The sequence below is a fragment of the Quercus suber genome, unplaced genomic scaffold (assembly GCF_002906115.3).
Source record: "Quercus suber isolate HL8 unplaced genomic scaffold, Cork oak 2.0 scaffold_199, whole genome shotgun sequence".
Classification (NCBI taxonomy): Eukaryota; Viridiplantae; Streptophyta; class Magnoliopsida; order Fagales; family Fagaceae; genus Quercus; species Quercus suber.
This window is the reverse complement of record NW_027069657.1, coordinates 880,051-1,024,229: the sequence shown is the minus strand read 5'-3', so window position 1 is coordinate 1,024,229 and position 144,179 is coordinate 880,051. Positions and strand designations below refer to the sequence as shown.

Below are 144,179 nucleotides of genomic sequence, written 5' to 3'. Positions count from 1 at the left end.
ATTGTCTTTGTTAAAGCAAAAATGACACATGACTTTAGGGAGAAAAAGCCATGTGAAACTAAGACACGACCATACCAGAATATTACAATAGATATTAAGCATAGCCTTGCATACTATAACAACGAAGCTTCTTAACATTTTTTTATAGGTTTGAAATCTATAGTATATGTTCGATGATAATTATATATTTTTTGAAGTCTCAAAAGCTTATATAGTATGATCTTATATGGTTAGCCAAAAGTCAAACAACTTCACTGGAGCACTACAGGACAAAAAGTCCAGACTGGCAGTTTAGTTACCTTGCAACTTGAACTCACGACTCAGTCAAGTCGCGAGGCCAAGCCGCCAGCCAACCCTGTTTTGGAAAAATGACTCTTCGCATTCCAAACACACACCACTATATATAGACCCTTATACCCACGAAATTTAGAGAGTTTACAGAGAGAATTTTCAGAGAGAAACTCTAGAGAAAAACAAAATTGATTCATCCACAATCTTTACATAGAGATTCTTCAAATTCCTCTACTCTCATCCTCTCCATTATTACATCCTTGAGAGGTTCTTACCCAAATCATTTTCTCATCATACCCATATTTGTGAGAAGGCTATTTGGTGCTTTGGGAAGCAGTTAGAAAGGGACCAATGATTATTGGTTGATGCTATGGGCTATAGTGAAATTCGGTAAGTTAAAGAAGACAAAGGTTCGGCGCAACCTCATTGGAGCAAGAAATTTGAAGTGCTTAGATACACTGGATAGATTAGGCTTGGAGGGTCTTCTGCTGTTCATGTATCTCAACTTCATTCTTTAGTGGATTATTAACTGCTTGGAGGGCGGCGGAGAGGTTTTATGTCGAGGGTTTCAGTTTTTTCTTCGATAACACATCGTTGTGTTGTCTTTGTGTTTGCATCTCTCTTCTTTTAATTTTTGCCATTTAATTTTTGCTGTGGATGTGATTTTATTTGATTTAGATTATTTATCAATTCTGTTATTAGCTTGTATTCATTTTCCGCACGTACATTGTTTGACATTAAGCTTGAATTGGTAATTTGTTAATTGGGGGTCTAAACGTTTATAGTGTATTACACACTATTTGAACATTCATATATATATATATACACACACACACACACACACACACACATGTATAGACACACATGCATTTGAATTTCAACTTATAATATTCGCTATATGATAATTATTTTTTATCAATAGGCTAAGATACCGATTGGTTTTTGGTGTAGATGTGGTTTAAACCCTAAATCTCTTATTTAACAATAAGAGACTTTATCAATTAAGCTAACTAAAATTCACAATGTGTATCATATTTATACTTAAAAATTCCTTCATTCAATTTTAACTAAAATAATTAAAGTCTTTAACCCTTGTATCAATAATAATAATAATAATAATTGTAATAAAGCATCAATGGGAATATATTTGGTACTAGTAAGAAACTGCATTTCTAAGAAACTTTTTTCTAGAGATTAATGTCCCAAAACTTTTAAGATTTAAACACTTGCACACACAAAATTATTCTGTCAGTTTTCTTGATGATATAATATTATTGTGCCCTTTCCATTCCAGCTGAGTTCATCATGCTTGAACTATGCATAATATAACTATACTTTTTTGGAATACACCAGTAGTAGTATTCTGCATACAAATACAATATCATTAAAGCTTTTATACCAAGTTTCTTTGCAACAGTTAAAATTTAGAGATTTTTGAAAAAATAATATTATTTTATGTGAAATTTTTTTCTAAAAAATAGCCTCTTAAAAAAAATTATGTTTTGTATTGAAACTTCAAAATTTGCAATTTTAGTGTAAAACGTGCTTATACTCAAGTTGTGTTTTCAAAGCCATTTCAATGCAAAATGTGATATAATCAAATTTTAGTGTAAAATGTGAAATTTTAATGCTTAAAATAATGTTTATAAAGAGAGGCTATTCTCCCATAAGATTTTACCATTATTTGTCATAATAATAAAATAATATATTTTTTTAGCCAAAAAAGCCGTAAAATATAGCTAAACTCCCGACTAATTTATCGTTTTAATATGCAATTTAGCATGCTATATATGCTTCTCAAATCTCAATATATTTTATAAAAAAAACAAAAGTTACTCAATTGTTTTTTCTTATATTCCATTAAAGTTTATTGCTCCCACCCATCCCCCCAAAAAAAAAAACTCAATTTAATGATTCATGAATTTTTATAAAAGTTACGAGTAAAGTAATGACAATTAACATTGACTAATGAAATTTCCGTATTGGCAGGTAAGCTAATTGACCTTTCCAAAAAAAAAAAAAAGCTCCGAGTGATCAGTGAATTCAGCAAATTGCATAAGAATATGCAATGAGGAGAGCAAATCTTGTATTGGTTGCCAGGAGAGAGAACAAGCTCCGAGTGATCAGTGAGAATGCAAGGCGTATCAGTGCAAAGCATATCACAATTATAGCTGCAGATGTTGTCAAGGAAGAGGATTGTAGGAGATTTGTTAGTGAAACATAAACTTCTACAGGCATGGTATGTATCACCCAAAACTGTTGATTGGATGTTGATGACTGCATATAGCATAAAACAACTTGAATTCTGATAAACAAGTTTGTATCTGCTGCCACAACAACTATAATTCATGGCATCACCGCATTTGCATTAAATTGTTACCATTGCGTGCACTTTACACACTTTGATATGGCATGCTTTAATGACCAAAAATTAACTTGTGAGTGTCATGGCATACTTTTCTTAACGCTCAAAAATTAAAGAAATTAAACCCTGGTTGAACAAACTAATATTCACTTGAAAACATTATAGGATGTAATATAACAAACTAGACATAGGGAATCATTTTTGTTGTATATATGACTATATAACATGCTTCCAATTAATTTTCATTCCCATGGAATCTCTTTCACTTATGTGATGTGTAATTTTAGGGTCTGAAATCACATCAATGCTCGCTCATGTAAGAAGGCTATTAGTGTTTGTATAGGCATTTTATTGGAGTTGCAACTTGCAAGGGTCTTTCACTCAATAAATAAACTTGTGTTTTATACTTCCATATTCACATATTACTGTTGCATTATCTTTTAAAAAATAGTTTTTTTTTCTTCAAATTCTGTAGTTGATCTTGTAAACGTGGCAAGTTTAGGACACACGTTCTACTTTGAGGAAGTGACTGCTACATCCGTGTTTCCACATTTGTTGGCAAGGATTACAAGTTTCATGAGTAGGTAATTATGTGAAGTAGTCTTAAATAAATAAAATGATGTACTTGTATTTTGTGCAAACTCTAACTTTAGTTCTAAGCTACAATCGTATTATCAGTCCCAAAAAATATAAGGATATGGACATTAATGACATCAAATTTTTTGCCTACCTCATATCCAACAGAATTTTTATCATACCATGTATAATAGAAAATTTTATAAAATTTACACAGTTTTGCCTAGAAATGACTCACATTAATCTATGTAAAATTGTGTAAATTTACAAATTTGTTACAATAATTGTGGAAATTTACACTGACACTATTCATTTTGTATTTAGCTGTTTATTCTTTCTTTATATATCTCGAGAATGAATGGTGGTTGTTGTAGGAAGAAAGAGGAACAATTTAAAAAAAAAAAGAAAATTTAATATTTTAATGTAAAATAGATAATCTGATGTGAGATATTTTGAAAAATATGTAAAAAAAGAAAAGAAGAAAAAAGTAGGTTATTATGCTAAAATAGACATGAATTTTTGCACGAACTAATCTAAATGCTTTTGAGTGTAGTTTTTCCTTTACAACCCAAGTAGGTTTTTTTTTTTTTTCCCCCCCCCCCCCCCCTCTCTAAAAAAATAGGAGCACTTCAATTAAGTTTTCTGAGTCTAATCAAATTTTAATGGTAAAAAAGACTTCTTCTTTTTTTGTTTGTAGTAGAATACTTAAGATCAGTTTGGATACAGCTTATTTTGCTGAAAACTGAAAATGAAAACATTGCAGCAAAATAATTTTTAAATGTATGAATAGTATCGTGGGACCCATTTTTAATATTTTTTTTCCTGAATAAAGTGGTTGTAGGTCCCGTGAACAGTGCGTGAACAGTGCTTTCTATCTTTGAAACACGTGCATAAAAAAAAAAAAAAAAAGAGAAAATACAGAACGTGAAACGTTGAATCCAAACCACCCCTGAGCAAACGTGTCAGACATGTAGCGAGAAAATGTCTATGTTGCTCTCTCAAATCTATGCCCTAAGAACAAGGATTAGAAAGTGATTGGAAAGTTTGAATGGTTTGGATAAGACAATCTTCTTTTATAGAGAAGTGAAGCTTCTTCATTTTTTTTTTCGTTAATATAAATAAGTTTTGGTCTGAAAAGAGCTATAATGGGAAAAGAGAGATTCAAACTATCAACTTTTATTTCATGAATTGACATCTAATCACTCCATTGGCTACTAATTATGAAATTATTGTCTTTGTTAAAGCAAAAAGGACACATGACTTTAGGGAGAAAAAGCCATGTGAAACTAAGACACGACCATACCAGAATATTACAATAGATATTAAGCATAGCCTTGCATACTATAACAATGAAGCTTCTTAACATTTTTTTATAGGTTTGAAATCTATAGTATATGTTCCATGATAATTATATATATTTTGAAGTCTCAAAAGCTTATATAGCATGATCTTATGTGGTTAGCCAAAAGTCAAACCACTTCAGTTTTTTATATATTATCAATTGTAGATTTTTTTGACATTTACATTTCCTCACTCTAGAGAGGATCACTTTGTCATGGCTTCATTATAATATATATATATATATATATTTTGTAAGGTTGAATTTAATCAACCATTCTGTTGGCTTTATTCTGTACCAAATTTGCTTGTATTTAGCATTTAGTAACCCTGTATTTAGGTGGGATTTATGTAAGGGTAGTGTGTGAGAGAGTGTGAAAAAATGCTCAAGATTGTGCAGTGAAGCAGGGACTCGCGGCTGGATCTCGCAGGTAGCTCGCGGCTTGCAAGTCGCCAGAAGATGCTCACGTGCCAAGCATACGGAGAAGCTAAAGCGTCATGCCAGCTGGAGCACTACAGGACAAAAAGTCCAGACTGGCAATTCAGTTACCTTGCGACTAGAACTCGCGGCTTAGTCTAGTCGCGAGGCCAAGCTGCCAGCCAACCCTGTTTTGGAAAAATGACTCTTCGCATTCCAAACACACACCATTATATATAAACCCTTATACTTACGAAATGTAAAGAGCTTACAGAGAGAATTTTGAAAGAGAAATCCTAGAGAAAAACAAGATTGATTCATCCACAATTTTTACGTAGAGACTTTTCAAATTCCTTTACCCTCACCCTCTCCATTGTTACATCCTTGAGAGGTTCTTACCTAAATCATTTTCTCATCATACCCACATTTGTGAGAAGGCTATTTGGTACTTTGAGAAATAGTTAGGAAGAAACCAATGGTTATTGATTGATGTTATAGGCTATAGCGGAATCCGGTAAGTTAAAGAAGACAAAGGTTCAGTGCAACCTCGTTAGAGCAAGAAACTTGGAGGGCTTAGGTACACTAGGTAGATTAGGCTTGGCAGGTCTTCTGCTGTTCATATATCTCAACTTTATTCTTTAGTGGATTATTGACCGCTTGGAGGGCGGCAGAGAGGTTTTACGCTGAGTGCTTTAGTTTCCTATTTGATAACACATCACTGTGTTGTCCTTGTGTTTGCATCTCTCTTCCCTTAATTTTTGCCATTTAATTTCTGCTGTGGATGTGATTTTATTTGATTTAGATTGTTTATCAATTTTGTTATTAGCTTGTGTTCATTTTCTGCACGTACATTGTTTGACATTAAGCTTAAGTTGATAATTTGTTAATTGGGGGTCTAAACGTTCATAGTGTATTACAAGCTATTTGAACATTCATATATATATATATATATATACACACACACATGTATAGACACACATGCATTTGAATTTCAACTTATAGTATTCGCTCTATGATAATTATTTTTTATCAATAGGCTAAGACACCTAATGGTTTTTGGTGTAGGTGTAGTTTAAACCCTAACTCTCTTATTCAACAATAAAAGACTTTATCAATTAAGCTAACTAAAATTCACAATGTGTATCATATTATACTTAAAAATTCCTTGATTCAATTTTAATTAAAATAATTAAAGTCTTTAACCCTTGTATCAATAATAATAATAACAATATTTGTAATAAAGCATCAATGGGAATATATTTGGTTCTAGTTAGAAACTGCATTTCTAAGAAACTTTTTTCTAGAGATTAATGTCCCAAAACTTTTAAGATTTAAACACTTGCAGACACAAAATTATTCTGTCAGTTTTCTTGATGATATAATATTATTGTGCCCTTTCCATTCTAGCTGAGTTCATCATGCTCGAACTATGCATAATATAACTATACTTTTTTGGAATACACCAGTAGTAGTATTTTGCATACAAATACAATATCATTAAAGCTTTTATACGAAGTTTCTTTGCAATAGTTAAAATTTAGAGATTTTTGAAAAAAATATTATTATTTTATGTGAAATTTTTTTCTAAAAAATAGCCTCTTAAAAAAAAAATTATGTTTTGTATTGAAACTTCAAAATTTGCAATTTTAGTGTAAAATGTGTTTATACTCAAATTGTGTTTTCAAAGCCATTTTGATGCAAAATGTGATATAATCAAATTTTAGTGTAAAATGTGAAATTTTAATGCTTAAAATAATGTTTATAAAGAGAGGCTATTCTCCATAAGATTTTACCATTATTTGTCATAAAAATAAAATAATATATTTTTTTAGCCAAAAAAGCCGTAAAATATAGCTAAACTCCCGACTAACTTATCGTTTTAATATGCAATTTAGCATGCTATATATGCTTCTCAAATCTCAATATATTTTATCAAAAAAACAAAAGTTTCTCAATTGTTTTTTTTTTATATTCCATTAAAGTTTATTGCTCCCACCCATCCCCAAAAAAAACTCAATTTAATGATTCATGAATTTTTATAAAAGTTACGAGTAAAGTAATGACAATTAACATTGACCAATGAAATTTCCGTATTGGCAGGTAAGCTAATTGACCTTTCCCAAAAAAAAAAAAAAAAAAGAAGCTCCGAGTGATCAGTGAATTCAGCAAATTGCATAAGAATATGCAATGAGGAGAGCAAATCTTGTATTGGTTGCCAGGAGAGAGAACAAGCTCCGAGTGATCAGTGAGAATGCAAGGCGTATCAGTGCAAAGCATATCACAATTACAACAACAACTATAATTCATGGCATCACCGCATTTGCATTAAATTGTTACCATTGCGTGCACTTTGCACACTTTGATCTGGCATGCTTTAATGACCAAAAATTAACTTGTTAGTGTCATGGCATAATTTTCTTAACGCTCAAAAATTAAAGAAATTAAACCCTGGTTGAACAAACTAATATTCACTTGAAAACATTATAGGATGTAATATAACAAGCTAGACATAGGGAATCATTTTTGTTGTATATATGACCATATAACATGCTTCCAATTAATTTTCATTCCCATGGAATCTCTTTCACTTATGTGATGTGTAATTTTAGGGTCTGAAATCACATCAATGCTCGCTCATGTAAGAAGGCTATTAGTGTTGGTATAGGCATTTCATTGGAGTTGCAACTTGCAAGGGTCTTTCACTCAATAAATAAACTTGTGTTTTATACTGCCATATTCACATATTACTGTTGCATTATCTTTTAAAAAATAGTTTTTTTTTTTCTTTAAATTCTGTAGTTGATCTTGTAAACGTGGCGAGTTTAGGACACACGTTCTACTTTGAGGAAGTGACTGCTACATCCGTGTTTCCACATTTGTTGGCAAGGATTACAAGTTTCATGAGTAGGTAATTATGCGAAGTAGTCTTAAATAAATAAAATGATGTATTGTATTTTGTGCAAACTCTACCTTTAGTTCTAAGCTACAATCGTATTATCAGTCGCAAAAAATATAAGGATATGGACATTAATGACATCAAATTTTTTGCCTACCTCATATCCTTCAGCATTTTTATCATACCGTGTATAATCAAAAAAATTAGTAAAATTTACACAGTTTTGCCTAGAAATGATTCACATTAATCTATGTAAAATTGTGTAAATTTACAAATTTTTCACAATAATTGTGGAAATTTATACTGACACTATTCATTTTGTATTTAGCTGTTTATTCTTTATTTATATATCTCGAGAATGAATGGTGGTTGTTGTAGGAAGAAAGAAAAACAATTTAAAAAATCAAGAAAATTTGATATTTTAAAGTAAAATAGATAATCGGGTGTGAGATATTTTGAAAAATATGTAAAAAAAAAAAAAAGTAGGTTATTATGCTAAAATAGACATGAATTTTTGCACGAATTGATCTGAATGCTTTTGAGTGTAGTTTTTCCTTTACAACCCAAGTAGTAGGTTTTTTTTTTTTTTTTTTTTTGTGTGGATAATGTACAACATAGGATGTCATATCCTGTTGTTCATTGACCTCCAAATCTATACCTGCTGTCCAAATCATCATCCAGCATCTAAGTTTTAAAGCTAAACGGTTAGATTTGTAAGCCAAGGCTGTTTTTAGTTAGGAATTTCAGGGTCTGGAATCGCTACTCTCATCCTCACTCTTCGGTTACATTCTTCTTGGGAAAAAACAAAAGAGACAAAAAAATTTCTTAATTCAAATGTTAAAATTTTTACTTTATTGTGTATATGATTGATCAGTACGACTTCCAATTCCTTGTTTTCACTATCACCTTTGTTATTTCATGTATACATATCTCAGATGTTTATTACATTTGCCTACTTCTCATATTGCCTTTAATGTCACGTACTATGGTTTGAGCAACTCTCTGCATGCCCTAATTACATATCTTGTGCTTCATATTTGGAGCCAAATGTCACTTTACCAGCACTATAATTCTATTGAAGGAATTAACAGCGGCACATGGTTATTGACAACAACATATTAAAACAAACTCACAGAATAAAACACTAATTTGAGGTCTAAAAATTTAGAAAGTGCCAAATGAAAAGTGCTCCATGAAGCGTGAACCAGCTTTGCAGGCCATTTGTTCTAAGTGGTTTTTCCTTGAGTAGTGGACTTTTGCACTTTGACGTTCAGTCTATTATTGTTTATGGGAAAAATGGAGTCATTACTCATTAGTCATTACTCACTGTCAAAACTTTTTACATAATAAACTGAAAATTATAAATTAAAAAAAAAAAAAAAAAAATTAGATATAGGTACGGCAAGCATTTTGAATTACTTGTGCTTTTTTTTTTCTTCTTTAACTCAAATGTTACAACAAGTGGGGGAAGGGGATTCGAATCCTGATTCTCCTCAAAAAGGAGACTAGGCAATGTTGCTGAGTTGCAAGACTCATGGTAAAATACTTGTGCTTGTTCAATATGTATTAAGTTTCTTTACTAAGATGTATAGCACCCATAACATTCTGCAGATATCTTGGATAAACAAATGTGAATTCTTTCAGACTACAAACAAGTGATGCACACAGATGGACAGGGTTCATGCTCTCAAAGCATCTGGCATGCTCTTAATTGATCCTTTCATATAAATACATGTTGCATTCCCATATCTGTAAAATGATCAAAAGCCACAACCTTACAGCTGCTGTTTAGCTTCTTTTGGATTTGGGCAGGGGATTGACCGATTGAGTTGGTTAGAGTTTAGAACAAGACTGGAGAAGAAGAAAGAAATGAAAGATGGTGTATAGCAAATCATCTATAAGTTACACGAAGGGACGAACAAAAAAAAAAAAAAAAAGGGTCCAAACACATTACATTTCTAAACACTCTCACATATGCAGCAACCAGCATTGGTCCCAACAAACAACAAAACTGATGTTTTTACCTATGCACAGCATCAGAATCTGCCGAGTGGCACTTGGGCTTCAAATATGCATCAATAACTTGCAAACTTGGGCTTCAAAATATGCATCAATAACTTGCAAGTGCGGATCATCCCTTTGTGAATCATGCTTACTTCCTACAAGACCAAAAAATGTTCAGTGGTAACAGCAATGTGAAGTCTTCCACTTTGTAAAACTTTTGGAACCGATGATCAAAACACATGCCTAACTATAAAACAATAGCAACAGCAAAACCTTAATCCCAAAATTTTGAGATTGGCTATGATCCTCAATAGACTAATTTAGGGTTGGCCACATATATTCTCCATCATATTATCCTATCCAAAATCATGCTGTTTGTCATGTCTTTAATTAACATATCCTTTTTCACTTTTTTTATTTTATTAGTAAAATTAGTTATTAATGAAAAAGGTTTCGACCGACTCATGATGATAACCACTCCATAACCTAAAAGAATTACAAAATTAATCAAAAGAAGTATTATTTGAGACCCCACACACGTGATCAATCAAACAAAGATCGAAGTAGCAAGACTTCAAGCTAGTTTTTTAAATTGTCTTTATCCTCAAAGACCCAATGATTGCGAGCCTTCCACAATAGCCACATCAAACATAAATTTTTTTATTTTTTAACAGGTCATACCCAATGCACAAAGCTCCCATTTTTTGCAGGCGTGTTGGAGAGATGATGATAGGCAGTCTTACTACTAATTTGTTTTGGAGAGGTTCTTGGACTCGAACACCACGACTTGTTGCTTTTGTTGATGGGCACATGTCATCACACCAAGTCCCGACCTCTAGCCACATCAAACATAACAGTAAAAAATTTCAAATCACCAAATAGTTCTTCCCAAACCAAGTCCTCCACCCAGATAAAAGATCAACTACCCTCCTTGGCTACCAATGTTATTTTAGGTCTTCCTCTACCCCTTTTCACATTATATATATATATATATATAACTAGAAGATAAAACAAGTCTCTCACTTATGATGCAAATCCTAAAAAAGCATGAGAAAATTGTCCACACATACACACATATATAGCAATTATTTTTTGTGTCAAAAAATACCTACTAAAACATTTTATGAAAGATTTATTAAAGTCACCCAAAAACCCAATTTTATCACAACCTTTTTTCTCAAAGATAAAAAAACATTATCCTATACTGCTACTCAATCACAACTAAGTTGTAAACCTAATTCAAATTTAGCACACCCATGAACCCCCCCCAAAAAAAAAAAAAAAAACTTTAGTAGAAGCAGTAAAAAATGACATGTCAATTAAGGAAGTTACAAAGACCGATAATATAGAATGGAGGAAAATAATACATGTGGCTGACCTTGACTAATTGTTGAGAATCCATAGCCGTCCCAAAATTTGGGACTAAGGCTTTGTTATTATTTTGGTTATTGCTGTTGCACACACTCACACCTAGTGGGTTTGGTACCCATAACCACCCTTCACCCATTCTTATTGAAGGAGAAAGTGTCATTTGAAAAGAGTCCATTAGCCTGCAAAAAAGTTTCAAAACAGCATAATAGAACCACATGCAGGACTGTTACATGAACTATAGAAGGTTTCTAGAATTCACCATTAACATTCATATCATGACCCAGTGAGTTCTCTTTGCTATTATAGCACTTGGAAATGGTCCCCTGTTTCTTTGAACTTCTTTTCTTTTTTACGAAGGACAGTCCTTCAGAGGCAACTTTTTGAAGGACAACATTGTCTCCTGAAGATAGGGAAATTTTAGTACAACAGCATAAGCTTCCATTCACCATTCTAAATGAAATCTGATAGGTACATAAAGAAGAATGTAGTCCACCAGAGAGAAAGAACAGGTTTAGAACTTACAGGACCCAGACCATGAACTCCTTGAGAGTAGTCACAGCCAAGAAGTAGTGCAAGGGTAATCTGAAGTCACAAGTTACTGAATTACTTATCCAAAAAGTTACTGTGTCACCCAGCTTGTTACAAAAGGATGAAGCTTAACTCAAATGGAATATACAAAAGTAGAATCTTAGATAAATGATTTCATAAATGCCATTTCACGAGGAGAAAATGAAGCAGATTGCGATCAATATTATTGAGACAACCCATGCGTCCACACAAATATACACGCACGCGCACACACGTGATCAGTTCCATATGAGAAGCTATTACGCACAACAATTCCTAAAACAGAGCTATATTTTTTCTGGTCTTGTAAAGTGGAACATAGATTATTAAAGGAGTTGAAGGAGGGCTTCTTGTCATATCATAAAGCCAAGATGTAAAAGCTTTTGCAGCTTATTATCACCCTTTTGGCCTTCTCTCAAAGTTGCTCATTATCATTGCATGAGGTGATGATAAACTTTGAAGATATTACTAAGTGTTATGGATGCACTCAATTGCATATGGCGGAAGAGTATACATATAGCAGACAGTGAGTAATATGTTAAGGATCCATAGCCAAGCCTAAAACAATTGGGACTAAGGCTTGGTTGTTGTCGTTAATCAATTGCATATATAGCAAAAGATAATTTTTATTTTCTCTAAAAAGCTTCATAAAAAATAAATATATATATATATATATATTTTACATTTACAATTAGAAATTTACCAATGAGTTCCTTCCAAATCCAAGCCGTCTCTCTACATCTGTCATTTCATAGCAAATAACATAACCACCATCTCCTAATTTATTAGCAAAATGGATGCATAATTAGTAAACAAAAAATAAGTTACTCGACGGAATTTCAATATGCAACCAAATGTGAATCTACTTACCAAGGCATATACCGTACACCGTCCTCTCACCAAAAAGAAAGACATCAGAGTCCAAAGTGTAACATCCATCCTGATGGTCATTATGGTAATGTTAATGAAAATGATAATGACGATAACAATGTCAGTGATGTTTTATGATGAGAATATGACAGTGCATAGCATGCATCTCCTATAGAATAATCCCAACATGACTAATAGTAAAAAGTGTACTCACACATAATGATTCTGAGTTTAGTAATGCATACTGTGCTTCAGCTTCCTCGATCCTAAATTTTAGAATAAATAAATAAAAATATATAGAGTTAATCCAGGTTTTTTTGTTTACAATAGAAGAAGAAAAAAAAGGGGGGGGGGGGGGGGGGTGGGGGGGGGGGCTAATATTTTTTCAAGAATGCATTTAAGGAAAACATATTCCCATATATAGTTTTATTGAATGAAGTGGTGTTCATGATTTACCATAATATCATGCAAAATAAACCATACTAGACCTGAAAATTTTAGATTAGAAAAGAATACTTTTTTTCAAGATTGTTTAGATTAATAAGATAAAATAATTTTTTTTTTATAAATTTTTTTCATTCTTTCCATTTGTTGCACTTTTTTATTCATTAAACCCATTAAAAGATTTCACGTAGATAAATTTTAATATTCCTTTATTTGACAAAAAAACTAGTGAGTTCTTGCTTCTATTACTATAATCCTATATTGAAAAATTTTACTTTAACCGTAGACATTACCCATCTAAACAAGGGATGCCAAGTGCCATGCCCAAAACTTTAGCCAAAATAAGTTTAAAAGAAAGTAAACAACATACAGTGATTGCATTTGCACACAAGGATTCTCACCTCACTTCTTGAATTTAAGCGGCGTCTATAAGTTGATAACTTAATAGCAGGAATTGATCTATCTACAGGCAGCAAAGATTACTTAAAATTAAGATATGCGGTCAAATGCCATGCTCTGAAAGCAATGACATCTTAACTGAATACATTGTGTTCATATACTTCAAAGATATGCAAGAATTCATACATTAACCACTAAAGGGGCCAAATCCCATGTACATAGTGTGTATACAGAGAACAGTGACATTATAAGAGTCTCATTTTAAAAAAGAAAAATCACCAACACAAACATCTATGCAAACTATTCCTAAAAATCAAGTGCCCCATTAGTCATTCTTTGACAAAAAACCGAAAACCCAATCTTCACAATAAGTAAAGGATTAAATCAAAAACACACATCTAGTTTTAAAAGTAAATGACAGAATTGAAGAAACCCAGAAAGACAAAAGCATATGAATTAAGTACCTGTAACAAAAACAATGGTGCAATTAACAGCAATGAGAGCTCTAAGGCGGTGAAAGAGACCTCTGAGATAAACCTTCTCTTTCATACAAGAGTGTGATTTGCTAACGTTATGAAGCTGAACCATCCAGCAAGAGAGATCTATGCACACCCTCTTGTTCCTAAAAACCCATATTCAAATTTTAAAAACCAAACACAAATCCCAAAAGAAAAATAATCATTAGGGCCTGTTTGGTGGGCGAGAAAAAGAGAAAAGAAAAGTGGGAAACTTACTGGAGATGGTGAAGTGGTAGAGTTTTCTTGCATGATTCCAAGAAAAGTCGAAGTTTTATTTATCCGTTAAAAATATGAAAATGGCGAATGTGATTTGTGCGGGTGCTTCTGCAACTTGTGTACCGAACATGGTGAGAGACCAGAGAGAATGATTGGACCCAATGGATCAGATTTGGGTCTTTTTTATGGTTTTACAAAATTTGGTTCTTTTGGGCTGGACTTTTTTTTTTTTTTTATATTTAAGTTCTAGTGTCCTCGACAACAAAATAAATCAATGCCATTGGGTTTCAAAGTGTTCTCACTGTGTATCACTACATTTTCTTTGAGAAAATTCTTATTAAAATTAGAAATGGTTAACAACATTGAACTGAAAATACAAAACATATATCATCAAAATTGTGGTGGAACATACTTTTGGGTTTGAGGATTTACAATAAACATAGTAAAACCATGCCTGAAATATAATCTGCATATAATCTTGCTTAATGTATTTGTTGGCATCGATTTAAAACTATACATAAATTAAGTTGGGCATAGACAAATATATCTGTTTAATACTGTCAAAGATACTTGCTAGGACTTGCTTATAGTTATCTACACATATTTTCTTCATACGTATTCGTATATACTTCATAGCGTAACATATTTTCTCACATTTAATTATGCTTCATAACTCAAATCATGCTAAAATAATCCATACATGAGAAAACTATTTTTCACACTAATTTATTATATTCATTACTCATTATATTGCCTTTTGCCTAGGAGAAAACACAACAGTAGCGAGCAATGGACAATCCATTGGCGTGAGTACCAGACTCGATTACTCCAAAAAAAACCAAGGTCTAGCCACTAACATATCAAAACGAGACGCGTGCCACTGCTGTACAAAGACCCCTAACAAATACAAAAGTAAGTTATACTCTTAAACATAAAATGACATTTTCTTTGATTGAAGGTTAGTACTCAACTGTGGAAAATATTTACCAAGTGGATCTACGCGTGAGAGGAAGCTAGACGCTACCTCTATCTAAATTATTAATCCTTGTACTTTCCAATTACTATGACCAAGTTGCATTAGCATTGTCATCTAATTGCAATCTAGATATGAGTTCACATATGTCATATATATGTAAAGACATAGAACTTAATTCCAATTATGTTGTTTGCAGTGGTATGCATATATTACAATTTGAAAAATTTTAAATGACTTAATAAGTATGGGCATCAAGAGTGCTGGTTTTAGCTTTGAATATAAGAGAATGAGAATCATTAGCCTACAATGAATTGCAATTGTCTTCTTCTCTCCTAGTTGTGTGACAGTTTCTCATTGCGAACAAGTCAAATAATCTTACGTGAAGTGAGCAATTACCACAAATAAGTAACACAAAGTTGCTTTATTTTATAAGACTCTGTTTTACAAAATAATTTATAAAGTTTTGTTTTTAAATTAAATTACTCCAACCAAAATGACCCTAGACACTTTCCTAAAAAAAAGAGAGTATATGCCAAAGGAAAGGAAAAATGATAATGCAGCAACCAACAATAATCAATCTAAAAAATAAGAATTAATTTGGATTCAAGAAATCCAATGATTTACAGAGTATTTGAACCCATTTTCCAAATTCCATCAACCTTCCAAGCCACCACATTCCAAGTATTGCTCATATTCATAGTCACCAGTAGTTTTGAAAAAGTTTTGAAATATTAGGAGAAATACAATCAAAATCATTAAATTAAATAAACGGTATATAAATCAATTAAAACCAAAACGACTAACATAAGACACCAAAGATGCCTATACTACTCCATGCATTTAACTAATTGACACTAACACATTTTAATAGTCTTTCTTTTTTTTCTTTTTTTTTTTCTAACTTGGGGAATTATATCTAGACTTTCAGTACCTTACCAAAATTTCATCCCATTATCAAAGAAAACCTGGATTTTTTTCCCCTTTGGACAGTTTTTGTTATGAGGCCGAAAAACAAACATTTTAATTATGAAGCATCTCAAGTCTCTAAGACTCGAGTTCACTCAAGAAACTCATGTCTCGATGACTTGAGTTTCAAGAGGTGGCAAACATGATGTGGATAAAAAAATCAACGTGGAGACTTGAGTTCAGCTAAAAATTCACATGGAATTCGAGTCTCAATTCCTTAAAGGAAACTAAAATATTATAAAAATCCTTAAGACTCAAGTTCTCTTATAAGTTATAACAATCTTATAATTTATTTTAAGAAACTTGAGTTCTACATGGATTTTTTTATCCACATCAACTTTGTTACTTCTTAGAACTCGAGAATTAGATTTTTAAAAAAAAAAAAAAAAATAAGAGTGTTAGATGTTGGGTGTACACGTGCGAGTGAAGTCCAACATCGAATAATAATGAAAGGAATGGGTGATTAATATATCATAATTGAGCTCATATATGTTGGGTTTCGGCTTTTTAGGTTAAATATATTTATAAGTGATATTAACTAAAAAATTAAATGGAGAAAAATGTTATTGCTAATGTATTCAACATTAGTGTTATTGTTTATCAAAAAAAGAAAACGTTAGTGTTACTAGAATTACACTTTCACTAAAGTGTGGAAAACTAGGTGGACAAGATTTTGGGGACCCATGAGCTTTACTCTACTAAAATTATACTTTCTTGGAGAAAACTAGACACTATAACGTGTAGAAAGTTTACACTTTCTTGGAAAAACTAGATAGTGGACAAGATTTCGGGGACCCATGAGTTTTACTTTACTAGAACTACACTTTCTTGGAGAAAACTAGACACTAAAAGTCTATAACGTGTGGAAAGTTTACACTTTCTTGGAAAAACTAGGCGGTGGACAAAATTTTGGGGACCCATGAGCTTTACTTTACTAGTACTACACTTTCTTGGAAAAACTATATAGCGGACAAAATTTTGAGGACCCATGAGCTTTACTTTACTAGAATTACACTTTCTTGGAAAAACTATACAATGGAGAAAACTAAACACTAACGTGTGGAAAGTTTTGCCCAATGTAAAGGGGGCTTTAAAGACTTTGGAAAAGAAAAACAAAGTCTCCAAAACTCTCTTTTAAGACTTTAGATGTTCAAAGTCTTTGGATTATAAATTTGTAACTTAAAAAAAAAATCATATAAATTCAATTATCATTATTTGAACAATTAGGAGTTCAGAATTATCGTTTTGTATTTTGGTTTTGATCACAATGGTGGCAACATAGCAGCCCCATTATGGTTAGGAGGCATTTGATCTAAATTGGGTTTTTGAATAAGAGACTCAAAGTTTTGGTTATTTTTCTTCAAATTTTATGAGTCTTTCAAGTAAATATTATTAACATTTTTGTTTATAGGTGTTATGTTGATTGTGTCAACTAATTTAGGTAATTGAGAAGAGAGTTGGGAGAGTTCGCTACTCGAAGTGTTGAATTCCACAAAAATTTGGCATTGGTGGTACAAAATTAGGGGGAAGAGAGGAGAGAAACTTTGATAGCAAATTTAGTACTTCCTTTCATATTACTATGAGACTAGTTGTCTCTATTAACATTATGCAAACTAGAGGACTCGTTTAAAAAAATATATACATATACACAGACACACAAGTCCTAAGTCATCAATTAAGCCATTAAAAAATAAATAAATAAATGAACTGTCAATTAATCTCTCATTTTCCAGAAAAAATGAGAGATTCAAACTAATGACTTAGTTTTATGAAGGATTCTCCCTAATCACTTGTGTTACTCAAATTCTTCCCAAAAAAAAAAAAAATCACAACTATCAAAAAGACAAATTATTTTAATAATTTGATAAGTGAAAACACGATATTGATGATATGCTCAGATAAGAATCGATAAAAATTTGTCTAATTAGATATTATAAAAAATGTTGTGTTTATAATATTCCTCATGCAGTTAATGTCTTTAAAAATGAAAGACTTGCTTTTTATAGTGAAAGACTTCTTTTTTGTAGTGGAAGACTATGCAAGAGGGTTTATGTTTTGTGACTTGTGAAAAAGATGACTGTGGTTGCTTTTTGTAGTCTAAACTCTATGAACATGAATCATGAATTGATTAGAAATTTTGAATGCTTTCGATAAGCCAAAATTACTATTATTTTTTACTTTTTTAGTGGAAGACAATCCTTTTGTTTTATTTTATTTTTAACAAAAAAAAATTATAAAAAATGTTTGGCCTCAAGGAATGAAAAATGAGAGATTTAAACTAACATCCTTCTTATTTTATTGAGCATACTCCCCATCAATTGTGTTAGACAATGGCAAACAATAATTTTCTTTTTCTTTTTCTTTTGACAAAACAAAATAATAAACTTCTATTTTATAGAAAAATGAAAAACACACAACTTTTTAGAGTGGAAGACTTTAGGAGACTCACTTTTTTATTATTTATTTTATGTTAAACATGCTATATTTTTATATTTTATTAATTTATTCATCATCACGTGAATCCCAAGGGTTAAAAATAAATAATAAATAAATAAATAAAAACTGATTGGCACAAGATTGTCGTCAATATCCTATAAATTAGCATCCAATGTTTAGTGTAATTTTTTTATGAGTAAGCCTTGCACTTGCAGCTAATAATATAATAATAATCTGATGATGAACTGTTCCTTAAGACCCATTTCATTCATTTTCCTTGCCTTTCTCTTTATTCCTAACTACTTCTTCTTCTTCGACATCGGACTCTCTGAGGTTTGTTGCATCGATACCAAGCAACACACTCTTCTCAAGTTCAAGCAAGACCTTATAGATCTTTCTAACCGGCTCGCCTCTTGGACTGCCCATGGGGATTGTTGTCTATGGGAGGGTGTTGTCTGCCATAACCTCAAATCAATTTAAACCAAAACAACTTAAGTAAAAAAAATCAAAGATACTCCATGCATTAACTAATTGACAATTTGACACTGAACCATTTTAACCAGACTTTTTTATTATTATTTTACTTAGGGACTCATAACTTACCAAAATTTCAAGCTGTTAACAAAGAAAACCCAGTTTACACGGTATTAGATTTCGATATCTCCTATTGTTTGTTGTCAAGATTCTAAGGCCTCACAATCAAGCTTTTACTTTCTTGAAAGACACTTTCTAGAAAAATCTAGACAGACAAAAATGCTATTGTTAGTGTTGAAAAGTAGGTACTAAAGAAACAATTTTCTAAATTGAGAAGTTCTGCCTAACGTATGGATTACGCCGAATCCAAAGACTGGACAATAAAAATGAAGTCTCAAAAACTCTCTTTTCAAGACTTTAGAGGTTCAAAGTCTTTGAATTATAAATTTATAATTTCCTAAAATAAAATAAAATAAAGTAGTAAATTGAATTTATCACTATTTGAATAATCACGAATTCAGAAATATCGCTTTGTATTTTGATCTTGGTCATAATGGTGGCAGCATAGTAGCCCCATTATGGTTAGGAGCCAGTCTAATTTGGGTTTTCAAATGGAGACTAAAAGTTTTGGATATTTTGTTTAACCTTTATTTTATCTTTTCTCTTGCAAATAAAAAATAGTCATAATTTTGTAATTACTATAAGACCAATTGTCTCTATTACGTTTTGCAAGTTGGAGGACTCTCATTCATATCGTTTGGATTTTAAATGATTTTAAATATATACAAGTCCTAAACCATCAAGCTCAACTCTTCCTCCAATTCTTTATGAAGAACATTTCCTGGAAAGCATTGAGTTGGAAATATAGAAAACATGTCATCAATCAACTATAAAGTTCCAAAAAATGGCATTTGAAACAATTTAGATTAATTAGAACAATATAAAATTTCTAGGCATCTAGAAGGAAGTAAATTGAAAATCTACAGTATATGCTCCAGGATAATTATCTATATTATAAATTGAAGTCTCAAAAGCTTATATAGCATGATCTTATGCGGTTAGCCAAAAGTCAAACAACTTCAGTTTTATATTTATTATTAATTGTAAATTTCCTTAACATTTACATTTCCTCACTCTAGAGATGATCACTTTGTCATGTCTTCATCATAATATATATATATATATATACACTATACACACGAAATTGAATTTCAATCTATAGTATTCGTTCTATGATAATTATTCTTTATGAATAGGCCAAGATACCCATTGGTTTTTGGTGTAAGCGGGGTTTAAATTCCAAATCTCTTATTCAACAACAATAAATTTTACGAATTGAGCTAACTGAAATTCACAATATGTACCATATTTATACTTAAAAATTCATTGATTCAATTTTAATTAAAATAATTAAAGTCTTTGACATATTAGTAATAATAATAATAATATTTATAATAAAGCATTAATGGGAATATATTTGGTTTGAGTAAGAAACTGCATTTCTAAGAAACTTTTGTCTAGAGAAAGATTTCAAAAACATTGGAGATGGTAATTGATAAGGAATATTTCTATTTTTTATGCATCATCAAAAATTAATGTCCCAAAAATTTTAAGATTTAAACACTTGCACATTCATAATTATTCTGTAGGTTTTCTCAATGATAAAATTGTTATTGTGCCCTTTCCATTCGAGCTAAGTTCATTATGCTTGAACTTTGCATAATATAACTATACATTTTAAGAATACACCAGTAAGTAATATTTTGCATACAGTTACCTTTTATACTCCCTTTTTTTGCAACACTTTTAAAGTAAAATGTAGAGATTTTTGAAAAAATAATATTATTTTATGTGGAAAATTTTTTCTGACAAATAGCCTCTTTAAAAAAATAATGTTTTGTATCAAAACTTCAAAATGTGCAATTTTAGTGTAAAATGTGTCTATAATAAAGTTGTGTTTTCAAAGCCATTTCAATGCAAAATGTGATATAATCAATTTTAGTGCAAAATGTGATATTTTAATGCTTAAAATAATGTTTATAAGGAGAGGCTATTCCCCCATAAGGTTTTTACCAATAATTGTAATAATAATAAAAAATAATTTTTTTTACCAAAAAAGCCGTCAAAATCTAGCTAAACTCCCGAGTCCCGACTAACTTATCATTTTAATATGCAATTTAGCATGCTATATGTGCTTTTCAAATCTCAATATATATTGTCAAAAAAACAAAAGTTTCTCAATTGTTTTTTCTATATTCCAATAAAATTTATTGCTCCCACCCATCCCCAAAAAAAACTCAATATAATGATTCGTGAATTTTTATAAAAGTTACGAGTAATGACAATTAACATTGACCAATGAAATTTCTGTATTGGCAGGTAAGCTAATTGATATGATATAATATAATGTGGCCTCTTATAAAAAAAAAAAAATAATAATAATAATAATAATGTGGCCATATCAACATAAAAATGGAGGGTCCTACCACTTAGTACTTACAAAAGTCAGTCAATGATGTGTAGAATTTTAAGCAAACAGAGAGAGAGAGAGAGAGAGCTGAAAGAAACTGATTTGCTATAAATTAGTACTATCTACTTCTAATTCTAATCATCTCCTCATCTCATAATGGAGGCTTCCTTCAGACCTTCCGTTTCATTCCTTTTCCTTTTCCTTGCCTTTCTCTTTCTTCCTAACTTCTTCTTCTTCTTCTGCACCGGACTTCTTTCTGAGCTTCGTTGCGTCGATACCGAGCGACAGGCTCTTCTCAACTTCAAGCAACATCTTATTGATTCTTCAAACCGGCTCTCCTCTTGGACTGCCCATGGGGATTGTTGTCATTGGGGGGGTGTTGTTTGCCACAACCTCACTGGTCATGTCCAAGAACTCCATCTCAGAACCTTTTATCCGGGTGATTCTGCAACTGAAGAACAATATGAAGCCTATGGGCGGTCAATGTTTGGTGGTAAGCTAAATCCTTCTCTGCTTGATTTGAAGCATTTGAATTACTTTGACCTCAGCTTCAATGATTTCTCTGCTTCTCCTATTCCCCCATTTCTCGGTTCAATGAAGAGTTTAACATCTCTTAATCTCTCTAATGCGGGATTTGTGGGACTCATTCCTCATCAACTTGGAAATCTCTCCAATTTGCTCTTTCTCAATCTCGAAAGTTATTGGATTGGTGGTTTATATGTGAATAACCTTGAATGGCTTTCTGGTCTTCCTTTGCTACAACATCTCGATATGAGTTATGTAAATCTTAGCAAAGTCTCTGATTGGGTTCAACTCACAAACACACTCCCTTCCTTGTTAGACTTGCGGTTGCATTATTGCCAGCTTCCTTTCATTCCTCTTGTTGTTGATGTCCACAACATGACTTCTCTTAGGCACCTTGATCTATCTGAAAACAATTTCAACTCTTCAATTCCCAATTGGTTGTATAGTTTTAGTCGTCTTGAGTTTCTCAACCTTCAGTACAGTAATTTGCAGGGTACAATCTCCAGTGCCATTGGAAACCTAACATCTGCCATTAGTATTGACTTGTCATCCAATGAACTTGGAGGAAAGTTGCCAAGATCGTTGGGTAATCTCTGTAACTTAAGAGAAATCAAATTGTCATCCAACAAATGGAGTCAAGAGATATCTGAAATCTTAGAAAGTTTATCAGGGTGTCTTTCAGATAGACTAGAGATCTTAGACTTAAGTTCTTCTCAACTCCATGGTCATTTGACGGATGAACTTGGGGTATTTAAAAATCTAGTCAAACTTTCTTTTGAGGATAATTCAATTTCAGGTCCACTTCCAGTGTGTTTGGGAAAACTTTCATCTCTGAGAATGTTGAATCTTGGGAAGAATCAATTCAAAGGAACCCTCCCTCAAAATTTAGGACAGCTTTCCAAACTTGAGGTTTTATATATTTATTCTAATGTGTTGAAAGGTGTTGTGTCCGAAGTTCTTTTTGCCAATTTAACCAGTTTGAGGTCACTCGATGCAGGAGGAAACCAACTGACTTTAAAAGCAAGTCAAAATTGGATTCCTCCTTTTCAGCTTGAGACTTTAAGCTTACAATCATGGAATTTAGGGCCAAAATTTCCCCAATGGCTTTGTTCACAAAGGCGTATGCTGTCTTTAGACATTTCTTACACACAGATTTCAGATATGGCTCCTCCTTCATTTTGGAACTTGTCTTCACAGTTCCAACATCTAAATCTCTCCCACAATCTAATCAATGGAGAAATTCCAAACAGTCCTGTGATTTTGTCTGCTTCAGTGATTGATTTAAGTTCAAACCATTTCAAAGGTTCGTTACCTTGTATATCCTCTAATGTGTATATGCTAGATCTTTCTAACAATTCATTCTCTAGATCTATTTCTCACTTTTTTTGTTTTAGAGTGAATGAGCCAAAAAACATGGAACATCTCAATCTTGAAAAAAATCTTTTATCAGGAAAAATACCTGATTGTTTGATGAATTGGAACAACTTGGAGGTCTTGAATCTGGGAAACAACAATTTCAGTGGCAGTATTCCAGCATCCATGGGATCTTTGACTAATCTTCATTCTTTGCACCTGTACAACAACAAATTCTCTGAAAAATTACCATCATCTTTGAAAAATTGTGAAAGGTTGGTAATTATTGATGTTGTTGAAAATAGGTTTGCTGGAAACATACCTTCATGGATTGGGCATAGATGTACAAGCTTGATGATTCTTAGCCTTCGCTCAAACTATTTCCATGGTCACATACCAAAAGAATTATGCGCTCTAACTTCACTCCAGATATTGGACCTTTCACATAATAAGCTATATGGAAGCATACCTAGATGTGTTAAAAATTTTAGTGCCATGGCCACAAATAATATTTCAAATCACCACTTGAATTCTTACAATGATTCTTATTATTATGGTGAAACTCTTCCTCTTGAAAGTGCATTGCTAGTTATAAAGGGGAACATTCTAGAGTATAGCACCATTCTTCAACTGGTAAAAAGCATAGACTTCTCCAAGAACAATTTATCAGGAGAGATCCCCAAAGAAGTTACTAGTCTTCAAGGATTACAATCGTTGAATTTGTCATATAATTTCTTAATTGGAAGTATTCTTGAGAATATAGGTACTATGGGATCTTTGGAATCTATTGACTTCTCTTTGAACCAACTTTCGGGTCAAATTCCCTCAAGCATGTCAAGTTTGACATTTTTAAATCATTTGAACTTGTCAAACAACAAATTGACTGGGAAAATCCCTTTAAGCACTCAGCTACAAAGCCTCAATCCATCCAGTTTTGTTGGAAACAAACTTTGTGGACCACCACTTACTGTTAATTGTACTACAAATGGTGTAAAACCCAACAATGAAAACATAAGGAGTAAAGCAACTGGTGGACTTGAAGTTGATTGGTTCTATGTGAGCATGGCACTCGGCTTTGTGGTTGGGTTTTGGAGTGTATGTGGTAATTTATTATTGAACAAGCAATGGAGAATTATGTACTTTCAATTCTTAGATCATTTGGGGTACAAGCTTAAGGGTGTTGTTTCATTGTAAGTAAATGTTGTAAGATTCTTCATATTTAGTCCAAATGTCATTTGATCATGTTAATCAATAGTTTGATGATGTCTAGATCAAATGGGTACAAACTTAAGGGTGTTGTTTCATTGTAAGTAAATGTTATATGATTCTTCATATTTAGTGCAAACGTCATGTGATCATGTTAATCAATATTTTGATGATGTCTATAACATTTGTGTTAGTTAATACACTCCATTAGCATATATGAATATGGTGTTTCTTCCTATGAATGTCAAAGGCAATCCAATTTGTAGTTTCATTTAATCCATGTAGATTAATATTGTGAAATCAAATTTTAGTTTCTACAAGCAATGGATTCAATAAAAGTAGTGTACCATACCTTGAAATGACGCCTAGGCTTTGTATCTGTTACTTTAAAAACAACAGTTGATCTATTCCCATTGTTCATCCGGGATCCGGCTATCTTGCTAACTCTCTTAAGAATCTCCTAGTGATCACTTTGTAGAGTTTCAACAAAAACAACAAAATTGTGCATAACGGGACAAAATAATTGTGTTTATAAAAAATTTCAAGGATATCAGTTGGATCCCTTCCAGCTAGTTTCTAAGAAGGAATCCTAGGCTACGAAATGGTGGCTCTCTAAAGTCTACCATTCCTCCCCTGCCAAATCTGGACTTTGATGTTGGAGGAGAATTTTTTCTGATATTCTCAAAGAAATAAATAAAAACTACCTTGGATCTTGAATTTAAGGTCTTTCAGCTTTTTTTTTTTTTTTTTTCTTGAAATGTTAATTAAATGTACACAATATTTTGATAAAGTAGTAAGTTTGCTGCTATGTTTTGTTTACTTAGGTCTCCCAAATGATAGTTAATTTACTATACTTTTCTCCTCACAACAGTGCTTTCCTTGAGTTTCAGGATATTTAAAACTGGATGGTTCATTTTTAAGAGTCATGGTTATGCTTGCAAAGGGCCAATACTGAAAGGTACTGTAAGGGGATTTGGAAACTTAATTGTGATTGGCCATATGGAAGTTTTACACATTTTTGATTCCCTGTTTAGGCAAACAATTCTCAAACATCATATTGAAGATAAACAGGAAACTTGCATGAACAGTAGATTCCTTGCATAAACATTTTTGGTTTCCTATTTAGATAGACAATTCTCAGCTGTCTGGGCAAATCCCAAATTCCTTAGGCCATTATAGGTTTCTTGCATATCTTTCTTTTTATATATGACAACTTCTTTTGTGGTCCCATCCTGAATCTCCTGAAAATTTGTTAAACTCATGAACCTTACGTCTTCACACTCTATTGTCATGAATGTAAGCCACAATGGAGCTCCTACTTTTGAACCCAATGCCATCACAGTGAGTCCGCTTGGTCCACAATTTCCTGCAACATTACCAACACAGAAATCTTAAGCAATTAGACATCTCTCAAATAGGAATTCAGACAGTTCTAAACCTTTCAGATTTGATTCACAATCACAACTCATTGGCTCCCTTATATAAGATTGAACCCTTGTGCCTGGACAACAATAGCTTCTTCATAATTGTACCTTTTTTATTGCAGAACCACGCACATTGTGGGCTCATTGATCTAGACTGGAATAGGTTCACAGGGAATTGTACCAAGCTGGATGGTTGAAATGATGCTTGTCCAAAAATATGGCAACTTGCTTGTCTTTCGGTATTGGATTTTTGCCAATAATAGCCTCAGGATATATACCAAGGTATTCCAATGGACTTGAACCTTGCATATACTTCTTTTCAAAAGGAACTTTTTAAGAGTCTTCTATTATTCCATATTTGTAAGGAGCATATACCTTTGTTTTGTGTACTTTGAAAATAAAAGTTGATATATTACCTCCATAGACGAGCTAAGGATTCATCTAGCTCTCTTTAAAATCTCTTTTAGCGATCACTTTGTAAACTCTCAACGTAAGACATCAAGATTGTGCATGACTATGCAAACTATACAAGTTGTTTGTAACAAATCTCTATGAAGGAAGCCTAGGCTGCAAAATAGTGGGTCTCTAAAGTCTGCTTCTCCCCTGCCAAATTTGGCCTTCGATGTTTGAGGAGAATATTCTTAGAGTTATTTTCTTAAATCTCAAAGAAATAAATAAACTTACCTTGGATCCTGGTTTTCAAGTTATTCTACCTTTTTTTTTTCATGAAATGTTCATTAAATGTACACAATATTTTGATACAGTAGCAAGTTTACTTCTACACTTTTGTTTTCGTCTTCCAAATAGTAGTTAATTTTCTTCAAAATAACATGTCTCTCAGCAGTGCTTTCCTTTAATCTTGGGATATTTAAAATTGGATGATTCACTTATTTAGAGAAATGTTACTGTAAGGGATTCTGGACACTTACTAGCTATTTGCCATATGGAAGTTTTATAAATTTTCAGACTCCTATTTAGGTGGACAATTTCTCATACATCTTACTGAAGATGGGAATGGTACTTAATTATCTTTGGCTGGATGATTGGCATATTGTGGTTCCTCTTTTTCTTTTTCTTTTTTCTTTTTTTAGTGATGATGATGAAATGGTATATTCATTGAAGAAACAGAGCAGAAAACAAAACAGGGAAGAAAAAAAAATTAAGATGATTCCTCCCTCATCAAAGAAACAAAATTGGCAAATTGTAGGTAACTAAAGTTGGCAGTTAGCCAATGTTTGCAGCTCTGGTTTATCTTCAAGGCAGGTATACTAAGGTGAAACATTGATAAGAAATTAATAATACAGGAGAAAATGTCACTTCAGAACTTGCAAAATCTGTAATATTCGAATTTTAGGAAACATGGAGTACTATTGGAGTTACTCTACCAAAAATTTAGTAGTGCAAGCTTCTGTAGTTTTCTGAATCTGTTCGCAAGCATAGTTTCATTGCTTGGCTACTGGCTAGCTATTAAGAATAGGATTATCCACTAGGGATTGGTCGCTGCAATGGGATTTACCAAGATGGTGTACGTCATTGCATTTTCAGAAGATGGAGAAAGTAGAGATCATCTTCTCTATTCTCTTGGATATTAAAACATATTTGGGAGTAACTATTAAGCTTTGTTCCATTCCTAGAAAACCTGGTACTTGGGATGCAGAGTTAGCTTGGGCAATTGGAGTTCTAAAAGGCAAAAGAACTTTGTTGTTCTCATTCTTAAAGTTACTCGGATTGCTCATTTATATCAGTTGGATGGAGAAAACACTCATGGCGTGGTAACAATCTAAAGATGAAGAAACTATCTTCAAGATTAGTCTTAAAGGTTAGATGGAGACTGGCATCAAGCAGGCATATCAAGGATTCATCTAGAAACAAAGGTTAGATGGAAACTATTTGATTCTTTTTTTCTTTTTTTTTGGGATAAATAGGAGACTATCTGATTCTTAAGTCTTAACAGTTGTATTGGTATATTCTTCCATTTGCTTTTGATAATATGTTGTCCTGTTATCTGTAGTATTTTATCCCTTTTTTTTTTATAGGGATCTTTATATGGTTTTGATTCTTTGGTAGTCTGCTTGTCTTGACTCTTGATACTGCTGTAATTGTTTTTAAGAAATAAATTCCCATTCATCTAAAACAAAAAACAAAAATATGTTTTGGACACAAAATGTTATACTTTATTAATTAATACTGTTGTAATTGTTTGTGATGAATAGATTCTAATTCACTGGGGGGGCTGGGGGGTGGAAGAAAGAAGAAGAAGATGTTTACGAAACCAAAGGTTGTGTGAGGACAGTGACAGTTGAACCCATCACTGGGATAGGCTATGTTGGTTCCTTCATTATGATTGCAAAGGCTACTACAGCTCAACCCAGTTTTGCACCTTTGCCAAAATGACATTTGATATTATATTTGCATGTTCCTAGGCATTAATCTGCTACTGGTATGCAGTTTCTTGATTGAAAATTCAGAACAGGTATCTCAAATCTATAAGAAGTGGGACGTGACCATGGAGTAATCAGCTAAAAGCTAGTAAGCTTTGCTTAGGCTAAAGGCCTTTGTAATATGAAAGCATGTCTTGTAACCTGTATTGAGCGTACGAAAATGAGCCTGAAACTTGCAACCTGCATGTCAAGTCAATAGTGTCCTGTGGCATGCTTTCTCCCACTTGTAAGAAAGTATGTAGTTAATGAACTTTGAAGGTCCTATTTAGAATCCTCAGAGAAGTATGGCCCTAGCATACATGAAAATCATACCGAAAACAATAATCCACTTCTTTCTATGGTGATATTTAAATGATTACCATTGTTAATTACTAGAGAAAATAAACAAAGGCAAAAAAATTATTTGAGCTAAGCATTGATGGCTTGTTTTGGCTAAAAAGCCTATTTAATCATAAGCGTGCCATGAAAGTGTTAAGTTTCCTTTTAACATAAGTCTTCCTTAATTATTGCTTCATCTTGTCTTTATCTTTCATAATTCTTGTGCTTCTCTTGCCTTAGTTTTCTGTTAGGAATCTGTACAAATTGTATTGTGTGTGGGTTGTATGGTAACATTGAGGCTGTGATTGACTGGTATGACAAGTTAGCATTTGTTAGTTGGGTTGGTTAGCTTAAGTAGCTGATAATCTGGGGTTAGTTAGTATCCAAGTCTGATATAAGAAGGTACACTTGGACTATAACTACTCATTGATGAATACTGCAATTGTGCAATTCTCTCTCTCTCTCTCTCTCTCTCTCTCTCTCTCTCTCTCTCTCAGCTATGGGGGCCCAGGTCCCCTTGAAGCTACCTACCTAGATTCCATCTTCTTACTGGTTCTCAACATTTTCTTTATAAACTCCAACTTATGCAATGAAGTTCCAATTTAATTTGCAATGAGAAGGAGAAAAAAAAGCATAGATTACTGTGAAAGTGCTCAAAGTTAGCTGCCTTAATTACTTCTCCTATTGTGCAGAAGAATCTCAAAAAAATGATGTGTGAAATGTCTGCAACATCAAGGACAGGATTATGACAAAACTAGACTCCAATTGAAATCTAATTAGAAGCCCTTCACTTATTAATATCTAGGATTCAATCCCTCCTATTTACCAAACTTGAGTTCCTCATTAAACTGTCTGTGAAACTGCTCAAAGTTTCCTGCCTTAAATTTATTCTCTTATTGTGCTGAAGAATCTCAAAAAATGATGTGTGTAATGTCTGCAATATCAAGGACAGGATTATGATTTATTTATTTTTAAATAAACAGAACAGGATTATGATTATTACTACAACAATAGGAATAATTATCATTATTATTGGGACCAGTGAAAACTAGTACATTTCTATTAGTGTCTAAGCCATCATTTCGTGAACATTGAGTAGGTGATTAATGTATACTTTTTTATGGTCCTGGCATGTATAGCAGCTACAGCCTTCAAATATTGGTGAAGTATCTTTCCTGAATAAAAAATAAAATAAAAAAAGATTCAAAAATGGTAAATTATGAATTTTGAAACACAGAATTGTCATTCCAAGCATCCATTAATCTCCAAATTACTATGGAAGCAAACACAAGAAGTATATGAAAGTATGAAATCGGAAAATAACATGAATGGAGCAAAAAATATGCCATCACTCACAATTCAAGCTATGGTATTAATATGAAAATTTTGGTCAATGGCGACCAAACATTAGACAAGTAAGAACTTAAATTGAACATGATGTTAGAAAATTATTTATATTATATTATATATAAAAATATGGTATTAGAAACCATGGTTGTGACAAGTGAATACCTTTTCTTAGTTTACATATGAATTTTAATTAATTTGTGTATTGCACGACATACAAAATAAATACTATGCTTAAAATTTTAGATATTACAAGTTTGAGATTTATATATTTTTTAAATAAAATTGGATTTATATTAGGTGCTTTCAACCCAAACATGTATTTTCTCATTAGGTAAGTGCACAAAAATAGACGGAGGTGGACCAAAATAAACCGATGTGATCCAAATGGAACAAGTGGAACAAAGTGAACCAAATGGACATAGGACCAAATAAGAACAAAGTAGACTGAATAGGACCGAATAAGAATGAATGGACCAAATAGGATTGATGTGGATAGAATGGACCGAATGGGACCAAATCAAAACAAATAGGACCGAAGAGGACAGACTGAACCGAAGTGGACGGAATAGAACCAAAGTGGACTGAATGTCCCAAATAGAACTGAAGTGGATCAAAGTGGACAGAATGGTCCAAATAGAACCAAAGTAGACAAAATAGATTGATTAGGACCAATGTGGACCGAATAGGTCCAATGTGACCTAAATGGACCGAAGTTGATTGAATAACACCGAATAGACCAAATTTAGCTTTAGTGGACAGAATGGACTATATAAGACCAAAGAGGAGAGAATAGACTGAATATAACCAATATGGACCGAACAACACTTTTGAATATTTATCATTTTTATTACATTTTTAAGGCTCATATTTCTAATTTCTAATGTCTATTTTAGTATTTTCTTTGTATTTTTTTAACTCAAAACTAGAGTGTTTAGCCCAAATATAATCAAATTTCATACTTTTCAACCCAAAAATCAAGAAAAAAAGAAAAGAAATTTTGAGCTTAAATAAAAAAGAAAACATACAAAAAGAATCAATTTTAAGGCCCATTTAGTCTAAAATGGATTGAAGGAGGACTGAAATTGACTGAGTAGACCAAATTGGACCAAAGTAGACCTAATTAGACCGAATAAAAATTATTTAATATTTAGAGAGAACAAATTATCTTCAAAAAATTTTAGAGAAAAAAATTATACATTATATTACAATTAAAAAATAATTATTTATTCTCACTCATTGTGAGAGTCTGCAATTATTATTAACATAAAAAAAAAGTATTCCGATGGGATAAATTTACCATATTATGCAGAGGATAAAATCAGAATAAAAACTATGCATGACCTTAGTGTAAGCTTCACTGTTTATACAGCACCATAATAAGGAGAAAATCTCAATTTCATTAACTCATAGCTAGAAATGTCTTAGAAGAATGAATATGATGATTCAATTTCATAGTCTTCCTAACTTTGTCATCATAGATTTTATCAAAACCAATCGGTATCACATGCACACGGTTACACACACACACACACACTCACAAGTCTATGAGGTCAATTTGATTTCTCCTTTGCATTGTCTTTGTTTTGCCCTCTTCCATCTCACCGGATGCCATTTTTCCTTAATAAATGACAGCACTTACTGGTTTTCTTCTTCTTTTGGTGTTTTGAAAATTGAACCACTAGGCTGCAAAGGCAGCTCTTGTAAACTTCTATGAGACACTGAGATTTGAAGTGAAAGATGATGTTGGAATAAAATTGCAACACATGGTTGGATTGGAAGTGAAATAACTGGAGGTAAGTTCATGCTAGAGGATGGTGCAGAGATGCAATGGAAGGAAGAAAGAGAAGTAAGTCTTTATTTGATGGTTTTCATATCTCCGCCATTATTGTATATACAGTTACCTTTGTTAAGAATGAACTACAATTGTTTAGCACAGTTTACTCATGTAATAATTACTTTATCTCAAATTATTGCTCTCTCTAATTACTAGTGTATAGGAGAGAAGGTGTACAACAGAAAAAAAAAAAAAGAAAAAAAAAGAAAAAAAAAAAAAGTAGAAGTTAATAGAGATATCTTAATTAAATAAACTTGAAACTGAGTTTTCTTGCATGATTCCAAGATATCCCACTATTTTATGCTTTTGTAGTTGGACCATAATATTCTTTTCCTTAGTTCAATTGGGATTTTAATTCATTTTTTTTCCCTTAATAAGGTTGATTTCCATTCTCTAGTAGAAGTAGGACTATGTTATTTCATCTCTTAAAGGATTGAATGCTTCCTATAAATACTCTTTAGAATTAGGGGGATGATGGGAAGTTGAATTTTAGGCAAAGATAAAATTGCAATTTGCAAATTAGGCTTTTTATTAATAAAAAATTCTTTTGAAAGGTTTTATTTGCTTATTGGCCTAGTTTTTTAGTAGAATTTAAGTTTTGTAGAAGAGTTCTAGTTTTGTATGTTATAGATTATGCTTCTAAATGCCCTAAGCTACATCAGTTAGAATGAGAGTAAAGTTATGCCACATTAATTAACATCAAACTTATTGTTTCCACTTCATAATGATCGCTCTTATCATCATGGCATAGGCTGGAATCCACACAACTAATAGAGAGAGAGAGAGAGAGATAGAGAGAGAGAGAGAGAGAGAGAGAGAGAGAGAGAGAGAGAGAGATATATATATATTAATTTCATAGTCTTCCTAACTTTGTCATCATAGATTTTATCAAAACCAATCGGTATCACATGCACACGGTTACACACACACACACACACTCACAAGTCTATGAGGTCAATTTGATTTCTCCTTTGCATTGTCTTTGTTTTGCCCTCTTCCATCTCACCGGATGCCATTTTTCCTTAATAAATGACAGCACTTACTGGTTTTCTTCTTCTTTTGGTGTTTTGAAAATTGAACCACTAGGCTGCAAAGGCAGCTCTTGTAAACTTCTATGAGACACTGAGATTTGAAGTGAAAGATGATGTTGGAATAAAATTGCAACACATGGTTGGATTGGAAGTGAAATAACTGGAGGTAAGTTCATGCTAGAGGATGGTGCAGAGATGCAATGGAAGGAAGAAAGAGAAGTAAGTCTTTATTTGATGGTTTTCATATCTCCGCCATTATTGTATATACAGTTACCTTTGTTAAGAATGAACTACAATTGTTTAGCACAGTTTACTCATGTAATAATTACTTTATCTCAAATTATTGCTCTCTCTAATTACTAGTGTATAGGAGAGAAGGTGTACAACAGAAAAAAAAAAAAAGAAAAAAAAAGAAAAAAAAAAAAAGTAGAAGTTAATAGAGATATCTTAATTAAATAAACTTGAAACTGAGTTTTCTTGCATGATTCCAAGATATCCCACTATTTTATGCTTTTGTAGTTGGACCATAATATTCTTTTCCTTAGTTCAATTGGGATTTTAATTCATTTTTTTTCCCTTAATAAGGTTGATTTCCATTCTCTAGTAGAAGTAGGACTATGTTATTTCATCTCTTAAAGGATTGAATGCTTCCTATAAATACTCTTTAGAATTAGGGGGATGATGGGAAGTTGAATTTTAGGCAAAGATAAAATTGCAATTTGCAAATTAGGCTTTTTATTAATAAAAAATTCTTTTGAAAGGTTTTATTTGCTTATTGGCCTAGTTTTTTAGTAGAATTTAAGTTTTGTAGAAGAGTTCTAGTTTTGTATGTTATAGATTATGCTTCTAAATGCCCTAAGCTACATCAGTTAGAATGAGAGTAAAGTTATGCCACATTAATTAACATCAAACTTATTGTTTCCACTTCATAATGATCGCTCTTATCATCATGGCATAGGCTGGAATCCACACAACTAATAGAGAGAGAGAGAGAGAGATAGAGAGAGAGAGAGAGAGAGAGAGAGAGAGAGAGAGAGAGAGAGATATATATATATTTAGATATGATAAAATTTTAATTTATTGCATTCATTCCATGATAAATTGATAATTGCTCTTTATTAGGGTTAAGCATGGACCCTGCCCAACCTGACCCAAACCAAAGGGCTTTGGGTGGGTCAGGTTCAAGTCTTGCTCTAATATATTTTTGGTTTTGAGGTTGGCCCCGGTTTTAACTCGACCCACCCGATTTAATTTTTTTTTTCTCTCAACACCTTTGGCAGGTTTGATGCTATACTCCCTAATGTAGTGCTCTCAAACCCCAATAATAATAAATAAATAAAATGGTCTTTTGAAATTATATACTATTTTTCATTTCTAATTATAAATAAAAAAAAATGAATTCTTATTAGAAATTTCCTTCTTATTTCCTTTTTCAATTTAAAACCTGACCTAATCTCCTCATTAAAGACTCTATCATCTTTTATACTTTCCATATTTTATTTTCAATTCAAATTTTAAATAAACTTTAAAAAGAAATCTCTTAACATTAATGACCCAACTTATTCGAGAAAATATTTAGTCACTTCTTAAGTTTTTAAATTCAAATTTAAGTTGACATTTCTATTGGGAAAGTTGTTCTAAAAACTTTCCCAATAGAAATGTCAACTTAAATTTGAATTTAAAAACTTAATTCTAATGGAAAGATTTTATCTATAGTCACCTCATTAAAGCCTTTGCAATTTCCAAATTGAATTTTAAGATCAAATTTAAAATTCAACATTGACGAACCCAATTATATTTGGAAATACAATATGAATTTACCAATTTCCTTGCCATGAATTTTCAACGCATTGAATTTAAATTAACCATTAAGCTCTTGTTTGGGAGGAGGGAATGGAAATGAATAATTTTAGAATATTCTTCCATTCTCTTGTTTTGGAGTTTTAATGGAGGGAATGGAAAGTTCATTCCCTTGCTTGGTAGTTTAAGTGGGAGGGAATAGAATGGGTATGAGGAAACACTCATTCTTCTCTATTCCCTTAGGCGCCTCGTTTGGGAGGAGGGAATGAAAATGAATGAAAAAAATAATTTTAGAATATTCTTCCCTTCTCTTGTTTGAGAGTTTTAATGGAGGGAATGGAAAGTTCATTCCCTTGTTTGGGAGTTTAAGTAGAAGGGAATGAAATAGGTATGAGGAAACACTCATTCCTCTCTATTCCCTTAAGCGCCTCGTTTGAGAAGAGGGAATAGAAATGAATGAAAAGAATAATTTTAGAATATTCTCTCCTTCTTTTGTTTGAGAGTTTTAATGGAGGGAATGGAAAGTTCATTCCCTTATTTGGGAGTTTAAGTGGAGGGAATGGAATGGGTAGGAGGGAACACTCATTCCTCTCTATTCCTTTAAAATCTCAAATTTTCATTCCCCCTGAAATTGGGAGGAATGAGAGAGAATAGAATTAGATTTAATGAATTTTTTATTAAAACTCTCAAAATACCCCAATATATTCAACTCTTTATTTTATTATAGGGATCTAATAGTAATATTGCCATAAAATGATTACATTCCATTCTCTTCATGTTACTCTCAAACAAGATTACTTACGTTCGATTCATTTTCATTCATTTCCATTCCTTTATTTTAAAACATCCAATCAATGTTACTTAGGCTGTGTTTGGTTCCCGTAAAATATTTTTCGGAAAATATTTATTTTCTGGAAATGCTATTTTCATGAAAGGAAAATATTTTCAAGTGTTTGGTTTCATTATGAAAAATATTTTGGAAAATATTTTTTGGTGTTTAGTTGTATTCTTGAAAATAATAGAGAAAACACATTTTCTACTTGATGCTCACATTTTCTCACATTTTCTCAGCTTCCAAACAAAACCCAACCAAAAAAAACTCATCAATGGTGCGATCTGAGTGAAAGAAACAAAACCCAACCAAAAAAAATTCATCAATGGCGCGATTTGAGTAGTGAAAGAAACAAAACCCAACAAAAAAAAATTCATCAATGGTGCGATCTAAGTGAAAGAAAACTCATTCGGTCAGAGTGGCGGGTTTGAGGAATGGGTTCGTCGGAGTGGTGGGTTCGTCGGCGCGGTGCGAGTGGGTTCGTCGGTGATCTAGTGCGAGTAGGTTCGAGCGCGATCTCGCCAGTGGTGCGACGATCTCTCTACTCTCTCTTCTTTCTCTTTCTGTCTCTCTCTTTGCGCGTGGTTCGGAAATGGCGAGACGATCTTGATGATCGGTGACTGGGTTCGACGAGGGTGGGTTTGAGCGATCGGAGCGATGCGATCGTCTTGCTCCAACGAGGCGATCTTCTTACTCTTTCTCTCTCTCTCTCTCTCCTCTATTTTCCAAGGCCGGAAATCATTTGAAGTGAAAATGAAAACAGAAATCATTTTCACCCGTTTTGGCATCATTTTCGGTCAACCCGAAAATGCTTTTCAGTTTGACCCATTTTGAAGTAACAACCAAACACCCAATTTTCTGGAAAATCATTTTCGGAATCAGTTTGAAGCCAAAACAAACAGAGCCTTAATTTCATTCCATTCCATTCTTTTTCATTTCTTTCCCTTACTTAAATACATTACATTTCATTCCATTCCCTTATGATCATTCCATTACATTCCCTTATGAACTCCTAAACAAAGTTTTAAAACCTCAAATTTTCATTTCCCCTGAAATTGAGAGGAATGGTAGAGAATGAAATTAAATTTAATCAATTTTTACTTAAACCCCAAAATACCCCTATATTCAACCCTTTATTTTAAAATAGGGGTCTAATAGTTATATTGTCATAACATGATTTCATTCCATTCTTTCTATGTTATTCCCAAACAAGATTACTTACATTCTATTCATTTCTATTCCTTTATTTTAAAACATTCGATCAAGGTTACTTAATTCCATTCCATTCATTTCCATTCCCCTATGATCATTTTATTCCATTTCATTCCCTTATGAACTCTCAAACGAAGCCTAAGAATGAAAATCATGCACTGGAATGGAATAATGTGTTTAGAATTTTTTTGATATTGTTGACAGTACATTATATAAATAGAATTGTCACATTTGGAAATGGCATGATATGATAAATATTAGATTTGGCTATAATTAGTTTAGACATTTTAATATTATTGCAGGTTGTATATTGGTGATACATTACATAAATAAAATTATCACATTTGGAAATAGTGTGACATGATAGATATTAAATTTAACTATAATTAGTTGGTTTAGACTAATTATACTATGATCAATATTAAATAGATTTTGATTAATACCCCACCCAAATGATGATACTAATTTATGAAATAAAAAAAAATTTAAAAAAAAAAAGATAGAAAGAAAGAAAAAGAGAATGAGACTTGATTTACCTGCCCAATACCTGACCCAAATGTGCAAGTTCGGGTGAGAGCTATTTCAGGTCCTTTTTATTGGGTTGGGCCTAAACTCGACCTGAGTTGTGCTCAATCCTACTCTTTATCATCAAGTCAAGACGTTAATTAATTTTTTGTATAAGTAGAATTAAAACCCAAGTTCTCAATAAAGTTTAACTAATTAGAACTTATCATTTATTATTATAAATCATATACTTATTAAATAAGTCAAACAACTCAATATCGACGTTAACTATATATCTTTAAAACGTAAACTGTAAAGTAATCTTAAGTGTACATGTATATGATGTTCCCTCCTAAGACTTGAACCAGCTCTTGCCCCCTACACCCCACAAGTACTTATACTTGTAAAGTGACTTTCGCACCAAGAGTATGCAGTGGTAAGATGTAGGATACCCTAAACCAATGAAGTGATGTAATTGTATCTTGTTCAAACTCTTTTTTTTTTTTTTAATAACAGTATATTTTTTCAAACTCTACCTTTAGTTCTACGCTACAATCGTATTATCACTCCCCCAAAAATATATTAGGATATGAACCTTAATAACATCAGATTTTTTGGGGATTTTAAAAAAAATAACTACAAAACCCAAACAATATTATTAGTTAGCCAACGTTTCAAACATATTGCATTTCTAACAATTTGACTTCAGAGGAGTCGATTTTACTATTCATATCGCCTATTTTTGCGCCACATAAATAAATAAATCGAGTCCAGTGGAGTTATTTCTTATACACAGAAAACGACTTTAGAGAAGTCGTTTTCTTTGTATAGAAACAAAATCCTAGCGACCCAGACAAACTGCAAATCCCCTCAGGCGACCAATTCAATTCCAAAAAAAAACGAAACCCAAACCCACGAATGACAAATCTGATCTGATCTGATCTCGAAATGGAGTCGTCGTCGATGTTTGTGGAACTAGAAGACGACTCAGGCGAACGAAGAACACGCTCGAATGAAGAAGAACGAACCCAGGCGGATCCGTGAGGTTTTGTTGCCGAACAAAGAAGAACAAACCCAGGCGAATGAAGAACGAAGAACGAACCCAGGCGCTTGGGTTTCTTGCCGACGAACCCAGGCGCCGATTCTGACCGACGAACCCCAGCAACACCGACGAGCAGTGGAGGAGAAGAAGAACACGCTCGGACTTGGAAGTGGAGAAACCCAGGCGCATTTTGGGGAGGAAAGGAAGAACAAGAAAATCGTTGTGTTTGGGCTGGGCATATCAAAGAAAACGACTTCAGAGAAGTCGTCTTCTATACAATGAAAAAGACTTCACTGAAGTCGTTTTCCTTGTATAGAAGACGACTTCTCTGAAGTCGTTTTCTTTGTATAAGAACTGACTCCACTGGACTCGATTTATTTATCTACGTGGCGCAAAAATAGGCGATATAAACAGTAAAATCGACTCCTTTGAAGTCGAATTGTTAGAAATGCAATATGTTTGAAACGTTAGCTAACTAATAATATTGTTTGGGTTTTGTAGTTATTTTTTTAAAAATCCCCGATTTTTTGCCTGCCACATACCCTTCAGCATTTTTATTATTACCATTTTTGGTGGGTCAGATTCCCCTTTAAGCTTTTGTATTAGTTATTAGTGTAGTTTTTTCTTTACAAACCAAGGCAAGTAGGTAGTTTTGCTTTTGTTTTTGTTTTTTTTGGTTTTTTTTTTTTTTTTTTTTTGATAATGTACAACATAGGATTGTTGTCATATGTCTTAGTTCATTAACCTCCAATATTACCTGCTGTCAAAATCATCAACCAGATTTTAAAGCTAAACGGTTAAGATTTGTAAGCCAAGGCTGTTTTTACTTTTTAGTAGAAGGAATTTCAGGGTCTCGAATCGCTTATTTCTCTCATCCTCACTCTTCGGTTACATTCTTTTTGAAAAAGAAAAAAAAGAAAAAAAAAAAAAAAAGACACAAACTTTTCTTAATTCACTTCGAACCCAGAACTGAAGAGGTACCTCATCAATAAGCAGCCAGCAACACGATTTCTGAATAAAGGTCTTTCTCTCTCACTCTCTCTTTCTCTCTGTTCGCACATATTTACATATATGTATATGTATATGAATATTTGTGTACATGTATGTTTGGTTGTGTATGTATATATAGAATGGGAATTGGATCAAGATAGGGAGATCTGACGGCAAATAATGAGACCCAAAAGAGTTTTTGTTTTTGGGATTTGTTTTTTTTTCCTTTTTTATTATGAAAATTTTGGTTTTTAGAGGTTGTAGAGTTGAGTTGTTCAAACTTTGATGTGGATTTTCGAGATCTTGTTTTGAGAATTAAAATTGTGCCTGGTGTGCAATTTTTATACTTTGACTAATTGGTTCATTGTTGATCTTTGTATGATTCGTTGATTTTTTTCTTTTTGGATTTGTAGAAAGTTTAATTCTTGATGTGTATAACATATTTAGGTCCCAAGCTCTGAACAATTCTTGGTTTTTTTAGAAGAATTCATTTTGTGAAGCTCTGATATATATATATATATATATATATATTACTAGTATATGCCCATTGAGCATTTTTCTGAGGGTTCTGATCTCCATTCAACTTTTTAGTGATACTCTTTGCACTTGATAGTTTCTCACTTAGAAACCTAGAGTTCTTATGTATGCAATTGCTTTCTCTTTATTCCCCTTAGGGCTTGTTTGGGTTAAGGGGAGGGAGGGGGAGTAGAGGAGAGTTGGCCTAATTTCCAGCCAACTCTATTCCCCCTCACTTGTCCTCAATCCAAACAAGCCATTAGTGTAACATAAAAATATCAAGTTGATTAGTGCATAACTTGAGGGGGAGTGTTGGAAGTATGATTTACTTTCCACCAATTGCAGAAAAAAATCAAGGTTTGATTGCTTAGAGTAAATCAAGGGATTGGATCAATCAATTATATTGATATGAAATTCAAGATCAAAATATCATGTAATAAATTGATAGTTGACCCATTTTCAAATAAGATTAAACTCGGATGTGGTGTAAAATCCAAGTTTTACCCCTCCAATTCCAACATACCACATCATCATATTACATATTAAAGAATAAGCATAATCACACTCAATCAAAAAAAAAATTTTGATAAGTAATAAGTTTATTGATATCAAAAAAGGAACACCCTATTACACAGGGAGTGTACAAGGGTCAAACAGTTTAAGGACAAAAATTACAAGAATCTAGAAAATTAAGAAAAGAAAAAAAATGATTGGTTTCGTAAAGTAGCCAACCAATCCATTAAAGTTCTAAAGAAAAATAACTTCAGGTTTGGTATGGATCTCTCAATATCTTTAAAGCACCTACTATTTCTCTCCCTTCAAAGACACCACAATAAGCAATGGGGAACAATCAACCAAATATACCCATTTCGATGACGACCAAATCTGCCTTGCCAACATGCTAAAAGCCCCACTACAGATTGCGGCATAACCCAGCTTACTCCAAACAAACCAAACACCATAGACCACAAGTCCATAGCAACCAGACAATGAAGAAAAAGATGATCAACCGATTCACCATTACCCTTGCACATGCAGCACCAATCCAATATCCAAACCTTCCTTTTTCATAAATTGTCAATTGTTAAGCCTTTCCTTAAAGTAACAGTCCAAACAAAGAAAGCTACTTGAGAATGAATCTTCTGTTTCCAAATACTTTTCCAAGGAAAACAATAGTCATTGGAGCCCACTAAAAAACTATAAAAATCCTTGACCATGAAACCCTTCTCTCTATTAGGTTTCCAACACATCTTATCCTCACCAAACCCCTTCACTGAAGCACCATATATGGTATCCATGAAACCTGACAGTGCCTCTAATTCCCGAGCATGCACACCCCTAAAAAAACTCACATCCCATAAGAGGACTCAATTAGCAAAATTTATAAGCTCAGCCACACTAGCCTCCTTATCTCAGCAAAATCTAAACAATTCAGGATAGCTGACTGCAAGAGATGTCTCACCACACCAACGGTCTTGCTAAAACTTCACCCTAGACCCATCCCCAATATTATATATAATGTGGCAAGAAAAAGATGGCCATCCTTGACTGACATTTTTCCACAAACTAACACCATATGGACCATTAACAAATCTAGTACACTAGCCACCCCATATACAGCCATATTTCACTTTTATAACTTACCTCCAAAGGGCATCATTCTCAATCTCAAATCTCCATAGCCACTTCCCAAGTAAAGCTGCATTGAAAAGTCTTACATTCCTTATCCCTAACCCACCCAAAGAAATGGGAGAACAAACAGTAGCCCATTTAACCAAATGAAATTTTGGTTCGTCACCAATGCCACCCCATAAGGAATTCCGCTGGAGTTTCTATATCCGGTTAGCCACTGTAGCAGGTATAGGAAATAAGGATAGAAAATAAGTGGGTAAATTAGATAGAGTGCTTTTAATAGCTCAAACTAATCAACAAAATCATGTAAGACAAAAGATAAGAGAAGCGATTACACTTTGTTTGTTTCGATAGAAAACTTTGTGTAAAGATAGTTTTTTGTGTTTTCTAATGTAGTAGCATAAAAGAATGAGTCAAAGAAAAACTATCTTTGATCAACAGAAAAAATATGACTTATTTTTAGATATTGTTTTCTACCTTTTTTTTTTTTTTTGGGAAAACAACTCTATCTCACAGTTAGCTAGATAAGGAAAGTTAGAAAATTGTTTTTCAACTCATTTTAAGGTTACTACTAAACATAAGAAATGTGATAGTTTTATATAAAATAATTTCTAGAAAATGACTCATTTTCTTGAAAACATTATCGTTGACACAAATAGAGCATTAGAGAGTAGAGAGTAGACAGTGAGAGAGACCATCGACGCCGACGATTAGGTTTTTTTTTTTTTTGGTAATTCCAATGCTAATTAGTAATTTAGTTACCTGAAAAAGACGCTCATTGACACTGACAGCTCCACGTTAGAGCTGTGGTGATCATAGGACCACCTTGACTTGGAAAAAAAAAAATCAATATTAGATATAAATTTTATGATTTTTTTACCCGTAAAAAAGAAGTATGACCACCCTAAATTTTGTGAGGCCCAATATAATTAAACTTCGGATAAAGTTTAGCAACAAACTTAGTTGTAAACTAAAGTTATAACTTCACTCAATATTTTTTTATTGGATATGAAGTTTGACAAATCCACAATTTAATTTTTAAGTTTTTGTAGTCTAAAATTATACAAAAAAATAAGTTTATGGATTACATAGTAAATAACATCCGATTGACATAAAAATTGACATGTATTTTAAGAACATAAAGAATATGCACTTTAATTCCTAGATTTTCAAAATATGTAGTAATGTTAATTTGTTTAGTAAAAGTTATAGTCTTAGGTTACAACTAAGTTTGTAGTCAAATTTTGTCCTTAAACTTTGGTCATTTTAACAATATATTGGACTCTTACCCAAAAAAAAAAAAAAAAAAATCCAAGAAAATTTTATTTAACTAAAATTTTGAAAGAGATGTAGCTTATATCATTAATAATGAGATTAATATACAACATTTTCAAAATAAAAAATTTGATGAAGAAAATGGTAAGACTTTATGTATTTGGGTTTTTTTTTTTAATTTTTTTATTGTTATCAATGTATGAAGCTATTTTTTTATTAAATTTTGTATAATATAACTTTCTTAATAACCACCTTGAAAAAAATTTATGAAGCCACCACTGCTCATTGATTATAATTTCTCAACAGGCACTCACTAATTATAATTTCTCAAACTGATAACATCTTCGAAACCTTATTCAAATCACCCTAGGGTAATCCATCCCTAAAAAAAAAAACTCAATTATTAATCTCACTCTAGCCCACCGTAACACAAATGCAATTAACAGACTTTTCTTTAATTCTAATGGCCCATCAAAGGCCCACCAATATGAAGTGAAAACTACGTCATAAGGGTAGTATGGGCATAGAACAAAAAAAGAAAAGAAAAAAAAAAAAAAAAAAAAGGAGAGAAATGGAGGAAAGGGGACAAATCTGAAAGAACATTTGGAAAAATCGAAAAAACATTATAGCAATATATAGCACACGCTGGGAGAGTCCTGTAGCTGAGGAGCTCTCATTTTTGCAGAGCCAGCAAAACCAAAAGAGACTCAACAGAATCGTCTTCAACATTCCCAAGAGTACGAGATTCTGACTTGCAATTTCATTCAACTATTTTAATTTCCTTCTTTCCAACCTTTAACGTTAATGGTGGATCTACCTTTCTCTTTTCTAAATAGATAAAAAGCCATGCCTATACTTTGATGCTTCTTTCTTGATCTGGGTGTTGTTTGGTTATTGCCTTGATTTTCAGCGTGTAAAAACAACTGGGTTTCTGTCAATTTTCAATTTTTTTCATGATATGGGGTTGTGGTTGAACTTACCTTCATGATGTTGAGAAAGTGATCTTTTTTTTTTTTTTTTTCTCTTTGTTATTCGATCATGATTATTGTTTTGATCTGATCAAATTGTATGTTATTTTCATTCTGTTGTGTTTATATGGTGCTTGAGGAGTTTTAATTGGATATGGATGTTTGATTGGTTGATTGAAAAATGTGGGGAGGAAATAAGAATTGTTGAATATTCATGCAATTAATCGATTTTGGCCTTGTTAGAGGTACTTTGAAGAGGAAAAGTTAAAATCATTTGATGGTTCTTCTATTTATTTTGTGTCTGTGCGTGTCTGTCTTTGTTTGTGCTTGTGGCTGAAACTTCATAAGTTGAGGTGGAAAATATGTAAGAGTACTATGGAGTTACCGACATTTCACAAAGTGGGACCATAGGCGATGAAGAAAGTTTGTCAAACTTGCCAGTTAGATGGGAATTTAAAGTTTTGATTCCACAGGGATGACTTTGTTGGATGAATTTAAAGTTTTGATTTCACGTAGCATTGTTTGCTGAAAGGAAGGGATCATTTTGATTAGCTCAAATTTATTTCTCTTGTTTGTGATTTGAGCTAAACACTAGGTGTCAACTTTTTGCTTGTTGGTTGCATTAGAGATGATGCCCTGGTGTGAATTGGACTTCACCAAGATGTGTTAGTGTTATGTATCAATTTACTAGAATAATGTAAATGATTAAGTTGCTTATTTCCTAATAGCTTATGATTTTGGGACAATTGGTAGTAATAAATCAATGGTAAGAATGTAATCAAAGGTTGTGCCATTGAAAGAAATTGAATCTTCATTTCTGATCTCTTATTTTGTTTATCATTATTGCTGTAACTGTATTTCTTCTTTGCCATGTAATATTGACAATCTCTACTCCTTTCCCAGAAGCATCCAACTGAGAACACAAGCCAGATCAGATTAGACATTATGAAGTCCTTTTCCTTCTACCATTGAAGGTTAGAAGAACAAGTGATAAGGAAGAGTAAACAAGTCCAAGATGTTCTCATTGTTTTATGGACTTTGGAAGTATATGTTTAGTAAGACCGAGTTTCATGTACTCATTCTTGGAATTGACAAGGCTGGGAAAACAGTAATGCATCACCTTCATGTTTTCTGTTTAAATTACTGAACTCTGTTGCGTGGTCTTGGAAATGCTTTTGTCCTCAACTTCATCAACAGTATATGATCTTTTAGACCATATATTTATTGAAAATTTCAGCTGGAAGTATCACTCATAATCCTTTTATTATCTATTTGTTTGTAGACTCTATTGGAGAAGTTGAAGTCACTCTACTCAAACTTGGAAGGCCTTCCCCCTGATCGAATTGTTCCTACTGTAGGACTGAATATTGGTCGCATTGAAGTGTCTAATACAAAACTCGTGTTTTGGGACCTCGGAGGTCAGGTATGTCAGTTTCATATATTAAAAAATTTCTTTAAGTATTTCTACATGGATACAGACACGGGCAAATGCATATTCGCATATATTTCAAGAGAAGAAATGATGTTTTGATGCAGCAATATTAAAATGTCATTAACAGCTGGAGAACAATATATAATGGTCATTTTAAGTTTTAGCATCAAATTTCAATTAGAGCGGCCCATTTCCTGACAGTGTTTTGCAACCCATTGGTGTTTTACTGTTTTTCTATTTTTCTAATCCAGGCCAACCCGTTACCAGAAAAGTAGAATTAGGGGAATTTGATACAATTCTTGTTTGAAATGCCACCTTGACATTTTTCGAGACCAAAATTTCAAATTGGTTAAAAGTATGTATTTGATTTCTAAAAATTTCCTGAATTTCAGTTGTCTTTTTTTGTTTTTGTTTTGTTTTTTTTTTTTTTTTTTTTTTTTTTTTTTTATTTGGTGGTTCTTTTTTTTTTTTTTTTCTCACATTTAACGGTTCCATCCTCACATTGTGCAGTTCCAATATCTCATGTGACTGTTCTTTTGTCACATTTGGTAGTTCTCTTATTTTTTTTTTTTACATTTGACGATTTCATCTTCACATTGTGTAGTTCCAAAATCATATATGACAGTTTTTTTTTGTCACATTTGGTAGTTTTTTTTTGGTCACATTTGACAGTGCCATCCTCACATTGTGCAGTTCCAACATTATATGTGATAGTTCTCTTGTCACATTCAGTGGTTTCCTTACTTTTTTTTCTCACATTTGATGGTTTCATCCTCACATTGTGCAGTTTCAATATCACATGTGACAGTTCTTTTATCACATTTGGTGGTTTCTTATATTGTGCAGTTCCAACATCACATGTGATTGTTCTTTTGTCACATTTGGTGGTTCTCTTATTTTTTTCTCATATTTGACGATTCCATCCTCACATTGTGCAGTTTTAACATCACATGTGACTGTTCTTTTGTCACATTTAGTGGTTCCCTTATTTTTTCTCACATTTGACGGTTTCATCCTTACATTGTACAGTTCCAACATTATATGTGACAATTCTTTTGTCACATTTGGTGGTTCCCTTATTTTTTTTTCTTACATTTGATGGTTTCATCCTCACATTGTGCAGTTTCAGCATCACATTTAATAATACTTTTGTCACATTTAGTGGTTCCCTTATTTTTTTTCCTCACAATTGACGATTTCATCCTCACATTGTGCATTTGTGCAATACCAACATCACATGTGATTGTACTTTTGTCATACTCGGTGGTTCATTTATTTTTTCTCACATTTGACGGTCTCATCCTCATATTGTGCAATTCTAATATCACATATGACTGTTCTTTTGTCACATTTTGTGGTTCCCTTATTTTTTTCTCACATTTGATGGTTCTATTGTCACATTTGGCAGTACCAACATCAAATTTGATAGTACTTCTGTCACATTTAGTGGTTCCCTTTTTTTTTTTCCTTCTCATATTTGACAGTTCTATCGTCATATTGGATAGTACCAATATCACATCTGACTGTATTTTTACATTTGGGCCCACCACTGAAGTCATTTTTTTACTTACTTATTTCTTTATATATATGTTTGTAGCAAAAAATAATTGATGAAGATGGCAATCCCACACTGGAATGGTTTAAAAATATATATAGGGATGATGACAAGTATATGTCAAAATTGATGTTTTGTGAACATGTAATTTTACTCAACGCACTTGTGTATTTTGCACTAACACATGCTAATACATTGTTTATTTGTGCTTGTAGATTTATATCCTTATGAATGACAATAATAGTCATTGGTACTTATGTGTCGTTGACTTTAGTTCAAAAAGATGTATACATATATTGGACTCTTAGCCAAGCACAACTAGGCAAGACATGCGAACAAAAAACGTGCAAACAATGGTATTGTTTCTTTCTCTTTGTACACAATAATAATTTTGATATGTGATTTTGTTAAGTTTTGTACTTAATAATTGCTTTGAATTTCACTTTGCGATAGGTAATAGGCCATGATAAGTTATTTGTTATTTGGAGAAAGACAACTATACTGATAGTATTACCAAATTTCCTTTGAAATCACCCACCTCGAATCCTATAAAAGATAATGGGTACGTAATAAATTGTAGTTTTGCACATATGGATAACTATTGAGTGAATCTTTAAAATTTTTAAATTTTAACTATTTTCATATTTCAGGTATGATTGCTACATGTATATTATTAAACACATGCATAAAAAAATTATCAAAGAGAATCTAACCTTTGTGATAATATATTTCTTGGAAGTAAATTTTACAGTTTTCACATAATTTATTTAAACTGCTTCTTTATCAACAGTGTCTAATTTTTGTAGGAGAATTGGTTAGTATGTTTGCGATACAACTTAGCATCAAATCTAGTGCTTTCAAAAGAAAATGAACGTTCAAAATTATAGAAAATGCTAGAAAAATTCCACTACATGATTATTTTCGAACGTCACTCAAATGACAGTGATTTGTATAAAATAATGACTGAGAGATTGTTTATGATTTAGTGAATTGTCTTTTTTTTTTTTTGAAAGGGAGACTAATTTTTTATCATTCAAAAATAGAGCAATTATAATATGAGAAATTATTATATGAGAAGCATTAATTTTTATATATATATAAAGAAACAATAAGGAATCCATGATAAATTGCCAAAATATAGATAAATTGGTATTTTCTGGCATTCAACTTAAGCCTTAATTTTAAATAAGCCAAGCTTGAGACTTAGTTTTAGGCTCGTTAAAAAAACAAATCGAGCCCAAGCAACAAAATTTGACATGCATGAACATGCAAAGTTTCACCGAAATATCTGTCAGTGAGTGATAGTGAGAAGCTAGAAAGGGAAAACTTGCATCTGCATCAATGTGCCCAACTGTTTTTAGGCTTGTCTCAAGCTCGAGCCAAGCTTGAGCATTTGATTTTTATTGACCAGCCAAGCTCAAACACACACTACTCAGCAAAACTTGGCTTGTTTACAGCCTTATGTCTCGGATATGCAATCCGTATGTCCATAATTTCAGACACATTATCACATTTTTTAAGCATGTCCACATTGATTTAATACATAAAATAGATGATGTGTGTGGACTATATACAATAACAAGTGTGCAATAATGAAGAAAGACCCTATGGCATGTCTTCAAATTTTAAATAACGTGGTACTAGATACATTCTAACCATTTCAAATGCAGCTATCCCACCATTACGGAGTCAATATTCAGCCTTCTTGTTCCAATATACTTGGCAAATTAACTAATTCAGAACATCAGCCTCATTTGTAAATCTTTCTAATGTCTCTCTGTAAAATCTTCGTAATAAACTCTTCATATTAACTTGTTTGAATGCAATATCAAGTTCTGAAATCTACACCGTACATACTATGATCACTGGAGGCATATCATATCTTGTAGTTCTGGACTAAATTTTGCATCAAAGGAAAACACTTGTCAATGATTGATATCACATGTTCTTTATGTGACAGTATAAATGCCTGAATAAAATATAAGGCTATTGAAGTTTTAAAACCCACTACATCCACATCATAAGCTCAATGTGCCTCGCCTGATTAATCAAGAGTATAACTGTACAAAATGTCCTTTGTAAATTGAATTGTTTTATAATTGTTACCCTTTATGGAAACTAAAAATAAAATCAAAGTATCCATTTCTTTTGCAAACAGTGTTTACAAAACTTTCTTAGCAAAAATTAAAAAAGATACAATATATTATTATCCTTATAGCCAGTAATTATCAGCCTAGTTCAAATCCTGATCTTCCAACTTTTCTTTAGCATTGTTGAACTCAAGCCACATTTTGGACTTACAAAAATTCATCAAGAAGTACCGAGCAATCCCAGCCAGTGTAAGCAGAGTAGTTACCAAATAGACAGTTTTTGTAGCGACTGCCATTACATAGAGCAAAAACCCAGATGGAATCAAGCACATAATTCCCAGCCAAGGTAACCCCATGGGAACTACAAAGGGTCTCTTCACTGTGAGTAACTTCCTCCTCAACCAAAGAAAAGATGCAAATTCCAATAGCATCCCTAAACTATACAAGAAATTCACTGAAGATATTATGTCTACAAAACTCATGTAAGCAACTGCAAGTGTAATCGATGTTGAGAGCAAAATTCCCACCCAAGGTGTATTAAACCAAGGGGATCTTACCCCAAAAATTTGTGGTAAAATCCTATATTTGACATTCCTAGAAGTTGGTATGCACAACTGCTCAAATCCAGTAACTGATAAAACTGAACCAATTTCAATCCAAACTTTCAACCACTTCCCAGCAATGATTTCAGCAACATCAGCAAAATCCCCATCAACCCAATCTTCTTGATCGTGTAGCCCCAATTGCAGCCAGGAGAGGAATCAAGTAAGCCAAACAAGTAAGCAACCCAGCAGAAAACAATGCTTTTGGGAATGTTTTCTGGGGTTGTTCCACTTCACCAGCTAAAGTACTAGCATTGTCCCAAAAATTAGAGAATGCTTTTACAATCATTCATGACTTCTTCAATGTTCTCATTTGTTGACAGAAGGTTGCATTTTTTCAAGCTGCCTTATCTTGCCACGTAACACTTCGTTGGTAGAATTTGCATCCTACACAAACAACATTGCTCTCTACATATGAGTAATCCTCTCAAGCAATAAAAGGGTTGTAAAACAAAAAACACAAATATGCAATTCCAAACTTTTTGCTTTGGTGGGAAATTGAACCTGTAGCCCTTTCTTCAAATGTAAAACAAATAAAATTCCCTTTGGATGCATAAATGGTAGGCAATGATCCAAGTTGAAAAAATTTGTACAAGGAAATTCAATATCATCCGAACAATAAGCTTTTTGATAACATAATAGAAAGGGCTACCACCTTTCGAAAACAAGAAAGAAAGAAAGAAAAAAAAAGATATCCAGTGAGGTTTATAATCCAATAGTATTACTATATATATATTTCAGAAAATTCAGAGATACAAAATCCTAGCTACGAAAAAGGAGAACAATCAAGCTCATCAACCAAAAAAAAAAAAGAGCCTCAACAGTTGAATAGTAGCTTTGATACATCTCAATAAGGATCTGGTAACATTTAAAAATAAAATAAGTGTTACTAATTTCAGTCAAAGTTTATCAGATTGTATATTTGTATTTGTATCCAACTTATAAAGGAAAAATTCTTGATTTCATATTCAGATTCGCCTTTTATGTTTGGATACGGTAGTTGTAATGTTAGGAATCAAAGGTAACTACAACAAAAAAAGGAATCAGAGGTAACCATTGTCAAGAACTAAAACCAAAATCAAAATCTCTATAAGTTTCACATTATACATTTGCTAAATGATATTGTAGTGGGCAAATTTCGCATGGGTTACAAATTACAATTGGGGAGAAATCGAAGAAAATGGTTAAATTTTCAATTAGAATCTACCGAATAGGAAATTTCAGTTCAAATTTCACAACTTTCCCAATGTTAGTGCTCCAAAATTCCCAAATGAAAGAAAATCTCTCAAAAAGGCCCAACATAAATAATCGAGAGAAAAAAATGGTTAAACCCACCATTCAAAAGCACAAACCTATAGGATAAAATTTAGGAAAAATGATGAAAAATGGTTACCTGAGTGTTGGAGGCAGATGTGGTGAAGATCGGCGAAGAGGAGCAGAGTTTTTTTTTTTTTTTTTTGATAGGAAAAGGGGAGCAGAGTTGAAAGAACAAGAGAGAAACAAAGATTTTTTTTTTTTACTTATACCCTAACCTATTCTACCGGTAACCCACTTAAATTATTTAAACGGTAACCCACTTAAATTATTTAAACGGTCAAGATTAAAAGCATTAGAATAGATAGTTCAGATTTAGGTGGGTACCGTAGCCCTCAAAATAAATAAAAGGTACCGTAGAATGACCCTTAATATATATGTCAAATTTTGTATCAGTTGGATATTATTTACTATATAATCTATAATTTTATATTTTATGGATAATTTTAAACTACAAAAACTTGCAATTTAAACAACTTATCAATAACATAGTTATTGATATTTAATTTTTTAGAAATTTTGCAAGCATGAAGAATATAAGAAGAAGATATAATCTAATGGTGGATTTGGTAAAATTCACTTCTAATAAAAAAAATATTGAATAAGGTTGTAGTTTAAGGTTAAAACTTATTTTGTAGCTAAACTTTGTCCATATTAAATTATCAAAAGAAAATGTAAAATATTTAAAAATCTTATATCTTAATGGCATAATTTGCTCCTATTAAGAGAACCAGAATTTGAATCCCTCTCAAGTTTTAACTTATAATTTTCGAATTATATATACAAAAATGAACGTGACATAACATGAAGGTAATCATGGTAATATAGCACTAATAAATTAAAGATAATGTCCCTGATAGCGTTGAAGTACCGTACACTTTGTCAAACTAAATTTATGCACATGGACGAATCTAGTCTTTGGTGAATTGTTCTGGCGAAAAATATCCAACTCAAGATCTGCAGGAATCCCAAAAAAGAGAGCTGCTTGGATTGAATATAATTGGTTCCAAGTGGAAATAAGTAAATACAACTACACATAGCTATACAACCATTTTTTTTAAGGGAAAACTGCAGTTAACCCACCTGTGGTTTGACCTGTTTTAACAGTGCCCACCCGTGGTTTGAATTTTGTCACTTAACCCATCTGAGGTGGCCTCCGTTAGACCTCCGTTACCCACCTCTGCCATTTCCATTAGAAAATCTCATTTATTATATAAACCAAAATTAAAACCCAGTTAGAACCCTAAAAAAAAAAAAAAAAAAAAGCTCTCTCCTTCTCTCTACCTTATATGTTCTTCCACATCCATGTATGTCTCAAGATTAGATGAAAACCGATTATTTCGCAAAGATATCAACAATTACTCAGCCAATTTTTCACTATCTCACTACAAACACAAAGGACCTTCAAAGATTCAAAACACAAATAGCAACAAAGCAAACCCAACAAAGTAAACCGAGATGTCATGGGTTTGGCTTTGGTGTCGTGGTGCCTGTCGTGGATGGTGGTGGTGCTCGTGGGGTTTGGCTTTGGTTGAACTAGAGATTTGAGGGAGATCTAGGGATAGATCGAAGCGAGAGAAAGAAAACAGAGAGAGAAGTGAGATCTGGGAATGTTTAGATGAGGGAGAGAGAGGGCGGTGGGGTTTGGTAGTGAGAAACGAGGGAAGCACTGCCTGGATAGGCGGTGGTGTTGAGTGGCGGTGATCGAGGAAGAGAGATCTGAAGAGAGAGGAATTGAAGAGAGAGTGAGGGTCGGCGGCGAGTGGAGGAATACGTTTGGGTAGGGGAGTTGGGCCGGTGAGGAGTGGATGAAGATCGGTGAGCTGGGTTGGTGGAATGGGTTGCAGAGATTGGCGAGTTGGGTCGGCGGAAGGGATGGATCGAAGCTGTGGAGGCGAACTAGGTCGGCGGAAGGGCTGGATCGGAGCTGGGGAGGCGAGCTGGGTTTATGGTGGAGGGGCTTGTGCAGATCGGCGATGGAGGAAAAGAGAGAAACTCAGAGGGAAGATGGAGAAGAAAATGTGAGGAGATATATAGCTGGGATGAAATGAAAGAAAAGGAAGAAAAAACTAAGGAAAAAAAATCATTAAAATAATCAGAGTAGTGTGAACGTGCGAATAAATTTTTTTTTAGGTATGTTCTTAGGTTCAAAATTTGTGTGAATGGAGAGACAACAAATACCACTTTTTGATCTTGTTTTTCTTGCATTTTTGTTCTAATTTTTGTTTTTAGAGGAGAGAGATATAAAATATAATGAAAAAGATACATTTACCCCTATTTTTAACGGTGAAAAGAGAGAGGTGGGTAACGGGGGTCTAACGGAGGCCACCTCAGGTGGGTTAAGTGATAAATTTTAAATCACGGGTGGGTACTGTTAAAACGGACCAAACCACAGGTGGGTTAATTGCAATTTTCCCTTTTTTTAATGGTATGGAAAAACTAAAAATTATCAAATTGACAGCTCTAACATATTTTTGTATGCTTGTTTCCGGGTAGTCATTATCATGTCTGTAATTTTCGTGTAATTATTCAATTCTCTCTCTGAGCACAATAAATGCGTGCTTGTCTTCTTTCTTACAAATGATAATGGGTCTTACATTGAAGCACAGACAAAGGAAGAAAGATTATAACGAGTCTTTCCGTGTAGGGCAATAATTTTGTGTGGAAAAATCGAAAAAGTATAATGACTGTAGTTGTAACTTATTTTTGCCTGGGATTCAATTGTGTAAAATTGTGTCCCTTAGCTTAGGCTAAGCCAAACCTGGTGTATAATGCATAAATATTTTGTACAAATTTTTCGGGAAACAGGAATTTCCTATTCATCAAACATTTAATTGGATGTTTGTGCTTCAATGGCATATGCTTTTTGAAGTAGCATAAATTCCAAATGCTAGCTCACAATTAAAGATGGCCAACTTTCTGCCACTAGTAGAGAGTAGAGATAGAGTTAACTTTCTTTCGTTTTTCCTGAAATGGGAAGCTTTATTAATTACATACTGAATAGTATAAATGTCATTTGATTATACATAACGAGATTCATCATGTTCATCGCATCACACAAAAGTTTACAGTTATACACAGAAGAATGAAGGATTGTCAAGTCTCAAGAGCTTGTAATTTAAGTAGATTCTAATTTTTTATACGAGTCAAATTCTCTCCCTTTTACACTCATTGTAATAATTGAATTATAAAGAAATTTTTAACTATAATTTTTTTTAAAAAAAAGATAATGAAAGGAGTTAGGAAGTTACAATAAAAAATATGAAATATCGTAAAAAATGTCACTACTACTAAACTATCACTTCAAATATCAGCATTGATATGACACTAAATATAATATTAGTGACATAATTAAGGAGAAACAGAACTAAAAAAAAGTTCGCATGAGGCTCACAGTGGATCCGTCGACTTCTTCCTAGACTATGGGAGGCAATAGTATGGAGGCAATATAAATAGGAATAATATAAGCATTACAACTCAGTAAAGATTATCTTGTTTTATTTCTTTTTACTTGGATTTAATGCTTGAATATGATAGATATCAAATGTCACATTATAGTCTGCAATATGCATCAAAATTATTAAGTACATGCAAACCATGCTTTATTGTCATTGATATTTGTTACAGTTCATTGGTAGTGAACCTATTGATGAGTAGCTTATTCAGCATGCCATATTGTTTGCAAGTTTAGGCAATGACCTAGACATGTACAGCGCTCTTTATGGATGCACTATACCCATTATCAAAATATTTGTTCCAAATCATAACCCCTCCATACTTGGGAGAAGTCTTAATAGATGGAAGGACCTGAGATTTGAGCACTTTAACTGGGATAAATCCACCACTTGGAGCCGCCGCGGTAGCCGCCGGTAGTCCCAAGAACACTTGCTTAGCTTGAACAGTAGTCCATGTTTTCCACGACTTCAAAAGGTTGTTTGCATTGCCTGAGTACTGACAATCACGGTTGTTGTAGAATTGAACCCAAACATAATCAAACAGACCGGTTTTGATGGCGGCATCTAGATGAGCATCTGGGTATGGACATTGTGGAGCTGCGGCCAAGTGCACCTTTCTTTGTTGGCTAAATCCATTAAGTGATCTAGCAAGTTCAGCGTAGTGTTGGGTTGAACCCAACTCGATGTCAAAATCAATGCCATCCAAAACTGCATCACCTAGTGGACGTGAATTGGACTTACCTCCTAGATAGTTATTCCAAAGGTAATTTGCAACTTGCTTTGCATCATTAGCTGAAGAAAGAGAGTAGCTTCCAGCACCGCCTCCAATTGAAAGAAGGACTTTGATGCCTCGCCTTTGGCAAGCTTTGATTTCAGAGCTTAAACGGGTACAAGTATTGGCACTGGGGTTACAGTGCCCAGCCAGGTTTAGCACTGCGGTTCGGCCATTACCGAATGTGGATAAGAAAGCTATGTTCACATATTGGTAGTTCCCTGTGGCACAAGTGTCAGCCAAGGAGCCTTCATTTTTGTTTTGGCCCCAATATATGGCAATCCCAGCAGCCTGTGAGGATTTGCATAAAGAGATGATTAAGAGGGACAATAAAAGGAATGATGATTGTCTATAGGCGGCCATGTTGGGATCCTTTTGGGTTCGTTTTTGACTCAAGAATGGTCGAGGGGGTGCAAATTTATAGCTGTTTAAAGTGGAGTCTATTATGTACACTATTAAATCCAAAAAATGAAAAAAAAAAAAACAAAAATATATATATATATATATATATATAATGGATTGCCAAAAGTCTTTCATTTCAATGGTTTAACCATCATATTATGGTGTCAGCAATCAAAACATTCAAAGTTCAAATCTTTTACCTATAACTATATATATATAAACTATAAAATGTACTTTTTATTTTCTTAATTTTTTTTTATTTGAAACAAGGCCATGTGAGGTAAATGGTTATAAGTGTTAGGTTTTATTTTGTGTTGGCATATTCCATGTATTTATCGTTAAAATACCTTTTCTGTGTGGGTCCATTTGTATTTAGGTCGATGATTTAAGACTTAAATTTTGAAGTCTTAAAATAATAATAATAAAAGGGATAATTACACTTTACCCACCTGTGGTTTGCCTCTAATTCTATGTGCCTACCCGTGGTTTCAATTTTGACACTTTACCCACCCGAGGTTCAGCCCGTTATTGCTTCGTAACCCACCTCCTTGTCTGCCGTTACTCTAACACGTAAACTCATAAAAAAAGAACCTAAAACAGATCAAACACTGAAGAACGAAGAACACATCAAATTATTGAAGAACGAAGAACACAGTACTCAAGTATTTTCTTTTCCAACATTTCTCATACACACAAATTCAACTAAATACAAAAAATTTCATCCCAAACATCTCCCAATCTAGTAAATCAAAACCCAACCAAATCAATAATAAAACATCTAAATCAACTAAATACAAAATCAATCAATAAGCGTGCAATGTACAGAAAACAATTCAAACAATTCATTTTTTTTTTCATTTGGGTTCTCACGCTCATTTTTTCTCTGCATTAAGCTTTTCTACTGGGTTCTCTTCGATGGGTTTCATTTTCTACAACATTCTCTCTGATGGGTTTCATTTTCTACAACATTCTCTCTCTCATCTCATGGGTTTCATTTGATTTCCTTCGTTCTCGCATCCGTCTCGGTCTCAACCTCCGTCTCGACGGTTTGGAGCAGATCCAAGAAGAGGGCCGGCAGTGGTTTAGAGAGAATGGAGCTCGATCTCGGCCTCCGCCCGGTCCGTTGATGATTGCGAAATCCCTCTTCCTCTTTTTTTTTTTTTTTTTTTAATCAACGATGGTGGTAGTGGGTTTGTTGACTGATCGGTGGGTTTGGTGACTGATCGGTGGGATGGATCTTTTGTTTGGTCGGCGGGGTGGTGGGGTGGTGGTGGTTTGATTGTGTTGGTTAGTGGTGGTGGGATCTGGGTTTGATCTGGGTTTGATTGTGTTTTCTAGGTTTGTTGTGATTGGTTTCTTGATCTGGGTTTGATCTGGGCATGATTAGTTATACATTTATCATTTTTACCTCAATGTTGTTGTTGTGTTTTGCCTCAAGGAGTGCTGTGAACCTTTGCATAAAAGAATAATACAAAGAATGCTAGAAAATTGCCAAGTTCTGAATTCTTGGAATCTTCTCGCAAATTTATGCTCCAAACTTATGTTTGAAAACCAATTTTCCTTGCTATTGTTAGTGGCTCTTGAAAACAATTCAAAGATGAAATCATTGCATTATTTACCAAACATCAGAATACAAAATTTAATAAGTATACAAAATATGTTGGGTCATGCACCAAATTTTTGGAGTAGCTCACTCAATAATGGTTTACATACTTTCTCCTACTGCTTTGACAGCAAAACCCAGTAATACAAAATCTGTCAATATACATTAATTAAACAACAAGAAGTGTCTGTCCAAATGAAAACCCAGATGATTTTCGGTCTAATAAATAAGGTGGTGGGTAGCATTGTAGCATCTAAGCTCTCAGGTGGGTGAGCAAACGTGGATGAGAGTGTTTTGTTGGAGAGAAGTGTTTGATCCATTTTGTGTTTTGATTTTGAAAGAAAACGTGTTAGAGTAACGGCAGACAGGGAGGTGGGTTATGGAGCAATAACGGACTGAACCTCGGGTGGGAAAAGTGTCAAAATTGGAACCATGGGTAGGCACATAGAATTAGAGGCAAACTACAGGTGGGTAAAGTGTAATTATCCCATAATAAAAATAATGATAAAAATGGGTGTGCTCCAATTATTCCCACAGCTCTAGTCAACTCTCATATCTCAACACTGAATGGTATTGATGGGTGTGATAGAAATGATCACCTCTCAAGGATTTGGTTATGGTGAGAGTGAGGAAGTAGAGAGAATTGATTAATAGGCATTTGGCCATCAAAATTTATTGGGTTTCTCTCACTTTCAGATGTGAATGAGGGTTTAATTTTGTGGAAAATGACTAAATGAGGCTTATAAAGGATGGGTAAAGGTTGGAATAGCAAGAGAGTTCATGATTTCTCTCATGTAGCCTTTGCTTTAAAGTAATATTATGTTTGATGACAAGTTTGTATAATCTCAATGATTTGAGGGTTTTTTTTAAGGATAAGAATTGACATTGCAAATGTTACGTCTAAAGAAAAATGCTCATAGGTTGCAGTACAAGTGCATTTTTATTTATAATGGACCCACTCCCATCACATGCCACCCAAATTCAAGAACAAGCTATGTCTAATTGGTTTTCGAACGTTGAAGCCACCAATCTTGAAAAAGAGCTTACTATCTGATAGCAGTGAAAGTGGGAAAAATTGGCTTTTATCCTTTTTAAAAAAAAACTAATTAAGGAAATGCCCATTTTTTGAAACTCGATTTATGATAAATCGAGTTATTAAAAAAAAAAAAAAATACTGGAGCCTTATAGCAGCGTTTTTAAGGACCTATAGTGACGTTTTAAGGACCTATAGTGGCGTTTTATAACTCGACTTCCATGAAATCGAGTTATAGGCAATTTTTTATTTTATTTTATTTACCTATAACTCGATTTCATATAGGTCGAGTTACAAAACGTCACTATAGGTCCTGAAAACGTTATTATGGGCTCCTTAAAAACGCCGCTATAGAGCCTAACTCGATTTATCACAAATCGAGTTTTAAAAGAGGGGCATTTCCCTAATTATTTTGGGAAATGGGGCAAAAAGCTGTTATTTTTGCTCGAAAAGGGCATTTGGCAATTTTTTCCCATGAAAGTGACACATGACCTCGTACGTGGCAAATAGACACCTGCCTAATTACTTTATCTAATTGGAAGTTTGTAAAGCTTCAATGGCATATGCTTCATGAAGGTACATAAATTTCCAACGGTCTTCCAGAAGATGCCAATATGATGACTGCTTAGCTTATCCTTTTTAATTTTTATCCACACAATAGAAGGTCTTTCTTCCCTTAAAGTCCTTTTCTTTTTGCTTGCCTTGTGTTGGGGGCACAATTTCACCCCTACAATTGCTCTAAAAACTAGTCCACAAAACACTATATCAAATGTCACAAAAGATTTGAATATGATATAGCTTACGGTTCGACAAGTCCACACAATAGATGGTCTTTCTTCCCTTAAAGTCCTCTTCTTTTTGCTTGCCTTGTGTTGGGGGCACAATTTCACCCTTTACAATTGCTCTAAAAACTGGTCCACAAAACATTACATCAAATGTCATAAAAGATTTGAATGTAATATAGCTTACGATTTGAGAAGTGGTATCAGAGTTAGGGTCTGTTTGGTTGGAGGAGTGGAAAAGTGGGAGGATGAAAAAGTAGGAAGATAGAAAATATTTGGTTTTCTCTCTTATGTGTTTGGTTGGAGGGGTGGAAAAGTGGGAGGGTGGAAAACTCTTTTGTTTGGTTGGAAAGAAAAAGCGAAGGATGAAAAATGTAATTTATATAAATTAACTATTATACCCTTGTTACATAATATGTAAGAAATAGATTTATTTGTACTCATTAAATAATATAAAATTTACCACATCATACATATAAATTTATATTATTAATTTTATTATTATAATGTAAAAATTACAATAGTGTACATATAAATTTAATTGGACAAAAGATTTTGTAACAAGCAAAAACGTGGTCAGTAAATTTACACTACATTCAGCCCAAAAAAACGTGGTCAGCAAATAATAGTGTCAAATGTTCAAAGGACTTCCACTTGTCCAAACATGGTCAGCAAACTTTGGTGGGCAATAGTTTCTTCACCTAGGCAAATAATCAATCGTTGTTGTGTTGATTAAACAAGGCAAAAAAAAAAAAAAAAAAAAAAAAAAAAAGGAAAAAGAAAAAAAAGAGAAGAGAACCTAAAAAAAAAAAAAAAAAAAAAAAAAGAAAAAGGAAAAAGAAAAAAAAGAGAAGAGAACCTGGGACGTTGCTGCTGTGCTGTGAGAAGAAAGTGATAAGGATGAGAAGAGGCAAAAGTCAGGTCATGAATAAAGTGAGGGGTAGGTGAGAGGGTATTTGTGTAAAATGGATTTTTAAGCACTTTTCCCTCCTCATTTTCCTCCCAATTTGAGAGGATAAAAAAAGTGGGCTCAGGAGGGAAAACTTTCTCCCTTATTTTCTGTTTCTCCTACTTTTCTTCCTCAACCAAATCGTGAAAAACAATATTTTTCACCCTATTTTCCTCTCCCTATTTTCCATCCTCATTCTTTTCACCCCAACCAAACACACCTTTAAAGTTACGGGTTTAAGTTGCAGGAGCGTTATTTTGAGGGAGGGATTGGGAAGACCATAATTCGACTTCTAACAACTACTCTAAAAATAGGTTCGTGGGACACGATATCAAATGCATAAAAGATTTGAGTGTGTTTTTTTTTTTTTTATTGCCAATTAGTTTTAAGGTAGAATGACATAGCTCACGGTTTAATATCTTGAATGCAATTCATATTTCCTTATAAGAGAAGAGATGCACCAATTCACTAAAAAACTAATTAATGATGATTATATATATATATATATATTGTGGGGCCTGTTATTTAAAAGGACACAAGAATCATAAGAAGTGGGCTTGGGGCCCAACGGCCCAGTCCGAGGACATTCACGCGTCCGAGGATAAAACTCACCTCGGATACCGCAGTCCAAGGTAGATGTGACTATCATTTTATCCAGGATACTTCACAAAATTGTATATGAACTGGATATTGAATATAGACCTAAGGAAGAGTCGGGAAAGATAACAAATATCTTCCAAGGCTATCACCTCCACATTAAATGCTTTCTAGCTAACTCTCTGGCCGCATTAATATGGAGGTGATACCTGAACAGTAACCAAGCAGCTTTATGGCCACTGAGCAAAGGTTCCGATAGGTACTGGATGGGACAGAAAGGAGTTCCCAAGATAAGAACTACAAGTGTACGATGGAAATGGAGGAAGGAACGTAGTATATAAAGTGGAAGCGGATGACATTAGGGAGGACTGCTAGGAAGAAAAAGAAAAGGAAGAACAATAGAACTCATAAAAAGGCTCACTGAAACCTAGCCGAGGAGAGTCTTTCTCATACAATCAACGTGAAGTATCTCTTATTACGCTATAAAATATAACCTTTCCTATCGAATAGCACTAGTTCTTGTACCCACGCTCTAAAAATTTATTGTTTGGGCATGTTGGGCTGAAAACCCATACTCTGGGTCCAATCCAAATTGAGTCCCTACAATTTGTGCCGTCTGTGGAAAGAACTTAATCTATTCACAAGGAAAGGCAAGTGTAATATTCGCGATGGAAGAAGGAGCACCGCAGCAACCATTGACGGGCCCGCAGCAGGTAGATGCTAATCTGCACCAGGCAGAGTCTAGGGGCTCTCAGCACAGTAATCCGTTGGTAGTCCAGGAACACAGGGGTGATCGTGAGGGAAGTACACGAACGACCCATATAGATGAAGGTCACTCTCGGGGGAAAGGCCATGTTTCCCCTGTAAGGAACGAAGGGAATATGCAGCATGAGATTAACAAGTTTAAGAGGGAATTGCGACATGAGCGACGAAGGTGTAGGTCTCATAACTCTGGGCACTCCTCTGAGGAGTCAGATGATACCAGTTATAGACGGAGGTCAAGAACTCCACCTAGTGAATTTTTTTCGCACGAGGAGGAGTACCACCACGAGCGAAGGAACAAGATTCCGCCTCGCCAGGGTCAGGGGAATGACGCCCTGAACAAAGCTCTGAGTCAGGTCTCTAAGTCGTCCTTTACGCGACGTATTGAGGATGCTAGTCTTCCTCGGCAGTTCCACCAGCCTATGTTCACCATTTATAATGGTGGAACAGACCCAGTAGAACATGTTAGCCACTACGGTCAGAGAATGGCTATTCATGCTAGGGATGAGGCCTTAAAGTGCAAGGTTTTTCCATCTAGCCTGGGCCCAGTGGCAATGAGATGGTTTAATGGCTTGAGAACTAATACTATTGACTCTTTTGAGAAACTCACCTAGGCTTGGTGCCCGTTTTATCACATATAGGAGGGTTGTTCAACCCTTAGGATCGTTACTATCCATGTCTATGGGGGAGGGGGAAACCCTGAAGGCCTACTCGGACAGATATTGGGAAATGTTCAACGAAGTAGATGGAGCTCATGATGATGTGGCCATGAACACCTTTAAGGAAGGTCTTCCAACCGAGCATGGTCTGAGGAAGTCTCTGACTGGCAAATCTGTTACAAGCGTACGTCAGCTTATGGATCGGATAGACAAGTATAGAAGAGTAGAGGAGGATTAGATACAGGGTAGAGGAAAGTCCAAGGCAGTAACTTAGGAGAGGAGGGATTTCAGGTCGGACCGGTACAATAACAACTGACCTCGGAGGGACTTTGGGGGACAATCAGGATCTGCCAAATCCCAGGCGGTTAGTGCTGTGTTCCGAGAACCAGTGCAGTGAGTTCTGGAGAAGATAAAGGACGAGCCATTCTTTAGATGGCCCAATAGGATGGCGGGGGATCCTGTGAAGCGTAATCGGAACCTTTATTGCCAGTACCATCAGGATCATGGACATACTACCGAAGATTGTAAAAACTTGTGGGACCACTTGGAATAGCTGGTTTAGGAAGGGAAGTTGACTGAACTTCTACATTATTCCGGCAGCCGAGGAGGCCAGGCAGGCTCAGCATTTCAGGGGAATGCTTCTTCAGGACCCCCTTTGGGCACGATAAACGTTATATTTGCTGTCCCAGGGAGAACTGGGTCTTACCCTTCCAGGGTAATGTCTGTGTCTCAGTGCTTGGAGGAGGGCTCTAGTTCGAGGCCAAAGAGAGCCAGACCGGGCACCTCGCTGGTGTTAGGCTTCTCAGAAGAAGATAAGAGAGGAACCATACAACCACATGATGATGCTTTGGTGGTTACGATTAGGATCGGAGGGTACGACGTGAGAAGGGTGATGGTTGACGAGGGGAGTGCAGCCGAGGTGATGTATCTTGATTTATTCAGGGGGCTGAATTTGAAACCTGAAGATTTGACAACATATAGTTCCCCACTGGTGGGCTTCGAGGGCAAATCGGTCGTTCCGGTGGGGATGGTTAGATTACTTGTGCAGACTGGTTCAGATGTGGTGGAGGTGGATTTTATTGTGGTGGATGCTTTTTCTCCGTATACGGCTATTTTGGGTAGACCCTGGTTGCATGCCTTAGGGGCCGTTTCTTCCACTCTTCATCAGAAAGTAAAATATCCCTCGGGAGGCGAGGTCTCAGAAATTTTGGGAAATCAGACTATGGCTAGGCAGTGCATGATAATGGCCATTCAACATCGGCCAGAGATAAGTACTTCGACCACAGCTGAGGGTGATTTATAGCAATCAAGGACTCAGGGAGCCCATTTCGGTGCTTCCGCCGAGGAAATGAAGTGTGAAGATTTGGAAAGGGTGAGTGTCGGTGATGATCCAAAGAAGTACTTTCAGGTTGGGGCACAGTTACCTTTGTCAGAGAAGGAGCAGTTGGTTGAGGTTCTCAGGAGAAACGTTGATGTGTTTGCATGGAGCGCCTATGAAGCCCCGGGGGTGGATCTGGAGTTCATTTGAACGTGAATCCCTCGATTATTCCGAAGAAATAGCAACTTCGGCGTCCTTCCAGGGTACATGCTGAGGCTATCAAAGACGAGGTGACCAAGCTCAAGCTGGCAGGGGCTATTAAGGAGGTGTTTTACCCTCAGTGGTTAGCCAATACAGTCGTAGTGAAGAAGAAAAATGGAAAATGGCGTGTATGTGTTGATTTTACAGACCTTAACAGAGCGTGCCCAAAGGACCATTTTCCTATGCCCCGTATAGATCAGTTGGTAGATGCAACAGTGGGACATCCTCGGATGAGCTTCCTGAACGCCTTTCAAGGTTATCATCAGATCCCACTGGCATTAGACGATCAGGAGAAGACCACTTTTCTCACTCCCACTGGAAATTATCACTATAAGGTAATGCCCTTTGGTGTGAAGAACGCGGGGTCTACTTATCAGAGAATGATGACGAAGATGTTTGAGCCGCAGTTGGGCAGAAACATTAAGATCTATATTGATGATATGGTCGTAAAGAGTAAGGTAGTAGCCGAGCATGTGACAGACCTTAACAATACTTTTGAGATTTTAAGGAGGCATATATTGCGATTGAACGCATCCAAGTGCTCATTTGGGGTAAGTTCAGGGAAGTTCTTGGGTTACATGGTGACTCATCGGGGAATTGAGGTGAATCCTAATCAAATTAGAGCCATAACTAGCTTGCAACCACCTCGAAATCCCAAGGAGGTCCAGAGGCTGACCGGGATGACTGCCGCATTGAACAGATTCATATCCAGATCGGCAGATAGGTGCAGGCCTTTTTTCTTGCTGCACCACAAGTGGAAGGGATACGAATGGACTGAGGAGTGCGCCCAGCATTTCAGTAGCTGAAAGAGTATTTATCTCGGCCACCCATCATGTCTAGCCCTGAGGAAGACGATGTTCTTTTTTCCTACCTGGCGATCACCACTTATGCGATTAGTTTCGTTTTGATACGAGTGGATAATGGAGTACAGCGGCCAGTCTACTATGTGAGTAAGTCGCTTCATGGGGCCGAAGTACGTTACCTGCCCTTGGAAAAGGCTATTTTGGCAGTGATGCACGCTACAAGAAAACTTTCCCATTATTTTCAGGCACATATGGTGGTCGTCCTAACTCAGTATACAATCAAATCAGTACTTCGAAGTGCAGACTATACTGGCAGGGTTGCCAAGTGAGGCACAATACTGGGGGCTTTTGATGTCAAGTATATGCCCCGTACCTCTGTGAAGGGTCAAGTGCTCGCCGATCTAGTGGTCGAGTTTGTTGAAGGTCCTGAAGAAATAGAGGCAAGCCCAAGTGGCATGGATGAAAAATCAGTTGGCCTTATCTCCGCGCAACCTATTTCATCCTGGAAGGTGTATATGGATGGGGCAACAAATCAGCGGGGGTCAGGAGTGGGGCTTGTATTGATATCTCTTGAGAAAGTAATCATCGAGAAGTCTCTAAGGCTGGGGTTCTCAGCTACAAATAACGGGGCGGAATATGAAGCCTTGTTAATGGGGATGGTAATGGTCAATAAGCTAGGCGAAAAAACGGTGGAAATCTTCTTGGATTCGGGGCTTGTCATGGGCCAGGTCAGAGGGGAATTGGAAGCTTGAGACACAAGAATGCAGGAATACTTGAGCCAGGTTAGGCGTATGCAAGTCAACTTTGAATTCTTTGAAATAACCCATGTCCCTAGGAGTGGAAATGCCCATGCGGACTTTTTAGCCACCTTTGCCACCTCCTCGGCGCAAAACTTACCTCGAATGATAATGGTTGAAGACTTGAGCACACCTACCCAAGTAACGACGGAAACGCTTCAAGTCAACCAAATCAGCTTGGCGCGTAGCTGGATGGATCCTATAATACTATTCCTTGAGAAGGATATACTGCCCGAGGACAAGTCAGAGGCAGAGAAGATACGAAGGAAGGCTCCTCGTTTTTGGCTGTCCGAGGATAAGAAGTTGTACAAACGCTCTTATTCTGGGCCTTATCTGCTTTGTGTACGCCCTGAAGCATCAGAGGATCTTCTAGAAGAGCTACATGAAGGAATTTGTGGTAGTCACACTGGAGGAAGGTCTTTGTCTCACAAGGCGATTACCCAATGGTACTGGTGGCCAGGCATGGAAAAGGAAGCTCAGGAGTATGTCAGGAAATGTGATCAATGCCAAAGGTTTGCGCCGAACATTCATCAGCTAGGAGGAGTCCTCAATCCTCTTTCTAGTCCTTGGCCTTTCGCTCAGTGGGGCTTGGACATCGTTGGCCCTTTCCCTAGGGCAGTAGGAAATAAGAAGTACCTGCTAGTTGGCACGGACTATTTCACGAAGTGGGTTGAAGCTGAGCCTCTGGCTAACATCAGGGATGTAGATGTCAAGAGATTCCTCTTGAGGAATATCATTACTCGATTTGGGGTTCCTCAAACTCTCATCTCGGACAACGGTCTACAATTTGACAGTAAGGCTTTTAGGAGGTATTATTCTGACTTGGGGATAAAGAACAGATATTCCACTCTGGCCTATCCACAGGGAAATGGACAGGCCGAGGCTGTCAACAAAGTCATAGTGGGTGGACTTAAGAAAAGACTGGATGATGCAAAGGGAAGATGGGTGGAGGAACTTCCACATATCCTTTGGGCGTATAGGACAACGCCCCGACGATCAATAGGGGAGACCCCATTTTCAATGACGTACGAAGCTGAGGCCGTGATCCCTATTGAAATGGGCTTTCCAATGCTAAGAACCAGTACTTTGACCTCGGATGGAAACGATGAGCTGTTGAAAAAAAGTCTAGATTTGATAGATGAGCGACGAGAGAAGGCGATGGTTCAACTAGCATACTACCAGCACAAGCTGAAGCAGGGCTATGATGCAAATGTCAGACTAAGGCCGTTAGCTCCAAGAGATTTGGTGTTGAGGAAGGTCTTGGGAAATACCAAAAACCCAGCCTGGGGAAAGTTGGGGCCTAATTGGGAAGAGTCATATCGTATTACATCTGTAGCAGGGATATGGGCTTATTACTTAGAAGATTTAGATGAAAAAACTATACTCCATCCCTGGAATGTAAGCAACCTGAAGAGGTATTATTATTAACAAGTTATGTTTCACTTTCCCTTATAGTTTATCTTGCTTCTGCAATATGTGCTTCTGAAATCAATGGAAGTATTAAACAGAGACTAAGTCATGTCAGGTCCTCGGACCACAACTTAGTGAAAATTAATACACTATCAATGAAAGTATTAAACAGAAACTAAGTCATGTCAGGTCCTCGGACCACAACTTAGTGGAAATTAATACACTATCAATGGAAGTATTAAACAGAAACTAAGTCATGTCAGGTCCTCGGACCACAACTTAGTAGAAATTAATGCACTATCAATGGAAGTATTAAACAGAAACTAAGTCATGTCAGGTCCTCGGACCACAACTTAGTGGAAATTAAGGTATAACGAATTGTTTTGACAACAAACTTAGTTGAAATCCATGCCTTCTAAAGGGGGTCCGTGCAATTAGAGTTACATATCAAAACAAATGCCATGAGCATCACTTAAAGCATTTCAAGGTGCTCAATACATCTCTGGGTGAAATGCTAGAATGCTATCCTAGATACGGATACTTTTTAAGGAATTTACAGGGAGCCTTTGTAGGGCCGTGGAGGTCACTGCTATAGTCTGTTTTGGTTCCCCATGAGCGTATGAAAGTTATGTTTCTCCCTTATAATGTCAACTTCCATTCTTTTATAGTTCGAGATCATGTAAAAAAATATAGAGATAATAAAGAACATTCACGCAAGAAATTATACAAGTGACAAATGAAACCCCAATATCTCTTATAAATCTTGAAGAAATACATGTTGCAATAAGAAATGTCTTTAGAAGGGTTTAAAAAAAAGGGGGGAGGGGAAGATAATAAAAATGAAATGAAAGGGAAACTAAAGGGAATCTAATTACAATTAACTATTTGGTTAATTTTATTTGAAGCTTATGAGGAGGAGCTTTGCCAGTTGCCTCAGGAGGAACATCTTTTTCCTACGCCTTAGGAGCTTCTCTAACAGGCAAGATGGTTGAGGCTAAGGCTTGCTCAAAAGTTTGAGAAGCTGCTCCACCCTTAGGTCCTTCTGCTCCTTTATCCGAGGACAGGTCCTTCCCCTTTTCAGGCACTTTAGGTTGCTCCTGCTGATTGATTGAAGGAGGAGCCATAGTTTGAGCTTCCTTGGTTGGTTCAGCAGCTGTAGAGGATGCCTCTCCTTGGTGAGTAGAAAGACTGGGGGCTCGAATAGCTGGGGGGAGATAAACATTTTCAGGTCTTCTTAACTCTGATGAAGATTCAACCCCGGCTCGGTTGAGAGCTTCTTGCCAGGTCAAGGAGCAGTATTCTCGGCACACAACGGGCACCTCAGCCCGAAAAGTATCCTCTGTCTCAGCAACGCTCACGTCATAGCCATGCTGCTTGGCTGCGTCTCTTTCTTTTTCAGCCTCAGCCTTGGCCTTTTCAGCTTGATCTTTGAGTTTCTGGGCTTCCTCCAGTTGTTTCTGTAGAGTTAGCACCTGTTCCTTGGAAGTTGCCAGCTGGGCATTAGCATCACGCAAGAGCTTTCTTTGGTTTTCGGCCTGTCTTTGGGCTCCATCCAAAGCTGAGTCAGCACTTTTCCGAGCGTTTTCTTCGTCGGTTAACTTTTTCTTCAGCTGCACAACGTTTTGTTCAGCAGCATTGAGTGTGCGCACAGCTGCTATCCTTTTCTTCCTCTCCTCATCTATCTGCTGGTAGCAAGAATCGGTTATCTCCTTCAGCCTGAAAGTGGCTTGAAGGGCCTAGAATAGAAGGAGTTAGAAATACAGAACAGGGAGATGTCTATGATAAGAAACAATAATAATATAACAATTAGGGCGTCATACCATGCCCAAGTATCTCTTGGTATTCTGAAAGACCTCATTTCTCTTGATGGCCCTCAGCTCAGCCATATCCTTGGGGAGAAAAAGGGTTTCCTCTAAAGCCGAGGCGACTTGGCACCCAATTCCGCCATTGAAGTACCTGATTGAGGCATCCTCCCTTAGAGGTTCCCCACCGAGCATAGGAGTTGGGAGCCAGGCCTCAGGTTCCGAGGGTTGAGTGGCCGTCTTGTCCACCCCTCGCTGCGACCCGTGGCTAGTTTTTTGCTGCTTAGCAACTCTTTGGTCCTCATCTTCACGGGTCGTGTGAGACCTCCCAGCGTCCACCACTTCTTTATCCTTTGGCTCTCTCTTCCTCTTTGGATCACTGGGCTCGGTCACAGGTGGTTGAGGTGGTCGAGGATGAAGAGGAGGAGGAGGTGGAAGGTTGGGCTGAACTAACCTCTCCACCACCACCCTGCTAGGTTGGCCTTCGATTACATCCTTCAAGCTCCTCTGGCTTTTCCTTTGGATGCCCATTTCCTCAGAGGTCACCTCGGGAGATTGAGGTTGGTTGAAAAATTCAAATTCGTCTGCAGAATCTGACAATTTTACAAGTCCCCCTGAAGTTTCTTCTTCTTCTTCTTCTGCTTCTTTTTCTTCTTATTCTTCTTCCTCCTTCACTTCCCGGGGAACGAAGCATGACGATGAAGCTCCTATAGAGGGAGTGGCCTTGGACAATGGCTTAGTGAAAGGAACACCTTCAGGAATTGGAACGCCCTCAGGAACAATGAATCCCTCAAAGGCTACACTGATACGGTGGAGCCGAGGATCTTTTGCCCTTATCACGCACTTAGGAGCTTGAAAGGCCTTGGAAATTGGTTTATACTGGAGGATTAAATGTGTTGCTCTCAGTTGGCCGTCAGAGGGGTTCACATACACCTCGGATCATAGGATTCTGTCTAAGCTCTCCCTGTTAATCAGTCTGAAATTCGGTCTGGTGGCGTGCTTGTCTGCAAAGTCATTAAAACATGGAAGGAAAACTTTGTCAGAGATAAAAGTAGCTTCAATTAAAAATATAATCTAACTTATAAAGGGCGTACATCCTAAGAACCCCACCTGGTCGTCCCTCTTCCGTCGGACAGGACAAACCATCATGCCACTCCCCGGAAAAAATGAGGAAATCATCTTTCAAACCCTTGTTTGATGTAGGGAGGCACTGGATCAATCTTACTTCAGGGAACTTGGACTTAAGGTAATATCCCTGACCCTTCAAATGATTGAGGTTATATACCCAGTTCACATCGTGATTGGTCAGACCTAGATTATACTGGGCATTTAGGACCTCTATACTCCCAAGCACCCTGAACATATTCGAGGCGCACTGTGTGGGGGATAATCTAAAGAACCTGAGGTAACTTCTAGTTAGACTACCCATCGGGATAGTCATCCCTCCCTCTATAAAAGCGATCATAGGGATGACTACTTCCCTCGTTTTCCTATTGTGTAACCACGTTTTAGTGGAGGCATATCTCATACCCACTGTTGGGGGAATCCTATACTTGGCTCTAAATGCTTCTATTTGCTCCTCGGAGTCGACTAGATACTTGAATCTACCTATTTCCTAACAGTTGTAAAGAAAAACTGGCGCAGAAGATGGAAAACTAAGGAGGGTTAAGGAAACTTACAGGTTTGGAAAATGAGCTCCTCGGACGGGCTCCTAGTATTTATGAGAGCGTGGAGTAATGAGAGAGAGACAGGTTCAATGAATATGCGCTGAGACAGTGTGATTTGTAACTGAAGAGAGATTTGATTTGAAAGGCCCTTTATAAGGGCACAGAAATTGGGAGCGGGAAAAATCCCGCCCATAAATGTAAAGGATCCCCCACCGTTAGATTTGCATCAGGTCGTTGAATGTGTGGGACAAGGAAGCCGTCATCATTTAATAATGGCGTGCTCCTGACGCCGAAATGTTAGGAGCATGCCTTGGGCAAGCAGAAAGGCATTCTGAAGGCAGGGAAAGTCTACGAAATAAGTGAGGGCAGGATATCAAAATCTCCTTTTTTCCCGAGATGACAAAAAGCGAGATTTTGAGGGGCTATTGTGGGGCCTATTATTTAAAAGGACACAGGAATCATAAGAAGTGGGCTTGGGGCCCAACGGCCCAGTCCGAGGACATTCACGAGTCCGAGGATAAAACTCACCTCGGATACCACAGTTCGAGGTAGATGTGACTATCATTTTATCCAGGATACTCCGTAAAATTGTATCTGAACTGGATATTGAATATAGACCTAAGGAAGAGTCGGGAAAGATAACAAATATCTTCCAAGGCTATCACCTCCACATTAAATGCTTTCCAGCTAACCCTCTGGCCACATTAATGTGGAGGTGATACCTGAACAGTAACCAAGCAACTTTATGGCAACTGAGCAAAGGTTCCGGTAGGTGTTGGATGGGACAGAAAGGAGTTCCCAGGATAAGAACTACACGTGTACGATGGAAATGGAGGAAGGAACGTAGTATATAAAGTGGAAGCGGATGACATTAAGGAGGACTGCTGGGAAGAAAAAGAAAAGGAAGAACAATAGAACTCATAAAAAGGCTCACTGAAACCTAGCCGAGGAGAGTCTTTCTCATACAATCAACGTGAAGTATCTCTTATTACGCTATAAATATAACCTTTCCTATCGAATAGCACTAGTTCTTGTACCCACGCTCTAAAAATTTATTGTTTGGGCTTGTTGGGCTGAAAACCCATTCATACTCTGGGTCCAATCCAAATTGAGTCCCTACATATATATATATATATATGTAAAATTTATCTTACATTTAAAAAAAAATTACTGTATGGAGTCTATATAATTTTTAAGGATGATATTATTTTATTACATTACATTTAAAAAGTATTGATTGAAGATGGCAGCAATACAGAGTATTCTATATATAACATAATACTGAACACAACAGAATATTATTTGGATAAACTATTGTGGGGTCGAAGAATTTGGCAACCGCGGCCCACTTTATACTAAGCCCAAGGCCCACGCCGAGGAGGAAGAAATGTCCAAGGATGAAAGAAGCAAGTCTAAGGAGCCATGAAACATTGTCGAGGACGACCCTATCCTCGGCCATCCAAGATCGTAGAAGAGAAGAGCAGCATGCCATTAAAGGCAGCCTCCCAGAGCATCCCAAGGAAAAGGACAAGTACAATGGGTTAGCCATGAGAGCACGATGGAGGAGCATGTCAAGGAGAAATTGTTACCTCCGCATTAAATGCCCACAATTAACGTCCTGGTCGCATTAATGAGGAAATGACCAGTGAACAGTGCTACCTCGGTTACCGTAACTCACAGGATGGCAGAGAAGGTGTCTGATGGGACAGGCACTCAAGTATAGGCTTGGATGATCGATAAGTGAAAGGCCAAGACCATTTAAAGAGGACAATATAATAGGAGAAACCCTCCATGGAGAAGGGGGGGAAGAAAAAAAGAGAGATGACACTGTAACAATCTTAAGAACTCCTGTAACCATTCTCATTCAATATTTACTAGAACAAAGCTCCTCGGATTGTGCCAATGATGAACTTTCTTAGATAAACTCAGTCTATCTCTGTTTGATTGTCATGAACACTATATTAACTGTTGTCCATGCACTAAAGCATAGCTCTTTGGCCCATTGTCTACAAATTCATTGTATTGGTTTAGTTGGGTTTGAGTCCACTCATCCAGTAGAAGAAGTGCTCAAACCCAATCCCTACAACTATATTTTAAAATCTTACATTATCAGAAATTTCAAATTAAGCCCTACACTTTCCAAAAAAAATCAACATAAATCTTTAAGCTATTGCTTGGAGTGAAAAATCATACAATTTAAGAATGCAAAGGCTCAAAACAAACTTGAATATGATAGGTGTCAATTGCAACATTATATTCAATATTTTTCAAAATGAAGTACATGCAAGCAAGTTTTATTGTCATAAATCTCTGTTACAATCCATAGGTAGTGAAAATACTACCATGCATTGCTTATTCAGGAGGGCATTGAGTGGTTTAGGCATTGACTTAGACTTAGACTGCACCCTTTATGGATGCACTATACCCCTTATCAAAATTTTGTTCCAAATCATAACCCCTCCATACTTGGGAGAAGTCTCCTAATAGATGGAAGGACCTGATTTTTGCGCACATCAGCTGGGATAAATCCACCATTTTCAGCTGCCTCTGGTGCCGATGGTACCCCCAAGAACACTTGCTTTGCTTGAACCGTAGTCCATGTTTTCCATGAATTCAAAAGGTTATTAGCATTGCCTGCGTACTGACAATCACGGTTGTAGAATTGAACCCAAACATAATCAAACAAACCGGTTTTGATATCGGTGTCTAGATGAGTATCTGGGAATGGACATTGTGGAGCTGCTGCTAAGTACACCTTTTTTTGTTGGCTAATTCCATTTTAGTGTCCTAGCAAGTTCATCATTGTGTTGGGTTGAACCAATCTCAATGTCAAAATCAATGCCATCCAAAACTGCATCACCTAGGACTCACCTCCTAGATAGTTTTTCCAAAGGTAATTTGCTACTTGCTTTCCATCATCAGCTGTAGAAAGTGTGTAGCTTCCGTCATAGCCTCCAAGTGAAAGGAAGACTTTGATGCCTTGCCCTTGGCAAGCTTTGATTTCAGAGCTGAAACGGGTACAAGTATTGGCACTGGGGTCACAGTGCCCAGCTAGCTTTAGCATTGGGGTTTGACCATTACCGAATTTGTTTAAGAAAGCTAAGTTCACATATTGGTAGTTCCTTGTAGCACAATTGTCAGCCAAGGAGACTTCATTGGAGTTTTGGGCCCAATATATGGCAATCCCAGCAGCCTGTGAGGGTTTACATAAAGAGATGATTAAGAGGGACAATAAGATGAATGATGCTTGTTTATGGGCAGCCATATTGGGATCCTCTTAGGTTTTTTTTTTTTTTTTTTTTTTTTTTTTTTTTTTATCAAGAATAGTTGAGTGTGTACAAATTTATTGTGAATTAGTTTGATTTTATTATGTACACTATTAAATCCACAAAAAAAAAAAAGAAAAAAAAAAGAAAAAACTTAACTATAAAATGGATTTCATGTGAAAATTTGAAGTAGGGTCATGCCACAAGGTTTATAAGGGTAGGAAAGTATGACAGCCGTGTCTTGCAGTTAACGAATTCTAGCCCAAAGTTCATTTAACAATTCAAACATCCCATCAATCAAGCTTCGACAATTACCTGGTCCCTCCCTTAGAGAAAGAGTTAAAAAGCAAAGTTGAACTTGTGCATGGGTACATATGTTCTGGTGTAGCCTCTGCTTGAAAGAAATATTATGCTTGTATGACTTGTTTGTATATTAATCTTAATGGTTTGAGGATTTTATTTAAGGAAACAAATTTACTTTGCAATTTTTTTTTTAATTTTTAAAATAAGATAGATATTACGAAAGAGTCAGGAAGGGTTTGAATTTTAAATATTTTCGTTAAAAACATTAAGAGGTGAAAACTAATTGGACTGTACGCTCGTAGCTAAAAAATTGGTTATAAGTTGCAGTACAAGTACATTTTTATTTATTATGGACCTATTCCCATCAGATATTGTCACCCAAATTCAAGAACAAGCTACGTCTAATTGGTTTTCAAACTTTAAAGCCATCAATCTTGCAGAGGCGGCTAGATACATTTGGGGGTCTAAGGCGAAAACTAAAATTGAGGCAATTAATATATTTAAATATGACTTTAAAAAAAAATATTACTTAAATTCTACTATCTTATTTTAGATGCAAAATTATTACTAATTAACATGAACAATGTAGATTTTTTTTTTTAAAGAAAATCTGTAAATACAAAAATTTGACAAAACTTTCATACCTTTGATATGATAGATTGATAGTGGTAAGTAAAAGAATAATATTAGTGGTGGACTTAAATAAAAACTAATAAAAGTTTGTCAACTCAATTATTGTGGAAAACGTTGTGAATTTTTTTTGTGTATTGTTTTTTTATAGATGTGTTACATTCATAATATTTTTCACAACAAATTTTAATTGTTAAGTTGTTACTGGTTCTAATTTAACCTTATTACTGAAATAATTTATTTTGCTATCAATAAGTAATAGACTCTAATATCCTACTACTTAGAATTTGTTGTAAAAATATTGTGAATGTAACATTTCTATTTGATAAAAAATTATTTTAAATAATGGCTAATATTTAAACTTAATTAAATTAAAATTTGGAGCTTTTTTTTTTTTACTTGTGACCTTAAGCGATTGCATTTATTACTTTATCTTTTTGGAAGTTTGTAAAGCTTCAATGGCATATGCTTCATGAAAGAGACAAATTTCCAGTAGTCTTCCAGAAGATGCCAATCTGATTAATTACTACTTAGCTTATACGTACCTTTTTGTTTAGCTTATCCTTTGTATCCACACAATGGATGGTAGCCTTTCTTCTCTCAAAGTCCTCCTTGTCCTTGCCTTGAATGCAATTCATATTTCATTTTTAGGGAAGAGAGGCACCATTTGACTGCAAGAACCAATTATGATTATTTAGTTTATCTTATATATATATATATATATATATATAAGAAAGTTTTATCTCACATTTAAAAAATGACTATGGACTATGGAGTCTAAATGTTTTTGAGGATGATATTATTTTATTTCCTTGCATTTAAAAATTATTGAGCACTTCAGAGTACTCTATAGCATATTACTGAACACATCAAAATATTATTAATTTTGATATATATACTATATTTTAAATTAACCCTATAGTTTTGTGTGTTTTTTTTTTTTAATAAAAAAATGTTTCATTTTTAAAATTTTCAAAATTTTCAAATTAATTAAGTCCTACACTTTCCAAAACATTTCAATTTAAACCATAATGCTATCGCACATGAGGCTGTTAATTAAAAATAGTTGAATAAAATGATATCATAAAGTAAATTTTTTTTTCCGCTAAACATATCATGAAGTAATATTGTTCATACAATAAACACATGTATTAAAATAACCAAATGATGTCATTTTGTTTAATTTTTTTAAAGATGTCACTAGTCATGGGCTTATGGTTCAGGTTGAAACTTTATTTATTTATTTTTTCTAAGTATAAGCCTTAATTTTAAAAGTACCACATTTAATTTGAAACCACGCCTATAAATTAGAGGGATTAAAATATAGTTTATTCAAATTATTTTAAAGGATCAAGTTTAGAATTTATTCAATCAAATCACTCTAAATCCTCTGCATTAACATTCTCAAAAAAAAAAAAAAAAAATTATAGATGTATCCTATGCATTAATCTTCTTTAACTTGACCCATCATTTATGTTTTAGATTATGGTATTGTCCTCCTATAAGAGATTTGTTTTTCCGTATAAAAAGATATTATTGGAAGATTTGGAGAAGCAATTATATTGGAGTAGTACATACTGAACTCCTCAACGGGAAGAGCTTGTGTCTAGTGAAAGTTATCACTGAACACATCAGGATTTGGACACGTGTCCGCAATCCAACGTGTCCAGTGATAACTTTCACTGGACACAAGCCCAGCCCTCCTCAACATCCCTTTTTCCTCAACGTCATTTAGTGCGCTTTCTAATTAAGATCTACATTTAGCACCATATTGCTAATTTAACCTGAAAATTATTTAATAAATGTTCCCTCTTTTTTATGAATGGTTAGCTGGACCACTAATCCCACACAGATTTCTGTCACCATCCTGAATTTTTATCAGCAATTATTCACTTCAAGCAATCCGAATGGCTTTGAGGAAGTTTTGGACTCTATTCCAAGACGGGTAACAGTTGAGATGAATGACTTGCTTATTGTTGATTTCACTTCAGAGGAGATTGAGAAAGCTTTGAAACAGATGGCGCCACTTAAATTGCCGGGCGTAGATGGCATGCCACCATTGTTTTACCAAAGTTATTGGTCCTTGCTTAGGGAAGACATTGTTCAGGCCATTTTGGAGTACTTGAATTCAGGTTCATTACCTCCTTCCCTAGGTCATTCATTCATAACTTTAATTCCTAAAGTTAAATCTCCAAAATATATTTCTGAATATAGGCCAATTAGTTTGAGCAATGTTTTATATAGAATTCTTGCTAAAGTTTTGGCTAACCGATTGAAAAAGATTATGCCACAGCTTATTTCAGAACATCAGAGTGCTTTCATGTCAGACAGGTTGATTACAGATAACATATTGGTTGCTTTTGAGACACTCCATTATATGAGAAATCACTACACTGGCAAGACAGGCTTTATGGCTCTTAAACTAGACATGAGCAAAGCCTACGACAGAGTTGAGTGGGAGTATATGAAGCAAGTGTTGATGAAAATGGGGTTTCATGACTGTTGGGTTAACCTCATGATGGAGTGTATCACCTCAGCCACATATTCAGTCTTGATCAACGGGGAACCCCACGGACACATCATCCCCACTAGAGGCCTTCGCCAAGGAGATCCCCTATCTCCATACCTCTTCCTGATGTGTACTGAAGGATTACATGGCATTATTAGTTCAGCTGCAAGTAAGGATGAGATTCGGGGGGTATCTATTTGTAGATCCGGGCCTAAAATAACTCATCTTTTGTTTGCGGATGATAGCCTAATTTTTTGTAGAGCCAAGGAATCTGAATGTCAAAAGTTGCTGAACTTGTTGGCGATCTATGAAGGAGCTTCGAGGCAAAAAATAAATAGATAAAAAACAAACCTCTTCTTCAGTAAATCAACACCTCAAGCTATGCAAGATGTGATCAAGCAAACTCTTGGTCTCTCAGTCATCCATCAATATGAGAACTACCTTGGGTTACCTTCTTTTGTTGGCAAAAGTAAGAAAGACAGCTTTGCAAAGATTAAACAACAGGTGTGGAAGAGGATACAAGGATGGGAAGGTAAGCTTCTATCACAGATGGGGAGGGAAATCTTGATTAAAGCAGTGGCCCAAGCACTACCTACATATACAATGTCATGTTTCAAGCTACCGGTGACTTTATGTCATGAAATTGAGGCACTTATTCGGAAGTTCTTTTGGGGTCAAAGAGGAGACAGCCACAAAATCCACTGGATTAAGTGGCAGGAACTGTGCAAGCCAAAAAGCCAAGGGGTTATGGGCTTTAAGGATTTATCATTGTTCAACGATGCACTCTTGGCGAAGCAAACTTGGAGATTATTGCACGATGAGCATTCTCTATTTTATAGGGTGTTCAAGCCAAAATTCTTCCCGGATTGCTCCATAATGCAAGCCAAGGCTCCAAGCACTGCCTCCTATGCTTGGAAGAGCATTATTTGTGGCAGGGAGGTGATTAGGAAGGGGGCGCAATGGAGGATTGGAGATGGGCATTCAGTTAGAATTTGGGGTGATAGGTGGATTCCTGAGATAAGTAATCCCAGGATCATATCGCCAATCTTGCACGGACAGGAAGATGCAAGAGTGAGCTGTTTGATTGATCAACACCAAAGGATGTAGAAAGATGATAGTTTGGATCATTCATTTTATGAGTTTGATGCCAACTTAATCAAGAAAATCCCACTGTGTAAATCGCAGTAGCAAGATGTCTTGATTTGGCCATTTTCCTCTGATGGAGACTACTCTGTCAAATCAGGATACAAATTTCCGCAGAATGAGGTGTTGCAGCAACAATCCGGCCCCTCTAATACTGCTACAATGAAGCCTTTGTGGACAACGCTTTGGGGTCTTGATATTCCTGGAAAAATTCGCAATTTCCTATGGATGTCCTGTCAAAACTCCCTACCTACTAAAGCCAATCTGATGCGAAGAAGAATAATCACTGAGGATCGGTGTGAACAGTGTAAGTGTCACAAGGAAGATGTGTTGCACCGTTATATGGTTGTCCCAAGCTCGTAGATATGTGGAGAGGGAAACCAAACTGGACCCGTGCTTCTTTGAGACAAGCCATTTGCTTCACAGACCTCCTTGGCATGATTCTGGCCAAAAACAATGAACCGGAATTATTTGGATGGGTGGTTTCGGATCTCTGGAATCAACAAAATAATCTTTGATTAGGAAAAGCTGTCTACACCTTTAGTTAACTTCTGCAGAAGGCAGTGGAGAGGAAGATCGAAGCACAAGCCCCTCATCAGACCTGTAATGCAGCAGCTGCAACTCGGGTTGGTTCGTGGACAGCCCCTGATCTGTCATGGTACAAAATTAACTTTGATGGGGCTGTTTTTGTGAAGGAGGATAAAGCAGGACTTGGTGTGGTCATTTGCAACTCAGAGGGTTTGGTTATGGCCTCGCTCTCACAGTTGATTTCTCTACCTTACTCTGTAGTTGAGGTTGAGACTTTGGCAGCTAGGAGGGCATTGGAGTTGGCAGTGGAAATTGGAATTGATAGAGTTGTTTTGGAGGGTGACTCGGCAGTGTTGATGCAGACCCTAAAGAATGGGACTCATTCTCTTGCTCAGTATAGCCACATAGCAAATGAAATTTTATTCTTAGCTTCATTTTTTTCTGACTTAAAATTCTCTCATGTAAGTCATTCCTGTAATAAGGTAGCTCACTCTCTTGCGAGAAGAGCACCTCTTTCTCCACCTTTGTCTGTCTGGATGGAAGATGTCCCATCAGATGTTGAACCTCTGTATATGGCTGATCTTCTCAGTCTTGCAGATTAATAAGATTGGTCTTGATTCTCAAAAAAAAAAAAAAAAAAAAAAAAATTTATCCCACTACGAGTGTTTTGCTTTATACTTCACTAATTACAAAATGCCAAGTGTTTGATTTTTTATTTTTTATTTTTCGTTTATGCTTTGTTTAATTTATAAGGAAATCTAAAAAAAAAAATGTAAGAAAAAAAATGACAAATGATAGGTTACAATTGGTGGAACATAGAGTATAGCATGTAGGTTGGGACAAATAATTTTTATCTGGTCAGTCTCACCATATTTTTAATAGTAAAACATATATTATGACAAGAATGAAGCAATATTATTACCACAATACTAAATAATTACTCAATTGACCCAGCATTTGATCAATATTTTCATTGAGTTGACAAATCAATAATTTGCAATCATAGCCAAGAAAAATCTACTATCAAAGATTTTAATTATTAAAATAATAATGAAACTTATTTTTATTATTTTAAAATTTGAATTTCCCAACCTCCACTCCTTAATTATTTGATTGCTATACTTTAACCTAGCTTGCCACAACGTTGAGACACCTACGAGTCACTAATGCTATCCTCAACTTTATGCCTTTCCCTTTCATGATTTCCAATATTTAATTCAAATTAAAATACACAAAGGGGACCTTTAGCTTTTCCATCTAACAATCCTCCAATCGACTGTTAATTTAAGGTAATCGAATTTGTTCCATATATTGAACTTTACCAATTTCCTCTCAGTGTCACATTGATTTGGTCAGATTACAAAATATATGCATCTTTGCCAAGATCTTACGAGAAATTAAAACCATCAAATAAATTGATTGATAATACCCCATTTCCAACTTCTTTTCATCAAGTGCACAAATTTCGAATGCAAATATAATCTATAAAGACTCAAAGATTCAATAACCATGGACCATGACTGTATATATATATATATATATAGCATATTCACCGGCCATGACCTAACATTTAATCCTTCGCGGTGCTCAATTAGGAAACATTAATGGAAAGCCACATGTAAATTAGGAGACGGTATCTCTAGCACGTACCCTAAAACTGTGATAATTATTCCTAAGCTAGGGAGGCTATGCCCAAAAGTTTAGGTTTTTTGAAACAGAAATACACATGATTTTCCTATAATAATTAATATTCATAATTTTCTTTTGAGAATTATTATTATTATTATTATTATATACAAGATAGAAATTTTATTCTGATATAATCTAAGTATATATATATATATATATATGTGAAGCTCTTTCCTAGAGAGTTGAACCCTGACCTTTACCCATCACACTCCACAAGTACTTATATTTGTAGAATGACCATGGTTTTAAAAACCGGTACTGTGAAAGAACCAAAAAAATATCTAATTACTGGTTTTATTGTCGGACTGGGGTCCGACCGATGATCGAACCGGTGACATCATAAATAATTTAATTAAAATATTAAAATAATTTTTGTTTAAAATTTGAATTTTAATAACTTATATTAAGAAAATATAAAAATTAGAAAAAGTGTTTTTTTCTCCATACCACCTTTCTTTTCTTGTCAGTAATGATTGACAAAACTATTAATATTTAAGTTTCATCTTTTAGTTTATATAAATATAATAGTATAACTTTAACTATTTATTTAACTAAGAAAATTTAAATAAAAAAAAAAAAAAAAAAACCCAAAGTCAGATGACTAGACAAGTCACTGACATATGAGTACTCTTTATTCTTTAACAATCCAATTTCCCACTACCGAATGACTATCGCGCTAAGAATGTACTGTGGTTATTCAGATATTAAACATGTGCATCACTAATGAATATTATTAAAACTTTTGGTAAATTAATTACATGCATTCCCCCTCTCTTGATGTTTATGAAAATGATATTCCCTCAAAAAATTTGTATAAATAATACTCACTCATTAAGCTTTGTATGAATGCAATGGTTAAACTAATACTCTTTTAAACTGTGATTAAACTAACATAATATTTCATTTTTAGAAAAGATTCTTACCCAATGAAATGACACTCTATTCTCTTGCGATTTGTGGATGCATGACACCCTCCCTTTTAGGTATGTATAAATTAATAGGAATTTTAAAAAATAAAATATTATGTTAGTGAAAATTAAGTATTGCATTTATACAAACCTCAAAAGAGGAGTATCATTTCATAAAATCGCAAGAGAGGTTGCTGTCTTGTCATATAAAAAGGTATTATGATTTTAAAATTTTAAAAATTTCTTAAGAACTATCATTAATCAGTACAACACTATTGAAACTGAATGTTTGAGGAGCTTATTATCTTAATTTCCTCATTGATCGACTTTTTATAATTTATATAGCAAACATTCAACGTTTATATTTTTCTAAATCAAAAGTGGAAAAAAAAATCATAATTATTAAAGCTCTCTCTTTCTAGCCTTCTTTATTTTTGTATGCTTATTTTCATAAGAAAATGTTAAATGTACTACAAGTTTTATTATATTAAATTATAAACTGATGTGATAATAAATATGATTAATAGACTTCAACCACCTAATAAATGAATGTTTGAAATGTATTTTTGTGATCGGTGACATTTTATTTTGTAAGCTCTATCTCGTATAATGGTAGTATTCCTAGCATCACTTATCTTCATATTTTTTCAAGAAGTGTACAAAGATATGATAATCCTACGAATTGGTTTTCAAAAATATGGATTACTTGTCATCTTTCATGGCATTTGTTTTAAATTTGGAATTGGAATTCATTGACCAATTTAAGTTTCATTATCGTGTTTATACCATTTTTCCCTCGGATACTATTATAGCAAGAATATATGATATGCAATACATATATTTTATATTTGTGCACTCAGACATAATAATATTATATATCTACCATCTACGTATATATGCATAATTTAATTATTAAGAATCATAATTAAATTAAAAAAATTTCAAATTAAATAATTAAAATTGAATAATGAATAATAAAATATAATAATGTTAATATATTATAATGAGTCACATGAAAATATTAAGTCATATAATTTGTAATACTTAGATGGAACCTCATAGTGTAAGTACAACGTATAAGAACCAATTTTTATTATATAAAAATAATATAAAATAAATAATAAATTTTTAAAAAGGAAATTAGAAACACTTAGTGGAAAATTTTTAATACAAGTAGTATTTTTTTTTTTGGCCTTCTAAAACTGACAATATTTTCTTTTTCATTTTGTTTACAATAAGTAGGGAGGGGGAAATTTGAACCCAATTTATCTCTATTGGAAAAATCAAGTAATGTAACTATGTTAATGTAATATACTTAAAGTGTGACACACATGACATAATAAGGAGAAAGGATGAGAAAAAAGATTTTTAAAAAAATGAGAGGGTGTTCACTTAGTGCAACAACATAAGACGACACAATTTTTATTATATTGTATATGATTGTGAGAGATGAATAGTTTTAGTGTAGCTTTTAGAAGGTAGATTCCTAGTCTGGCCATCGATAAACATGAAACAACCTAGCTAGTGGGATTCCTAAATATTGATCATGATAAATTAATGTTTTGCATACGCTTAGAATATGCTGCTTCCTTGTGATTAGTCCTTTGTAACAAGAACACTACACAGTTCGTGCTATAAATAAGAGGTAGGCTTCAGCTCTCTCAACACCAAGACAAAGATGTAAGAAGTGATTTCCAGGGAAGTAGACATGGCGTGATACTGGTTCGGCTCTTCTTCCCTATCACATCATGAGCTAAGACGAGCCGGAACCAATATCACTCTTGTGTGCTTCTTTGCATTCCTAAGGTGAAGTTATCAGCACAGCGTGCAGCTTATTATGCTCGATTATGGTAGCTAGAGAGTGACTTCCCCCGTAAATTTCTGACTGCTCTTTTATTTTCAGGTTGTTCTTGTGGTTTTAAACTTCTTTTAATTTTAATTTTTATTTTTATATATATATATATATATTTTTTCTTGCTTTTAAGTAAATGTAGATCAGAACAATGATATATAGATGAAAAACCTATATTATACTTATGCACGATAAGAGTGATAAAGATGGTTTGTTTTAGGCCATCTTTTATGATCAGAGTAATTTTTTCTCAGAAATTAGTGTTCAAGAGAAGAGGACCTTTTGAAAAAATAGGGCATCGATCCCCTTCAAAGTTTTTGGTTGTACACTTTGTACTAATATAATAGTTAATAGTCAAGGTGATTGATTAGTAATTTAGTGCTAACTGGTAAATGAACCTATATCATTCATAGTATAACAGAATTTGTTTTTCTGGAGTCCCTAAAAATTACAACTACGTACGTCGATGGTATATCATTCACATGGGACCAAACAACGGGGGAAGTGTTGGTTTACATAGAAATGACTGAATAACTCCTTTCTATCAACTTGAGCTACTATTTCTCTCTCTCTCTCTCTCTCTCAAAAAAAAAAAAAAAAAAAATTGAGCTATTAGAGCCACTGATAAATTAATGACGCTTTTATGAAAATGTTTAAAAATTTTCATTACTTCAATTGGAAGCTTTGTTTTTGTTTTTGTTTTTTTTTTTTTTTTTTTTTTTTGTTTTTGTTTTTTTTTTTTTTTTTTTTTTTTTTTTTTTTTGTTTTTTTTTGTTTATATAGAATTGATGATGCTATCTGTGTACATGTAGCATTAATTCAACAATCATATGCATGGCTATAGCTGATGATTTTTATGCCAAACTCAATTCTGTACCTCTGAAAATTTTCAGATTATTATGTTAAAAACAAATCTTCCTGAAATTTGCCCTTCCAGAAAATATACTGGCCAGGCATAAAGACTGCTTAATTTATCATACATCACTTTTCTCAACCAAATATATATATATATATATATATAATATAATATAATACAATAATTATCATATATCACTACTTCCAACATGCTATGAAGCAGGGATGTGTTTCTGGATTCGGATGCGGGTGCGGGTGTGGGACTTGGCAATTTTTGAAAAATTAGGGTGCGGGTGTGGCGATTAAAAAATTATTATTTATATTATTTATATATTTTTACTATTAAAATATTCTTAGAAAACACATTACTATGTCTTGATTCACAAAACATAGAAAGAAGAAGGCAAGAAATACAAAACAAAAAAGAAAACACAAAAGAATCAACAAATATTCAGAATAAAATTGAAGAATGACAAATTTAGGATGTTTGGACCTCATTCAAAGCCGATTTCGGCTGTTCCGGCATGATTCAAGGCCAACTTCGGCTTGTTTCGACCGTTTCGGTCTGTTTCGGTCATTGGCTGATACAACCCGATTTTGGCTGAATCGACGCGAATTGAAACCAAGTCGGCGCAAATCAAGCCAAGTTGGTGCGAATCCGAGGAAAAAAAAAAAAAAAAACTCAGATGCGGCACTGACGCGCAGGCAGCCGCGTCAGATGCTGCACCCTGTGTCGAGCCACGTCGGACTCCGATGTAGCTCCCTCCCAGCCATGTCCGTGCTTCATAGCCAACATGGTCACCAAAGCACGCTCCTTAACTATATTTCTACTATCCTTTAATTTCCAATTTAATTTTTTTACCAAAACGAAGAGTTGCTCATAACAAATCCTCAATTGCACGTTTATTATCAAACTTTTTATCTAAAGAAAAAATGTAGATAGAGTTGTTGATAAATACTTTGGTAATTAACAAATAGATTAATAGTACTTATTTCAAACTTCATAAACCAATAAATACCAATAGGTAAATATTAAAGATTAACAGTATATTTTTGCCAAAAATAAAGATTAAAATAAAGAGTTGACTATCTAGAACTTAACCATGTTTTGAGGCTAACCAAGAAATGTCCATGCATAGTTAGTGGCTTCAAGTCTTATACAATGTGTGAATACGTAACCAAGGGACAATTCAAACATTCTAAAAGGGTGGTCTCGGTGTATGTATCCAAATTGAAAAACTGTGCATGTACGGCAAGGCTTCTGACTTTTTCCCTGTACTTGGGTTCAACTTCTTACAAGTACAACTTTCTGCCCGCTGTGTTGTACAGAAATGACCAAGATCTCACATGTGCAGGTTGCAAAAGTCATGGCCCTTACCGTGTTTAATGCTATTAATGACATCCGTAAGGTACAAGTAATTCTCAAGAGGATAAGCTTTCATGGACTTTTTTATTCATCATATCTCAACCTGTCAAGATCTAAATAACGTGCCACATATCACCGCACCAAATAGTATAAATACCATGCCAAGGCCGTTGGCAAAACACCAAATATCCTTATACAAGTTCAAAAACTACAAACCCCAGACAGCAAATTCTTAGTTTTTTGTGAGCAATCCTTGAAAATGAAGTCGATGAGATTGATTGGAAGCCTTAGCTGCATAATGCTAGTGATGGCCATATCAGCAGTAGCTCAACCATCATCCTCACCCGCACCGGTGCTTGACAGTGCCGGACGTCCTCTTCAACGTGGTGTAGAATACTATATCAATCCTGCTATTACTGACAGTGGGGGTCGTTTCACCTTGATTAATCGAAATGGCTCATGCCCCTTTTATGTTGGGCAGGAAAATGTTTCAGGCTTAGAAGGTCTCCCTGTCATCTTCACACCTTTCGTGGAGGGAGAGACAGTGATTAGGGAGAATAGGGACTTCAGGGTTGCTTTCTCAGCGGCCACAATCTGTGTTCAGTCGACTGCATGGAAGTTAGGCGAGAAGGACCCCGAGTCTAATAGGAGATTAATTGTCACCGGAGAAGATCAAAGCTCACGAAGAACCGCAAATTACTTCCGGATAGTCGTTTGGGAACTCTCGATCAGTTTGTGCATTACACATGCTAGTATAGGAAGAAGAGCCAAGGTTGTTTTCCTGATGAAGCTAAGCGTATCACATATGGATTTGGACAAACTGATGTTGGGATTTCAAAATGGGTTAATACTTAATAGTTTCATCTTTCAAGTGCAACGCAAGGTGCAGGACTCACTGTTCTTTGCAAGTTTGAGTGTGAGAAGTGCGGATGGTATATCATTCACATGAAACCAAACCACGGGAGAAGTTTTGGTTTACATAGAAATGACTGATCAATAACTCCTTTCTATCAACTTAAGCTGTTAAGAGTTCAATTTTATTTTATTTTATTTATTTAATTTTTGGAATTGATGATGGTATCTGTGTACATGCAGCATTAATTCAAGAATCATATGCATGTCTATGGCCTATAGCTGATGATTTTTATGTCAAACACAGTTCTGAAACTCTATGAAATTTTTTCAGATTATTATGTTAAAAACTATCTTCCTGAAATTTGCTCTTCCAGAAAATGTACTAGCCACGGCGCAAGATGACTGCTTAATTTATCATACATCACTTTTCTCAACCAAAAAAATTTATATAAATATTGATATATATATATATATATTTATATAAACGAATAAAAATAATAATTATCGTATATCACAACTACTTCCAACTTGGCCACAAAGCACACTCCTTAACTGTATTTTTACTGCCCTTTAATTACCAATTTAATTTTTTTTACCAAAACAAAGAGTTGCTCATAACACATCCGGGTTTATTATCAAACTTTTTATCTGAAGAAAAAAGAAAGTAGATAGAGTTGTTGAACATATATATCCATATATCTTGGTTGCTAGTCTCCCTTCTACTTGAATGAAAACATCTTGTTAGCTTCGAATGGTTATTAATCCAAGCCAAAATAGTTAGATAAATACTTTGGTAATTAACGTAGGGACTAATAGTGCTAATTTTAAAAATTTTAGGAGTCAATAGCGCTCATTTCAATCTTCCAAAACTAATAGCGCTCAATATGTAAATATTAAACATTAACAATGTATTTTTGCCAAAAATAAACATTAAAATAAAGAGTGAACTATCTAGATCTTAACCATGTTTTGAGGCTAACCAAGAAATTTCCATGCATAGATAGTGCCGGTTTGGATAGCACTTCTTTCCACTGAATGTGGCGTTGTGTTTTCAGTTTTTTTTTTTTTTTTTTTTTTAGCCGGACTTATTGACTTTTGAGGGATAAAAAGTACTGTGCATGAACAGTGCGTGCAATGTTTACGCATTGTTCATACACTGTTTACGCATTAAAAATATTAAAAATGAGTTCCACAATACTATTCATACATTTAAAAATTATTTTACTACAATATTTTAAGCAACAATCAATTTTCAATAATAATAAATTATATCCAAAAACTTCAAGTCTTATATACGTGAATAGGTAACCAAGAGACAATTCAAACATTCTAAAAAGGTGGCCTCTGTGTATATATCCAAATTGAAAAGCTGTGCATGTACGGCTAGGCTTCGACTTTTCCCCTGTACTTGGGTTCAACTTCTTCCACCGTCTTAAAATCTTTGGAGTTTACAAATTAATATAACTTTCTGCCCACTGTGTTGTACAGAAATGACCAAGATCTCACACGTGCAGGTTGCAAAAGTCTTGGCCCTTACCGTGTTTAATGCCATTAATGACAACCGTAAGGTACAAGTAATTCTCAATCGGATAAGCTTTCATGGACTTTTTTACTCATCATATCTCAACCAGTGGAGATCTCAATGACGTGCCATATATCACCGCACCAAAAAGTATAAATACCATGCCAAGCCCATTGGCAAAACACCAAATAATATTCATAAACAAGATTACAAGTTCAAAAACTACAAACCCCAGAGAGCAAATTCTTAGTTTTTTGAGAGCAATCCTTGAAAATGAAGTCGATGAGATTGATTGGAAGCCTTAGCTGCATAATGCTAGTGATGGCCATATCAGCAGTAGCTCAACCATCATCCTCACCCGCACCGGTGCTTGACAGTGCCAGACGTCCTCTTCAACGTGGTGTAGAATACTACATAAATCCTGCTATTACTGACAGTGGGGGTCGTTTCACCTTGATTAATCGAAATGGCTCATGCCCCTTCTATGTTGGGCAGGAAAATGTTTCAGGCTTAGAAGGTCTCCCTGTCATCTTCACACCTTTCGTGGAGTGAGAGACAGTGATTAAGGAGAATAGGGACTTCAGGGTTGCTTTCTCAGCGGCCACAATCTGTGTTCAGTCGACTGCATGGAAGTTAGGCGAGAAGGACCCCGAGTCTAATAGGAGATTAATTGTCACCGGAGAAGACCAAAGCTCACGAAGAACCGCAAATTACTTCCGGATAGAGAAAGCTAGTGATGGAGGTGATATCTACCAGATTTCATGGTGTCCTACAGATGTTTGTCCTACTTGTAGGTTTGACTGTGGTACTGCTGGTAACTTGGTTGAGAATGGAAAGAGGTTGTTAGCCTTGGATGGTAATGTGATTCCTGTTAGCATTGAGAGAAGGGCTTAAATTTATTTGTCTACCTTATTGAAAGGTAGAGTAAATAAATGGAGTTAGCTCCTTCCAATATTAAATAAAGGGTAGGCATGTGTTTTGTAACTCCTTTGGGAAGTTGTGATTATATTTTCAACAAATAAAAAAAAAAAACGTAAATTTTATGTTTTAGATCTCTCTCTCATGTATGTGCTTTCATTTGTGTTAACATAAATCTCTTCTTTCTGTGGGCAAAGATGAGTATTTATAATTTTACCATTCTTCATCCTTTATTCCTGTTATTTTTTTTAATGAAAATTTCCATTTTAACTGAAAAAAAGAAAAAAAAAAAGAAAAAGAAGAAGAAATTATATCTCTCATCAACACATCCCAAATAGCTTGAGGATAGGACTGATTACAATACAATAAGGACCTCAAAGGAAATGCAAATTTGGCATAACATGCACTATATATATATATATATATATTTTTTTTTTTTTTTCATTTGCCTCACTTCAAACCCAGCAGAAATTGCAACATTCAAAAGAGCTTCTAAGCTCAGTTATATTACTTAATTATCATACTTGATACATGCTAAAGAACATAATAGCTAGGTACCAGCAATAAGAGCATCAAAACAGGGACGGAGCCACCATTGGGCCATTTTTTTTTAATATTATTATATATTTGTACTAATTTTAGCAATTTTGTTCTATAAAATTACATTTTTTTCCTTAAACAATATCATTAATTCTTTTAAGAGTAATGCTATACTCACAAATCTAAAACAAAATATACAAGCCCCCCAAAAAAATGGTTCAACAACAAAAATTACCAATAGTAAAACTAATAAAAAAAATTAAAAAAAAAAAGCTCTATTAACCAATTTTATCCAAAATAATTTTGTTCTTCCACATACACACAAAAAAAAAAAAAAAAAAAAAAAAAATCTCAGCGGCTAAGTAATAGCAAAGCTAGAGATAGAAATCGTTGCACACAGCCAATAGTAAAAACGCTTCCCTAGCTCAAAGTTCTAACGCTGAACCTACATCAAAACATGATTTTGCATCTCCCTCCATAGTAGAGGTGGCAACATTGCACCGAACACAAATATGGCACAAATTTTTTTGGATCAATGTTTTAATGCAAATGTGTTCATGTCGAAGTGGGTTGATATGTTTTAACACAATTAATAAATAGGTCAATTCTGAGTTAACTTGCACAATTAACCAAAAATGACCCAATATATATAAATAAATGTCATTTTTATCTATCATAAATTTTAAATCTAAATATAGTTAATTAATTAAAATAATTTTGATGTTTATAATGAGTTCCAAATATATATACTACAATAATTAACTACAAGAAAAAATATTTATTGTAACAAAATTTTTTGTTGCTATAAACGCTTATTGCAATAAAAAAAATTTGTTGCCAACTGTTGCAATAAATTTCGTTGCAATAAGCTTTTCTTGCAATAAAATATTTTTAGTAATTTCTTAAATAAGGTTATTGAAACAAAATAAATCATTACTATAACTTATTTCAACGCAACATAGTTAAATAATATTTGATAGCAAATGTTGCTCAATTAATTTGTTTGGTTTAGTACAAAGACAAATTTCATAACCTAATATTGTTTGAGTTGCAAAATTTCGCTCAGAAGAACAAGATCAATGGTCCAATAGGCAACTTAAGAAAAAGAAGTGTTTGGTTTTTCGTTAGGCCTTCAATTCCCCCTCGGTGAGTAGAAGCTTGGTTCTCGGCACACTCTAGTTGACTGCTCGGTCAAACTAGAATCTTGATTCCTGATATGTTTTTATGTAGCCAACTACTAACTTGGAACCTATGATCTACATGCTAAACTATACATACAATGTCACAATATAGCCAACCAAAACAAAGATTGAGAGATTTTATAAGGCTTGTGTTGTGTGCTACCATAGAAAGATCAAAAACCTCAATTCACCACAAATGTGAATATAAAAAGCGAATCTCAAGACAAAGTTATTACGTCATATGATACGTATCACGTATCGTATGATACTAACAATTATAATCACAACTAGCTACTTCCAACATGGCCACAAAGCAAACCCCTGAATTGTATTTTTACTGTCCTTTAATTACCAATTTAACTTTTTTACCAAAACAAAGAGTTGCTCATAACATATCCTCGTTTATTATAAAACTTTTTATCTAAAGAAAAAAAAGTAGATAGAGTTGTTGAACATATAAATCCATCTTGGTTGCTAGTCTCCCTTCTGCTTGGCTGAAAACATCTTGTTAGCACCGAATGGTTATTAATCCAAGTCAAAATATCTAGATAAATACTTTGGTAATTAATATAGGGCTAATAGTGCTCATTTTTAAAATTTCAAAGACCAATAACGCTTATTTCAAACTTCAAAAATTAATAGCACTCAATGGGTAAATATTTGGGATTACCAATGTATTTTTGCCAAAAATAAACATTAAATTAAAGAGCCAACTATCTACACCTTAACCATGTTTTGAGGCTAACCAAGAAATGTCCATGCATAGATAGTAGATTCAAGTCTTATATCAGTGTGAATGGTAACCAAGGGACAATTCAAACATTCTATATAAAAAGGTGGGCTCGATGTAAGTATCCAAATTGAAAAACTGTGCATGTACGGCTAGGCTTCGACTTTTCCCCTGTACTTGGGTTCAACTTCTTCCGCCGCCTTAAAATCTTCAGAGATTACAAATATAACTTTCTGCCCACTGTGTTGTACAGAAATGACCAAGATCTCACATGTGCAGGTTGCAAAAGTCTTGACCCTTAGCCCCTTACCATGTTTAATGCTATTAATGACATCCGTAGGGTACAAGTAATTCTCAATCGGATAAGCTTTCATGGACTTTTTTAATCATCATATCTCAACCAGTGGATATCTCAATGACGTGCCATATATCACCGCACCAAATACTATAAATACCATGCCAAGGCCATTGGAAAAACACCAAATAATATTCATATACAAGATTATAAGTTCAAAAACTACAAACCCCAGAGAGCAAATTCTTAGTTTTTTGTGAGCAATCCTTGAAAATGAAGTCGATGAGATTGATTGGAAGCCTTAGCTGCATAATGCTAGTGATGGCCATATCAGCGGTAGCTCAACCATCATCCTCACCCGCACCGGTGCTTGACAGTGCCGGACGTCCTCTTCAACGTGGTGTAGAATACTACATCAATCCTGCTATTACTGACAGTGGGGGTCGTTTCACCTTGATTAATCGAAATGGCTCATGCCCCTTTTATGTTGGGCAGGAAAATGTTTCAGGCTTAGAAGGTCTCCCTGTCATCTTCACACCTTTCGTGGAGGGAGAGACAGTGATTAGGGAGAATAGGGACTTCAGGGTTGCTTTCTCAGCGGCCACAATCTGTGTTCAGTCGACTGCATGGAAGTTAGGCGAGAAGGACCCCGAGTCTAATAGGAGATTAATTGTCACCGGAGAAGACCAAAGCTCACGAAGAACCGCAAATTACTTCCGGATAGAGAAAGCTAGTGATGGAGGTGATATCTACCAGATTTCATGGTGTCCTACAGATGTTTGTCCTACTTGTAGGTTTGACTGTGGTACTGCTGGTAACTTGGTTGAGAATGGAAAGAGGTTGTTAGCCTTGGATGGTAATGTGATTCCTGTTACCTTTGAGAAGAAGGCTTAAATTTATTAGTCCATATTATTGAAAGGTAGAGTAAATAAATGGAGTTAGCTCCTTCCAATATTAAATAAAGGGTAGGCATGTGTTTTATAACTCCTTTGGGAAGTTGTGATTATATTTTCAACAAAGAATAAAAAGGTAAATGCTATGTTTTAGATCTCTCTCCCTCATGTATGTGTATTCATTTGTGTTAACATAAATCTCTTATTTCTGTGGGCAAAGATGAGTTGTTTTATATTTACCATTCTTCATATATTTTTTTTTTCCTGTTACTTTTTTTTTTAATGAAAAATTCCATTAACCAGAAAAAGAAATTATATCTCTCATCAACACATCCCAAACAGCTTGAGGATAGGATTGATTATAACACAATAAGGACGTTAAAGGAAATGCAAATTTGGCATAATATGCACGATTCATTTTTTTCATTTGCCTCTCTTCAAACCCTGCAGAAATTGCAGCATTCAAAAGAGCTTCTAAGCTCAGTTATATTACTTAATTTTCATACTTGATAAATGTTAAAAAACATAATAGCTAGGTAATAAGAGCATCAAAACATGACTTTGCATCTCCCTCCACAGTAGTGGTGGCAACGTTTCACCCAACACATGTACAAATACGCCACAAATTTTTTAGGATCAATGTTTAACATGATTAATAAATAGGTTAATTCTGGGTTAACTTGCATAATCCACAATTTACCAAAAATGACCCAATTTATATAAATAAATGTTGTTTTTATCTATCATAAATTTTAAATCTAAATATAGTTAATTAATTAATAATTTTGATGTTTATATTGAGTTTCAAATATAAATACTTCAATAATTAACTACAAGAAAAAAGATTTATTGTAACAAAATTTTTTGTTGCAATAAAAAAAATTTGTTGCCAACTATTGCAATAAGCTTTTGTTGCAATAAAAGATTTTTAATAATTTTTTAAATAAGGTTATTGCAACAAAATAAATCATTGCTATAACTTATTACAACACAGTTAAATAATTTTTGATAGCGAATGTTGTTCAATTAATGTGTTTGGTTTAGTACAAAGACAAATTTCATGACTTGTAATACTGTTTGAGTTGCAAAGTTTCACTCAGAAGGACAAGATCAATTATCCAAGAAGCAACTTAAGAAAAAGATGTGTTTGGCTTTTCGTTAGGGCTTCAATTCCCCTTATGTTTTATATAGTCAACTACTAACTTGGAACCCGTGATTTACATGCTAAACTATATATACAAGGTCACAATATAGCCAACCAAAACAAAGATTTGAGAGATTTTAGAAGGCTTGTGTTGTGTGCTACCATAGCAAGATCAAAAACCTCTATTCACCACATGTGTGAGTATAAAAAGCAAATCTAAAGACAAAGCTCTTATTTCCTAATCAAGGTTGAAGCCACAAAGTATCATCACAATATAATTATCGTGGAGTCAAATTTTTAAGGTGATCCTTGAAGTCATAGATATGGTTTGTGTGGAAGATTTCAAATTAGAAGAGCTCAAGTGGCTTAGAGCAGATTGTGGGATCACATCTATAAGTATCTACATACTGAGTAGCAATAAGGAATTTGGTTAAGTCTCAATTGTAATAATTCAATCCTAATATTGATATTTTCCTTGAGGTTAGGGTTAACCCCAGTAGTAGTTTTTTCTATTAATGTATTAATTTTGGAAAAATTATTTTGTAGTTTAATTTTAAAACTTGAAATTTTGTATTTGCAGCTTGGTTAAAACATGCAGGTAAGAAGCTAAACGTTGTTGATGCAGCAGGTTGGATGAAATACATTTCAATGGTAATTGGTCATGACCAATCCTATTGAGAGCCATGAAAACCTTAAGCTAGAATTTTTAGGGGTTTGGGAAGGATCAAGATCCTCTAGAGTTTCTATAGGGTACTAGACAATGTATAGTTCTTTAAATGCACACCATCCACTTAAAATAAAATGTTACGGTTATGCTACATCATGAATACACTAACAAAAACTTAACAAAAGCAAAATTTTTCCATAAAAAGTTCAAAATCATTCACGATAAAACCCAAAAAGCAAAATTTGTACCTCTTTCTCCCTCCCTACCAATCTTCAATGAGAATCCATGGAAAATTCAGGCCACAAAGACAAATCCATTGTCGGCTGCCATCTCTAATCAAACTCTACGGCCAAACCCATCAACTCCATAAAAAAAATTGGCCATCGATAATGGATTCTATCGTCAAAGATCAGAAGTGGATGAAGAAAGGGGATTTTTTGGGTGTTATTGTGAATGATTTGAACTTTTTATATATGGGAAATATTACATTTTTTTAATGTTTCTGTTAGTGGATTCATGATGTGGCATAAACTTAGCCTTTTATTTTAAGTGGATAGTGAGAATTTAAATAACTCTACATGGTAGAGTACCCTAGAAACTTTAAAGGATTTTAATCTGTTTGGGAACTCTTGATCAGTTTGTGCATTACACACATGCTAGTGTAAGGAGAAAGAGCCAAGGTTGTTTTCCTGATGAAGCTAAGCATATCACATATGGATTTGGACAAACTGAGGTTGGGATTTCCAATTGGGTTAAAACTTAATAGTTTCATCTTTCGAGTGCAAGGCAAAGTGGAGGACTCATTGTTCTTTGCAAGTCTGAGTGAGAGAAGTGTCGATGGTATATCATTCACATGAAACCAAACCACGGGAGAAGTGTTGGTTTACATAGAAATGACTGATCAATAACTCCTTTCTATCAACTTAAGCTGTTAAGAGTTCCATTTGATTTATTTTTTTAATTTGGAATTGACTATATTTCTACTGTCCTTTAATTACCAATTTAATTTTTTTACCAAAACAAAGAGTTGCTCATAACACATTCTCGTTTATTATCAAACTTTTTATCTAAAGAAAAAAAAAAAAGTAGATAGAGTTGTTGAATATATAAATCTATCTTGTTTGCTAGTTACCCTTCTGCTTGACAGAAAACATCTGGTTAGCCTCGAATTGTTATTAATCCAAGCTAAAATATTTACATAAATACTTTGGTAATACGTAAAGATTAAAAGTGCTCATTTTTAAAACTTTATGAGCTAACAGCGTTCATTTCAAACTTCCATAATTAATACCACTCAATTTGTAAATATTAAACATTAACAATATATTTTAGCCAAAAATAAACATTAAAATAAAGAGGCATAGATAGTAGCTTCAAGTCTTATGTGTGAATAGGTAACCAAGTGACAATTCAAACATTCTAAAAAGGTGGCCTCGGTGTATATATCCAAATTGAAAAGCTTAGCATGTACGGCTAGGCTTCGACTTTTCCCCTGTACGGCTGTACTTGGGTTCAACTTCTTCCACCGTCTTAAAATCTTTGGAGTTTACAAATTAATATAACTTTCTGCCCACTGTGTTGTACATCTCACATGTGCAGGTTGCAAAAGTCTTGGCCCTTAGCCCCTTACCGTGTTTAATGCTATTAATGACAACCGTAAGGTACAAGTAATTCTCGACCAATCGGATAAGTTTTCATGGACTTTTTTATTCATCATATCTCAACCAGTGGAGATCTCAATGACGTGCCATGTATCACCGCACCAAATAGTATAAATAACATGCCAAGGCCATTGGCAAAACACCAAATAATATTCATATACAAGATTACAAGTTCAAAAACTACAAACCCCAGAGAGCAAATTCTTAGTTTTTTGTGAGCAATCCTTGAAAATGAAGTCGATGAGATTGATTGGAAGCCTTAGCTGCATAATGCTAGTGATGGCCATATCAGCGGTAGCTCAACCATCATCCTCGCCCGCACCGGTGCTTGACAGTGCCGGACGTCCTCTTCAACGTGGTGTAGAATACTACATCAATCCTGCTATTACTGACAGTGGCGGTCGTTTCACCTTGATTGATCGAAATGGCTCATGCCCCCTTTATGTTGGGCAGGAAAATGGTTCAGGCTTAGAAGGTCTCCCTGTCATCTTCACACCTTTCGTGGAAGGAGAGACAGTGATTAGGGAGGGTAGGGACTTCAGGGTTGCTTTCTCAGCGGCCACAATCTGTGTCCAGTCGACTGCATGGAAGTTAGGCGAGAGGGACCCCGAGACTAAGAGGAGATTAATTGTCACCGGAGAAGACCAAGGCTCACGAAGAGCCGGAAATTACTTCCGAATAGGGAAAGCTAGTGTTGGAGGTGATATCTACCAGATTTCATGGTGTCCTACAGAAGTTTGTCCTATTTGTAAGTTTAACTGTGGTACTGTTGGTAACTTGGTTGAGAATGGAAAGAGGTTGTTAGCCTTGGATGGTAATGTGATTCCTGTTACCTTTGAGAGAAAGGCTTAAATTTATTAGTCTTCCTTATTGAAAGGTAGAGTAAATAAATGGAGTTAGCTCCTTCCAATAATAAATAAATTAAGCATAGGCATGTGTTTTGTAACTCCTTTCGGAAGTTGTGATTATATTTTCAACAAAGAAAAAAAGGTAAATTTTATGTTTTAGATCTCTCTCATATATGTGCATTCATTTGTGTTAACATAAATCTCTTATTTCTTTGGGCAAAGATGAGTTGTTTTATATTTACCATTCTTCATCCCTTTTTTTTTTTTAATGCAAAATTCCATTAACCGAAAAAAGAAAATATATCTCTCATCCACACATCCCAAACAGTTTGAGGATAGGACTGATTACAACACAGTAAGGACCTCAAAGGAAATGCAAATTTGCATAACATGCACTATTCTTTTTTCTTTTCTTTTTTCTTTTTCATTTGCCTCTCTTCAAACCCAGCCAGCAGAATTTGCAGCATTCATAAGAGCTTCTATGCTCGGTTATATTTTTTTATCATACTTGATATATACATGCTAAAGAACATAATAGCTAGGTACCAGCAATAAGAGCGTCTAAACATGACGTTGCTTCTCCCTCCACAGTAGAGGTGGGAACATTTCTCCCAGCACAAATACGGCACAAATTTTTTAGTATCAATGTTTTATGTAAATGTGTTCAGTAACACGATTAATAGATAGGTCAATTTTAAGTTGACTAGCTTAATCCGCAATTAAACAAAAATGACCTAATTTATATAAATAAATGTTATCTTTATCTATCATAAATTTTAAATCTAAATATAGTTAATTAATTAAAAGAATTTTGATGTTTATATTGAATTTCAAATATATATATATATACACACACACTACAATAATTAACTACAAGAAAAAAAGATTTATTGCAACTAAAATTTTTATTGCAATAAACACTTATATACTACAAGAAAACCTTGAGTTAGAATTCTTAGGGGTTTGGGAAGGACTAAGATCCTCTAGAGTTTTTAGGGTACTCTACAATGTAAAGTTCTTTAAATCTTCACCACTCACTTAAAATGATATGTTAAGATTATTGTATATCATGAATCTACTAACAAAAATAAAATTTTTCATAAAAAGTTCAAAATCATTCACGATAAAACCAAAAAGACAAAATTTGTCCCTCTTGCTCTTTCCCTGCTAATCTTAAGAGAGAATCCATGGAAAATCTATTGTCGGCTACCATCTCTACTCAAACACTACCACCAAACTCATCAACTCCAATCCAACCCCATAAACAAAATCGACCATCGATAATGGATTCTATCGCCGAAGGTCGGAAGTGGAAGAAGGAAGGGGAATTTAGGGTTTTACTGTGAATGATTTGAACTATTTATAGGAAATCATTTTTTTTAATGTTCCTAATGGTGGATTCATGATGTGGCATAATCTTAACATTTTATTTTAAGTGGATGGTAAGAATTTAAAGAACTTTACATAATAAAGTACCTTAAGAACTTTAAAGGATCTTAATCTGTTTGGAAACTCTCGATCAGTTTGTGCATTACACCTGCTAGTGTAGGAAGAAGAGCCCAAGGTTGTTTTCCTGATGAAGCTATCGCATATGGATTTGGACGTACAAACTGAGGTTGGGATTTCCAAATGGGTTAATACTTAGTTTCGACTTTTGAGTGCAAGGCAAAGTGGAGGACTCACTGTTCTTTGGAAGTCTGAGTGTGAGTTATGAATATCGAGTTCCTCCATGCACCATACTGTTGGGATAGTTAGACCTTTGAACTGACTAAAGGTATAATAACAGACCGAAGATATGACAAATTAGATTTACTCAAAACACTATCAATGCAAAATGATCTTTTCTTGAGTTTACATAGGAGAGTTCATTAAGATCCTAACAATATGAGAGATGTGTCGCCAACACGAAAGGCCCTAGACTCAAATTGACAGTTTTCCGGAAGTAGTGAATTGCTGTGCTTCATGGGATTTGGGTTTTTGTTTTTTGTTTTTTTCTGAGGAAAAAAAAAAAACAGTTAACGTATTATAATAGTATTTACATACTTATAGACATTACTAGCCTCATCATACATGCTTTGCGCGTGCGATGACGCTTTTTTTTCTTAATAAGTTTTTTTTTTTTTTTTGAAAACATGGATTAATAGAAGAATATCCTATTTTGTAGGCATTTTAAATGGAGTTGAAATACATTTTTACCGGGTTGTCTTCAAGTTTTTTTCCTTATTAAACGTAAGATTTAGGGGTATTTCTGAATCATATAAAAGTCCAATTCAAATAAAGGAATCCTCTTATATATAATACAGATATGGAGAAAACATATGGTACATAATGTAAGGAGAAAGAAAATATAAAGACAATAAAAACATCCACTTAAGTTAACCACAATCTTGGTCCGTTTGGTTGGAGGAATAAAAAAGTGGGAAGACAGAAAATGGTGAGAGGATGGAAAAGTAGGAAGATAGAAAAAATTTTAATTTCTCTCATTTTTGTTTGGTTGGGAGTAGATAAATGGAAGGATGGAAAAAGTGATTTTGTATAAATTTACGCATATACCCTTGTTAAAAAATAATGCCCAATTAAAACAAAAAAAAGTGATAAACAACAAAAATAAAAAATCAATCACCTAAATTTATTAAAAAAAGAAAAATCATGTCCATAAAAAAAAATCATATCTAACAAAAAAAAAAAACAAAACAAAACAAAAAAAAAAAAGAAAGAAAAACACAAAAGAAAGCAAAAGAAAAGAAAAGAAAAGAAAAAAAAAGAATACTAGAGAAGCCTACCCAGTAAATCAAAAGAAAAAAGAAGAAGAAGCAAGCAACACCTGCCCAGTAAACCAAAAGAAAAAAGAAGAAGAAGCTAACAGGCAACATCTAGGAAAAAAAAACAAAAAAAAAAACAAAAAGGAGGCTGGCAACGTCCAAGAGGAGAATAACGGGAAAAAAAAAAGTGAAAAAAAGTAACGTGGATGAAGCCCATGTGTAGTTGCACATGGGCATTTTCATCTAAAAATGATGCCCAATTTTTCCCTTCAGTTTTCTCTCTATTTTGGGAAGAAAACTTTTTGGTGGGCCTAAGAAGAAAACATCTAGGCCTCACCATTTATTTTCCTTTCTCCCCACCTAACCAAACATACTTCAAAAAAGTTTTTCTTTTCATTTTCTCTTCAAAGTTTTCCATGCACCCTATTTCACCTCCAAGGCTCCCTAAGGTTTATGTCCATTTCATCCATTTTAAAGTTTATATTTTATTTTTTGGATCTAATAATATATATAAAATACTATATCATCGTATCATGTTTAAAACTTTAAATGATATGGCAACTAATACACCTTTAAAATTTTTAAAATTAATTTGAACCATAACATCGATGCAAATGATAGAACTTGAATGGAGTAGATTTTACTAACTTTTATTACATTTCTTCTTAACTCATTTAAATTAAGTCACCCACCCAAACGAGATCAAATATGGAATATTATTTGGATAATGGTACTGCAACCAACGTCCAATGAGTATTTGATATGATATATAATTACTCGTACTCAGCAAATTATAGAATTTGAATCTCACAGTCTCTCCAATCCTTAATTGATTGCTGTACTTTAACATTGATCGCCACAACGTGGGGGCACTTACTAGTAACTCATCCTATACTTAACTTTATGCCTTTCCCTTTTCATACTTTGCAAAATTCAAATTAAAATACACAATGGAACTTAGCTTTTCAATCTTACAATTCTCTAAACAACTTTAAGTTAGGTTATTAGAATTTGTTCCATACATTGAATTTATCAATTTCCTCGCAATGTCACATTGATTAGGTCAAGTGGTGAGATTACAAAATATCTGCATCTTTGCCAAGATCGTACTAGCAATTAGAACTATCAATTAAATGAGAATAAATTGGGTCAGGAGCTGGCATAAAATGTGTGTTTTACGCCAGCCAATTCTGACTCGTCACCAACTTGAATTATAGAAAGAAGCTAAAGCAAAAAAAAAAAAATACTATTTTATTCATTCTCTCCTAACTTAATTAAATAATATTTTCTCTCTCCCTTGTCTTTTTTCTATTTCCTCTTCATAGGTCAGTCATAGTGTCCATTATTCTTTCCCCTTTTCATTTTTTTTTTCTTTCTTCCTCATTCTTCTTAAAGCTCCACGCCAACATCATGGATCACGTTATTTTGATGGTGGTGGGTCATGCCGCTGATCATGCCGTTTTCATTGGTTTCTGTGGATCAAACCATAGGTGTGCGATGGTGGTGCAGTGGATGGCGGTATGCGTGTGTGGTGGTGGTTTAGGTTGCTGTCTTGCTGGGTTTTGCGGGTTTTCCATCTGTTGGTGGTTGATTTTGGGTCATGGGTTTGTGGGTTTCATATGAGTTTGTGTTTGATATGGGTTTTGTATGGTTATCCAATTTGTGGTGGTGGTGATTAAGTGGGTTTTGTTGTGGTGGTGGTTGTTGTTATGGGTTTGTGGTGGTATTGGTGGTGGTGGTGGTTGTTGTTGTTGTTGTTGTTGTTGTTTTTTTTTTTTTTTTTTAATTAGAGTTGTGGTGATGGTGATTAAGGTGAGTTTGTGGTGGTGGTGGTTGTTGTTCACAAGGAGTGGGTGGCAAGGGAAAATGGGGCCACCCCAGTGGTGGCTCGCGACGACAGCTATTAGTTGAACTATGGCAATGATGTTGGTGGCTTGTGTTGAGCTTTGAAGCTCCGACCATGGAGGTCGTGGGTTTGATTCAGAGATGGAGAGATCAGGTGAGGAGAGAAGAGAAGAGAGGCTTAAGGCTTAATCTTTTTTGCTGAAAAAAATAAATAAATAAATAAATTTGATGACGTGGTGGGTCAGGATTGGTTAGCGTAAAACACGCCTTTTACACCATCTCCTGACCCAATTTATTCTCCAATTAATTAGTTGATTGATAATACGCCATTTCCAACATCTTTTCACCGAGTGCAACAATTTCGCCTACAAATATAATTTGTCAAGACTAAAAGTTGAAATTATATAGTATCTAAAAAATAAATAATAAAAGTCATGACCATGCATGTAGCATGCTATATATACTAATATACGTGCCCTAACCAAAGATTTAATCCTTGTTCATTTTTTAAATAAACATCAATGGCCAAGCCACTTGTAAACTATAGGGAGACAATGCATAAGGATTTAATGCATCCCCAAATAAATATTTAATCCCTTTTCATAAATAACTACTAATTTCCTTTTTTTGACATTAAAAAAAAAAATTGTTAGGAAACTTTAAAGCTATTTTCAAATAATTTTAGCACAATACTATTGAAACAAGAATTTGAGGAGGTTACTTCTTCAGCTCATGCTTATAAGGGCTAAGAGGAGGGAGATTTCTTCGATGTGGGACTCTAAGAAATGGGAGCAAGGCCAAGCATCTGCCCATCTCCAAAAATGGTCTCCACAATAAAAATAAAAGGAAGCTTCATTTTAGAAATCATGGTTAAGTTTAATGGCTATATTCTCTTCGTGACAAGACTCTATCCCCATATTAATTATTAGGAATCTATTACTAATAATTTAGTCTACGTAAAACTCTATTACCTAAGTTTCAAAAAAATTAAAAATTTACTTCAATGAAAATTCTATTATCAAAAATTAAGTAATTTAAAATAAAAACTATTCACCATATTTACACCAAGTGGATTAAAAATGTGTATTACACATTGTAAATTTAATGTGTTTCTAATATATGTAGAATAATGAAAGTATTTATATACATACTGTAGAGAAGGAAAATTCCCGACCTATCACAAGTTGACACGTCATACTACCAAGTCCACAAAATGCAGCCAATTACAAAGTACCACATGCTGCTGCTAGGTTTTACTATTATTATTCAAGAGCCAACAGAAATTTGCCAAGTGTCATACAAGAACCAATCATGCATCAGCTCGTGTAAACGATGACATAAGCAGTCTCGCACGTGTAAGCGATGGCACAATCAGTCCAGCATGTGCAGGCAAGACATAAGCAGACCAATTAAGCTCTGCCATGTGTCACCAATCAAACTCCGCCACGTGTCGCTTACCTACCCCAAAACTCCTATAAATAGAAGCCTTCCTAAGCCATTTGGAGGACACACCAAAACCATTTGAAGCACTCAGAAGTCCAGAAGCTCTGTCGGAACCAAGCTCTAAAGCCTCCAAGAACTTCAAGAACTTCAACTTCGAATACGAAGAACATTCGAAGGAAAATCACCCAAATCGTCCGCCTAGATCCAAAAGTCTGCGGGAATCAAGCCTAAAGTGTCCGAAAACATCAACAAATCACAAATCAGTGAAGCTCTACAGATTCAAGACTCTAAAGCCTCGAAGAACTTCCACCACAAATCCAAGAACACGAAGAACACACGAAGAACACGAAGAACGTGAAGAACAAAGGATTTCTAACAAGCTCATAGCCAGAGATTCATTGTAATTCCGTTTCAGCAATCTTCGATCCATTCCTCAACCAAATTGAGGGATACTTTGTGTTTATGTCAAAATCACATTACCACAAATTCAATTAACAAGTCTTGCAAGGAGATCAAATCAGAGGATAACTCTTTTGTAATCACAGAGAATTATACCACAATCATCAATACAAATTCGCATTTGTACAACTATTTTACTTGTTTAATTTATTTCAAACTAAAAAATTTAGTCGTCTACACATACACACATATAAAATGAACTACAGTTATAGAGTTTCACTTAAAGTAAACTATGTTAATAATTTCAATACACTTATAATGAGTGAAATGGTGAAATGAAGCCGTACAACTTGTAATCCTTATATGAACCATATAGTGCTAATACGATATGTAAGACCCAACTTTTATTATTAAAACAAAAATTATAATAGATTATAAAAGAATATTAAATAAGTATTGAAACTTCTTTTAAAGTTTTAGAACTCTTAGCGGTAGAATTTTAATCAGGGTACTTTTTTTTTTTTTTTTTAAATTTTTAGCAATAGAGCTTCACCTAGAACAACTATGTTAATTTAATGTGCTTCAAGTGTGCTACATGACATAGATGAAGAATAAGAAAAATAATAACTTTTTCTTTTTTAATAATTCAATAGGTAAAACAATAAGAGAGAGATTGGAACTATAATATTTCTAATAAAGGATAGTAGATAATGTCTTAAGTTACAAGACTCTTAGTAAGTATAATATATGATCGAGAGAGATTTAGTTAAGTATAATATATGATCGAGAGAGATTTAGTTCAGCTTCTCGAAGATGAACTCTATCTTAGCTTGGCCATCAATAAACATGAAACCGACCTAGTGGGATTCTTAGATATTGATCATGACTAAATGTCCCTAGTATATGCTGCTTCTTTATTATTAGTCCTTTTGTAACAAGAGCACTTTTCGCAGTTCAACGACTATGATGAACAGTATGTTAGTAGTCGTGCTATATATAGAGGGCAGACTCCAGCTCTCGCAAAACCAAGAGAAAGTTCTAAGAAAGAATGTACAAGGAAGTAGACATGGCGTGATATTGATCGGGCTCATGTTCACGGTCACATCAAAAGCTCTAAGATGAGCCTGAACCAATATCACTCTTGTATGCTTCTTTGCATATATAGCCTGAACCATCAGCGGCAGCTTATGCTTGATCACGGTAACTCAAAGAGTCTCTCTTGCAAATTTCTTTCTCTTTGTTTATTTTCATTTGCTCTTATTGTGGTTTTAGACAAATTTGGTGCTTGCTTTTAAGGAAATGTAGAGCAGTAAAATTATAGCAAAAAAACGTTCTATCCTCATCATGTACAAACAGGCAATATGATTTTTTTCATACTTATTATTTTAACGATAAAAAGTAGTAAATTAGTACACTAATTAGTAGTTTTTGGTTATTAATACATTAATTAGTAGCAAATTCATACGTATTGTCCCCCTTCAAAGTTTTTGGTCATTAATACACTAATTAGTAGTCATGGTAATTCATTAGTACTAACTAGTAAATTAACAGATTCAGATCCTCTAAATTTTCTAGGGTACACTATTAATAGATTTCTTTAAATCCTAGCCACTCTTTAATAATTTAATGGTATAGATTCTGCCATGTCAGTATTCCACTAACAATATTATTAAAGTAATATGATTGGCCAAAAATGTATTGATCACTTATGATAAATTAATTGATTATTTAGCTAAGTTTATTAATTAATCAAATTAACATGCAAAATACGTGATGGCACAAACAAATCACTAAATAACTAAATGCAGTGGATTATAAATTGACATAGTGATTTGTTTACAAATGGGAAAAACCTACACGGCAAAAACCCCCATCGGGTGATTTTAAGGTCACTGCTCTCGAGAATCCACTATTATCAAAACAAGCGGTTACAAGTAAAAGAATTCTAATACCTTATACCAACCTATAGTTGAACATTTACCCCAATACCCAATTGGACTTGTTCTGTAGTGACAATCTCTCATTTTCAATGCACGGCTCCCAGTACGTGACTAACCAATAAATGCGCGGATCCCAGTACGCGACTTAATCACCAACTTGAGAAAAATTTTGGCTGTAAATTTTTTCAGTTCATTGATCACATGATAAAGATCATGAAACTCCTTGGTCACAAAACTCTAAGGTGTGCAAAACACATCAGCTTCTTTAAGAGAAAGATGAACCAGGGCATATGTCTCTGGTTCACAATATGCTTGTGAAAAACTTTTGCATTGCGTTGCATCCGCTGTGACGGCCCTTAAAACAATCTTTATATATGTTTAGGGTTGTGAGAAAAGAAAGCCTAAACACATACTCAAGAATTGGATGAAAATCAACTCTAAAAAACTGAGTTTCATAAACCTTGATAGATAGCCATCTATTGAGCTAGTTGTTGAGCCATGGGTTGAAACAGCTTTTAAATCTCGATAGATGCTAGCTGTCGAATTTTAAAATTCAGCACTTTCTCATTTAATTCTTGGACAGACTTGCATGACTTTAACATTTGAACTTGAAACCTTGTTCATTGAAATATTAAACACATCCTAGATCTACCCAATTACAAGTAAAGTGTGTTTTGTCAAAAAATTAGCTAATTATATAAAATATTGACATATGTTCCTAACATTGAATCACATATGTCCTAACATAATAAAATAATGTTGCAAACAAAACAATTAAGATTATTGTTAGTAGAATGCTGACATGGCAAAATCTAGACCATTAAATCATTAGAGAATAGTTAAGATTTAAATAAATCTATTTGATAAAATACTCTAAGAAATCTAGAGGCTAAATTAACCTAGCTGTATGATAGTGTAAAAGAAATCTTTGACTCGAGTCTCTACCATGCCCTAGAAATTACATCTACGTCGATGGTATATCATTCATGGGACCAAACCACGTGGAAAGTTTTAATATACATACCCTTTTTATCTAAAAAGCGTAGATAAAAGTGTTGTTGAACATATGTACTGTATATCTCCATCTTGGTTTCTACTTTCTAGTCCCCTACTGCTTGGCCGAAAAGAATCGCAGCTGTTAGCATCATATGGATATGGTTATTAACCCAGAGTACCACCTCACACTGGCGGCTCCAAGTTAGAGTCAGCATGGTCACAAGACCACCCTGGCCCCAAAAAAAATCATTATTATATATAAAATTTAAATATTTTATAATTTTTTTAGCTTAAAAAAAAGTGTGACCACCCTAAATTTTTTTAGACCCAATATAATTAAACTTTGGACAAAGTTTAGCAACAAACTTAGTTATAGATTAAGGCTACAACTTAACTCAATATTATTTTTTATTGGATATGAATTTTAACAATTTCACAATTTGATTACATTTTTTTTTTTTAATATCTTTTATACTTGCAAAACTTCAAGAAAATTACAAATTAATAGCTTATGTCATCAATCAAATTTTTTATTTTCGAGTTTTTGTATAGTCTAAAATTATATGTAAAAAAAAAATTATAGATCAAATAGCAAATAATATCCGATTAACATGAAACTTGACATGTGTTTTAAGAACATAAAAAAATACAATTCAATGGTTAGACATTCAAAATATATAACCATATTAATTTGTTTAGTGAAAGTTGTAGTCTTAAGCTACAACTAAGTTTGTTGTCAAGCTTTGGCCCTTTTAACAATATATTGGACCTTTACAAATAAAAAGAAAAATTCAAGAAAAATTTTATTTAACTAAAATTTTGAAAGAGATATAACTTGTAACATTGATAATGAGATATAACTATCTTTTTTTTTATTAAATAATGTATAATTTAAGTTTCTTAATGACTACTTTTAAAAAAATTCCTAGATCCACCACTACCACCTCAAGCCAAAATCTGTAGATAAATACTCCGGTAATTATTGCTATTATGCCGTCTTTTTTGTGCTTACATAAATGCAGTTTCCTTACGCAGACTGCGCACATAATTAAAGAGTGAGAATTAATGTGGCCATAATGATTGAACTTTTTGTTTATTGTGAATAAAACTCCTAGTTGTTATTAATAAACACAAAATGTGATGCCCTAAATTGATTGTGTATTGATTGAGTGTGTGTTGTGTTATGTGTGGCTGCATGCTAAGTTTCGGGTTGATCTGGAACAAAGGATGCAGTGGCCAATCAAAGGAAAAGTAATATTGTAAATATAAGAAGCATTTTGTGAGATTTCTATTGTTCACAATATATATAAGTTAATCTTGTGAGATTTCTGTTATGAATGGTAGATGCCAAAAATTGTTCCAGAGTATGTGCCAGAAATTTATGAATGAAGATCTAGTAGTTGTCAGAGAAATTATAGCTGAAGCCTGAAATTCTTCTTAAAAAAAAAAAAAAAAAAAAAAAGCTGAAAGCTGAAACTGTTTTGCCACTGCCATTTTTCTCATGCATCTTAAAGTTAAAGTACACCAGAAGATGAGTGAAGAAAAGGAAGAAGAATAATACACAAAGGGGAAGCCAGTGGGCAAGTTCCATACTTTTGGGTTCTTTTGTTCAACAGTTGTAGTAAATGAAATATCCTGATAATATGGGAACTATGTTGTAATCCAAAGTTAGATATGCAAAACAAAGAATAACGAAAGGAATAAATTGTGTTGGGTATCACAGTGCATGCAAAACAGTTGACTCAGTATGCTCATTTTGTTACTTTGCGGAACCATAGTTATGGCACATCAATGCAAGTAAGTTGACCATATCAATTCTGACGATGATTCTTATGCTAACATAAGGATGAAGTCTATTCGAGAAACTAGCCAGCATATCCAAGGTCAATCTCCAAGAATTTTTGGTAGCTAGCTAGTAAATAAAGAATTAATTCAGAAAGGTTCGCTCTAAAAATTCAGAAATGAAGAATTGACAAGTGATACTTGGCGTCAAAGAGTGTGAAAGAATCCGTCTTAAATAAAAATAAAAAAATAAAAAAATAAAAATGAAGAATCATTTTAATAGATCAGTACATATATAAGATTAGTATTGTTTTATCACCAAACAAAGGCACTGAAATGACAGCATAAACGGTAATGAAAAAGCTAAGTGCAAAATAGTACCTGGTGTACCCACCTTGTGAACTATGACTCGAAAGGTCTTTCAGGTGCAGATCGCGCTACATGCAAATCAACAGAACATATTTTAGTTTAGATGTGCGAGGAGCTCTGTGATTTCCTCTAGCTCGAGTTACCATCAAGTCGATGAATTATGAATACTTCACCAACTTTAACAATATCGGAAGTTTCTTCTGAGGAATCATACGTATTTTTGTATATGTATGTAAAGTTTCTTTCTAATAATCTTTGAACTCAATCTGATCATTATTTTTTGTAAAAAATCTGTACTTGTGGAGTGACTATTATGTTAAAGATGCTCAGCGATTAAAATAGTATCTATTAATTTATTTCCTTACTACATCAAATTCACTTTATGACTTATCTCATGTATTTATTTATTTGAACGCATTGATTTCATACATTTAATGATTGATTATGAAAAACTCTTATAAAAAATAATGTGAAGTTCATTTTATGTTTACCTTTCATAAAGAGAGCTCAATAATTAATTAATATTATATTAATTATTAAATATGTCAATCATATGTGTGGGGCCTGAAAGTCTGATAGCCTCGGCCCATTTTACACCTGGCTCAAGGCCCATGCCGAGGATGAAGAGTCGCCCGAGGACGTTGTATAGAGGCCTGAGCTGTAAGGACCCCGCCGAGGATGACCCTGTCCTTGGTGGACCGAGGACAACACCAAGTGGGGGAACAAGCCCAGGACAGGTTGTCACCTCCACAATAAATGCGCTCACCTAATCCTCTGACCGCACTAATGGAGATGTGACTCCTAAACAGGGCAACCTTGGCCACTACGAATTACATGATTACTGATAACACAACTGATGGGACGGACGGTCAGAAGGGAAGCGCATGGATGATCAACAGGTGGAAGAAAGAGATGGTGAGAAGAGAGCTATATAAGGGGAACCAACAGAATAACGAAAGGGGACCGGGAGGCTCCTCGGATGAACGCCGAGGAGAAATCTTGAAGAGTAACCTTATTGTGTCGGCCTTCAATGGATGGAAGTCCTGTTTTGGGCATTGTCCGTTTGTTAGGGCCTAGTTCTTGAACTCACTCTCTAAAAATGTATTGTTTGGGCTTATGGAATGAATTTCCTTTTAATTTATAAGGGCTTTTCCAAATTGAGTCCTTACAATTGGCACGTCTGTGGGAAAGGACTAGGGCGTTAGTAGGCGCAACGACTAGCGACTTCCACCGTTAGGGGCTTGCACAAGGTACCCCGACTTCAACAACAAAAAAAAAAAAAAAACGAAGTAACAACCAATAATAACGCTTTTGCACAAGATATGATCATTGCAGGAAAGTAAAAGATTCAGAGAATAGGAGAAGGAAAGAAACATCACAACGTTTTATTAACCAAAAAGTAAATACAAGATACAAACAGAGGCTCAGACAGGCGTGTTTTAAAGCTAATGCTACAAACAGAGGCCTAGACGGGCCTGTTTTAAAACTAACTTTAGGGGAGAGGGCTGAGACAGACTTGTTTTAAGGCTGCCAACAACCCCCAGGTCGGTGCAGATGGTGCTGGCGAGAAGAGAGGAGCAGATGCATGGGCACCTAACGACCCCTCCCCATGACGTTCCCTTAATTCTCTCCCAGCCCAACATTGGTTCGTCGTTGGAGACGGCAACACCCAGGCACCGGACATGACGTAATTTTGCGAGCCTCCACTGATGGATAGGCCAGGCACAAGTCGTTGCCAGTTTGAAGGGCAGGCATGGAAGCGCCCCGGAGAAGGGCGTTACGTACTTCAGGGACTTTTCTCCTGACCGCCATGCACAACATCATCGGGATGATGCCTAAACTCTGCCGCGCCGGAAGTCTGGCGCGGGCTATAGCTATAATGGCTCTCGGCCGAGGAACGAGGCCCTTTGGCCTGTGTGCCCTCACTCCCATCCAAGGCCGCCCCGTTTCTTCAAACTCTTGTCACAATCCTGGCAGGGTTGTTAAAGGGGCTCGAAGAGCTGGAGGAACGTGTTTCCTGTTTTGTTAGAGGATTCATGGAGTGTGGAAGGACGTTTTCCCCCCAGAGAGCCTTATATAGAATATGGAGGTTGGTAGGAATTGATCCACACAGAATTCGAAAAAAGGGTTATCAGTGGCATTAATCCTGACCAAATTCCAAGGAGGCCGTAAACCGTTGGATCTACATCAATCCACGAGGATATTAATGAGGGCGCGTCTCGCGCATCAAAACGTCAGGCATGGAATGCGCGCAATTAGGGGATGCCTCGTAATTGAGGAGGGCGGAAGCTTGAACTGAAGGCAGGGTTACTGCCACGCGTAAAGTTAGAAGTCCGAACCACCCCTGCTCGGAGCACCGCGGAGTCAAGGATTCGACCCGAGAACTCCCAGTGAAACAGGGTCGAGGCCATCATCATGCCAAAAAAAAAAAAAAAAAAGATCCCAAGTGTTAGACAGAACTAAGGCCTTGCATGGTCCTTGGACTCAAGTTTATGGGGAAACTAACTACTTCAAAAAAGATCCTAAGTGTTAGACAGAACCAAGGCTTTGCATGGTCCTCGGACTCAAGCCTATGGGGAAACTAATTACTTCAAAAAAGATTCTAAGTGTTAGACAGAACCAAGGCCTTACATGGTCCTCGGACTCAAGCCTATGGGGAAACTAACTATTCCAAAAAAGATTCTAAGTGTTAGACAGAACCAAAGCCTTGCATGGTCTTCGAACTCAAGCCTATGGAGAAACTAACTACTTCAAAAAAGATTCTAAGTGTTAGATAAAACCAAGGCCTTGCATGGTTCTCGGACTCAAGCCTATGGGGAAACTAACTACTTCAAAAAAGATTCTAAGTGTTAGACAGAATCAAGGCCTTGCATGGTCCTCTGACTCAAGCCTATGGGGAAACTAACTATTCCAAAAAAGATTCTAAATGTTAGACAGAACTAAGGCCTTGCATGGTCCTCGTACTCAAGCCTATGGGGAAACTAACTACTTTAAAAAAGATTCTAAGTGTTAGACAGAACCAATGTATTAAGCGAAACATTAAAGTATAACAAGTAAAAGGGAGTATCAATCAAAGAACTAAAAGCAAACTATTGAATATGTTTTTCAAATCAAAAGTATGTAATTCTGTTACAATGTCACCAAGGCAAAAAGCGAAATGAAATGAAAAAGAAAACAAATAAGAGTGTCCACACCATCAGAATAGGGTGGTCCAACGAGATGGCTTACTCCCCTAACTTGGCGGATAGCTTATCTTGAGAAGCCTGTTGGACGACTTTGACTTACACCTCGGGACCCTGCTTCCGAAGGGCTACTTCAGAGGATCCTTCCCCGGCAGGAGGAATCTGAGGGGCAACCAGTGTGGCTTGGGGATTAACAGGAGGCTTCACCATACCTTGGGGCACTTCTTGACCATCAGTTCCTGCCCCCTCCAACGCAACATGGAGTTCAGCCCCCTCGACAGGTCTGTCAGCTGAAGATGTGTCTTTGGCAGTTTTAGTCTGACTTTCTCCTGCCGTTGGCAAAGCGGACTCCACCTCTGAAGTAACGGAGATAACCTCGCGAATTGCAAGGGGGTAATACACTCTCTCTGCTCTCCTACGGTCAGATGAGGCATCAACCCCTACCTGGTTGAAGGCTTCATTCCATGTCTGGGAACAGAAGCGCCTACACACTTCAGGAATTTGAGCCTTAAGGGTAGCTTCAGTTTTAGCCACCCCCTCAGCAAAGGCCTCTTCCTTCGCTTATTCTACGGAATGCTCAGCGTCTATTCTGGCAAAAACGGCTTCATCTTTGACTCTCATGGCCTCGTCCCTGGCGTACTCGGCAATACCTTTCACCCCAACTGCCTCGGCCAACTTTTGCTTCAGGTCGGCGATGTTCTCTTGAGCAGCCCGCAGTTGGCCTTCGACGTTCTGCAAATGCTTCGTCTGGTCCTCGGCTTGTTTCGTAGCAGCGGCTAAGTTAGAGGCCGCGCTATCTCTAGCCTTTGTCGTCTCCTTCAAACTGTCAATTGCCTTCTTGAGATCTGCTTCAGATCTCTTAAGGGTACTCGTAGCCTTCAGAAACTTGTCGCGTTCCTTCACCAGAGCATTACTCTAGCCTCCTCGTTCAGCCTGAAAACAGCCTAGATAGCCTGCCAACCAAAACAAATACGCCATTAAGGGGAAGAGATGTGCTAGGCAATAAAATTCAAACAAAATAGACAAGTACCAAAGGTCTTACCATGCCCAGGTATCTCTTAAGGTCATAGGCAACCTTTTGCCCCCTCATACTCCCAAGCTCAGCCATGTCGACGGGGAGGAGAAGGGGGCCTCTCCAGGGCATCGGCTACGCGAGCCCCCTCGCCTCCTCGAAAATCTCGGAGAGTAGCGTCATCCATTAAGGGTTGTCCATGGAGCATGGCAGCGGGCAGCCAGGCCTGGGGCTCGGACTACTGAACGATTTCTTGCCCTTTGCGCTGACCGCCAAGCCTCAACTGTTTTGAAGGTCGGCGGACTTCACCTTCCTCTGGAGAAGAATGGGATTTGCCCCCATTCACTAGGTCTTTGCCCTTAGAAGGCCTCTTTCTTTTTGGATCGGACGACTCAGGCCGAAAGTCCGAGATTGGAAGGATGGAGGACGACCTGCTCTGCGCAGGCGAAGGATTGGGCAGAGGTAAAGGGGGTTTGGGCTGTGACTCCCTCGGCACACCTTTTCCAGACTTGCCCTCAAACAGGTTAAGAAGGCTGGTTTGGGGCTGTCTCTTGGAACCCATCTTCGTCCAAGTACCAACCTTTGGGGGCTGAAGGTCGGCTTCGGACAATTGGGGGTCTTCCAAATCACCAGAGGGATCCTCAGACTGATCGGCTCGGTCAAATGCACCAAATTCTTCTTTAGACGAGCTTAGTTCGACCACTTCTCCCCCCTTCTCCGAGCTCCCTTCTATAGCCTGTGTTGTTTGATGGGATGAGGAAGAACCTGCCAATGGGATGCCCTCCGGAATAGAAGTTCCTTCGAAAAATGAAAATCCGTCCTCTACCACGGTGATTTGCCTAAGCCGAGGATTACGAGCCCTGATAACGTGTTTTGGGACTGGAAATGACTTATGGGTTGGATTACATCTAAGGATTTTATGGGCAGCTCTAACCTGGTTATCGGTCTCGTTTAGAAAGAGCTTCGCCCTAAGAACGGCTTCTAGGTCCTGCTTGTTGACCAGGTGAAAATGACACGCGAAAGCGTGCGGATCTGCAAAAAGAGAAACAAAACTCCTATGATCAATCAAACAAAGAAGATATACGACAAAGAAAAAAGAAAAGAAGTTAGATTATCTCCTACTTCAAGTACCCTACCTGGCTCTCCCTTTACTGTCGGGCAGTGGAGATCGTCGTGCCACTCTCCTGACACAATGAGAAAATCTTGAGTCAATCTCTTACTAGAATCAGGGAAGCACTGGATAAGCCGAACCCTATCGTCCCTTGTCTTCATATAGTATGACTTACCCTTCAGGTGCTGAAGATTGTAGCACCAGTTCACATCATGGTGGGTTAACCTCAACCTCATCTTGTCGTTCAGGATGTCTACGCACCCTAGTATCCTAAACATATTAACTGCGCACTAGGTAGGAGCTATCCGAAAATGCCTAAGGTTACCTCTCATTACTAGTCCCATAGGGATTCTCATGCCTCCCTCTACGAAGGCTACTATGGGAATCATAACTTTACCTTCATTCCTTTTAGCGTACCACTCTCCTTCCTCACAATACCTCAAGCCGACATTACGGGGTATCCCATAATCAACAATGAATTTCTCTATCATCTCTTCAGACTCGACTAATTTCTTAAATTTACCCATCTCCAGTAATGACTCAAAGACCCAAGAGAGGGAGAACAAAAGAGAAAAAGGAATTAGAGAGAAGTTTGTGCTACAGAGAGAAGGAGACTTACAGAAATGGGGAGGCTCTCTTCGGACAGACTCTTTATGCTGGAAAGGGGTAATGGTCAATGTGGAGATTGGACTAGATTCAGAGTGTGCACGCCAAAGTTCTTGAATGCACAAATAAGGAAACCAAGCGGTTCAAATGAGTATTTATATTCCTAATTAAAATTAACCAGGCAGAACTTCCCGCCCATAAAGGCAGGAAATCCCCACCGATTGATTGCCATCACACCGTTGGACGTGGGGAACATGGAGCCGCAGAAAATTTAATGCAAACGCGTGCCGAATATCGAGGCGCCAGAAACGTCCATTGGGCAGGCGAAAAGACTCCAATGCTGATGTCGACCGATGTTGGGCGAATCAGGAAAAAGGCCCAGAGATATCAAAACCCTCATCCCCGTCCAAGGATACGGGTAGCAGGATTTTGAGGGGCTATTGTGGGGCCTGAAAGTCTAATAGCCTCGACCCATTTTACACCCGGCCCAAGGCCCATGCCGAGGATGAAGAGTCGCCCAAGGACATTGTATAGAGGCCTAAGCTGTAAGGACCCCGTCGAGGATGACCCTGTCCTCGGTGGACCGAGGACAACACAAAGTGGGGGAACAAGCTCAGGACAGGTTGTCACCTCCACAATAAATGCGTTCACCTAATCCTCTGACCGTACTAATGGAGATGTGACTCCTGAACAGGGCAACCTTGGCCACTACGAATCACATGATTACTGATAACACAGCTGATGGGACGGACGGTCAGAAGGGAAGCGCATGGATGATTAATAGGTGGAAGAAAGAGATGGTGAGAAGAGGGCTATATAAAGGGAACCAACAGAACAACGAAAGGGGACCGGGAGGAGGCTCCTCGTATGAACGCCGAGGAGAAATCTTGATGAGTAACCTTATTGTGCCGGCCTTCAATGGATGGAAGTCCTGTTTTGGGCGTTGTCCGTTTGTTAGGGCCTAGTTCTTGAACCCACCCTCTAAAAATGTATTATTTGGGCTTATGGGATGAATTTCCTTTTAATTTATAAGGGCTTTTCCAAATTGAGTCCTTACAATATGCTTATATATTTTATTGTGAATATTTCATATAATTTTTTCGTACTTTTTCCAAAATTGATATATCAATTTTTTCCATTTTTATTTATATATATATATATATATATATTAATTTTCAATTGAAACTATGGTCCTACCAATAACCCATTGGCTAAAACAATAATCTAGTGATTCAAAGTCTATGTTAAGTGTTTGTTTGGGAACAGCTTATTTAGCAGAAACTGAAAACTTTTTGCTGGAAGTATTGTAGATAAAAGTAAAAATTAACTGAATAGTGTAGTGAGGCCCATGAATAGTGCTATAAAGTGCAGCGGGATCTATAAATAGTAACAAAAATAAACTGAAAGTGAAAATAAGCTAAAAAATTCAGCTCATCCGAAACGCACATTAAGTCAAGAACTGAGATTAGTCAGATCAGGCCTATAACAAATACAGTAGGAATAATTGCATAAGACATTCTAGGATTTGACACCAATTTTCAATAAATCTTGAATTTTCAAGTTGCATCAATCTCAATCTTATTGTTTCAAAAGATTGCAATTTGAATTTTTATTAATTCTCTTTAGGTTAAAAATAACAAATTTTTAAGTAAATTGTATTTATAACCTATTTAAATACCAAAATTGCTTCATGTCAATCTTAGATGGTATTTTGGCACAAAAAAATATTACTAAATGACTTTAAAACCTAACAAATAAGAACATTTTAACGAAGCTATCGTCATTTTTGTAAGGTATTTTTCAAATAAAATACAACTTGGTGTTTTTCCAACATTTTCTTAGTGTGAAAATAAATTTAAATTGCATTTTACTTACATTTCTGTTACTTCTAGTTAATAATACCTTTTTAAAATAAAATAAAAAAAATTATAATTTGATAGTTATAACAGAGAGGGAGGAGAGTGAGGATTTGAATTGAATCTCAGATGTCTATGCTGAAAATACTAAAGTTCTTGACAAATTACCCACTAATATTAATTGTTAATTAATTTTCAATATCAATTATTAAATTAATTTTGATATGAGATACCCCAAAAGAAAAATTAAGACACCTCCAAAGCGAGTGCAAAAATATATTTTATCTATATATGGAACTACAATGAACCATCCTTAAAATTTCATTATAGTATGAGTAGGTCGGTCAAGTATTCTCTCAAAGTTTATAACTTTTTAGGACATACATAATATAGGTCAACTTTTGCTGTCTGAAGTACGTTCCAGACGGCTAGATTTGATGGGAAGTGGGGCATATTCTCCCTCCCCTATGCTATTGGGCTTTTATAGAAACCCTAATTTTTTTACAATTTTTACCCTTTTTTTTTTTTTAATTTTTTTTTGAGTTACTTCCCTTCCACAAACCAAACCAATTCCCCACTTTAAAAATAAAAAATAAAAAATACATACTTGATTTTTTATATAATAAATTGTACTTTTGGTTCTTGCATGAAATTTCAAAAACAAATATAATATCATCTTTAAATTAATAGTTACTTTGATTTTGATCTTATGTGATTGGTTTGGTTTGGTTTGGTTTGGTTCCTACAGAATGGGACGTCTATACATTCTATTAGTATGTAAATAGAAAAAGGATGAAGGGACTAAAATATTCCTTTTTTGAAATTTCAAGAGACCAAACTCAAACACTCCCATATTTAAGAGATAAAAAATTCAATTCACTCATTCTCTATTTTTGAAACCCAAACACTAAGATCATGTTTTTGATCGATTTGCTCACTAAACATCCTGAAAAACAAGTTTATTGATACTCTATAATCAATGATCTACCATTAATCTCCAGTATCCACCGTAACATAGAATAGAAGCATAAACATTAAATTGTGTTAGGTTCTAAAAGTTTAGAACAATTGGCAAACCGTGAGTACAAACTTGTCTAGGTATAGATCTTAGAGTCTATAGGATTTATTAGACAATACTCAAAATGTTGCAAGTTAGAATACAAGAAAAAGGAAGTTGCAGAAAGATGAATTCAGAAACTTGCCAAGTTTGACCGATCGAGAGAACATGTTCAACCAATCGAAACTTGGGTCTGTAGAATTTTAATTAAGCCTATTAGCCCGTTAAGCCCATTAAGTGATTAGGGTTTCAGAACTATTTCACATAGTATTTAAAGGAAACCCTAAGGCACATTTTAAAGAGACTTTGGAGGTGCTCTTGTGAGATCTAAAAGGTGTTGTACCTTCTCCTATCAAACTCTCTACCAGAAATCATTCTCATACCATTAGAACTGATAGATCTAAAGTAGTTGCAACAAGATCATACATAACTGATGATTTAAACCTTCAAGGGTAGTCTTGGAGTCACAAACTGGAGAGTTTGTGTTGCTAAACCTTTGAGTGAGATCTCAAAGTCACAAATGTGGGAGTTTGTGTTCTGCAAATCCAAGAGAGAAGGAGTTCATGAATTCAGAGCTTGCACGTGGTCATATCAATAAGTTACTACTAGAGGTAGTATTAGATATAGGATTAAATCTTATTGTAAAAACTTCGATTCTCTATAGTAGATTTGTTTTACCTTGAGGATAGTTATGTCAAATCATTCCCAAGTTTTTACCTTGAAACCGTTGGTTTCATTAGTTTTTCTAGGTCATCATATCATTGTATTCTTCATTTTTCGCTGTTGTGCATGATATGATCTATCCTTGTTTAGTCTAGATTTCATAATTAACCTAAGTAATCACTTAGCTAATATATTAGGTTAAACAATTTGCATTAAGGGGTCTAAACGAACAAACAAATTGATTTAAAACAACTGAATATTTAACATTAACTCCCTAAATTTTAAAGCCCAAAGTTAGGCCCCCTAAATTTAAAAACCCAAGCTACGTATTTTTAATATATAGCGAATGAATTCTCTCCGTTCTCACATCAGGGAATCAATTGCTTGATGAACCCTTAAAATTGATTATTTGCTCTTTAATCTTCATTCCTTTCAAAACTTTGAAAGAGTTCCTCTCTCTCTAATTGTTCTTTGTAAACATTCACTAAAAGGGTAATCATAAAATCTAATGAAATTACAGTCCTAGCTATTTTCAACACTCTTTCGTGAGATGTAGGAGAATTTGATATCATCATAAATCATCAATTTCTCCAAAAGTATCCTTATTTCCTTTTTTCACAAAATTTTCATATAATTCGTAGTAAAAGCTATGATTTAGATTGTGTACGTAAAGAGTATAGAAATGTTATTAAAAAAAAGATCTTAAGTCTTAACAGCAAGAAGGAGAAGACTAATTAATGAGACCGCACAAAAGCATTTGAATAATAGTCCCTCTTCTATTGAATGTTTTTAAGCATACTTTTTCATCAAAAAAACAATTGTACAATTTCTATAATCTATGAATTAACTCGATTGTTGGGCTGTAATATATGCCATATGCATCACTCGTCTCTACCACTAATATATTAATATTAATAGCCCCTCCTCAACTTTGTTAGGTAATTAGAATATGTTCCATACATTGAACACGCCTGCATCTTTACAAAGATGTTGCTAGAACTGGGAAGATCTCTAATTAATAGATTTGGTCCCTCGGTATGATTTAAAAAATATATGCATTTTTGCAAAGAAGTTACTAGTAATTTAAATATTTATTAATTAATCTGCATCTTAGCTGAGATCTTGCTAGAAACTGGAATATCAAAACTTAATTAGATTTGGTCAATCAGTAAGATTCCAAAATATATGCATCTTTATGAAATATACTATTCAATAAGGCCTATTAATCAAATCAGGAGCATTCGATTTGTTGGACTTAATTAAAAGTTGAATAAAACTGGTTTGCTTTAGTTTTACGATATTGGCGATGACATGCATTTATGCAAGAATCCTCCATTATGCTGGTTTTATAAACAATGAGAGGGATTGCTATTGTGGGATTCCCCAATCTTTGTCATAATAAATCTTCTATATGCTCATATAGTATATGCTGTTTCCTTATGATTACTCTTTTTCTTTTATTTTTTAATAAAATGAGTCATATACAACTCCACGCAATGTCACAAACCGTTATGTCTATTTATAGGGGGGCAGGTTCCAACACTTCCAACATGGAGAGAAAGTAGTACAGAAGCATAGTATAATAACAATTTCCGGAGAAGTAGACATGGCGTGATGTTTGTTCGGCTCATCTTCTACATCTAGCATACCATCAAGAGCTAAGAGATGAGCCGGAACCAATATCACTCTTGTATGCTTCTTTGCTTAGCTCTTCCTTATGTCTCCTATTGAAGTCCCATCAGCAGCAGCTTGTGTTTGATCATGGTAGTTCGGTAGGCCCTCTTGCTCTACTGCATGTTATAGCTATTTTGCTTTTTTATATGTGGTTTTTTAAAACTTAAAACATGTTTGGTTTTAAAGAAATGTAGAAATGAAAGATGATAGCAAGACAACTTTGGTTAATTAAGGACTACTATAAATCATCTTTTCTGATGCTCACATAAGCTGTGTAATTTTCTTGTTAGTGCCCATGAAGGGTGCATAAAAGTTGGCAAGCTTATTTCATATTGCACTGAGCTCCCTGTCCATTCTATTACAAAGTGCAATGAAAATTGTTCATTGTACCCCTCTAGCATGGAAAGTATATAGGAAATGAAAGCAAAAGCAGGCCGCAAGAGCATCATAGTTTTGTATAATTCAAAAACTAAATATATTGGTAATTTGTGAACTATCAAATAGTATTTCACAACTTACATATGTTATTTGTGAACTATCAATAAATTCGTTTATTACTTCTTAGACCATATATACTTCTAACAGAAATTGACCATCTCTGTTTAAAATGAATTCATTTCATGGTTCAAATTAATTAGTAATTTGGACATAATTCATTTCATGAGGGTACTAGAACGCACCTGTAGTGTAGAGAAACCAACCAACACATCTATGGCAACACCTCCATTTGTCTTAGGTCAGCTGGTGATCAGTAGAGAATCAATTCAGAAATGTCCACTAAAAGAAGTCAGAGAGCAAAGCCAAAAGATTATTGGTAGGTGGTGCTAGGCATCAAAGAGAGCAACAGCATCCGCCTTAATAGAAAAAGAAGAAAAATAATTGATTATAATTGAATTATACAGAAGAATGTAGTTTGTTACTTAAGTTAGACAATGGAAGAGCCAAATAGTAACCGTGGCCCCATCATCAAAAAATTAAGTTAGACTTTGGACTTGTTTTCAAGTGCACCCAACTATTAAACTACGCAAAGACTTAGAATCTGTTTGGTTAGAGAGGTGGAAAAGTGGAATGATAGAAAATATTTTATTTCTCTCATTTTTGTTTGGCTGGGAGTGAAAAAGTGGAGGGATGAAAAAAATGAAATTAAATAAATTTACTCATATATCCTTGTTAAAGAATGATGCATAATTAAGATTTAAAAAAATGATAAATAACCACACAAAAAAAGAGCAATCACCCAAATTTATTATAAAAATAAAAATCATGTTCCAAAAAAAAAAAAAAATCACATCTAGTTAAAAAAAAAAAAAAAAAAAAAAAAAAAAAAAAAAAAAGTAGCTATCATGCCCAAGCCCTAGAAAAAAGAAAAAAAAAAAAGTTAACGTTACTGCCTAGGGGGAGAAGAAAAAAAAAATAATAAAGGCAATTTGAAGAAGCCCATGTGCACATGCACATGGGTATATTTGTCAATGAAGAAAAAATTCATCCCCACTCAATTTTCTCCCTATTTTTGGGAAAAAAACATTTTGGTGGGCTCAGGAAGAAAACACCTGAGCCCCACCATTTATCTTCCTTCCTACCTACCCAACTAAACACACTCCTAAAAAGTTTTACTTCCTATTTTCTCTCAAAAAATTTTCATCCACCTTGTTTCACCTCCAAACAAACACACCTTAAGGTTTCTGGTCAATGGAAAAGTGTCCTTGTCTTCTAGTTGTTTGTCTGGACATGTCGCACACAGCTGGTCTTTCATGGGACTTGGGCTCTGTGCAAGATCAACTACACCTAAGACTCTTAGTTTGTGACTTCAAGACCACCCTTGAAGATTTAAATCATCAGTTATGTATAATTTTGTTGCAGCAACTTCAGATCTATCTATTCTAATGGTATGAGAATGATTTCTGGTAATAACTTTGAAAGGTAAAGGCACAGTACCTTTTAGATCTCACAAAAGCACCCCCAAAGTCTTCTCAAAACGTGCCTTAAGGTTTCCTTTAAATACTATGTGAAATAAATCTGAAACCCTAATCACTTAATGGGCTTAACAGGTTGATGAGTTTTAATTAAATTATGCAGAACCCGTGTTTTGATCGGTCGAACCTGTTCTCTTGATCGGTTGAACCTAGCATGTTTTGAATTCTTGAACCTGAAGCTTCCTTATTCTTGTATTCTGACTTGCAGCACATTGAGCATTGTCTAATAAATCCTACTGACTTTAAGATCTATATCTAGACAAATTTGTACTCACGATTTGCCAATAGTTCTAAACTTTTAGAACCTAACAACCACCACTATTGGAAAACCCAACTTATTACCTTTATTGGAAAACCCAACTTATGCCTTTTCTCCATAGTGAATGTGTTTACAACATAAACTCCCCAAGAGCAGCTTCTAAAGACTAATGACTCTCCTCATTCATCCTAACAATTTAGATGTTTGGAACAGTTGATAATTTATAATGGTATTAAAATAAATGGTCATGAGTTCAAAAGCTATCTCCTCTCTACCTCTTGACCTCCCATTTAAAAATTTAAGAATCATAAAACCACTTGTTAATATGAACATATGTAAAGACAATTGGATCTATGGTCATGCTAGTTTCAAGAGCATATAGTATAAAAAGACAAGTCAAAAAGGACCCAAGTGATAGGCAAAGGGTCTCCTGGGGGACTAATTAATTGGCTATGTTGATTTTGTGATGTTTCTCTGTTGCTAAGAAAGTAGGGGTCTCTCTCCCTCTTCTCTTAGGCAGTAGAAGTTTGTTTGTCCCTTCTTTGAAGAAGAGTTTGTTTTGTTTGTTTGTTTGTTGTTGCCTTCTCTGGGTCACAAAGTGTGCCTCTCGAGTTTGTTTGTTGGTTTTTTCGCGCGTATAGGGAAACACAGAAATGTTTTTGGTTTTTTCAACTCTCCTTCATANAAACCCTAATCACTTAATGGGCTTAACTGGTTGATGAGTTTTAATTAAATTATGCAGAACCCGTGTTTTGATCGGTCGAACCTGTTCTCTTGATCGGTTGAACCTAGCATGTTTTGAATTCTTGAACCTGAAGCTTCCTTATTCTTGTATTCTGACTTGCAGCACATTGAGCATTGTCTAATAAATCCTACTGACTTTAAGATCTATATCTAGACAAATTTGTACTCACGATTTGCCAATAGTTCTAAACTTTTAGAACCTAACAACCACCACTATTGGAAAACCCAACTTATTACCTTTATTGGAAAACCCAACTTATGCCTTTTCTCCATAGTGAATGTGTTTACAACATAAACTCCCCAAGAGCAGCTTCTAAAGACTAATGACTCTCCTCATTCATCCTAACAATTTAGATGTTTGGAACAGTTGATAATTTATAATGGTATTAAAATAAATGGTCATGAGTTCAAAAGCTATCTCCTCTCTACCTCTTGACCTCCCATTTAAAAATTTAAGAATCATAAAACCACTTGTTAATATGAACATATGTAAAGACAATTGGATCTATGGTCATGCTAGTTTCAAGAGCATATAGTATAAAAAGACAAGTCAAAAAGGACCCAAGTGATAGGCAAAGGGTCTCCTGGGGGACTAATTAATTGGCTATGTTGATTTTGTGATGTTTCTCTGTTGCTAAGAAAGTAGGGGTCTCTCTCCCTCTTCTCTTAGGCAGTAGAAGTTTGTTTGTCCCTTCTTTGAAGAAGAGTTTGTTTTGTTTGTTTGTTTGTTGTTGCCTTCTCTGGGTCACAAAGTGTGCCTCTCGAGTTTGTTTGTTGGTTTTTTCGCGCGTATAGGGAAACACAGAAATGTTTTTGGTTTTTTCAACTCTCCTTCATTATTTGGAGTCCATCAACCTCTCTTACCTATGGAAGATCTCACTAAGAATTGGAGCAATTTAACTCTTTATGAGGAGGACACTGGTTTTACTCTTCCACGAGTTCAATAATTTAAGGAATACGCCATCGCGGCCACATTCCTTATTTCATGTTACCTAGTCATGGAAGCTGTGATCCGGATACTTAAGTATTTGTGGAGATTGAAGAATGGTTTCGAAATCAGAAACGTGGAAAGGATCATTGAAAACCAGCCATGGAGCATCAACAAACACCTTGCCATCATGCAAAAGTTTGATAAGTCTATGAAATTCCATGAGTTGGCTTTTGACAGAGAAGAAAATAAGAGTCAAACATTAAGGCAAACGGCGGAAACTGAAGGTGGTTCACCGGAAGTTGGAAATCCACTCTGTGCTGAGCTGGAGAAGATGACAGCTGGGGTTTGCATTGAAGAGGAAAAGGGTATTAATGACGGACCGTTTACAAACAATGAGCAAACGGCTGAAGTAGACAAACAAAAGGAAACGGCTACATTTAATTCCAATTCCAACTCAGGCCCAAGATTTTCTCTTCCAAAAACTCTAGATTATCATTGAATGAGAATTATACTCTTCCAAAAATGGTTGTGCTAGAATCACCAATCAATAGCCAAGAATATAGGAGTTTGAGTGAATGTATTATTGCCAATGAAGTGTCGGTTACAAAACAGGGGGAACTTGGTGATATGTTACAGCTGAGTATGATTGAGGGGTTAACTTTGCTAGCTGTGACCAATAAATTTGTGGAAGCAAGTCGTGTTGACAGCGAGATAAAGAAGGAAAAGGAGTTAAGTTCGAAGGTAGACAATAAGGAGAATTTATTTGATATTCAAATAAAGGAGATAGATACAGAATTGGCAAAGTTTGATGAGGATCTAGATTTTATGGGGTGCACTTTAAAGCAATCCCAACGGCAAGTGTTTAATATGGCCAATATTCCAGACAAGGAAAAAAGCACTACAATAGCAATGAAAGGTAATGAGCTGGATAAGTCCAATCAGCCTCCACACCATGCCATTTGGAAACCACCTCCATGGCCAATCCTGAAGGTGAACTCTAATGATGCTAATTTCCGAGAACAAAATTATGTGGGTGTTGTTTTGGATATGGGAGGTGGATTAGTGCTGATTTAGAGATTGACTATTGAAAAAATTGTGGAGGGTTCGGGCATATATTATATCGATACAATGTTTCAAAAAGAAGATAGGGCAGGGATTGGAATGATCATCCGAGATTGCCAAGGAAAATGCTTGGCACACATGGTCAGAATCATCCCTCTCCCCCTAACTGTCATAGAACTTGAAACTTTGGTTATATTGAAGGCTTTACAGTTTGATGCTAATCTGAGTTTGAAAGATGTCATCCCAGAGGGAGATTCAGAGATTGCTATAAACGCTTTGAATGCTGATTCGCATTCTTTGGATTCCTTTGGTTTACGTAGTCGAGATGTTAAATGTTTTGTAAGTCTATTTCATTGTATTAGGTTTTCACATATGTGTAGAGAAGGAAATAGTGTAGCTCACAACCTAGCTCGACATGCACGACATGTCATTGGTTTTCAAGTGTAGATGGAAGATGTCCCATCATACACAATTGCTACTTATCAGGCAAATTTGCCTACTATTTAATAAAGTTCAAAGTCTTGATTCTCCCAAAAAAAAAAAAAAAAAAAAAGTGACAAGCAAACCTTACTAATAAAAGGGTAATTGACTTGGTTTTTGGACTCACCAATGTGCTCACCATATTATGCACCTACAATGGACTATTAAACGTGCATAGTTGAGACTAGCTTTTTTTTTTTTTTTTGAGATAAAGCTGAGACTAACTTGGCTGGTCAAATTTATTGTGCCCAAATTATAAACACTAAATTAGGTTAAGCTTTTCTCAACAATAAATAAATAGGTCAAGCTTGGCTAATTTCTAGTAATTTGACATGATACAAAAGATTATTAAGCTCACTTGAGAATTAAATTACTTCCTTTTTAGGTAACTAATTATACTTACACATAATAGGCGTCATCAACTTAATACCTTTTTCACCACCGCACGTCCTTGGTGTGATGGTCACTCCACAAGTATAAGTGCCCGTGGGGTGTGAAAGGCAAGGGCCGAGGTTCAAGTCTCTATGAAAGAGTTTCACATACATATATACTTAAATTAAGTTAGAGTAAAATTTCTATCTTGTATAAAATAAAAAATAAAAACATAACACCTTTTTCTAAGTCATAACTTAGTAAAAGAGAAAGCTAAGCTAGCCAACCTGCAGAGACTCCACAAACCGTTCAAGACAACAGAGTAACAACCATATTAAAACTAAATATTGACCTAGCAAGCAAGAAACTCTATCCACACTTGGAGTTTAAAGAAAATGAATTGAATTGCTAGAAGAGAATACTCATCCATTCCTCTCCCTTCTAATAATCCTCCAGAATGAAAGAAACATTAATTTGGTTAATGAAATGGAGGTGAAATACCGATTTTATCCCCTTTTTTTACGGAAAACAAACAATTAAAAGGTAAAGAATATATATATATATATATATATATATATATTATATTAATAAATCTATATATTTCTTTTATTTTCTTTCATTCCTTTATTGGAAAACAAACAATTAAAAGGTAAAGAATATATATATATATATATATATATATATATTATATTAATAAATCTATATATTTCTTTTATTTTCTTTCATTCCTTTATAAACTCCCAAACACATCAGTGAAAATACCTATATTTCATTCCATTTTTTATTATTTTTTATTCCTTTCTTTTAAAAGCTCCTAGCATAAACCCTTGAAGGTAAAAAGCAAGAGATGAGATTGCTACAAACTGTGTTCTTAAAGGCACATACCAATTGAAAGGAATTGTTTGTAATAATGGTCTAAAAAGTTTATATTGAGAGTCCCATATAGTTGTAATAAGCCCACAAATCAAGGGGGCACCCTCGGTTTTTTCTCCGCTTATGTTGTGGTGTTCTGTGTGGGTATATATTTATAGGTTTGCATAAATACATACATGTATATGTGTGTCAGTGTGTGTATAAAACTCTAGAAATTATTTTTAGATAATAATCTATTTGTTTGTCCTAAGATTAATTATTATGTATGTAAGTAATGGTTCTTCTAAGAAGATCCTTCTCATGTAATGGCATGCACTTAACTCAAGTTCCCAATTAATTAGCAACTTACAACGATGCCCTAACCTAAAAGTAGATACCGAATGGGAATTTGACCTCCATTATGGGTCTATGGCAATGAATCCAGGTTGTGGAAAAAGTATTAAAAGAAAAAAGTACAGAATATTGAATTTAAATTGTAACAAATAAATTAATCAGAAAGCAAACAAAGAAGATTACTACATACTCCCTTTTCTATTGCATGTTAATGTCTTTACATTTGTTCACGTGAAGAAAAAAATAACAAGCTTTTATTAATATATAATTGCTTACCCCTTAAAAAATAACCACTATTACTTATCCCCCAACTTTGTGTTTTCTAATAATCAAAATTTTAAAATGCCTTAATGTGGGTCCTTTAGCATTTTTCGCTAAATATCCCCCATTGACATATTCTAATTACTTGAAAAGGCAAATTGCATTGGAGATCTTACAATCTCATTTAGATTTGGTCAATCCACTAGATTCCAAAATATATGCATGCTTCTTTTTCAAGATCTTACAAGCAACTTATTTATTTATTTTTCAAATAATAGGATCCAAACTCCAATTTGTTTATACGTTACAATCAAAACTAAGATATTGTAAGATATTGGGTGGCCTAGTTGGTAAGATACCAACAAGTCTCAGAACTTGAGTTCGAGTCTCAAACAACTAGTTGTGTATTAATGCTCCTTATATCTCATCTTCATCTCAAACGGTCGACCTAAAAAATAATTGAGTTTCTCACACAGACCGAGTATAAGGTCTCACACGGGAACCAATAGGGTATTACTTTGATCACGCCTAGGTAGGGAAGCCACACTGACCGCCCCCCTTTACCCATTTTTTTGTGACCCAAAAAAAAATAAAAAAGTAAGGCTACTGACAATTACAGAGATTTATAAATGAATTACTATCATTTTTTTTTTTTGTACAGTAATTGAACCTTAACACCATAAATCTATATTCTTTCATAAGTTGTAACATTTTTACGTATGGAATCTATAGACCGTGAATTAGTTAGTTCTGAAATTTCTGATCAACGATTCGAGTTGGTGCACGGTTACGTTTGAGCTTGAAGATTCATTAACCATGAAGTACGTGCATTTTTGTGAAATTGATGAGACATGCTATATATTCATACTAGATTTCTGTAAACAATCCAACACTCCAAGGAGACTAGAAGAAGTTGAAATTCCAAGAAACACATTCAGAGGTTAGTTACTTCGTTAAATATCAACATAAAATAATTGTATTTTCAATATGATAAGGTTCTTGACTTCTTGCTTCTATTGATTGCACGTCTGCACTATTATATTTGAAAAAAAAAATTGAATCTTTCTCATAATCATCCATTAACAATGTTACTTTCTTACTAAATGAAGTCTTCATCTAAAAATTACAAAACCCGTATTACTCAAATAGTGCAATATATTCAGACATCTCTGAGGGTTGCTATCATTCAACTAAGCAAAAATCTACAATTCTTTTTCTTTCCATGATAAAAAGTCAAATATCTAACAATAAAGCCAAATCACAGTACATCTTTATTCTTATTTGTAAAGTGATCAAGCCAAATAATCAATAATCACAACAAAAAAAAAAAGTAAATTATGATTATACATGTTTGCTTCCCCAAAAAAAAAAAAAAAGTTAAGCCAGATAAATGTTTTAAACGTCAATTGATTGTGATCAGCAATCAAAATATTTGGAAATCCAAGCTGCTGAATTTTAGTCTGTAATTGTTTTACATTTTCTTAGCAAAAAATATAATAAAGGGTATGACTATGAAAGAATGAATTCAAATGTTCTTTTCTCACATTTTCCCAGCCACCATTATTTAGCTATACAGATATTCAATATTTTCAGTGAAGTTGTTTTCCCTGGAAGGTCAATATGTTCAGTGAAGTTGTTTTCACTGGAATGTCACTGGACACCACAAGTAATCAACTTGATAAATAAAGATTACATTCAGTTGTGGGAGTCAATATCAGATGCAAAGAGATGGGGGGCTTCCCTAAGCCAGTCAGTCAGACTGAACTTCAGTGAAGCAAAGAGAAACCATGTGTAGCAGCAGTTTTATGGAGCGACAGGAAGACTAAGCAACCAGCACAAGAAGCTTAGGCTACATGTTTTTTCTTGTCAGCATGAGCTCAGGCTTTTCAATGATATATCTGTTTCCTAAAAGAAGGAATTGCAAAAGATTGATAATGAAGAATGCAAAATTCATAAATGGATGGAATAATACCCATGGTTCTGAAAGTTTGTCTGCTTCACACTTTTAGCATGATTTGGTGGACCATTAGTGGCAAACAAAACTATCAAAGACAATATGAAGGGTGTAATCACTCATGTTTGTGCACTAGCTTTTTTATAACAAAGTATAATTTGAACTATGCATGATATGCTCTGAAACTTTAGGTGGATATTGATGAGAGAATCAGCTAGAATCAACTAGGAAAATGAGATTATAATAATAAAAATTTGCAACTAAACAAAATTCTAGGAATTGAAAATTTTTACTGGTAGGGGATAGGTACCAGAGCTTTGACCAACTTGTCAATAACTTATGGAAATTACTTAGTATCAGGTATAGATGCAACTTTTTTTGCAAATGGCAGGCGTGAGTGGACTAGCCTTTCCCTTCATAGGTAACTTTTCAGCAGAGCACATATATACAGGTTGACAAACCCCAAAAAAACCTATACATTCTCATAAATTTGCTTTCTTACCCAAATTTGGTATTTGACTTGGAGTTGTCCCAATTGCAGTCATGCAAAGTCTCATGCACATTTTTATGACTTCCACATCTACCATTGCCACAGAAGCCTTATGAAGTTAGAATCATCCTTACAACAATCTAAATAATCACTTGAACAGGTCCACAATAACTAACAAAAATCTGGGAAAAATGAACTGATATCTGCCACTGCTCACACAGTATCCCTAAAAAGTTAGAATCACCAAAATCTCAATCTACATATTTTCACATCACATATCCATACAGGAATTCAAAAATCTGGGAAATATATAGGGCTTTTGCCAATGCAAATTGCTTGCATATATCATTAGGAGAATGAGGAATGATGATCATGTAAAGGTCAAGGGTGGCAGCTGCAGTCAGAAAAAAAAAATCCACGATCTCATAAGTGTGGCAGCTGCAGCCAAGGTTTCTATTGTTTTCAACTCACATCTTTCAACCTAAAGGCAAAAAGAAGCTCCAAGAAATAGTGCAAGTGAGCGGTACTTCAGAAAGAAGGCTCACCAATAATCACCAAATGGGCAAAGACCATTCTTGAAATGGTGGAAACAATTAGCATCCCTGATAATTATTTCAAGTTCAACTATCTTAGAGATGAGCTTGGCTGCAATATGGCAATCCCCTCAAACATGGAGATTCTTGGAAATTCTAATTCATGTCCCAGGCTGAGTGTTCAGAAGAGCAAAGACAATAGCCAGCTTCTCACTGTGAACTGCCAGATGGAATTCCTTATCCTCCTCCTCCACATCTTGTAGAGCAGAACCAGTCTAGGAATACAACCTAATTCTTTCATCTTCCCCGCCAATACATCTATCTCTTCATATATCTTCTCAGAATGTGGATGCAATTGGTCACCAGCAAGAAAGGTGTGAATCCAATCGTTCAGCTCAACATTGCATATATATATATATATATATATGTTGGATGACAAGACATAATAACCTGACTGCTCGGAAGCCAATTGAAAAGGTAATCAGCAGCTAGAAGCCTAGAAGCCCAATATTCGTGTTCGAGTCCACCCAACAGGCACTCAGCAGAGCCCCCCAAACTCTCTCGTTAGGCCCTACTGGCATCTGCTTGATAAAACTATAGGCCTCATCTCATCTTCTTGTCCAGAATGTCTCAAGAAATCTACCACACAAGCATAGTGTTCAATCCTTGGAATTATCCTATACTCCTCAGTCATCAATTTGAAGTAATATTGTCCCTTCTCCAATAGTCCTGCATGGCTGAAACCAGAGATAACTAAAACAAAGGCCACCAAATCTGGACTCAAAACTAAGTCTTGCATTTTCACAAAAAGTACCACAGCATCACGACCTTGTCCATTAAGACCAAATGCAGAGATCATTGAGGTCCTTGATCAACATCATGGAACTTCATCCTGTCAAATACTTCCCTTGCATCTTGTAAACTTCCACACTTTGCATACATGTCAACCAAGGAATTCTTCAATAACAAATTTGGTCATAGTTTCTTCATCTCAACATATTCATGCATCTGCCATCCTAGAGATAGAGCCCAAGGATCCCCACAAGAAGGAAGAACACTAGCAATAGTGATTGCATCAGGTTCTATACTATATGTTTTCCATCTGTAAATATAAATTAACCGCTTCACCATTCATTGAATTATTAACATACACTGCTATCATCACATTCCATGAAACAACAATCTTCTTTGCCAATTTCATGAAAACCTCTTTAACATATGAAACATTGTTAGATGATGTGTTAGTTACAGCCGGCAAGAGGCTAGCTATTGTACCAGCATCTGGTTTTAACCTCAATGCCTCCATCTCTTTACAAACCTCTAATGAATCATCAAACCTTGCATTTTGCACATACCCAGCAACCTTGAATTCCAGGAAACAACATCTTTGCTCAGCATCTCATCAATAACTCGCTGATCCTCCATTAAACAACCACATTTCCCATACATTGCAACTAGACCATTCCCCATAAAAAAATTCAAATCAAGCCCAACTTTTACAACAGCACCATGAATTTTCATCCCAGTCAACGCAGATTTTTCATTCATTCAATCATGTGTGGAACATCATGGTGAATGTGTAGGGCTAAAAAATTTGGCACATCTTCAATCCAGACATTTAATTTTTCTATATTTTAGGCATATCTAGCTAAATAATGGTCAACTTAATTTGTTTCCTTGCCCTTTAACGTGATGCACATCCCATCTTCTTAGTTGTGCCAGCTGCTTTTTTGCATCTTCTGCAATATGGCCAATCTTTGTGAGGCATGGACCGTCTTGCCAGCAACGCCTTGACTGATGAGTGAGTCGCTCTCTAGTACCTGTTTTTCGGATCCTGATTTCTCTTCTTCATACACTAGCCTCTCCTTTCAGCTGAAGTCTGCAATAGGAAGGCCCTGTTCATTCCTTATAATAGCTCCAATTACTGCCGTATAACTTTAGTAGAACTCCACTTGGTGGTGTCCAATGCCTCGCAGACCTCACAGATTGTATGTGTTGTGGCTGTTTGTGCTGCCAATACTGTAGCCAGTAGAGTTTCAAGTGCTTTCAGTCTTTCTACCATTTCTGTTCTGTCACAGTTTCCAACTTCCAAGCCAGTGTTATAAACAGCCCCAACTCTGCATCGTCATGTTCCATTTCCTTCCACATCAATGAGAAGAAATCTGATGGCTGCGCTGGACCTGTGAAAAGTAGACGAGCTCATGCTCCTTGCTTTGATAATGTGGTCACAGCGCAGCCAAGAGTGGTAGCTTGAAAATACTCATTGCATTAATAGGTATGATTTGTGCTACTACTTAGATTAGGATCTCTTTGTCTGCATTTGATAATACATTTGTCCATCATCTTTGAATCATTCATGGTTTCACCACAAGCTCTTCTATTTCACTCAAAACACTTCGTGGTCTCATTTAAGTGAAATAGTCTCATGATAGCAGGGCATGAGCCTCCTTTTTATTTATTTATTTATTTTTAAAAGATTTGTTTTATATAAGGAACTAGTGTTCCAATATTTGACCAAACTATTCCACGCCCACGAGACACCCCAAAAGCTCATTGGGCCAATGTGTAGCTAACTGAATTTGAACTTCTGAACTTAAATCACATCCTAGACCAATAAACCTACCACCTGGTACCTCCGTAGGGGTCCTTTTTTTTTGTGTTCAAAATTTTTAGTTCGGTTTGATTGTTTTATGAGTGTATGGAAATGATTTTGTAGAGTATGTTTTGAAGTGGGTATTTGGTTGATTTGATAAGTAGTTTGGGTGGGTTTGAAAATTGGGGGGGGGGGGGGAGGGGAGGGGACAAGTAGTTCGGATGTGTTGACAAGTGGGAAAGCTGGTTTTTTTTTTGGAGAGATATGTGGCCGATGGCAATGACATGAAAGGGAAAAAAAAGAGAGAAAATAATTGGTTTTGTTAATATGTATATTTGCTTATTTTGATTGGATTAGTTGTCATGATGATATCACTAACATAGATGGTTGGAGGATGAAATTTGAAAACGATATCAAACTTGAGAGATGAAAATAAAAAATTTTAAACATAAATGATCAAAATAAAAACAGCCAATTTAAAGTGTTAATAAGACAATAATATAAGGTTGAAATCTAAATTACATCCTTTAACTTTGGCTGAACTGACAGTTTTTCGTCCATAATTTTTTTTTGGTCATTTTAGTCCTTTAGTTTTAACATTCTTGTCAAGTTGACCCCTCAATCCATTGTCTTTTACAATTCATATACGTGATACAATACAATGTTGCTTGACTGGATTTAATAGCAATTTTATAGACGATAATGGATGAAATAACTAATTTGACAATAATGTTAAAATTTAAGGATAAAAATGAAAAAACAATTAACCCAAACTTGATATAATTTGAATTTTGGCAAAAAAAAAAGTCAGTTGCAACTTGCAAGTTATTTGTATTACCTTTGCCAATGAAACTCTATATGGAATGCAAAAATTTGTGTGCGTTTCAAGTTGATGCTGTGGAAGATTGCATGGTATATTCTTCCTACTGAAACCAACCTAGCAGCACACATACAAAGAATTGAGCAACCATGCATTCTGTGCAATCATGAATCTGAGACAGCCTTCCATCTATTCACAAAGTGCCCATTTACCCAATCAATTTGGCTTTCCTGCTCTTGGACAATCCACCTAATAAATAGACTACCCATCTCCAAGTACTTAGCTAAACCTCTCTCTTGAAGAGGCCCCTTTGTTCTTGTGACCAAATATTTGTTCCCTAGAAACAAGCTCAATAAAAGCCCCTCCCTCACCACTCTTATCGCCTCCACACCACTCAAGCTAGCACAAGAGATCAACCAAAAATTTAGGTTGGACCAGAATTGAAATTAGTTGATTTAAAAGTTGCTAAATTCCACTATGCTTGGACTAGAATAGAAGCTAGGAGATCCTTTTTGGGCTGAAACAATTGCTGCCCTGTTGGCTATTTCTTTGGCTCGTAACTTGGGTTTGAACAACATTCATTTTTGAAGTTGAAGGGGATGCTCTCAATGTGATAGATCACATCAAAAACAAAGCTGTCACTCCTCATTGCTCCATCTCCTCCATCAATGAGGACATTAATTAAATTGCACTTTCTTTTAATTGTTACTCTTTTTCAATTAAATTACTTATTTAGAATTATAGATCATTTGCACTGGACACGATAGGATGCAGACACATGTCTAATTTTGAACAAAGGTGTGTATCTCAACGTGTCTAGCGCACTAATACACTGAACACAAGCCATGTTCTTTAATTTTTGCGTCTTATAATTATATAAATTTTATTAGATTTTGGAATAATTCATAATTCAATTAAATTTTTTTAGAATAATTAATTTTGATTAAAATTTTCTTATAATAATTAATTTACCAAAGTTGTCTTCTTTCTTCACCGGCATTTTGTACGTTTAATCAATAATTACCTCGAATTACTATTTTTTTTTCTTTTCTTTTCCTGGTAGCTCCCTCTGTTGTTTAGCTGACGTGTCAAGCGAAGCACCGTTAGATTTATCCAAGGAACCCAATCGGGTCTAATATTGATATTGACCCAGACCTCCAAGTTCAGCACTAGCGCCTGAGATCACAGTCCTCGATCCCAAGCAGAGATAATAATAATAATATCATTCTTTCTTCTTCTTCTTCTTCTTCTTCTTCTTCCTCCGCGCCATGGTAAGTATAAAACCGATTGATTCTCGCACGCTTTCATTTCGAAACCGATATCTTTGTTTGCGATGTTCTCTAAGATCCATTTCTGTTTGTAGGCTCCGAAAGCGATTGCGAGTCCCATCCCAGTCGCGTGGTACCCAACCCTATCGGTCTTAATGCTCGCGATCGGACTCGTCGTCACCGCCTCTTTCTTCATGTAAGCTCGATTCCGATACTAATACTATTTGATTCGAAGAATTAGAAGCTTCTTTTTTTGGTTCAATGTGTTAAATTTTGATTGGATTTTAGTTTTTTTTTTTTTTTTTTTGGAAAATTAGCCTGTGAACGTGTCCAATTTTTGTATGCAAAAGCTCTATCTAATTGTTTTCTCAAGCAATTTTGCGAAATGTTATAATTTGAATTTCGAGGTGTTTGGATTTTTTTTTTTTTATAGATCTATTGGAAGCATTTTTGATTCAATGTGTTTTATTGAGGTAGATTATGTTGACTGTTGCCGTGATCTAGTGCGTACGTCTTAGGAGGACATGGTTATATGTGAAAATTGGCGATTTGGATTTTAATTTTGTTAATTCTTTTTGGCAAAATAGCTTGTGAACATGTTGAATTTTTGTGTGCAAGCTACATGGATTTTTTTTTTTTTTGAAGCATTGATGGCCAAATGTTATTGTTATAATCTGAAATTCTAGGTGATCGCACTTTTTCTTTTTTGGTGAGATCTATAGAAGCATTTTTGATTCGGTATGTTTGGGGTTTTAATTTTTATATTAGTTAAGTTTTATTGAGGTAGATTGTGTTCGATTTTAATTTTGTTAATTCTTTTTGGAAAATTAGCTGATGAACTTGTCCAAGTTGTGTATGCTAGCTATACCGAAATGTTCTCTGAATCTTTTTTTTGTCTAATGTTATATTTTAAAATTCTAGGTGTTTGGACATTTTACGATATCGTCAATGTCACTTTTTATTTTAGTTCTGTTTGATTATTGAATCGATATAATTTTTTTCCAGATCCTGAGCTTCTAAATATGGAGAAAATATTTTCTTGATTGAGTCTTAAAAAAACAAAAAGCAAAAATTTGTGTCAATTTCATTATTTATGGGCTTTATGTTTTGGTGGTGTATTTATTTTTTTGATAGGTAATTAGAAAACTTGTATAAAAGATAGAAAAAAAAGAAATACAAGAAGTTCATGATGATGAACAACAAGAAATAAAAGGAACAAACAGTACAACAAACAAAGGGTGATTAGGAAACTAAGCTAAGGGAGGACAAAAACTCAGAGAGAGAAGAACAATCAGAAAAACCCCAACAACGAGACCACTCCCATCGACTACGATGGCATAAAAGCTTTAACTCAACCAATGTCTTCTCTTTGTCCTCAAAGGAACGATGATTTCGTTCCAACCACACGACCCACATTAAGCACCCTAGAACCAAGTTCCAAATGTCCGAGTTATGCTTCCCATGCCATTGATACCAACAAGATAACAAACCCGCCATCGATCCTAGCATAACCCAAAGAATACCAAAGGCCTGAAGCATAAAAGACTATAGAGAATGGGTCACAGGACAATGAAGAAGAAGGTGGTTAACCGACTCCCCATCACAGCAACACATACAACACCTATTAGCCAAAGAGTGACCCTTAAGCATTAGATTATCCAAAGTGAGGATCTGACCATGTGCAGAAGTCCACAGAAAGAACGCCACACGCTTAGGAATCTTTGGTTTCCAAACCCCCTTCCAAGGACACAAAGAATTCGAAGCACCCCGGATCTCAAGGTAGTAAGACCGAGTGTCAAACTTACCATCCCCTTTAAGCTGCCAGAAAAGGGTATCTCTCTTAGTACCCTGAGGAATACAAGTTTGGATAAGCTGAAGAAGAGAATAAGATGCAGCCAACTCCTAATCTTCAAAAGCTCTATAAAACGTTAAATTCCACACTCTAATAGTACCCCCTTCTGGAATCCACAAAACCTCAGAGATACAAGCATCCTTGACCGCTGAACACACATAGAGCTCAAGATAGAGATCTTTTAGAGTAGTGTCACCAATCAACCTATCATGCCGAAAGCGGATTCGAGTGCCTTCACCCACTACAAAAGACAGATGCTTAGAAAAGCTCTCCCATCCTTCATAAATGCTTCTCCATAGGCCACATCCATGAGGCCTCCTACAAACATTAGTACTCCCCCCTTGACCCTTGCCATATTTTGAGGAGATAACACGCCGCCATAAGTGGGTAACTTCATGACCATATCTCCACAGCCATTTCCCTAATAGAGCTTGATTAAACGGCACCACATTTCTTATCCCCAAACCACCCATCTCAACGGGTAAACACACCTTATCCCAAGCCACCAAAGGATACATTTTACCTTTAGGGTTATGCCTCCATTGGTTAAGTCATAGGATTTGCAGCCTTAGAGGATTTGTATATGCATTTAAACATCCCATGTTTCCTTTGGTTCCGAGTGGAACATATGCAGTTCCTGGTGTTAATTTCTAGTTGAGGGTTGCGTCAGTTGCTGGCTTAGTTTTGGTTGAGGTTACCGGCTCCCTATGACTATGTGGGGTTCACTTCTTTAATTGTCATATCTTATGAGTATGATAATGGAAAGAGTTAATCACTTAATTGTAAAGACATTGAATATGAAAGTTAAAAGTACAGTCTAACAGGTATTTGGGAAATGTGAAGTGAAAAAAAAAATATCTCCGTCTTTGAGAATTTGGAACTTGAAGTCTTTATTAGTTGCTGAATAAAAGGCAGGATAAGACCCTTTTTATTTTTTTAATGTTTGGATATTTGAAAAACTTTCTTGCACACACAATTTTATCCTTCTTCTAGCTAAAGACAGCTACCAGACTTGATTGAGTTTTAGGTAAGGACAAAACTTATGTACAATGACTTAAGTGCAGTACACTAGGTTTCCCAATTAATTTATCAAAAAGGGAAAAAGTACATTAGGTTTCTCAATTAAATTCAAACACATAGTTTGAAGCATTCTTAATTCTGGTTCCCTTGCACTATATATTTGATTTGTAACCTAGTATTAACCTGTTTTACTTCTAGAATTTGACTGTTGAACATTTATAGTGGGAGTCATTTTATTAAGATCACTGGTGATGTAGTTTAATTTGGATAGCTTTAAGCTAGGCACTCCAATAGGCTGTGAAGGTGGTTTCTCATATTTGTGTTTCTATATTATTTACAGCTTTCAAGATAGGTTATTTTTTACTGTGAACATTTGCTGTAACAACTAATGACAAAAGTAGTCCATTGCATATGCAACTAATCCATTGCATGGTCAAGCATTGTAATGGACTATCATCTATGGAAGCTAGCCATTCTTTCATGCCTTAACTCATCATTGGTATGATATTTCCCTTTTTGGGAGTGGCATATTGCGTATAAGGTGCATGCCCTCCCCCTACCTAGGCGATGTGGGACTCAATCAGGATTTGGTTTTCCCTCACCTCACCCTACTTTAGAGGTCTTTTGGCCTTTTGGGTCCCCACAATGGGGTGACACATGAGAGAATCATTTTTTTCTTCTTTTAGCTCAATATCATTGTTAGGTCTTGCATTTAACCATTTTTTGTTTCTTTAAAGATATTTAACAGCAGTATCACTTGCAGCTATGAAGCAACCTCTTCCAGGAAAACCCGCAGTCTTGCCAAGGAGCTTGTAACAGGAGCAGTGGCATCTGTCTTCTTGGTATGTCTGTGGTTTGCACTCTCTAGTTTGTCATTATTTGCAGGATATTTGAATCTCATTTTATTGCTGATGTGAAATATCAATATATTTGGTGCAGGGTTTTGGGTCCTTGTTCTTGCTGCTTGCTTCTGGTGTTTATGTCTGATTTTTGAACAATGGATATAAGGAATTTTGTCAAGCAGGATTAGTTTTACATGGAGGGTGTTACTTTTGACATTATTAGTTAAACATACTTTATGGTTTTTATGAAATTAAGACGGTTTCCATAAAAAAACATTAATGTTTTGTTGTGTCAGTTGGCGGAAGAAAGATGAAGTGATATGTGGTAGCTTTTCAGCATAATTTGTCTCAGAAATATTGTTAAGGTTGCTATTAATTTGGAAATGAGAGTAATGAATTGCTTCTTCTTCTTCTTGAAAACTTGCCTACGTAATTATTTATGGGCAAAGGAAGGAGTTTTTTACCCTCTTCTACTCAGGCTGTGTTCCTACCATTTCCCTATTACAATCAGATTCAGAAATGCTTGGTCCTGAATCTTCTGATTGCTCTCTTAGTTGTCTTATCTGCACGTTTAAATATATTTTCTTTGTGGTGTGCTTTTGTTTATTCCAAGAGTTGTGCACGAGGTAAATATTTCCTCTAGTGAATATGTGGCAAGATACTAGACTCTGCTGGATTTAGGCCCCTCTTAACTGTTGCTTTTCTGTTACTGCCTTGAGTGGTGTCATTGTTCACAAATGCGAAGTGCATTGTAAGGTGAACGATGCCAATTGCTTGGCATCCCTGTCATCATAATAGACCAAATGCATAAGAAAACAGACATAATTGTCGAATCTGCCAATTAATCAGAAGAGGATGTATTTAAAAATTACCAAGTTGTAGGTCTGTGCGCTCTTTGTTCAGGCTGATCTAGTTGTTAAAATGGCTGGTGTCACGACCTAAACTTGTACTTCAGAATTTAGAGCATGACCGGCATGTTAATATCAAGTTTACCTCAATATTGACACGTACCAACTAAAGCTAAAGGTATTTATCAAAAATAGTTTCTTGTATTCCCAACTAGGGTTCAAAACAAGCTAAGTTTCTAAAATACATCTATGCTCAAAAGGATCAAGTATATCTAGAATTCTCCTATACAACAAAATAGCTAAACTACTATGAAAAAAAAATAAAAATAAAATAAAACTATATATTCCAACAAACGAGAATTACAGATTCCTTGCCACCTCTAATATTCTTGTTGCTTCCAAGAAATAATCTATTCACTGAAATATAGTAGGCTAAGCTGCGAAACTCAGTAAGGTTTTAAGATTCATGAGCATTCAATAAGAATGTATGTAAATAAAATATTTTATGGATATGTCAGCTTTGATAAATAGTCTTCATACTATTCTTAAAATAACTTATGAACTTTTAAATGAAAATACATCATTTTCCATTCATATAATAATAAAAGGACATAATAAGGAAATTAAACATAATTCAATAACCTTATATTTAAATAGACTATAAAATACTTTATCATAAACTTTCAGTCAGACTTATAACACATTCAACATATCACTGAAATATAGTAGGCTAAGCTGCGAAACTCAGTAAGGTTTTAAGATTCATGAGCATTCAATAAGAATGTATGTAAATAAAATATTTTATGGATATGTCAGCTTTGATAAATAGTCTTCATACTATTCTTAAAATAACTTATGAACTTTTAAATGAAAATACATCATTTTCCATTCATATAATAATAAAAGGACATAATAAGGAAATTAAACATAATTCAATAACCTTATATTTAAATAGACTATAAAATACTTTATCATAAACTTTCAGTCAGACTTATAACACATTCAACATAATTTTCTTATTATCATTTGTTTCTTATAAATTTCAAATAGCTTAATAGCTCATTCATAATACATATTAGTCAGTTCAATTGTAAGTCTGTCACAACTTTTAGAGGCTTCTAGCACATTGTGCTAGACGTCTAGCATTTCCCATAATGTTAGGAAATCCAGGATCATATTAGAAAGTATCACACCCCTTTCGGTGTGATCATTTCGGTGTGATCATATCATCAACTATGGGATCGGTTGGCATCCTCCACAAGTTGGCCATTCCCTACAAGGGCTGGTATAGTAGAGTCCTCACTACTTATAATGGCCAATCAAAATTTCCATAGAAATGTCAATACTTTAACCCCTATTAGCTCAGTTCAGATCATAACAATGGAATAACCTGAAAAATATATTTTTCTGATAACTATGCTTTTACATAAATATTTCATAACAGCAACATATCCACTTCATTCTTAAATATTATGTTGGTGATATAAGTAATAGGATTAATATGCTAAAATTATCATATATATAAGATTCAAAAACTCACGAACATATATCTTTACTTAAATCATGCTTATATATAATATCTCTAATTAAAAAGTTTTAATGCATAATAAATTTTCTAAACAATCCTAATACTTTCAAATGCACATGTCACATATCCCTTACTTAAAAACAGAAGACACGAGAGATTTGTATAAGAGGAGCTCAAGTGTCTATGTTCTCGTTCTCATCACCTAAATGAAAGACCAAAACTTATTACTGACAAATCTTCCTAAGTATTTAAACTTATACATGAATCACAACCTAACTCTCAAACTCAAGAAAATCTTAATTTTCACCACACAAAGGTTCCCAAAATACAAGATACATTCATCAAACACCTGATGTACCAAACTATAGATAAACCAAGGCATACAAAATTTATTTATGATCCAGACATACCAAAAGATGAACATACTAATTTATAGCTCAAAAAATTTACCATAACTTTAGAATTAAATCCACAAAGTTAGGTATATCATTTACTGTTCATTGCTTATTTTAGTAGCATATACCTCATTTATAAAATACAAATGGGCTATCCTTTCACATCCAATTTTCATGCAATTTTACAGAGCCACTCCCTTGGATGTCTAGTAGATACCATATCAATTTCAGAGTCAAAGCATAAATCCATGATTTACTAAAAATCATACAAGACAACATACTCAAATCTATCCTAACAGAATTTCATTCAACTTAGAAATTAAACCATTATTTCTATATTGATTCAATTGTTGTGAGACCACTTCTATTACAACCATGTGTGTCTTAGAATTCATAAGAACTACTCCTAGCATCCTAATTCACAGAATATGATTTAATCTAGCTTTTTCATGTTGTAAACACTAAATCTGTCATAGTGACAGCTTTAACACATTTCTCACAAAATCATCAAATAATTGCAAATGGCCTTCATTTCGTGTGGGTATTTTTATACATATACTACACATTTTAGAATACATTAATAGGCATCCAATTGACTAGAACATCTTCAATCTTTCAACTTGCTAACATAAAACCACAAATTCCAGCTTCTAACAATCAAATTAGAAAATATAGAAGGGAAACTAAAGCAAACCATTGCACTATTAAAATTACTCATAACAGAAAATAATCTTATTTACTTACCCACAACTGAAGCAGAAACTTTAGTAAGAGTTTGATTTCTTCTTAGAGAGAGAGAGAAAGATGCAGATTCGATGAGAGAGAAAAGGCACATGAGAGAAGGGGCTGTTGGTGAGAGAGAGAGAGGTATATATATATAAAATCTTGGTGAGAGAAAGGAGGGCTGTTGGTTTGAGATGGTGCTGCTGATTCAAGAACAAAGAAAGAGGGAAAAGAAAGAAGCACAAGGGATATACATTTTGGAGATTTTTTTTTTTTTTCAAACTAACACCCATTTTCAAACAATTTTGTTAGTTAGCACATTTTCAAAACTATTTAGAAATCTAACATCTTGAGTTCTATATACTCGATTTTGGTATGCTAAATCGAGTCCCTTGAACTCGATTTCAACATTCTATCATATGAAACTCGAATCCATAGGACTCGATTTCTTTAGCAGACTGCAAACTCAACCCCATGGAGACCTAAATCCCTCCACAAAGAAGAAGAAAATCTGCAACCAACCAAGGAGACCCAAATCTATGAAGAAGAAGAAGCAAATCCATGAAGAAGAAGAAGAATCTGCAACCAACCCCATAAAGACCCAAATCAACCAACCTTGCAGAGACCCAAATCCACGAAGAAGAAGAAGAATCTGACCTAGAAGAAGGAGGATCTGACCAAAGAAGAAAAACTTCAACAACCAAACCCAATTCTTAAAAACTTAAACCCAAAAATCAGAAAAAATACCCCTAACTCAAAACACAACCACACGGAGCGGTTTGAGTTTGTTGCTTATAGAAAAGCAAGAATAATGAAGGCTTGCAGAGTGCAAACTATCTTGATAGAGCTGTGGAGATGAACAAATTTGGTTTTTAGGTGAGACAACCATCTGGATTCTCTTAAGCTTGTTAATTTTGGGGGAATTTTTTCTGGTGCGGATTCTCTTAAGCTTGTTAATTCTGGGAGAATTTTTCTAGTGCTTCTGTTCTTTCTTTGAAGGCATCGTCCATGTCTTAGAGAATCAATCATTGAATTTCTTCATTGACGTAGTTTGCTGAAGAAATCGAGTCATATGGACTCAAGTTTCATATGACAAAATGTTGAAATCGAATTCAATGGATTCGATTTAGTAATCCAAAATTGAGTATATAGAACTCAAGATATTAGTTTCTTAAATAGTTTTGAAAACATGCTAACTAATGAAATTGTTTGGAAATGGGTGTTATTTTAAAAAAAATCCACATTTTGGTGCAACAAAGAAAGATTAGGAAGGAAGTTTTGAATGAGGCACGTGTCTTGCTAAGGGTAATAGGGTGGATGACTCACCCATATACATTTTCAGAATTTACATTTACCACCCTCCATAACCTTATATTCTAGATAGGCCCAAATAATAAAATAACTTTGCATATAAACCCTTACCTTTATAAACTTCTTTCCATAACATAAAATAAAAATAAATAAATAAATAACCTATATCTTTTATAACATCAAAATATCAAAGTCTTATGCATTTAAATTAATTAAGATAATAACAAGCATATAAATCCATAAATTAATTATGCAATTGGGCTGAAATGTTACAGCTGGGAAAGGCTTTTCCCTCCAATGTAAATCTTTTAATTCTCTCTAGTTTTTAGCCTAGTTGAGATAAGTGACATTTATAATATCATAGGCAAGCACGTGTTAAATGTTTCGTTAAAAATGGAAGAGAATTGGAGAAAGTTGGAGGATTTAAATGGAAGGGAATGTTCCCCATAATGGCTTGAGCGTGACCTTTCTTTTTTACATCGACATGGTTTTCTATCCTCCTAGATGATTGTGGTGGCCCTTTTATGATTTTGGGCTGCACTGCCTCTTGCTGTACTAGGCCCAAGTGTTTTGGATAAGAGGGTTGAGACCGGTTCAATTGCAACTCACCTTGGTTCGGTTTGTGCACAAACTATGCCCCATTTGTCAAAACTTTAGTCACATGCCCATGGCAGGCAAAGTTGCTACCGAAAAATTATGGCAGATAAATGCAATAAAATAATGATAAAAGAAATACGTTACTATTTGGCAAAATAAGTAAGAGATCCTTAATTAAAACAGGGAAAACGAACACATTATAAGTGAAATTGCAAAGACAAGATAAGAAACAACGACAATAAGCGATAAAATCAGAGGATGAAAGATCGGTTTGCCGTGTTCAATTGTTTTACGGGATTAGGGCCAAGGAGGGAACCACTTCCTCAACGTGGGTAACCTCACAAGATGATCCTGCTGTAGAAATTATCCACTTTGAGGGAACGGGTCTGAATGACTTGTGCCCAAACAAATTCTTTATCCTCAACAGAGGGTAGGCTTTTAGAGGGAGAGAAATGATTAGCCTATTGGTGCATGTCTGTCATTCTAAGCTCACTATTTCTTTTCTTTGTTTTGTTACTTTGAATCTTTCCCACTCTTTTCTTTCTTTCTTTATGCTTGCTTATGTGGTGTTATGGTGATGGTAGTGTTGTGATTCCCTTCTAGTGGTTGCTATTGTTGTGATTTCCCTTACCGTGCACAGCAAGGACCCTTTATACACTGCCTGTCGTGACTGGTTTTTACCATTTTAGCCTTTAACCACTTTTGTTTGGTTTAGGGTGTTCCTCTCGACCACCCACTGGTTTGTCAGTTGTCCAGCCACCACCACTTACTTGTGTTGGCTATGCCATTCCCCATTACTAGACAAAGAAGGCTATTTTGTTTGCTTGCTCACAGTGGCATTCTCTCTTGCAATCCCTCTTGGCATGCACCTAGAGGTTCCGATTCATCCTACCTTTTTTTAGGTGGTATGTCATCCCAGCAGGACATTACCCCCAAAAGAATTTGAGTAGGAACCCCATAATAGGCTTTTCCCTTCTCCCCATTACCTTACCATACCCTCTTTTACTTCTGACCCATGACCCACAACTCTTGTATTGGCTGGGTACAGGTTGGTAGTGCTTGGGCCTTGCGTGTGCTCCATTTCCCATGTACACCAAAAAACTTGTTTGCTACTCATATTTTTACCGTGGTCTGGAGACTCATTTGTGCATCTGCCGCTTATACTTAACCTTTTATGGCATGAACTGTTTTCTAATTTTTCATT

At 35.0% G+C, this 144,179-nt stretch overlaps 9 protein-coding genes and 3 pseudogenes across 17 annotated transcripts; 6 read left to right on the top strand and 6 right to left on the bottom strand.

The window, feature by feature from the left end:
- Window positions 1-9,473: 9,473 nt before the first annotated feature.
- Window positions 9,474-14,495, bottom strand: LOC112004352 (single-strand DNA endonuclease 1). 7 transcript variants are annotated; one of them, XM_065779121.1, is made up of 9 exons: window positions 14,274-14,492; window positions 14,004-14,161; window positions 13,542-13,603; window positions 12,697-12,766; window positions 12,530-12,603; window positions 11,782-11,841; window positions 11,267-11,659; window positions 10,570-10,723; window positions 9,474-10,043 (listed from the first exon to the last, which is right to left on the bottom strand). In XM_065779121.1, exons 2-7 carry the CDS (start codon window positions 14,125-14,127, stop codon window positions 11,609-11,611), a joined length of 441 nt encoding a protein of 146 aa, XP_065635193.1. In that variant the 5' UTR covers window positions 14,128-14,161; window positions 14,274-14,492; the 3' UTR covers window positions 9,474-10,043; window positions 10,570-10,723; window positions 11,267-11,608. The 7 variants fall into 7 exon arrangements, with proteins under 7 accessions (XP_065635193.1, XP_065635195.1, XP_065635194.1 ...); XM_065779123.1 differs by having other exon boundaries at window positions 10,632-10,723; XM_065779122.1 differs by lacking the exon at window positions 10,570-10,723 and having other exon boundaries at window positions 11,267-11,438; window positions 11,519-11,659.
- A 7,185-nt stretch (window positions 14,496-21,680) lies between these two features.
- LOC112004371 (receptor-like protein EIX2) lies at window positions 21,681-28,956 on the top strand. Of its 3 annotated transcripts, none has more exons than XM_065779112.1 (4): window positions 21,681-23,423; window positions 23,571-24,663; window positions 25,570-25,637; window positions 26,226-28,956. In XM_065779112.1, the coding sequence occupies exons 1-4, from the start codon at window positions 21,752-21,754 to the stop codon at window positions 26,249-26,251; spliced, it is 2,859 nt and encodes a 952-aa protein (XP_065635184.1). In that variant the 5' UTR covers window positions 21,681-21,751; the 3' UTR covers window positions 26,252-28,956. The 3 variants fall into 3 exon arrangements, 2 of the variants coding, with proteins under 2 accessions (XP_065635184.1, XP_065635183.1); XR_010631157.1 differs by having other exon boundaries at window positions 21,684-24,663; window positions 26,226-27,977; window positions 28,317-28,956; XM_065779111.1 differs by having other exon boundaries at window positions 21,684-24,663.
- A 19,998-nt stretch (window positions 28,957-48,954) lies between these two features.
- On the bottom strand, window positions 48,955-51,082 carry LOC112004621 (probable polyamine transporter At3g13620; annotated as a pseudogene).
- A 3,234-nt stretch (window positions 51,083-54,316) lies between these two features.
- LOC112004632 (acidic endochitinase) lies at window positions 54,317-55,467 on the bottom strand. Its single transcript, XM_024036870.2, has one exon. The coding sequence runs from the start codon at window positions 55,429-55,431 to the stop codon at window positions 54,541-54,543; it is 891 nt and encodes a 296-aa protein (XP_023892638.1). The 5' UTR covers window positions 55,432-55,467; the 3' UTR covers window positions 54,317-54,540.
- Window positions 55,468-61,871: 6,404 nt separating this feature from the next.
- On the top strand, window positions 61,872-63,158 carry LOC112033114 (uncharacterized). Its single transcript, XM_065779133.1, has 2 exons — window positions 61,872-62,039; window positions 62,418-63,158. The coding sequence occupies exons 1-2, from the start codon at window positions 61,872-61,874 to the stop codon at window positions 63,156-63,158; spliced, it is 909 nt and encodes a 302-aa protein (XP_065635205.1).
- Window positions 63,159-67,397: 4,239 nt separating this feature from the next.
- Window positions 67,398-68,777, bottom strand: LOC112004625 (stress response protein NST1-like). Its single transcript, XM_024036865.1, has 2 exons — window positions 68,265-68,777; window positions 67,398-68,180 (listed from the first exon to the last, which is right to left on the bottom strand). Exons 1-2 carry the CDS (start codon window positions 68,775-68,777, stop codon window positions 67,398-67,400), a joined length of 1,296 nt encoding a protein of 431 aa, XP_023892633.1.
- A 3,530-nt stretch (window positions 68,778-72,307) lies between these two features.
- On the bottom strand, window positions 72,308-73,178 carry LOC112004629 (acidic endochitinase-like; annotated as a pseudogene).
- Window positions 73,179-87,527: 14,349 nt separating this feature from the next.
- On the top strand, window positions 87,528-88,389 carry LOC112004631 (kunitz type trypsin inhibitor 104-like; annotated as a pseudogene).
- A 2,784-nt stretch (window positions 88,390-91,173) lies between these two features.
- Window positions 91,174-92,049, top strand: LOC136069952 (kunitz type trypsin inhibitor 104-like). Its single transcript, XM_065779110.1, has one exon. It carries the CDS (start codon window positions 91,277-91,279, stop codon window positions 91,895-91,897), a length of 621 nt encoding a protein of 206 aa, XP_065635182.1. The 5' UTR covers window positions 91,174-91,276; the 3' UTR covers window positions 91,898-92,049.
- A 3,445-nt stretch (window positions 92,050-95,494) lies between these two features.
- On the top strand, window positions 95,495-96,375 carry LOC136069951 (kunitz type trypsin inhibitor 104-like). Its single transcript, XM_065779109.1, has one exon. It carries the CDS (start codon window positions 95,600-95,602, stop codon window positions 96,218-96,220), a length of 621 nt encoding a protein of 206 aa, XP_065635181.1. The 5' UTR covers window positions 95,495-95,599; the 3' UTR covers window positions 96,221-96,375.
- Window positions 96,376-128,574: 32,199 nt separating this feature from the next.
- LOC111985439 (putative pentatricopeptide repeat-containing protein At3g49142) lies at window positions 128,575-130,726 on the bottom strand. The gene is given in 7 exon segments (XM_024017085.2): window positions 128,575-129,455; window positions 129,458-129,659; window positions 129,661-129,789; window positions 129,792-130,051; window positions 130,054-130,273; window positions 130,275-130,543; window positions 130,546-130,726. Coding segments are annotated over 7 exon segments (1,530 nt in total). The 3' UTR covers window positions 128,575-129,186.
- A 3,002-nt stretch (window positions 130,727-133,728) lies between these two features.
- On the top strand, window positions 133,729-137,993 carry LOC112017762 (uncharacterized). Its single transcript, XM_024050218.2, has 4 exons — window positions 133,729-133,862; window positions 133,955-134,055; window positions 137,495-137,573; window positions 137,671-137,993. The coding sequence occupies exons 1-4, from the start codon at window positions 133,860-133,862 to the stop codon at window positions 137,716-137,718; spliced, it is 231 nt and encodes a 76-aa protein (XP_023905986.1). The 5' UTR covers window positions 133,729-133,859; the 3' UTR covers window positions 137,719-137,993.
- Window positions 137,994-144,179: the final 6,186 nt, after the last annotated feature.

Bases quoted from the DNA above. Each gene is read 5' to 3' on its own strand.
- LOC112004352 (XM_065779121.1), bottom strand. From the start codon at position 14,127: ATGGTTCAGCTTCATAACGTTAGCAAATCACACTCTTGTATGAAAGAG. The intron at 11,842-12,529 runs GTAAATTTCTAA...TTGTGACTTCAG, and splicing joins GATTTGGAAGGAACTCATTG to ATTACCCTTGCACTACTTCT. The intron at 11,660-11,781 runs GTAAGTTCTAAA...CCCTATCTTCAG, and splicing joins GAGTTCATGGTCTGGGTCCT to GAGACAATGTTGTCCTTCAA.
- LOC112004371 (XM_065779111.1), top strand. From the start codon at position 21,752: ATGGAGGCTTCCTTCAGACCTTCCGTTTCATTCCTTTTCCTTTTCCTT. The intron at 24,664-25,569 runs GTAAGTAAATGT...CTTGAGTTTCAG, and splicing joins CTTAAGGGTGTTGTTTCATT to GATATTTAAAACTGGATGGT. The intron at 25,638-26,225 runs GTACTGTAAGGG...TTTTTATTGCAG, and splicing joins CAAAGGGCCAATACTGAAAG to AACCACGCACATTGTGGGCT.
- LOC112004632 (XM_024036870.2), bottom strand. From the start codon at position 55,431: ATGGCCGCCTATAGACAATCATCATTCCTTTTATTGTCCCTCTTAATC.
- LOC112033114 (XM_065779133.1), top strand. From the start codon at position 61,872: ATGTCTATGGGGGAGGGGGAAACCCTGAAGGCCTACTCGGACAGATAT. The intron at 62,040-62,417 runs GTACGTCAGCTT...TAGCTGGTTTAG, and splicing joins CTGGCAAATCTGTTACAAGC to GAAGGGAAGTTGACTGAACT.
- LOC112004625 (XM_024036865.1), bottom strand. From the start codon at position 68,777: ATGGGCATCCAAAGGAAAAGCCAGAGGAGCTTGAAGGATGTAATCGAA. The intron at 68,181-68,264 runs GTATGACGCCCT...CTTCTATTCTAG, and splicing joins CCAAGAGATACTTGGGCATG to GCCCTTCAAGCCACTTTCAG.
- LOC136069952 (XM_065779110.1), top strand. From the start codon at position 91,277: ATGAAGTCGATGAGATTGATTGGAAGCCTTAGCTGCATAATGCTAGTG.
- LOC136069951 (XM_065779109.1), top strand. From the start codon at position 95,600: ATGAAGTCGATGAGATTGATTGGAAGCCTTAGCTGCATAATGCTAGTG.
- LOC112017762 (XM_024050218.2), top strand. The intron at 134,056-137,494 runs GTAAGCTCGATT...TATCACTTGCAG, and splicing joins GTCACCGCCTCTTTCTTCAT to CTATGAAGCAACCTCTTCCA. The intron at 137,574-137,670 runs GTATGTCTGTGG...TATTTGGTGCAG, and splicing joins CAGTGGCATCTGTCTTCTTG to GGTTTTGGGTCCTTGTTCTT.